Here is a 144,179-nt window from a genome sequence, read left to right on the forward strand (position 1 = left end):
TAGGTTAATTTTCTTCATTTGAAAATGTCTTATTTTCAAAGGAAACTTGTATGGGACAACCCCAAACGAAATTCGAAAATTATCCAATTCGAAGATTTACATGTAAGCCAAATTGTCAAAATATCGGGTATTCGGCGCCATCGCTCCGTGCCATGCTTTCATAAACTTAGGAGCCCAGAGTGGTGAAGTCCTTGTAGATAAAAAGGAAGCCACTAGTGGTTTGTACAAGCAATGGTGGCCGACAGCTAAGAAGTCAACTTCGTTGTCAAAATATCGATTAATAATCATATTTTGGGATTTTCGAGGGTTTAAACGATAGTTTTCAACCAAGCAAAAGTTTCTTCTTTCCATTGGCAACAACTCTTCTGAAGACACCAAAGCTCTATAACGGCACCATTTTTCGGACAATCCAATTTTGCGATCTGGACCATTGTGGCATGGGGCAATTCTCTACGAAATCGGACGATTTCGTGCTTATTTATTTTGTGTATTTTTTTTTTATTTGGCTCAAACTTTTTGGGGGCCTTCCCTATGACCAAAGAAGCAATTCATTTTGTGTCACCCATACAAGGCTCCATACAATTTTGGCAGCTGTCCATACGTAAAAATTCGAAAATCTGTTTCTTTTGAAAAAAAATACAGATTGGTTTGGCGTCTTCTTCAAAGTTTAAGGTATTGATGAGGACGATTCAGAAAAAAAATTGGGCGGTTTAAAAGAATATTCTGAGCTGGTATGAGTTAAAAATGAAAGAACTTTAGGTTCTTCAATATCTCAACCTCTATAACCTGCCACAAAAACAAGCAAATTGAAACAGTTGATGTAAATCCAAATGCAAGAAAAGTTCCCCATGCACAACCCCCATGTGGCCATGTCCGTGTGGTTTTCCGTACAACCCGCAGCGTTGATTGATTTTCTACCTGGCAGGAGGGATGATGCAGGACTGGACCCTGTGATGAGAACTCCAACCAATTTGTTCCGGTTTGCACCTCTGGACCACATTCCATGCCACTTGCCAGGGCAGTCATCATCAGAGCAGTAATACACTCGACCTCAGAGTATGGTTTTTTCTTTGATCTACATGTTTTCATGTGTATTTAATTCAGTTTCTGTCGCAGGTATTTTTTTATTTTTTGCTGCCAGTTTTACATTTTTTCCTTGCACTCCGCCACTCTCCGTTTATCGCGGGTGGGTAATATACATATCGGGGATTTTTGCTTTTTTTTTTTGTTTCGTAAAATAATCCAACAAACACAACGCAGTCAATCGTGCATGAATTTTAACTTTATGTTATCAGCTGCTCAACGTACCGGATAAAGCAGTGGCGATTCCCAGAAGCTTGTTCATTAAATTTGTATTCGCCGGAAATTCCAGTTCAGACAATTGAATCCAACCTGTCAGGCAATAAATTCGTAACGTCGTTCTTAAAATATCTTTTTGATCCTTAATTTAACCAACAGAAATGAGTTCAATGCGAGCTGGAAAATATTCGTCATTTTATTTAAATTTGCCTATTTTTTGTTACTGTGCTATCGTAGAGAAAATACTTAACTGCTTCTAAACTGTAAATAGACAATACTCAACCATTTCTTCATTAAATAGGTTTCATTATACTTTCTTGTAGTAAGTTGCACCGATCGTTTCCCTTCGCGAAAAGATTTTCGTCTTTTTAAGGTTTAAGATAAATAAATAGTGTACGTGTCGTTTACCTCGTCTTTTCTTAATAAGTGTATAGATAGTAAAATAAATTGCACGATTTCTGACTTTTTTGCTTTGTTATAAAAACCTTGGTTGCATTTTTCTCTCTGTCTAACTTTGATTCTGTTTAGTTTCACTTTTGTGTTGCATTTTTGTGTGCACCAATGATGGCAATGATATCGAGTTCGGGGAAAAGGGTTTCCCACGTAACGTTTTCTGTTCTAACTTGTTCCACTTTCTGGATGATGGTTTTTTGCTATTTCTTCGCTTAGGTCGACACACACGTCTCGCTGTGATATTTTGTACATAAAATATATTGACATTTAATTCAGTTTGCGTCATTTTCTTTGTTTCGTTTTTTTGTTTTCTTGTATGCTCTCTTTGGGATGCTTTGCATTCTATGTTTGGTTGGGGGTTACTTAAAGTGTTAATATTTTGCTAAGGTTTCACTACTGCTTTGCTTACTTTTCCATATACTGACTGACTCTATAGAAGTGTGTTTTGTTTTGCTTAGATTGTTCGTGTTTTTCAAGAGTTTGGTTTTGTGTTTGTTTTTTCGCGTTCAAATTTGTGTATTTTTTATTTCTGACAATTTTTCTACTAGATAGCTGTGTTGTGTGTATTGGTTAATCCTTCCTTTGAGTCATCGAGAAAATTCTACTAACGAGTATAGCTATTTATTCATCTACAGTAGTTTTGTTTGCTTCAACGAGATGATTGTATCATGTATTTCGTATTTTTATCATTAGGCCAGGAATGGTTTGTAGAGAAGCTTCTGGATAATGTAATAAAAAGCTGCACAACGAAAAATAATTAAAATATGAAAAAAGCATTTCTGGCCAAATTATTTTTGAATCAAGACTTTCCAAACAACCATTTTAATTTGAGTTGTGGTTTGAAAGAGCCAATAATGATTTATACTATTGACCAGTACAGTAATTTGAGTAATCCAAACGTTTTAAACTTATCAATTTTTGCATTTTCTTACATGGAGACATTATTCCAGACTATTTTCAAATCGAACATGTGTATTTTATTTAAATCAGAAATAGTTATTGAGAATTCCAAACTTACAATAACTGCAATTTTAGTTTATTGGGAAAATTCACATAAATAGTTTGTGTAAATTATTTTGTTAACTCTTAATAAAATACTCATTAATTTGTGAGAAGTAAATGAAATGTTAAGATTTTATTAAAAGTTCATAAGCAAAAGTTTTTTTTTAATATGTAAATAGTTATGTTACAAGCATGACGAGAAAGACAAAGTTTATTGTTAATAAAATAAACATACAAAAAGTCCGTTCATGAAATATCTGTGAAATCTTTACTGTGGGTGATTATTATATTGACAGGTAGTCGCGTGTGTGATATCTAGTAACACATTCTATCTTTTTAAAGCAAACATGTCACAAAATATCACACAAGCGACGAGATGTTAGTACTGAGTAATTCTCGCTGAAAGTGGACCACTATTTACACAAGGTGCTCAAAAATCAAAAGCAATGTACTTTTCCAATAGCCCCCACCAAGTTATGAATGAAACCATGTTTGGTTGGTTGAATTAGTCCTCACCTCGGCGCCACGAAGCTAAAACATTTTTTTAATTGGTAATTTTTTGACTTAGGCGCGTCTACAAAATTGCTAATAACTTTGCAAAACTTCAACGAACCCTTGATGTTTAGGGGTGTTTTGGAAAGGAAATGAGCAGAGCTTTCGAATGCACTTGTCAGAAAAATACCCTTCCATACATTTTTTAGCCATAAAACAATAATGTATTTTTAAAAGTCATTTTTGAAGGCCGGCGCCCCGCTTTATCGAAAAACTGACAAATCCATTCGAAAGCTGAGACGATTTCACATAAAGGACCAATAAATCTAAGGTGTATGTTCCTCCTATCTTTTTTAATCTTATTTTGATTCTGAGAGCGCAGCGCTCCGTTCGTATTTCGGGCGCCCAAAATGTTGCATTAGCTTGCCCCAATTTAAGGTTTTGTCAAACAATATAGGTGCTCACTTTTTAAATGATAGTTTATTATCCAAGGATCAAGATGCACTATCGATAATTGACCAATATTTAAGGTTTTGGGTTCTGCCAGGCAATTTAATGTCGAAAAGTTGTTTTTGTTTACTTTTTTTGTTGTTAAATGCTTATTTACAATTGGGTGGACATTTTTACAGTAAAACTAATGAATTTAGCTCGAGGAGAAAACGTAATTTCGATACTCCAACGCAAAGATATTTCCCAGAATTAACCAGCACGAACTATTATTTACATGCGGCATATGTTTTGGAACCCAAAGTATGGTTTCTTATAGTTATTTAGGTCGCTGAATTCGGATTTGCAATCAAATTTCAGATAAACAGTGAACAGTGATATTTGAGCCACGCCTAAATGTTATTTGCATGTAGTGAAAATGGTTGGGAGCGATTTTTCTATTCCTTGCAAAGTTATGGAAATCGTCATTAATTAATGACTGACGTATACAATCGTTCCACAAAATCATAAAAAAATCCTTAAAAATCTAAAGCTTTCATTTATTTTTAAGTTTACATTGAAACCAGCCAAATCACAAAACGAGGTTTTCTGACATTCTCAAAACAATCAGAACTTGAAAAAAACATTCTTCATAAAAAAATCCGTGAGTAAAATATCAATTAAAGGTGAGCAAAAGATAAAATATGACCGAATTCACTAGCGATTAAAATTACAGCATATTACCGCAAATAACTTTTGGGTGTGGCTCGAAATTTCACTGTTTAGGCTAGTATGGAGATCGGAAGGAAAGGGGTCAAGAAACAGCTTTACGAACAGCAGAACAAAGGAGAGGGAGCGTTTCCTTGGGGCTTTTATTCACCCTCTCTGGCTTGCTTTCGCTGCAGCTGCTGCCCATTTGAATTTTTTCTTGACCGATTCCTTCCGAAGTGCATACACCGCTTTTATCTGAAATTTGATTGCAGATCCGAACTCAGCTACCTAAATAACTGTAAAAAAACATACTTTGGCTTGCAAAACATATGCCGCATGTAAATAATAGGCCGTGCTTGTTAATTCTGGGAAATTTGTAAAATTGGCACTATTTTCTCACTAAAACTCAAATATCTTTGCGTTGGAGTATCGAAATTACGTTTTCTCCTCGAGAAAAATGTTCGTGGTGCAATTTCCTACATGCTACATTCATTAGTTTTACTGTAAAAATGTCCACCCAATTGTAAATAAGCATTTAACAACAACAAAAGTAAACAAAAACAACTTTTCGACATTAAATTGCCTGGCAGAACCCAAAACCTTAAATATTGGTCAATTATCGATAGTGCATCTTGATCCTTGGATAATAAACTATCATTTAAAAAGTGAGCACCTATATTGTTTGACAAAACCTTAAATTGGGGCAAGCTAATGCAACATTTTGGGCGCCCGAAATACGAACGGAGCGCTGCGCTCTCAGAATCAAAATAAGATTAAAAAAGATAGGAGGAACATACACCTTAGATTTATTGGTCCTTTATGTGAAATCGTCTCAGCTTTCGAATGAAATTGTCAGTTTTTCGATAAAGCGGGGCGCCGGCCTTCAAAAATGACTTTTAAAAATACATTATTGTTTTATGGCTAAAAAATGTATGGAAGGGTATTTTTCTGACAAGTGCATTCGAAAGCTCTGCTCATTTCCTTTCCAAAACACCCCTAAACATCAAGGGTTCGTTGAAGTTTTGCAAAGTTATTAGCAATTTTGTAGACGCGCCTAAGTCAAAAAATTACCAATTAAAAAAAATGTTTTAGCTTCGTGGCGCCGAGGTGAGGACTAATTCAACCAACCAAACATGGTTTCATTCATAACTTGGTGGGGGCTATTGGAAAAGTACATTGCTTTTGATTTTTGAGCACCTTGTGTAAATAGTGGTCCACTTTCAGCGAGAATTACTCTACTTTTACGAAAAAAAAAACACATCAATCTCGAATTTAGAAAATGGCCAAAGAAGAGAATAGTAGGTACTAAATAGAAAAGATGTACGGTAAAAAATGTTCGAGAATTTGTTCCTGGTGACTCATTAGTTTTTTAAAAGCCGGTTCGGTCGGATTTGACTTTGGCGTTCAATGATAAATAGCTCAGTCAAAAGTTACCAAACTAGTGTTACACATGTTTTAATAGGTTGTTTAAATAGTTCAAATCATCACTTTTAAAGAATTAACTTCCTCCTAACTTGTATTTTTTATTTAGCAAAAACAAAATCTTCAAACTATCAAATGCACTACGAATTACTGACCCAAAAATGTTACTTAAACCACCTCAGTGATTGGTGCCTTCATCCTAAAATCAATTAAAAAGGATTTTATTTTGTATTCAATTGCGCCTGAATACATGCAAACAAAGTTTAGGTTAACGAGGCTGATTCCATAAGGCGTCATCCATAAAGTATGTCACGCCAAAATCAGCCATTCTTCCGGACTTTGGTCAAAATCGTTTTAATAGCAAAACTTGTGAAGTACTTAAATAAACTTTATAATTTTCAAAAGTGACTAATGGGACTCCACGACCGAGAGAAATGAGTTCAAAACAGACAAAATCGGTTCAGCTAGTCTCGAGATAATCTAGTGCAATTATTTTGATCAGCATTCCACCACACACGCAGACATTTGCTCAGAATTTGATTCTGAGTCGATATGTATACGTGAAGCTGGGTCTTAGAGGTCAAATCAAGAAATTTATTTTTCGAGTAAAGTTATAGAAGATAAAAAACAATTTTCAAATTGAAGGAAAAAAAGGAAATATAACAATCTATTGCAAGAATTGCCCATTGAAATTGTCAACTTCTTTTTCTTCTTTTTTTCAACTTGTTTTAGTCATTTAGTACTTTTGTACTGTCGAAAACATTTTTTGGAAGTTTAAATTTGATGCAAGGTAAGAATAAAAATCTACTTTACAATTGACCAAAAAGTTTTCAAATTTACCAGAACGCACCCTCACAGAAACGCACCTCCACAAACCCTCGCGCCGCTTTTTTAACACTAATCAGGTGAGAAATTATTAATTTAATAACTTTCACCGCGGTTTATACCAACAACTCACATTACACACTAAAAATGAGCCTTTTTCAGTCACATTCGCCACTGCCGTTGCTGCTGCTGGTCAGTGCTTGTTTTATCTAGGTTTATAGTTTAGTTTAGTTTATACTAGGTTCCTAAGCTGTTCTACAACGTTTAACGCTATATTAGTGATTCCATCCTTGCTTCTGTGAGTTCAGAACTAGAGAAGGGTTGTGTTGTTGTTGTTGATGGTGGTGGTGGTGGTTGGTGGTGCAAATCACGTGGTGGTGCACTGATTGTATTGTTGTGCTGGTTGTGGTGGGGTTGGGGGCAGCCGTTGCGGTTATTTCAGAGGAAGCTCTCCCGGGCCGTGTGCTGGCCCTCGTTGTCCAGGACGAAGCGCTGCGAGCCGGGTTCGCCGTACTGGCTGTGGTAAAAGTCCTCCCGCATCAGGATGTTCAGGTTGGAGCAGCGGAAGTACAGGATCTCCTGGAAGGGCTTTCGGAAGTCGCGATTTAGAGTGGCGTAGATGATGGGGTTCAGGAGGGAGTTGGCGTAGCCTAGCCAGAGGAAGAAGGACGATAGAGTTGGGTAGTCGTCGTCCATGAGGGGTCGGACAAGGGCTAGGATGAAGAAGGGCAGCCAGCAGATGGTGAACGCGGACATGATGATGCCAAGAGTGGTGGAGGCTTTGCGTTCCTTGGCCAGTTGGAAGCGAAGCTTTTTCTGGTGGGGCGATCCCGACGAGTTGACGACCGGTTCGGGGGGTTTGAGCATCGCCTGGTTCTTGTCTACTGCGAGGGAGTTTTCCAGTCTTGTTTGGGCCCGTTTTTCGTCCTTGACTATTCGTCGGGCGGCTCGGAATATCTGATAGTATACAAAAAGCATCACCGCCAGGGGGATGTAGAAGGACCCCAGGGTGGCGTAAATTTGATAACCTACGTCTTCGCAGACCGCACAAAATGGCCGCTGATCGTCACCTTCGCCGATTGTGTGCTTGTTGCCAAGGATGAGCAGGGGTGGTAACGAGATACAGGCGGCCGCCAGCCAAACCAACGCCACGCACAGCATCATCCTCCGGGGAGTGCGTTTGACGCCGTACTCCAGCGGTTTCGTAATCGCCCAGTACCGGTCGACCGAGATCGCACACAAGTTCAGGATCGAGGCCGTGCACGACAGCACGTCGAACGAAACCCAAATATCACAGAAAACTCGCCCAAAGTTCCACTCACCGAGCACCTCGTACATGAGCGCCGGAGGCATCACCAGGCAGGCCACGCAAAGGTCAGACACCGCCAGGGACACCAGCAGGTAGTTGCATGGCCGACGCAACTTCCGCACCAAGCAAACGGCCACGCACACCAAAATGTTGCCCACGATCGTTCCGAATATCACAGCTAGCAGCACGATACAGATGATCACCTTCCGGATCGTGTCGATCTCCGGCTCATGCTCGAGCACCTTGCCGGCGAGGGTCGACCCGATGATAGATCCGGCAGTGGTAGTCGTACTGGTGGCCGCCGCCGCTACCACACTGAGTGCGTCCGATGCTGAGTCGTTGCCACCACCAACACCAACACCACCACCACCGACGACCCCCAGCGTCTGGTTCAGCGTCAACAGGGCGAACGGAGCCGCCGCGGCCGTACTCTCGTGCAAACCTTCACCAATCCTGATCGTGACCGCCGACACGTACAACTTGGGAATGTCGCGTTGCTGCTGCGTCTGCTGAAGATTACTTCCAACGGTGAGTTCATTGACGAGTCGCGTCAGTTCAAGCACGTCCATATAAGGACCAGCGCACGGGCTCTCAACGCCGTCGTACCGTGCAATTACTGTTCGGGTGACCTGCCACTAGCTTCTACAAAACTACTACCAACTGTTCGTTCACCTTTAATCTTCATCGTCTTTGATCTACGCCGTCCCACAACCACACACAACGTCCCCACAACACCGCGTACCCTTCGTCATCTTCACACTAGCCACCCTTTTATGCAAAAGTTTTCCAAACTTAATTACACCTCACTGCCGATGGCGGGGGATGGGTGATTGATCAAACCTCCGACGGCAGGACTTTTATTACGACCGCCGCAGCATCCTTTCCGGAACACTCTGCACCGCCACCACGACGAGGCAGGTCCCATCCGTCGGTTGGGATCGGTTTTATAATAATTGATTACAACCCAGGGGGAGACTAAAGGATATCCAAGTCGCAGGTGACAACGCGGGCCTCTCTTATGTGATATCAAAACGACCTTCAGCGCGAGGGGCGGGTGGTTCTGGGGGAGCGCGGAAGCTTTAAGCTGTCACGGCCGAAATGAGATGGGTTGGCAGCGGGCTGGTGCTAGATTGATTACTGCCGTCAGGTCTAGAAGAAAAAAGAGAGAGAAAAATAAAAAGGAGTGATTAAATGAAATATTGAAAAACTCTTGTTTAGTTTCAAAAAAGAACAGGTGATCGTAATGCGATAAAAGATTACATTGATTTGCCAAAACAGATTTTAAGATTGGATTCAACACAGTTTAAGGCAGGGGTGCTCAAAGTTTTTGAAGGCCGGGCCAAATTTGAAGCTCAAATGAGCTTGCGGGCCAAATTTACAAAAAAAAGGTTGTTAAAAAAATAAATTACGTTATTTTAATGTAAAAGATTACATTTCTGTAATGTCTTTTCAAAATAATAGAAACCACAAAATAACGAGTTACTATCGGTATTGTTGTTTCTGGTATTTGAAAAAAAAAGTTCTTAGCTGAATGTACTTGTGTTTTCAAAAAAAAAATAAAGTTTTGTTTTAATATTTCGAAAATTGTGGTGACATTACATGTTGAACAATTCTTCTATAAGTTAAGTGTGGCTAATGAACAATCGTTGAGATCCAGAATTTGAACATTTCAATGAAAAACAACTTTTAGAAAATGTTTTAAGCTTCCGTATAGTTAACCTGCAATCATTTTTTTCAAAAAAAAGCGAATCAACATTTATTTATTTAATCGAAAATTCACTAAAATTCAAATTATTTTTAATAAACCCAAACATGCTCAAATGATTTTAAATGCAAAGGAATGCATATTTAATTAATTTCAGCTAAATGCACTTAAATTTCTTTTTTTTCAAGTTTTTTGAAAATACATTTATGCTCCTGGTTTTTTGAGTCAATTTTTTAATAATGGTGGAGGGTGGGTTGATCGACGAAAGCTTTGTAAAATATTTGCTGCAAACTTGTCTGTCTGCTTGTCTGCCTGAATCAGTTGATAGTCAATCAGATTCGTTATCTAACTGTAATGAGCTCGAATCCCTAAGGAAGTGCAATGTAAGTTTGAGGGTGACTTGTAAATTAATAAAGAAAACTTTTATTTTTGCAACTATTACAGAATTCTACCTAAGTCAAACTTAAACGTTTTTTTGATATTTCTAAAAATGTTTGATGAAAGTTTTGACGATATTTACTAGTTTCACTCATATTGAAACGTGTGAAATTGTTTTAATTATAAAATATTTTGAACAAATTATTTGTATCCTTAAGTGGGGATCAAAATATTGATAAACCATAAGTTTCTTTTTATTAACAAAAAAATAAAAAAGATTAGCATATAAAAACTTAAAATAAACCATAATTTTGAAAAAGTATAAAATCACTTTACAAGTGGTCAACGGGCCATTTTACATGATCATTAAAAATGGGTCCGCGGGCCACAAAATATCACATCGCGGGCCACGTTTGGCCTGCGGGCCATACTTTGGGCACCCCTGGTTTAAGGCTTCTAATAGTAGTTTATGCAACAAGTTGCAAAAAGATGATTTTTTCAGCACGAGTCGTACATTTATCCAACGAGGTTCACCGAGTTAGATAAATACGACGAGTGCTGAAAAAAAAACAAGTTTTGCAACGAGTTCCATAAAACATTTTTTGCAATTCAAAAAAACACCCTTTGAATGGAATTATAAGTCAAATGTTCATGTATTTTGTCTCTTAACCGTTTAAATAAAAAAAATGATGAAAAGTATTACTTTTCGAAACAAGTGCTGAAAAAAAACAAGTGCTCGCATCGACCTCACCAATCTGAAAATTTCAAGGGTTGTTTACATATAAAACTAGCATCTGGCCAAAATATGAGCACTCTTGGTCAACGGGAAGTGGGGCAAATCGGGACACAAAGTTTGAAGGTTCAAAAACGTCAAAAATCTTAGAAAGGCAAAATTCATTTAATTTCAAAATTAAAAATGCATCTGAAAGGGCTTAAAAAAAGCAACAAAATACGGGGTGAAGTCACTTTTTTTTATTGATTTTTTGGTTGTACATTTTTGCTTGGGAGACCTCTTTGATCAAATTTTCCGGTGATAATTTTATCATATTCGTGCTCCTGAGACAATTTCACAATAGAAACATGCATAAAAATGTTTATTTTCATCCATTTAAACCCTTCAAAAAATAAAGATTAAAAAAATCTTCGATTCACATGTATTCAAAACCAAGTTCGTTTCCAAGGATGCTAAATGTCACCAGAATTAGGCAGCTTCTTAATTTTTTTAAACTTTATTTTTTAAAGGGTTGAAATGGGTGAAAATAAACATTTCTATGTATGTTTCTATTGTGAAATTGTCTCAGGAACGCGAATATGATAAAATTATCACCGGAAAATTTGATCTAAGGGGTCGAGCAAAAATCTACAACCAAAAAAATCACTAAAAGAAAAAGTGTCTATTTAATATGTTAAACTGCCTTACCCAAAGCGTTCTCAGTCTCAGATGGTAGTCTCAGTTGTCTCCTACAAGTTGTAGGTCGAACCGAGTTGATATCTGGATGGAACACTTTTTTATTTGAGTTTGAAAATTGTGCTATATTTTCACTACAATGCCAATTACTCGCTTTATATTTAACCGTTTCGAAGGTTATTTTTGCATTTTTTTTTCCTTCTCTGTCTAATTCGTTCTCCTTAGTACCAGTAAACTCTCTCCCCATTTTGAACAAATCAGCTGTTGAAAGGTAATCCATATCTCAGCTCAGGATAACAACTGCACAAATGTTATTGTAAAAGCAACCTTATAAAATGAAATGAAATATTTAACCAATTGGGATGCATTTTGGATTTTGAAATTTTATTGAATTTTGCCTAAGTTACAGCCTTTTTAATATTTTTGACGTTATTGAATCTTCAAACTTTGTGTCCCGATTTGCCCCACTTCCCGTTGACCAAGAGTGCTCATATTTTGGCTAGATGCTAATTTAAATGTACAAACAATCCCTGAAATTTTCAGGCAGATTGGTGAGGTCCAAACGACGTCCCATACAAAGGGTGGCTATTCGTTGACTCGCTCTTAAATAGCCCGAAATAATATTATATTATCGTATTTTTAAGCACCTAAATCAGCAAAAAAAGCACCTCAAAAGCACCGAAAAAACCCGAATTATCTAATTTTTGAAAAAAGAAGAGTACGCATTTTTTTTTCGGCTCAAAAAGAGTACATTTACTCTTAAAAGAGTACGTCTGGTAACACTACATGCTCGCTAATTCGAACGTATTCGAATTAAAAAGCACTCAACCGTCAAAACCAGTTGTCAAACTGATGTTGACGTTTCAACATAATTGTTCAACAATTTCCGAACACGTGGTTTCAGGCGTCTGACGGCCGTCAGTCGTTCCAAAGAGCGAATTTGGGTTCGCTCATTCGAATGCAGTTCCATTCGAATTAGCGAATTCGTTCTGTATCAAACTGCCACAGCAATTGAATCTACTCGTAATCCTCACCCCATCTAGAAACCTGTAGTGACGTGAAACCAACAAAAATAATCATATAAATTATGCAAAAAACCTTTTTCCGCAAAAAAAAGCAATTTTAAATTCCACACCTCCTTGCAGAAACGGTTTTACTGCTTCTGCAAACCAGAAAAACACAGTAATAAACATTCCTGGCTAAAAAGCTCCGTAACATTTGACGGTCTGTTGAGAATGAATGGGCACAGCAAACCAAGGGTAGATTGGGGCATCTCTGAGCACTTTTTTAAATAAATTTTCGTTTATAAAAATCTGAACGTACCCGGAAAACCTCCCCTAAAACACAAAAAATACAAAAGTAACAACGTCCTGTGCAATGTAACTTTAACACCATCCTTTCAACCGTTTTTTCCCACCAAGCAGAAAACTATGATGAATGGTTAAATGGGAGAAAGTTTGACTCACGTCCTCTCGGCACCGGGTGGGAAGGAATCTGCAAATGCAAACGTTAAAGTTGCCACACAGAAGAGGGGGCCAAATGAAAAGTGCAGCAAAAAATAAAAGAGAAACACAAACTGGGTGTACATTTCCTTTTCACAGCAAATGGGGTGTTGCAAAAAAATGCTGGCGGAAAACGAAAGTCCAGGTGTGCGGCGACCCACTGCACAACTGGGGTCCGGGTGTGCCCATGCTGGGCGGATGGGAATGTCCTGCTGTGACAACGAAAAAACGGAATGGACAGTGTGTTGCTGTGGGCAAATGAACTATTTGAAAACCATATGATTTGGAACATATTGCTTCTGAAAACATAATTTCAAATATAAGTGGTTCTATGTTTCAATTTTTAACAATTCAAATTGTACCATTCGATGCTGAGATATTAGCATTATAAAAAGGTGAGGGCTGTTTGGGTGAAATATAAAGACGTTCAAGTTTCCTGTTTCTTTTTCTCTTATACGCTATTTATCAGAAACCAAAGAACCAATCGCAATCTACAAAGTTTCTTAGGCATTTTTTAGAAAATTTCCTTAATTTTCTAAGCTTTATTTTTCCAAAAAGAACACACTATTTAAAAAAATCGAAAAGATTTGATTTTTTTGAGGACCTGGACGTCAACAATTCAAAAAAATATATATGCGTTTAAAACTCGACAGATTGTTTGCTTACGACTTATTTACGTCAACTTTCCAAATACGGTGCCTTCAAAATCGCGAGTCGGGGAATACTTATTATCGTGATTACAAACTTCTGATTAACTTAATTAAATTTCTGAACTCGGCAGTTTGCTTGCTATCGACTTTTTTCTCATCTTCAAAAACCAGACCACTTTTGAAAAGGCTTCATCCATAAAGTACGTCACGCTAAAATCTGTCAAAATTAACCCTCATCCCTCCCCCCTCCCTTTGTCACGCTTTTCCTATACTCACACAGCAAAAAATCCGATTGTAAAATCGCTCCTTCGTCAAAATAAACACTTAATATTACACACTGCATGTAAATTTTTCGCAAACACAAAAAAAAAAGTTGCAACCGACGGGATTCAAACTCAGCACCATCAGTAAGGACTGGCGCCTTAGCACACTCGGCCATCAGACCGATGAAAAGCATATATATGATAAACGTATATATGAGCTTGAAGTTTCCCATACTGATGGGCTACATATTTCAGGGTGTAAAATTACATAAAATTGCATAAAATAATGCAATAATTATTTTACACCCAGGCCTTTTACACGTAGCTGGATTACAACCTTTTTAACTTTGCATTAACCAATGTTTGATCTTATAAAAAAAATTGGGTTGGAAGTTTGACTTGTTTTATGTGACTTCAACAATATTTAAAAAACATGTAAAATGGGTCAACTTTGACTGTGTTTTCTAATAGCATTTCCTAAATTTCATGTTAAAAAAAGTCTTCATTTATTTTTATAGTGTCCCAGACTATGCCTCTTTGCATTTGATGCAATTCTAGAGCAGAAAATGTGAAAAGCAAGCAAAATATTGAAAAAGTGACATGTAAAAACATAAAAAAAATATAAAGGCAAAATACTACCAACAAACAAACAAAATAAATGCAAATTAAAATACAAAAAATTAAACTAGAATAACGTGAAACAAGAGAAGTAAAGAAAGGGTCCTGATTGCTCCAAAATGACTCATTTACTCGTGACCACAAATTGAAAGCGACAAAAAACTGCTCTGACCGTTTCCTACCGTTTGTTGCTTCCATAGGGGGATGGCGTCGCTATTTTTAGACCACGTTTTCCATTTTTTCTCATCGAAACCAACTACTTTATCGACTTCATTTTGCTGGGCGAGATAGGATGCCGTCTATTTTTAGACGATGACTCAGCACTTTTCCACTCTTGCACTTAAAAAAATCGGATGGCAGCACGATGTAACGCCACGTCCCTTTACCAATCGTTACAGAATACTCTCTCTTTGCTCTTCTTCTCACTTCAATCGGTTAGTACAGCGAATGATTCAGAGAGACCGATTGCGTTATGTCGCTCAGTCACTCAGTGGCTTTGTTTTACTCAGTTATTAAACTGCTTAAAATCAATGTTATCAAAAATGTTATGCAAATTTGTTGATAACACGACATCAAAGACACGTTTACAAGCAATTTCCATCATTCCATATACAACTTTACGGCAAACTGTGGTAGTGCAGGCCAAAAGAGCGCCAAGCTGGTATGTTGTTAGATTCTCTCCTCTCTGAACGTATTCGTGTGTGACTCGGGTCGACGGACGGAGTGGGCAAAGAAATTCAAGAAGTATTTATGTCGCTGGAAGAAGCGGTTGAGTAAAGCGCTGGCAGCCTGAGTGTAGTGTTCACTCGCGACTGGTTGCGAGCTCCAGTCGGCAAAGATTCGCTCGGCGATGAGTGAGTGATTTCTGATCTTTGAACCTAAAATTAGGACCCTTGAAGTAAAGATTTCGTAGAACAAAAGTTGCTCAAAATGAAAAACTTTGAATAAAAAATTGGGCAGTAGAGGGTTAAGTGTGTGCTCAAACCAACATCTGACATTTTAGGCCGATTTACATGTATATAATCCCTTAAACAAATTTCAGTAAAGTACTTTTCGATTGCATAGTTTATTTTACATTTACAAACGGATGTTTTTACTAATATTTCTTTCCAATTTGCTTAACATTAACATAAAAAAATTAAAGCCATAATTTTTTACAGATTTGAAGAGGGGGCAACATAAAATTTTTAAAATATTCGCAAGAGCATAATGCAAAAAAAAATGTTACCCACCAGTATCTCGGCAGATAACAGTCAATCGATTTGCTCAAATTCGACTTGAAAAGAATTTAATAACATTGGTCTTGTCCATGACAAATTCATCTTATTCAAACGCGCACAAATTTAGAACCAACTCTATAATCACCCACAGTGCAAGTTCTTTTCACATAATGGTAGCAGTAACTGGTGAAAATTCCTGGTGTGGCACACAGAGTGTAAGCCATCGTTTTGTGTGAACATTCGTTTGGGCTGGAGCTTTTTCCAGTTTTTTCATCGTTAAAATACTGTTTTCCTCAACATGGTTGTGCATAGAACAAAACACCTCAAAAACAGCACAACTGCAGGAGTTCCACACTTTTTTTACATGCAGAAAAATGTTGATTTAACATTTCATGTTTGAAACCATTCACATTTTTTGAAATTTTTAAATCTCTTTTTTCAATTATGGGTTTATTTTTATAAGTTCTTTCCCGGTACGAGAACAGCTGGTTTTCCTCCCAAACCACTCAGGTGCAATAAAACCCGAAACGAGAAACTATAGGTGCCATAGTTTTTATGCTTTCCACGATGTTCTTTTCTTCGATTTTATGTGCGAAACGGAAACTGCGAGGTATCTCTAACCTTGACACCAGGAACAGCAGCATACCACAAGCAGTTTTAGAATCCTTTTACATTTACACTCATTGTCTATTCTGGACGATTTTCCCGGCGATGAGTTTTTCCTCCTTTTTACGATCTCTCAACTGGAATGTTTTTTCTTCTCAAAATTTTCTTCTTTTTTACACAGGAAACAAGCTCTGACAAGCAAATAAAAAAGACGAAAACTTTCAGCTCGATATAACTTTCCGGTGAAGAGCACCAGGGTGAAAAGGTGTCACCGTGGCAGAACCGCTTGCCGGCCACAGTTTTGTAATTAGTTTTCAATTTGTGCAACCGGAAATGTGGCCCTAAATTGAATAAGTTAGCCACTTTGGTGACATGATACTAAGTAAAGAGTTGCCGGCGCACGTTGAGATGTTTGACATGGAGTCCATTCATTCAAACAGTCGGGTCCAATTTTAGCCTTTAGGTGACTTTTCATCAAAATAACATAAATGTTTAGATTTTGACCTTTCTTTTTTTTTCGAATAAGTCCTTTTCTTGCATTGAAAATTTGAGCATTGATGAAATACCAAACAAATTAACAGCTTAACCCGTTTTGTTCTAAGAAAATGCATTTTGTGTTTAGCTAAAACTTCTCACAAAACGAATGTTTTAGTGTTCAGCAACGGGTATCTCAAATGCTTAAATAAGTACTTAAATTATGCAACTGCCTTATACTTTAATATATTAATGAATTAAAGAAATAAAATAATCCAGTGATTCCACAGCAACCCAGCAGTATCCAAATCAAATTTGCACCGAATTGGCTCAAAGTCATGGAAGTTCCTTGGTCAAAAACATTACAAAATAATTAGTGTTTGTATATTTATATTATATTATTGTGCACCAATTCCTGAGGTCAATTGAGACTACAGTCTAAAAGGAACAGCAGTTTTAAAAGCAATTTTAAGTTTCAAATTGGGAAATCAAGCCAATAATTGTGTTGTTCTGCGTCTGGTTTAGCCAGAGTTACCAGGTCTGAACCGGAAAAAAATCCGACAAAATAAACGGGAAAAAATTGACAAGCCACATTTTGCAAAAAATGAGCAAAAATGTTTTCGAAAAATGTGCAAAAGTTTGGTCATTATTTTTTATTAATTTTATTGAGATCTTAGTAATGATACTTGTTCATCGAATTACTGCTTTAAAAATATGGAATGTTCTTCACAAACAATACTAATTTATTTTAAGTTAGCCCAAAATATGTTTTTAATTATAAATAACATTTGTTGTAACGTTAATTTGTAACGTTAACGTCCTTATTTAACGTCCGTCCTGCCTCTAACCAGCAGCTAAGCATAATTCCTGCTTATGTTCCAAGTGTGCTGCAAAGAGGCTTAAACGCGAAAAAAAAAAGCTCATTATTCACTGACGTTGCCATCCCTCTCGGATTTTTCCTTTTCCCACGTTGGCGACACCATCAAGTGTGCAGTCGAGAGGATTTTTCTACATGAAATGCAAACATCAACACAGCAAAGGAAAAAAACAGCAACTCAACCATCAAGCACTATGGGTTTAAGAGTGAGGATTGCATTCTTGATGGATGCTTGCGAGACACTGTGGTTTGATTCACCTAAAAGTGTTCAAGTTATTATTTGACTAAATTATTTTTCTTTTTTTCAGGAAAATATCAACGTTATTTAATTTTACAGATATTCATTTTTTTTTTATTATGTTTGGATGATTTGATTAAAGCTATAAAAATAAAAAAATACCCAAAATAATTAAAATACAAAACCTTATGCCTGGAATGTTTCACACGCCCTATGAACGGAACAAGAGGACCATTTCCCATTGTCCTCGGCTTCAGCATAATTCCGTTGTTTATGCTTATCGCGTTTGTGCCGTCCTGGCGGAGAGTTGCATGCTCCAGATTAGTTGGGCTGAGAACCAGAAGGAAGCAGATGAGCGCCGAGCAGTGCTGACAGGAATAGACATTAACGGAAGCTACTGCTGCTGTTGATGCCATTCCACTTATACTAACGAAGATTGGATTTTGTGGAAGTGATGTTTTACATGCACTCTCACTTAGGTGGATGAGTGTGAAACGTTGTGGTTAAATTTGCTGTTAGATACATGTGTTGCGTTGCCTGGAAATAATACAAATATATAAGACCTCAAAATGGAAACATAATTAATTAACTGAAAAATATAAAACATATTTCCCATTTTGCTAAAATATCCACTTTGAAGACATGCATTAATTATTACTGTTAACTTTTTGTTTCATGTCGATGCAAATCCTTTTCATGGTGATGATATTCTATGCTCATTTGACATTTTCACCTATTCCAGTCTGAATGGCTCGAAACACGAAATAGACTTGACCAACATAAACGTTAACTTAAACTGGCACTGAAAAAAGGATTTTGAGTGACTGCAAAAGGAATCACGAGAGTGACAGCAGCCTTGAATAAAATTTGGAGAACATATTTTGAAATGACTGGAAATCCCATAGTAATGTTTTTGAGGAAAAATCCAAGCAAATTAAAATATTCTGAAAAGATTATTATGATAGTTTTTGTTTTAACAAATAACAATTGAAAAATCATATTATGAAAATCTTCCCACCATCTGCAATAAAACTTTTGGAAATAAACATAATCAAATCCAAGTACAATTTTCAACTCCTTTTTATCCTGAGAATTACAGTTTAGGCTGTAACAAATATTTTTCAAAGTTATTGTCATTCAATGATGGCTCGAAAAATAAAAAATATCAACTGGAAAGAATTTAAAAAGCATTTTCTCACTTCATTTTTAGCATGATTAATCCATTTAAAAAATAGTTTTGTTATTTGCACGCAAAAATTTGTATTGTAGAACAACTGTACTAGTGTACAATACATTTCATAACACAATTTTCAATGAAATGTTGAATTCCAATATATAAAAAAAAACTTTGTTTATAATTTCAAGCCTCTACATCGCAAATTCAACCATGCTCATGCTCATGCTCAATTTCAAGCCTCTACATCGCAAAGTAGTACTAACTTGTACCACTTTAAGGGACTCGCCTTACATTATTTAGTTTGTTTTCAATCAGTTTTTGACAATAATAACCAATTTAATCCTCATCCATTTTGTCAATCAAAAAACTCAAATTACTTTGAGGAAGTTTATGTAGAATTTGCTCGATTTGTTTCTAAAACATTGTGTAAATATGGAAGGTGTAATTTTGGAAGATGAATATTACCTCCTTTATGATGTAATTTTACCTCAGTTTAGACTGAAAATTGGCATTACATAGAAAAGTAGTAAAATTACACGTTTTTTCTGACATGATGTAATATTACCAAAAAAAATATACTGTTATAAGTCGTATCAATGTGCTTCGATTTGGATGAAACTTACAGCTATTGTTTGTCTATACATGAGATGAGCTCATGCCAAATATGAGCCCTCTGCGACAAAAATAAGTAGGGTAAAACGGGCATTGAAGTTTGAGGTCCAAAAAAGCATTTAAACAATCTTAAAATTGATCGCATTTTCGTAAAACTTCATCAATTCTAATTCTCTTAGCTGCATTCAAATGCTATTTTGAAGCATTTCAAAATGTGCCATAAACATCCGAGATTGGTTTGACTGTTTCTCATAGGTATTGCAAATTACTGCTAAAAATGATTTTTTTTTTTAAAACCCCAATATATTTTTGCAACAACCTTCAACACCCATAATCCCTTAGGTCGAAAGCTAGGAAATTTTATGGAATCTTCGAATCACATTTATTGAAAATCAAGTTCGTTTTCAAGAATAGTAGATGTCACTAGAAAAAGATAGTTTCCTAATTTTTTTAACTTTGATTTTTTAAAGGGCTAAAATGTATGAAAATCTCCAAAAAAAAATGATCTAAGGGGTACCCCGAGCAAAAATTTACAACCAAAAAAATCACTAAAAGAAAAAGTGTTACCTTAAGCGTTCTCAGTCTCAGATGGTAGTCCCAGATGTCCCCTACAAGCAGGGCTGTGGAGTCGGGTCATATTTCAAGCGACTCCGACTCCGACTCCGGCGTGACCGGTTCATTTGGGAACTCTGATTCTACCAGCCAGCGAGTTTCGGAGAAATAAAGTTATAAACAAAATGCGCATGTTGAGTTCCAAGTAATAGATTGTTATAATCGTTGAATATTTGTTGGAAGAGTTATACTGTCAGTGATTTTTTTTTTCCGATTTCCATAAATAGTGATTATTATTTTTTATCTTTTGATGTACCTCGTGACTTTTTTTTCCTGAACATTGATTTACTAAAAACCTCCAAGACATTCGCTATCGGGGTATAAGATGACTGTGTGTGTACTTTTTTCTGAAAGAACTGGATTAAATTTGGTCAAATTTAAATTTAAAGGGTACATAAATATCGGAAAAAGGATGCAGTCAAAAATCAATTAAATATTTTTGACCACAAAACCAATAGTCCAATTCTTAGCGAATCTACACCAAAATGTCACTTTTTTCAATTTTCAATGTGATTTTTTAAATGATAAATTTCATTTTTGTTATCATTCAATAATTGCAATGTGCTTTCAATGCGTTTTCTCACCTCAACAGCCAAATGTATTGACCAAATAAGGTCTGCAAGCCATTTAATGGAAGAGGAGTTTTTTCATAAAACTGCTCCTTTCGTTGACCCGTCACGGAAAGAAATAGCTGGCAAAAACTCAAATTTCAACCAATTCTTTCAGTTCAATAATCAAAAAATTCAAATTTGGCAAAACTGTGGCGATTGTTTTGGTGTGCCTTTTAAAAGTCCAGTTTTACGATGTTGTCCCGTCACGCTACATTTTCATTTCTGGGGAAGTACAGGAACTATATAGTTCATTCTACATGACATTTCTTTGAAGGAAAATTAATTATCTTTCCAAATATGCAATAACATTGGGGAGTTTCTTCTTTTATTTTGCCACTACAGCCAAAACGCTGAAAAAAACTTGGGATTTTTGTAAAAAGGAGCCAAAGAATCGGTCAATATTGTTTTTAAATTTTTGAGTTAAAATGATACTACATACTTGGGTAAGAGCTGATTAACAGGTTATCATTTAGTGATCATAGATCTCTTAAAAAAATTAAAAATGGCAACGCAGCGCATGCAACTTGAAAAAAAAAATAAAAATTTAAGAAGTTTTGTAAATTAAGCTGTTTTATAGCAAATACTGAAATTTAAAAAAAAACATAATTTTTGTCAAATTTAAGATAACTCCGACTCCGACTCCTACTCCGGGTAATCAGAAATTTTCGGCTCCCATTCCGACTCCAGCTGTTCGAGTTTTGACGACTCCGACTCCGACTCCAGGCTTCCCAAAAAGACCCGACTCCACAGCCCGCCTAGAAGTTCCAGGTCGAATCGAGTTGATATCTGGATGGAAATTTTTTTTATTTGAATTTGAAAATTGTGCTTTTTTTTACTAAGATGCCAATAACTCCCTTTAGATTTAACCAATTGGGATGCTTCACTCTGCATTTTGTTGGATTTTTTAAGCCCTTTAAGATGCATTTTGAATTTTGAAATTAAATTTAAATTTTAAAATTGGCTGTAAGCCTTTTTAAGATTTTTTTTACGTTTTTGAACCTTCAACCTTTGTTTCCCGATTTGCCCCGCTTCCCGTTGACCTAGAGAGCTCATATTTTGGCCAGGTGCTAGTTTTATATGTACAAACAATCCCTAATATTTTCAGGTAGATTTGTGAGGTCGATGCGAGATGGGTATGCTTTGCTTGTGGACTCGCTCTTAATTGTATCACAAAGGATTCCAATTACTGGAAATGGCTTTTTCTGTTACGTTCGAACCTTTTTTCCGCACCATAATTAGTTTGATACCTGAGCAGTAAAAACTGTCAGAGAAAAAACATTTTCACAGTGAAAAAAAGGCACTGCTAATTGATGGAATGCAAATTTCCGATTGATTTTTACTACGCATTTGCTTGCTATCTTTTTTATTTGAAATTAAAATTGATTTTTTTATCAATGCTTTGAAAGGGAGTTTAACTTGAAGAAATTATACAGAATTTAACAATGTTACCGTTCCCGTAGAAAAATCAAACAAAGCTGATTGTTAGAGGATTTAACTGGATACTAATTTAGGCTTATCGCACTCCGATGTTCATCCAGCTTACCCCTGTACCCTAATTCGATTTTAATTGCACGGAAACACAGCGCCTATCATCCGGATCAACCCGGGGTTTTTTACATCACTTTAAAGTACATCAAAGTTTCGTTGCTCTCCCACGTCGGATTTGCAGTTGATTAACACCCGCCCTCTGTTTGATCGCCAAGTGAAGGGTTTTAATTTCGATTCTACCAGCCAGCGAGTTTCGGAGAAATAATTGTGATGAGCGCTGGAAAGCTCATTTGGGATTCAACCCGTGTGGGTGAAAAGCTCCCGACACGTTTTTGATTAGTTCGCACCTGTAAACAGTGTGAGGGGGGGGGGGGGGGAGGGGTGCAATTAGCAAGAAGGTAGAGGTAGAGCAAGTGACTGGAGTTTTCGATGAGCACGAGGCGATTAAGACGCGCGATGTTTATTAACTAGCATCGCGGATGATGCGTTGCGCTGTGTGACGTGACGAAGAGTGATTAACTAATTGTTTCGCAGCATAATGAAGTTCGCACGTTTTGGAGAGTGCTAATTGCCAAGAGAGAGGTGAGGTGTTGATGTTAAGAGTGATCTAAGAGGTGCTTGAACCAATAATTAAATGTATATCGTTATCTTTCAGTAGAACAGCTTAGTTTAACTATCTAAGATTTCTATAAATTCAATTTCATTCACATAAAAAATACGATAGTATAATCGCATGCTCATTAGAGCGTAACTAAAATGAATTTTTGGCAGCCATTCGAAAGCTGGGTCCGGTAGGCGAACTGAGTCCAAATCCCAAAAATGAGCTTGGAAGTAACAGGACCAGGCGCTCTGTCCTTGAATTTAACATGGAATTTAACAATTGTAATTTTTTATGTAAAATGGAATGTGCAATCGAAAAGTACCTTACAAATTTTTTGATTAGTTTTTCTTTATTAGTTTTCAAAATTTAGCCATTCAAAGTAAATATCTTCCGAAAAATTTCAGTTTCATGATTTTTTTTTAAATAGTGTCCTTTCCTGAAAATATTTTTCGAAAAGTTCAGAAAATTTCCTACAATTTCGTCTAAGAAACATTGAAGATTGGACCACTGGTTGCTGAAATACGGCGGATAAAATAAAAAGATACTGGACTTTTTTCGAAAACAATATTTTGAATTTGTTGAATCAATTTTGGCGTGTTATTGAATGTTTGGCTCTTTTGAAATGTAAGTCTTGATTAAAAAAAATATCAAAATATCGTTATCGTTACCCAAAGGAAAAATATATATCAAAATCTGCAACAGTGGATTTGCTTCAAAAAATGTTACATTTTATAAAAAAAAATTGCAGCAAGCCCGTAGATCGTTTTTTGCCCCTGTGTAAACATGTCAGCGATCTGCAGTTCTCATTCTCATATAATGCTGGCGCAACACTTCAAAGAGAAGAGTATGTTGGTGCTCCTTCCCTCTTAGTTTATCAAACGTCCTTAGCGCGGTGGTAGAGTGTCGGATCAACAACCAAAAAGTTGATGGTTCAATCCTCAATCGGTGAAGTTTTTTTTTCGCAATACCAGCAAAAAGGAGTCGGCAATGTCGATAATTGTCGGTAACGGGCAAAAATGCCATGCCCCTATATCGCAAAAAAATGCATGAGGAAAGATTTCATGCAGAATCAGATATACTTTCATGCAGCCATGCATCACAATCATGTGACCGCCGGTTGGGTGAAATGATCGGAAAATTTCACGAATGTTTAATTTTTTTTTTGAGACAATAAAAAAAATATAACTAAAATCCATTTCCGGGTTTGGTGGAGAATTGCTCCACGTAAAAAAGATTTTTTTTCTAAAATGACTATTTTTGAGCCTATTTGGCCATTGAAACGTACACCCAAAGGAAAAATATATCTCAAAATCTGCAACAGTGGATTTGCTGCAGAAAATGTTATATTTTATTACATTTTTTGCAGCAAGCCCATAGATCATTTTTGCCCGCGTGTAAACACGTCAGCGATCTGCAGTTCTCATCAACACATATAATAGGGGGATGGCGTCGCTATTTTTAGACCACATTTTCCACTTTTGCTCATCGAAACCGACTACTTTATCGACTTCATTTTGCTGGGCGAGATAGGACGCCGTCTATTTTTAGACGATGACTCAGCACTTTTACACTCTTGCGCTTAAAAAAACCAGGTGGCAGCACGATGTAACGCCACGTCCCTATGATGGCGCGTCCCCGAGCAACACTCCAGAAAGAACATTATGTTTGCGCTCTGTCCCTCAACATTCATCAAGCGTCCATGGCGCGGTGGTAGCGTGTCGGATCTGCAACTTAGAAGTTGATGGTTCAATCCTCGTTCTATTAACATTTTGTTTCTGCAATACAATCAATCTGCCGTCGGTAATGTCGATAATTATTGTCGGTAACTGGCAAAAATGTCTAACCCCTATATCGCAAAAAATGCATGAGGACAGTTTTCATGCAGATTCTGATATACTTTCATGCCGCCATGTATCACAATCATGCGACCGCCGGTTGGGTGTTGGTTTGGTACTCCGGGACCCTCTGGGATGGGATATTTGTATTTCCACGAATGCCCTGGACACTATTTTCTGTGGTTATAGCGCCAGTCCTAAATCACCAAGTCGTCGTGGCCTAGTGGTTAGGATTTTTGCTTACCCCGCCTCGAGCGACGTTGATTTTTCGTTCATATTCATCATTTCAAATTTCAGCGTTCTTAACTTTCTCGTTGGGAGCAGATGTAAATCGAACCCAGAACCATTCGCTTACAAAGCAAACACCGTAACCAGTCAGCCACGGCCGCTCCCCATTTCAGGAGTTTTGCATCTATCGCTTGTAGGAAATAAAAAATAAAATGATTTATTCGCTATACAGCATTGCCTTAGCGTTCTCTATAGGGGGATGGCGTCGCAATTTTCAGACCACTTTTTCCACTTTTGCTCCATCGAAACAAACTACTTTATCGACTTCATTTTGCTGGGCGAGATAGAAACCTAAGCTAAAATTTACACACAAGATCCTCTGTAATTATTAAGTCAAATGTAATTACAAAAGCCGACTCGGTCCTAACCAGGTCCCAGTACCGAAAAGGACCTAATAAAAATAATCTTATGAAAAAAAAAAATAGAAACCTAAGCTTTCATCCACCCCGGGATTCGAACTGACGACCTTTGGATTATGAGTCCAACTGCCTTTTTGCCTTCAGTACACCCAAAGGAAAAATATATCTCAAAATCTGCAACAGTGGATTTGCTGCAGAAAATGTCATATTGTATAACATTTTTTGCAGCAAGCCCCTAGATCATTTTTGCCCGCGTGTAAACATTTCAGCGATCTGCACTGCCGCTCTAAACTTGTCCGTCCCATATGTAAAAAGTGAGTGCTGAGATATCGCTGTGAGAAGCCCAAAAAGAGTTTCACCATTTTTCTCATTCTAAACCAACATTTTCTATATATTTTTTTATACAGTTATTTCGATATCAGTCTAAAAAACACCACTATCATAAATTTGATTTAAAAATTTTCAAATTTGAAGGTAAATTTGTGGAATTTCCAACAAGAGACCGACTTGACTTTATTTGTCCATAAATAAAGGCAGGTCAGTCATGGTATCAAGGTAGGCTTGAACATTTACACCAGAGGGTCATCCTGATTCAACTGTCATTTCTAGGTTTGTTTTGGAAGTTTTCCAAGTAATTAATGGTCACCAAACGATACAAATTTGTTTATTTCAGATTTTTATAGGATTCGATACAAAAATATGACCAGCAACGACACCAGAAATTTTTAAAATAATACAGAGGCAATATGAATGCAAATCTCAACTGCTTAACCGTAGAAATTAATTTAAAAAAAAATCCGCTTTTCGGAGGTGGATTTTTTTCCAGAACCAGGATCAAGCCTATTCTTTCAAGACAAAATAGATCTAATTGTATGGTGTAGATATTAGCCATATCGGTATGCATTTAATTTTTTCTATTCGTGATTTTCCCTTGAAGAAGAAAAAAAGTAAAAAAGGTTTGGATTATTTCGTTTTCAATATTCAAATATTTCTTCAGAAATGAACAGATAATGATATTTTCATGCTTTACGTATTCGTAAAGACATACTCTGTAAAATTTAAAGAATTCTGCATCCACTCAAACGATTTGCAAAACACACATTACTTGTTCATTCAATACACACAAAAAAATATTTCCGAATGTTACATCATTTATGATGTAACACTTTTGCACGTCATTAAACATTTAAATTTAAATGCAATTCGATGTAAATTTGCAACAAATTATACGTAAAAACATGATTTTACGTGTGATTCAACCGTTTACGTCGAATCTCAAGTTTACATCAACTGAGTTTACATGTGAGCCATTTTTTCCGTTTCGTGTAAATTCAAATATTTTTTTCTGTGTAGGCTAAAATAACATGTAAAAACTAAACTTTTGTGAAGTTTATCTAATTTTTGACAAAAATACATATGGGACGGACTAGATTGGAGCGGCAGTGCAGTTCTCACCAACACATATAACGCTGGCCCGTCCCCGAACAACACTCCAAAGAGAAGCATATGTTGGTGCTCTTTCACTCATTTTTCATCAAGCGTCCATGGTGCGGTGGTAGCGTGTCGGTTCCATAACCAAGAAGTTAGTTGTTCAATCCTCGTTCTGTTAAGGTTTTTTTTTGTGAAAAACAACCAAAAAGCCTTCGGTAATGTCGATAATTGTCGGTAACGGGCAAAAATGTCATACCCCTATATCGCAAAAAATGCATGAGGACAGTTTTCATGCAGATTCTGATATACTTTCATGCCGCCATGCATCAAAATCATGCGACCGCCGTTTGGGTGTAGATTTATTCCATTAATGCACCCGAAACTGTTCCCAACTATGGGTTAATCAGCTATTGAAAGGTGATCCACATCTCAGCTTAGGATAGTTACTTCACACAACTAATGTATAAACAACGAAATAAATTTATGGAAATTAAATGATTTTTTCGTTTTGCACCATTACATAACTCACTCTCCAGCCATGATTGTCAATGCCATGAAATCTCAAAGCTCAAACCCAGAAAGATCAATACAACGCAATCACAACGTCAACCGTCATTTAATCCCACAGATTCATCCCTCGATAACCTTTCCGTTATTGCTTCAGGGACTTCACAGGAACTCCCCCATTTAAAAGGAAGGATGTCATCAAGCGGAACGTTTCTACGTATTTCGGGAATCGACAGGATGGCCGCGTGGCCCCAAATCGATGCTGGCAGAATAAGATGACCACTGGGAGATAAGTTCATTAATTTAGTGCAGTCGAGTGAAAATGTCGAGAATTTTCGACTCGAAGTGCTGAGCGCGTTGGCAAAGAAAGAGCAGAAGCAGGACACCAAAATTGAAAGGAAACGACGAACGGGACCGGCACTAATGGCATTAGGGGCCACACAAATGGGTAATTTCTGGTGAATCGAAAGTCAAAAATGCGATTTGAGGTGTTTGCCGGAACGGTCCATTTGGAGCAGAGCTTGAGTATCTCGGAATCGGATTATGTGGTGGCACTCTCGCTAAGCAGTCTGTTGAATGATAATGGAGGTTTTAAGAATTGCGAACAAAGTTTGTAGATTGTGAGTTTTGAAGACTTTAGCTTTTTGATAATTTGAGAATTTGAAGAGTCGCTAATTCAAAGGGGTTTACAATTTAATAGGAAAATATTTTTAAAAAATCAGTTTTTGCCAAAACTGTTAAAAGAAACTAATTGAAATGGCTGAGAAGCAACAAAACAATCAATCAAATTCAATTTAACCCGACATACTTCAGATGATTGACTGCCTTTTACAAAAACTTTTCTTTACAAGAAAAATCTGAAAAGGGGCAGTTGAGATTTACAAGGAAAGTTAAGGACTCTAATTGCAAAAAATAATTGGACAAGTGGCGTTCCTTCTCAGACAAGTATTTGAAAACAATTATTTATTTTAGACATTACATAGCTTAAAACTCGGATTACCATCGTCTAAGAAGATTGGCAGCCAAAGGGGTAGCTGTCCAACAGAGTCACTTTTGAAGACGTATGAACACATCTTGTCTACCGGCTGTTGGACAAATCTAAGCTGTCATTTTTCATTTCTCGACCCGACTCCAACTTCCACATCCATCCTCTAACTTTCGGGCAGGTTCTTCTAATTGTTTGACCGGGTATTAGGTCGTCCCTTTCGAAGCTACCAATTAAGTTGGCATAATTTAATTACAAGAGAGATTATAAATAAATTAAGGCAAATCTGGCCGTCAAATCAGCCGTGACTAACCACACGACCTCCCGACTAGTAACTGTTTTGTCTTGTCGTGTCTGTCCCAAATCTTTAGAACCCGAGGCACACTCTGTCTATAGAGAATCGTGCGGCAAGCCGATGTGTTTACTAGACAATTTGGTCGACTGAGCTGAACTGTATGCGACGTCAGCTTCTAGCAAACAAATCTCGAACCGCAACCACATGCCTGCTCATTCTCAAGAGTGGAGAGTGGTGATGGATGTACTGCTCATATTTGGATCAGGGATGTACTAGAGGACGGAAACGGCAGGTACTTGAAAAAAAAAAAGCAAAGCAATCCACTTTCACCCTCTACAACCCAACCCCGCCTTTAGACGGGCTTCGATATAAAAAATCGCCAAAAATCAATTTTTGCAATTCCGTCGTGAAACTACTTACTTTTCCTGTCATTCTTGAACGACGAAATAGCCTACTTTTCTGTACCAAAAATAACAGAATCGAATAGCAACACTTTTCAAAATAAATGCTGAAAAGTTCTACTTTTCAGCACTGAAATGAGTGCTGAAAAGTTTAACTTTTCAGCACTTGTTTCGAAAAGTAACACTTTTCAACATTTTTTTGATTTAAACGATTTATTGACAAAATACATGAAAATTCGACTTAAAATTTCACTCAATGGGTGTTTTTCGAAATTGCAAAAAATGTTGTATGGAACTCGTTGCAAAACTTGATTTTTTCAGCACTCGTCGTATTTATCCAACTCGGTGAACCTCGTTGGATAAATGTACGACTCGTGCTGAAAAAATCCTCTTTTTGCAACTTGTTGCATAAGGGTCATTCCATCTCAACTGTGCACGAAAAAGTGCAAATTTGAAAATTACCCTCTCCGATCCTGCTCAAATTTGGCAGAGCTGTTGATACTATCAAAACATGCAAGAATCCTGAATTTCATCCAAATCAGACCACCCCCTCCATTTTTGTACCTCCCCAAATAATCGACTTTTTGGCGATTTTTGACCAAACCTCCTAGTTTCAAACGGCGATATCTCAAGAACCACAAATCTTAGGAGGTCGGTCTTAGACTCAATTTTGAAGGAAATTGGACGTAGAATCCATTTCCGCGATCAAAATGTTGATTAAATTATTTTTTCTACCTGTATTGCGCAATTGAAAACTTTAAACGTCCGTATCTCAAAACACCCCAACTTATTTTTTTTATTTGACCTCACCATCGTGTTCCCCGGCCAATTTTACATAAGAATCACTTATCGACAGAAATGAATATGTTTCGTTCCAGAGATATCGAATTTTAAAGTTTTGTCTTTTCGAGATTACCTACAACAGCTTCATTCGCCGCATCTGCTAGAAGCACACAGGCGGGCTGATCAATAACTGCTACCTGGTGTTCTGGGAGATGATTTATTTAATTTATATTTTTATAATTTTACTCAAATATTTATTCAAATGGCTAATAGGGAAAATTCTCGTATGTTTGGCAGGTTAAGTCCTCGCTCCTAGTTTCGTCAAATTTGCCCATTTTCACCAATCAAACAAAAAAAATTGCAAAACTTTTGATAGAAACTTGCTTGTTCACTTCATATTGAGCTATTTATCACTCGATTTCAGTTGAAACGCTTTTAATCAGCTGTAATTGAATGCCGAAGTGCTGATATGGCAACATTAGAGGAACGCTGGAATTAGATGCTGTTCCCCTACCTTGATCAATCTACTTTTGGAAAGGAATATTTATTGGGTCATTTTGAATGCACCGTTTTTTACGTGTTGCTAACCGTTTTAGAGTACCTCCGAGGCCATGACTAGGGCCTTTATCATGGGCGGTAGCAAAATAGTGCCATTCAGCAAAATCCCCAAAACCTGCTTTATTATTATTATTATTATTATAGTTTATTATAGACACTTTACCATTATTTGGCAAATCTGGTTTATGGTTTAAAAGATTGATCATATTAAATCAATTTTTATATTGTGAGCCAGCTCCATTTGATTAAAAGATGATTTTGGTAAAGGTACATTTTATTAAAAAATCCTTATACTTGAGGACAGCAGCCGTATTGTGTTCCAAGAATCCAAGAATGATAGAAGAAAAAAAAAAACACTTACGTTCGGACGGTGTCGAAATCATCGCAACTAAATTTGGGGAATTAGCTGCTTTGCAGCAGATCAAACTTTGTGATTTTCTTACATTTTTCAGTTTTATACTTTCCAGAAATCCTTTTCCTACTCCTTGTGATCGTCCTTCACTAGAGTACAACGTATCAACAAATTCTATTCATTTGAATTTTTTTTTACTCAATAATGTATCGTGCATTTATTGTTCAGTGTTACTAACAAGATTAATTGCATTTTCCTGCTCGCTCCGTCGGAATCCAATTCTGCCCTTTACTGTGTGTCGTTATTGCTCTGTCCTGTGGGTTAGCACAGAAATTCACTTCATTCATTTTTTTTGAGCAGATAAACATTCGCGATTAAACTCCAGTTTCCTACAGTGTTATTAAGTTAATGTTTGCCCAATTTGATAAAGATTATTTATGATGAAAATTATTTCAATAAATGACCAGGTAGCAGTTATTGATCAGCCCGCCAGTGTGCTTCTAGCAGATGCGGCGAATGAAGCTGATGTAGGTAATCTCGAAAATACAAAACTTTAAAATTCGATATCTCTGGAACGAAACATATTCATTTCTGTCGATAAGTGATTCTTATGTAAAATTGGCCGGGGAACACGATGGTGAGGTCAAATAAAAAAAATAAGTTGGGGTGTTTTGAGATACGGACGTTTAAAGTTTTCAATTGCGCAATACAGGTAGAAAAATTGAAAAAAATCAAAATTTTGATCACGGAAATGGATTCTACGTCCAATTTCCTTCAAAATTGAGTCTAAGACCGACCCTCTAAGATTTGTGGTTCTTGAGCTATCACCGTTTGAAACTAGGAGGTTTGGTCAAAAATCGCCAAAAAGTCGATTTTTTGGGGAGGTACAAAAATGGAGGGGGTGGTCCGATTTGGATGAAATTCGGGATTCTTGCATGTTTTGATAGTATCAACAGCCCTGCCAAATTTGAGCAGGATCGGAGAGGGTAATTTTCAAATGCTGTTCCGCTTCAGATGGAATGACCCATAAACTACTATTTTCAACCAATTTTTGATCTTTAAAAAGCATTGGAAAGAAGAACTTTTAAAATTTTAGAAAATTTATGGGTTGGAAGTTTTATTTGTTTTATGTGACTTTGCCAATGTTTTTAAAATGTCATTTTTTTAGGGTTCAACTTTGGCTGTGTTTTTAACTTACATTTCCTTTATTTGATATGTGATAAACAAACAAAAAATTGAAAAAGTGACTTAAAAACATGAAAATATTAGATAGGCAAAATGTAATCAAAGGAGGTGGTAGAATAGGCCAAAAACTACCAAAAACAAACATAAACTAAACACGATAAATGCAAATTAAAATATTAAAAATGAAACAAACAAAACATTAAACAAGAGAAGTAGACACAAGTTTTTTGTAGAACAAAAGTTGCTCAAAGTGACCTTCTAACACGGGAAAAGTGAAAATTTTCGAAAAAAAAATTTGGGCAGTAGAGGGTTAACGACCCCCGGGCCTTTTGAGGTCTCTGTTGCAAGTTTCAGCTCATTTCTAGGCGTCCGAAGGTTATGTGTGGTGAGTCACCCAAAACCTCTTTTACGCAAATGGACCGACGTTTTACTTCCCCCATCCGATAGAAGGCCAGGAGGATAAGGCGGGAATCGAACCTGCGCCCCATAGCAACTTAGGGATCGGCAGCCGAAGCCGCTAACCACCGTGCCACGAGGCACTGCGAAAAAAAAAATGTTGTTTATAAATGGCTTGTGGTTATAATACGAAAAAGGAATGAAATAATTATTTGATATAAAGCAAATAAAAAAACTTGAAAGCCATGATAATCTATACAATTTCAGCAATTCAAAGAATATGCAGTTCGAAATAATGATGAATTTTACTTCATAAAACTTTCAAGTATCTTTGGGCCAATTTTCAGAAGGTTTGGTGATTGTAGTTTTCTGATTTTTTGTAAGAATATCTATAAAATCTTTACAATTTCAACAATAAGAATATGCATTTCAAGTATCTCTGGACAAAGTTTCAGCAGGTTTGCTGATGTTCTTTCGAGATTCAGCCATTTTATTTATTTTTTCGACTTTTTGTAAACCAATAATTAAAAACGCAAATTATTAAAAAAAAATCATAAATCATATAAAGCTAAATCCATGCATCACGTGGCAGGTTAATTCTGCAACTTCATGTTTATAAATTCGGTATCTTAAAGATTTCAATTTACCTAACAATAAAAAAGATGATTCTTACGTTAAATCGTCTGGAGAGCACGACAGTGACATTCAATTAAAAATTAAATCGCATGTATGTTGAGAAAACTGCATGTAATGTTTCGATTGTGCAAAATGCACAAAATTTTGATTCAAATCGAAAATCCGGTGACGCCATTTAATTAAGCGTCCAAATTCCTTTAGGAATGTGTAGCACTCAATTCGACAATCAAAAAAAGGACAACGAATTATTTAGATTTTCAACTTCTAAACGGATCAGGAGCAGCTTTCAAAATTTTGCTAAAAGTGTATAGATAAAAGTATAATATCAGTTACTAACCGTTATAGATATATGTTTATTCCTGCAGCCATTAAAAAAATTCAGCCCCCCACCCTGAATGTTATTGGAAAATCAAAACAAATCAAAACAAAATCTTAACGTCACTAAAACAAAAACATCGTTCCGATGAATTGGATGGAATTTGGGTCATTCTCCGCCAACTCACACAGCAGTTACCCCAACCTATTATCGATTTTCGTGAAACTTTGTCCTAAGGGGTAACTTTTATCCTTGACCACGAATCCGAGATCCATTCTTTTTTTTCGAAATCTCGTGACGGAGGGCGGTATCACGGTATGGAGGAAGCAAAATATTATAAATCGAAAACACCCATGGGACATTTATACGTAGAAAGTTGTGTTTCACCTTCCTGATTAAAAATATGCTCGATTAAAAAAAAATCGGTTATCGGTGAAATTTTTTTTTAAATGCAAATGGAGACGCCTGGTACTAAATTAAATTTGAAAACTTCGATTAAAAAATACTTTTTTTGATAATTTATGCTTATCAAAGGGAAAATAAATATAAAACATTTTGAAACACGACATGTAATAAGGCTTATTAACAAATTATTAAAATTTACTTGAGCCACCATGCGCCTCCTCCCATGGTATCTTATATGGGAAAACACATTTTTTTCTGAAAAACGCAATTTTCACCGATAGAATATTTTGAATCGAACATATTCTTAATCAGGAAGGTAAAACACAACTTTCTACGTATAAATGTCCCATGGGTGTTTTCGATTTATAATATTTTGCTTCCTCCATACCGTGCGGTACGACATCTTCCATTTTTGAACATGCGAAAAAAGACGTGTTTTTCAATCATTTCCAGCCTGAAATGGTGATTAGATGGAAATTTGGTGTCAAAGGGACTTTTACGTAAAATTGGCTCGATTTGATTGCGTCAAATTCCAAAAACACGTATTTTTCATCGAAAAAAAATACGAACAAAGTTTCAGAAACTCTGCCACTCAACCGTTAAATATTTTTGAGCATGTTTATTAATTTGTTTATTAATTTGTTTATTTGAATCATGCGACAACTTGTGGTCTTAACACAAAACAAAGACAAATGCTAACAACTAGAAACAAAAAAAAACAGATTAAAGCTGATGGGAGTACCAGAGTCGGGCTCGTTGTTGAAACTGCGGGGTGAAGATGTTAGGATCGTACAGGTGAGAAAATACGTTGAAACGTTGCTGCTTGTGAGACGTGCCGCCTTCGCTCAAGAGTCTCTAGCTGCAAGACACGACAACGTTCTTCGTACGCGTTCCAACCGGCAGGATTCCTTGCACGGCGAAGGGCGAGCTGAGTGAATTTTCGCTGAACCGATTCGATTTTAGCAGTCCAAGTGCTCTGGTACGGAGCAGAACTCAAGGATGGATCTTACCAGCGTGCAATATAATGAGCGTAGGCACGCGACATCTCGGAAGTCATCAGCGATCCTAAAGTTGAATCCAAGCTGTCGATTGGCTCTGGACACGATGTCATGGAGGTGGATAGTGAAACACAATTTGCTGTCAAGGGTAACGCCCAGGTCACGTACTTGGGTTACCCGAGCAAGAGTGTTTCCGGCGATGGCATCGTCGAAGACCACGGGTTTGAGTTTACGGTGGAAAGAGATGGTAATTTTAAGGGAAATTAAATGTAATTTTCAAATCTGCATTTACCCAAAAGGGTCATTTTTTTCCTTTAGAATAGAATTTGTTCACTATAAAATTTCGTGTTTTCTGTAACTTTGCAGGGTATTTTTTTTAGTGTAACAATGTTCTACAAAGTTGAAGTGCAGACAATTACAACAATTTTAATATATATAAACAAAAGGGGTTTGCTTGCAATCATCACGAGTTACAGTGAAACCTCTTTTTACGCGGTGCGTTACGTTTTTCTAATTTGTCGATTTCTCAGGAACGACCCAACAATTTTGCAATGTTTTAAAAGCAATTTGTAGGTTTTGTTCAGATCTACAAAACGCTTTTTGAAGCTTGCAAAAATATTGTATGGTTCTAGAGAAATCTACGAAACAAAAAGCGTAACGCCACCGCGTAAAAAGAGGATTCTCTGTATCGGGATTTTACGAAAAAAAAGTTATGAAAAAGTTATTTTTTTTTTTTTTTTTGTTTATTTTTGTTTCGTCGTTAGTATCTGTCACGAATGACTTTGAACGGCCATGATCAACAACGACCAACTATTTAATTAATTTTTTTCGTAAAATCGTGTTTACTCGTGATGGTTACAAGCAGGGTTGTTAAAATATCAAAATATCAGCTCTCAGCAACTACAATTATCCCGCCTGAATAATCATGCCTCAAATACAACTGCACTTTTCTCCTCATTGAAACTCTCAGCGCCGAACATAGCCGAACACGTTTTCGTGTTTACCCACTCGCAATTGACATTTTCCTTTTCTCTCTCATTCCCGCTTCCATGAGTATCCTACCGCAACAGCGTTTAACCACAAAAGCCGCCACAAAACCAATTTCGCAAACGCAGTTTAACGGGACGTCATGCGTGGTCGGCTCCTAATGGCCATCTCGCGTTCTCTCATTACAGTTTTCGGACTCAGCGGTGAGAGCGCATAGTCCAGGAAAAGGAGAGGAATGATAGAGAGAGAATGACATCGCTGGGAATCACGAGACACAAGAATAGATCTCACAAGCTATATTGATGGCCGCTATACTCTTGGATATTTTTGGTGCAGAGATAATCAATTGATAGCTTTTGTATCACTCATTTGCAACACTGGTTACAAGGAAACCCTTCTTGTTCATATATCAAAATTTTTGCTATACAACTTTGGAGAACATTGTTGCACTCAAAAATAATCCCTGCAAAGTTAGAAAAAAGTAAATCTAAATGAAAAAAATACCCTTCTGGGTTAGTGCGATTCGAAAAGTACAAAAAAATTCCCTTAAAATAAGATGCTCATAAAAAATTAACAGAGGCTGCAAATTGTTTAAAAACACCTTTTTTCGAATGTCCAAAAATGAGAGGTCGCGAGATAGCGAGAAATGGATTCATGATCAGGGACAAAAGTTACCCCTTAGGACAAAGTTTCACGAAAATCGAAGAGGGGTCGGGGCAACTTTTTCCGATTTCGTTTGAGTTGGTAGAGATCTACCTAATTGCTTTGGTTCAAAATTTTAAGGATCAATGTTCACCCCTGTGCGTTTTCTGCGTGCAAATCTGCCAGCAGCGATAGAACTTGGCAAGCTGCAGTCGACAGGATTTTGCGGTTTTCGGCCAAAATCGCGCGCGCTTGTTCCCCCGACAGAGACTGCACAGAAGAGAAGAGACGACCGCCGGTCGTTGATGGTGATGGTGAAGACAGTGAGTGATTGCATTTCACTGCCAGCCAGTGTGTGTGTGTGTGTGTTTGTGTGCACAGGCAAGGAACGAAGTATGCATGTGTTGTGTTCGTCTTCTTCTTAAATTTTCTTGCGTTCTAGTGCCAACTGCAGTGCAACGAAACTTACCGCAATGCCGCACAGGATTGTCTCACTGCAATTTGAGAGAGGGAGAAATTTGGAAAAGACAGTTAATTATTATGATTAGTTGTATGTGAATGATTTGTGGTCAAGGAAAGTGAGAAAATCATAAAGTTGAAGGAAATTGACTTATTTATTGAAATAATCGAAAACAAAACCAATTGCTGGGATCTCAATTCAAGAGGATTTAGGGTTTTCCACAAAAACATGGTCCTTTGTACAAAATAAACTTAAAAATCGAATAAAATGTCTTAAAACCCATAATGCTGCCACGAAGGGTAAGAAGGGGATTCCCAAGTAGCACATTTGTTCGACAAGAGATTTCCGAACTGGTTGTTGAACTCATTTACTATGTTTTCCGAACGTCCCCGAGAACTCTTGAACGCTGGAAAAAGCGCTGTTGTTGAGATCTTCATCCGTTAGAAAAGTGCGTGTTTTGAGTTAGTTTTGCAAGTGCAAGTCATACTTGCATAGAGAACGTTTGTTAAACATGTCATAAGAACTCCTGACCAAAAGATTCTGAACCGGGTTAGGTAAACGTTGTTAGAACCGTTCAACAACATCCTGCCCTTAAAATTAAGAAGTGAGTTAGGCAAACGATTTGAGAACCGTTCAAGAACATATCGTGCCAGACAAGAATGTGAAAGAGGTTTTTCATAAAATACGTCCCAGGTGTTCGCTTAGGAGATTTTATTCTTTTTTTTTTATTTGTGAGTAAAATGTCACTTTACGATACTTTGAACACTAGCTGAATAATGAAAATATCAACCATAAAAAATCATTCAATTTCATTCTTATGCTTTTGGAGATCATTTTTTTTTTTCAATCATGTTCGAGTGCTAATCAACATCGCTTGCTACTACTCTGCTGCTGCTGCTAGTTCCCGGTGCTGCATTTTCGATTTTCCTTTCTGATGACGAATCCTTAGGTCAAGTATCGGACCCAGGCCCGTGATACTGACGTAGCTTGCTGAAGCCACCACCAAATGTTTGGTGGCGCTGTTTCGGGAATAACATTTCAGAGGGTCACAAATCAAAATATAATAAGTCTTATTTTTTTTTTTTTTTTTTTTGGAAAATAATCCTGTAGCTGCTCATATTGATTCTTTTTATTAAACAAACCAAAAATGCCGCCAACAACAATATATGTTTAGCATCAGGTCTCAGGCAAAGCTTCCCAGCAGGTGTCTTTTTCAAATCCTCTGAAATGTCTTCCGCAAATTCTTATTTGGCCAATGAACTTACAGATCATCATAATATTAATTTAAATCTACAATTTGAGGCGGTTGAGCTCAACCATTTTGTTGGGAAACCTTAAGAGCGAGTCCACGAACAAGGCATAGCCCATTGTTAGGGACGTTTTGGGGCTCACGTTGTGGGGCTTTACAAACAAACCAACTTCTATGGTACCCCGTGGTTTGAATGTGTTGGTAAATTTTCGACAGGAAAGCCAGAACAGCTGTTTTTAGACATAAAAGTTCAAATTTACAAACTAATTTTGTTGTTTTGTGTCTATTCCTACTGAAACAAATTAAAAAATATTCGAATATTGTGCAAAAACATTGCTAAAATCACTTCTCAATTCAACCCATGTGTCTCGATTTGCCCCGGATAATGGTTCACATTTAATTTCATTTTAACTAACGAAACAAAAATAACGATAAAAAATATTTTCGTCTTTTCGATTTTGCGCCCTTTTCGTCATGTTACTCCCCATAATTTTGACACTAGACACCAAAACTTTGGTACTTTTTAGGCTTCAGTGACATTGTATGCAGATGACAGCCAAAGCATCCCCGTGATCGGACCCAAGATCACTCCAAATGTAAGTCCGGGCGTGCGTCTACATCTTTCCACAAGGGGTTATGTTGGATGAGCAGGCCTAAACGTCAATAAGAAGTCCAGTCTGCGATTAGCAGAGCAGCGAGTCAGACGTGCGTCCCTCCAACACCAAATAAGTGCTAAAAAGAGCAAAAATGCCTCACGGCAAGAAAAAGAGGCGGTCCTCACCAGCAGGATCGGCAGATTTGAAGAAGTTACAGAATGCTGATGCCTGCAAATCCAGGCAGTTTGAGCTAGGACGCTCAAATTTCGTCTGCAAACCAGTACGCTACCCTCCCTGTGGACGTGAGCGAGAAGGAAGAATTTGAACAACGGGAGAAGGTGCCACCCCTCTTTGTGAAAACATCGTCATCGGTTTCGGTGCGAAAGTGGCTGACCATGTTTATCAATTCTGGTGCTTTACGAGCTTCCATTCGCTTGTGTGCTGATGGACTCAAAATTCTGCTACCTAGCAGGAAGGATTACAACTACGTTCGGGATTTCCTGAACAACACAAAGATTGAATACTACAGACATGACGATCCAGGTAAACGACCCATGAAACAGGTCCTCCGAGGTCTGTACGACGTAAATGTGAGTGTGCTAAAAGAAGAGCTCAAAACTCTTAAGTTGAACGTAATCGAAGTCTTCAAGATGACGAGACACAACAAGGACATCAAGTATCGTGATCAACTGTACCTGGTTCATCTCGAGAAAGGATCGACAACGCCGTCTACACTAAAAAAAATGAGTTCTCGTAAACGTGAACAGCGTTCATGCCAACGGGAACAAGGAAGAAAACTGTTCACTTTCATGGTGCAATGCACTATAAAAGTTGAACAATTTTCTTCCTGGTTCCCGTTGGCATGAACGCTGTTCACGTTTACGCGAACTCATTTTTTTGAGTGTAAGCTGAAGGCAGCTCGGGCAGTTTTCAACATCATCGTCACTTGGGAACGTTATCGTCCAGTGCACCGTGACGTGACACAATGTTCGAACTGTTTGCAGTTTGGGCATGGTGGAAGGAACTGTTTCATCAAGAGTCGCACAAAACTCAAGCTTGCGAAACAATCAACGAGAACATCGAAGCCAAATGCTTCAATTGCGGTGGCGACCATTCGACCAAGAATCGGAGCTGCCCAAAACGGGCTGAGTTTGTAAAAATTCGGCAGCAAGCGACGACGAGGCACCAACCAAATCGTCGCAAAACACCACCAGCATTCACGGACGTGGATTTTCCTGCTTTGGCGTCACCAGGAGCGGGATCTGCTCGAGTGGTTCCAAATCTGCAGCCATTGCCGTTGAATCAGCGGCAAAAAGTTGCAGAGAATTCAACACCTCCTGGCTTCAGTCAGCAGCCGAGGGAAAACCAACCAGCATCAACGGATGAAGGCAGTAGTGACCTTCTGAACATTTTCATCGAGATGACAACAACTCTGCGTGGGTGCAAAACTCTCCAGGAACAAGTAAGAACCCTTGGAGCATTCATCTTAAAATACAGTTCGAAGTTCACTCGTTCTAATGATGTTGAATATTTCAATGAATTCAGTTTTTTTAGTTTTATGTTAAGATTAGTTGTTTAAATGATTTTTTTTTTCTTTTTTACCCAAATGTTTTCGATTCAATGCAAAAAAGTAAAACAAATGTAAAAACAGCAACTTGCATGCACCTCGGAAATTCCTTCTGGAAGTTGTTGGGGGGACTATTCTGAGTCAGAAAAATCGATTCCCAAAATATTCTGTCGGTGAAAACTGATTTTAATCCGATTTGAAGTTAAAACCCAAATATATCACCTTAAACCTAAAAAAATATGTCTTATATCTCGGTCTAACTCTGGACAAAGATGTAAATTTTCATCAAGATATCAATTCTTAGTGCCCAAAATATATTCCTGACATAGTACACCTTAATTCGGTCCATTACTTAAGTCCCAGCGTCATCAGGAGGTGTTAATAGTGTTATTTCTAAAAAATATTTTCAATTTGCTCTGGTAAATAAACTGTTATGTCTGAATTCAAAAACTAATGTTGTAGCATTGTTGCAAACAAAATGAAGAGCAATTTTGCAGAAAAAAAGTATGACATTTTATTCATTTTCAGTATTTTTATGTAAATTATAGTGGGAAAATTGTTGCCAATTTTCAAAACTCTTCGAATTTTAACTCGTTCCTGTTATAAACAGCTACTACGATCATACTCAGTAGGATGTAACAAAAAATACTGTTTGGCCACTAAAGCGTTTATTTTCAACATCATTGGCGTGTAGGACAGATCCTTGCGCATGTTTTGGTGTACATTGGCATGTAGGACAGATCCTTGCGCATGTTTTGGTATACATAACATTGAATGGAAGCACTCTGGAGCTCAGGCCTCCAAAGTTTTGAAATTTTTCGAAAAAACGGCTCAGCAGAAAGATAGGCGTCGCGCAATTTCATTTTGCTCAAAACTTCAATGTTATATATACCAAAACATGCGCAAGTAATGGACCGATTTAAGGTGTACTATGTCAGGAATATATGTTGAGCACTTAGAATTGATATCTTGATGAAAATTTACATCTTTGTCCAGAGTTAGACCGAGATTTTAGACGTATTTTGAGGTTTTAGGTGATATATTAGGTTTTTAACATCAAATCGAGATTAAATCAGTTTTCACCGACATAATATTTCAGGAGGAATTTCCGAGGTGCATGCTAGTTGCATAATAATCCCCTTCTTACCCACCGTGAGTGCAAAACTAAAATGGCACACAAACTGGTTCACCAGGACATCAGGGCAGCAGAAAGTGGAAAACGCTAAAAATCCATTTTCCCGCGCAGTCACAAGCACACAACAGTTAGAGAACCGGATGAGGGGGTAAAAAATCGGGAAATTGCTTCACCACTTAAAAGTTTTTTTTTGTTCGTTGAGCTCTCTTTGTTTGAAGCGAGTTTTATGTAAAATTGGACGCCCAATTTGATGGGGTACTAAAAATTCCGTAAAAATGTATTTTCCATCGTAAAAAAAACTAACTTAATCCACCTATGTGGATAATGCCTTTCTCATTCTTTACCAACAATGGATAATATGATGGGATTGGACACAAATTAAATCTATTTTTTTAAGATCCAGAATATAAATGTACAACTAAAGGAAAAATATATACCAAAATCCACAACAGTGGATTTGCTGCAGAAAATGTAACATTTAATAACAGTTTTTGCTGCCAAGCTCAAAGCTCATCTTTGCCCGCGTGTAAACATGTCAGCAGTATGCAGTTCTCACCAACACATATAATAGGGGGATGGCGTCGCTATTTTTAGACCACGTTTTCCACGACCGCGTTACATCGTGCTGCCACCTGGTTTTTTAAGTGCAAGAGTGTAAAAGTGAGTCATCTTCTAAAAAAAGACGGCGTCCTATCTCGGCAAGCAAAATGAAGTCGATAAAGTAGTCGGTTTCGATGAAGAAGAAAAAGTGGAAAACGTGGTCTAAAAATAGCGACGCCATCCCCCTATGCTGGCGTGTCCCCGAGCAACACTTCAGAGAGAAGAATATGTTGGTGCCCTGTCCCTAACAATACATCAAGCGCGCATGGCGCGGTGGTAGCGTGTCGGATCAACAACCATGTAGTTGATGGTTTAATCCTCGTTCTGTCAAAGTTTTTTTTTCTGCAATACAATCAATCAGCCGTCGGTAATGTCGATAATTGTCGGTAACGGGTAACAATGTCACACCCCTATATCGCAAAAAATGCATGAGGATAGATTTCATGCAGATTCTGATATACTTTCATGCCACCATGCATCATTATCATGCGACCACCGTTTGGGTGTACACAAATATAACTAAAAATAAATCAATTGTTCGCTCTACAGCATTTAATTGACGTTCTCGATTGCGAGATTCCTACTTGAAACTAGGTGTCCGAAGACTTGATTGTTGAGGCAATTGCAAACCTTTTTTAACACACGCAGAAAAATATTTTGTAGAATCAGCCTGTACGAGGTTTGACAAATCTCGTCTCGAAAAATGCCACCGGGACCTTCTGGGAACGAACCCAGGCCGACTGGGTGAGAGGCAACCACGCTTACCCCTACACCACCAGTCCCGTTACAAATATAACTAAAGTGGTCATAAGGGTTGCCAAATCTTCAATGATTCGAACTCGTAGGAAGGGGTTTTCGATTACCTAGCCAATGATAGGTTGGATGACGGATACGGACATCGTTTACATACATTAAACTTTAATTATTGATTGATTAAAGTGAGATCCGGTTTCAAAAAAGTACATAAATATCACTTAAGTGGTCATAACTCAAGACAGGGTTGCCAGATCATCAATGTTTTGTACTCGTTGGAATGGTCTTTCAATTACCACACTCACACACATACACACACAGACATTTGTTCAGTTTTCGATTCTGAGTCCATATGAATACATAAAGGTGGGTCTTGGAGCTTTTAATAAAAAGTTCATTTTTAGAGCAGGATTATAACCTTCCCTCCGTAAAAAAAGCAAAACAAAAAAAAACTTTGCTATTTTTCATTACTCAATTGCAGCGATGGAATAATTGTCATCAAAATAAAATCTTTAGATGTTCATCAAGAGAAAACATCCGAAGATACATGGCTCTCCTCTCTCGCACACGAAAGATCGGTAAAAGGAATCTAAAAAAATCATCATCTTGATTATTCTGCGGAACATCTTTTTCACTAGTACACTTGCAGGTGTAACGCCACACGTCGAAAAATGACCTGTCACATTTTGTGGTGCTGACAAAAAAATCAAAATCAAAATCAAAAAATGCTGACAAGTAAATCAATAAAAAATCATCAGCAGATTGATTTTCTTGGAGAATTTTGGGAGCGATTTTCTTTTGTGTGATTCGCCTCCTCTCTCTTTCGCGGGTGAAGAAAGTTTGCAAGCGAAATTGATTGTTTTGCAATTATTCCATCCCTGCTCAATTGTAAAATTACTGAAACATGAAATTTGAAGGGAAATTTAATGTACTTTTCGAACCTACATTAACACAGAAGGGTATTTTTTTCATTTGGGTCGTTGCAAATATTTTTTTAAGTTTATGTCCCTCGACTCTAACCAAAGTCGAGGGGGGGGGGGTGGCAAAAAACAAGCCTAAATAAGCTAAGTGTGCATTTTAGATAGTTTTGAGTTGATTAGACTTCTATTCCCATTTAAATTTTCCAGTTTTATGAAAAAAAATTTCTTTGCTCCCTGATTTTTCAACTTACCAATTTTGACATAAACTTAGAAAAATATTTGCAACGGCCTTAGAACAATTTTTTCATTTTATAATTTCTTGTTTTTTTTTAAACTTTTGTAAACAGAGTTATTTTTTAGAGTGAAATAATATTTTTCAATGTTATAGAGCACACAATTTCAAAAATATTGATATGTAAACATAAGGGGTTTGCTTTTAATCATCACGAGTTAGGCTGGTACAAATTTTGTTTAAGTTTTTGTAACCCGATTATTTCCATCTACAGTTGGTTTGTTTTACAAAATAAAAAAAACAGCTTCAGTGGCTATTTCTTAACTAACCGTTGACAGGACCATAAGTTCTTCAACAAATTGAAATAACTCATTAAAATCTTCAATATGAGGATGTAATTTTTGTCCAAGGTTTCTGTAACCAAGAACTGCTGTTTTTGGAAAGCAATTCCAATACCTTTCGTTCGTGGTTTCAATAGTCTTGCCACATCATCAATTTCGAAACAGCTCAATTTGCAATCTCATTTTCCTTCGGGATTCTTCAGTTAACCACTCCAAATTCAAAGACCAACCGGTGAAAAGAGAGTCAATTTTTATCCCTCTTTTTGTTTAACAGCTCCTCTTAAAACCAAAATTGAGTGCTGCGCGGAAGGTAGAGCCTCACGCTGAGTAAACCGAGCAAGCTAATTTATTATTCGGGCAAATTTATATTACACTTTTCCTCGCTCGCCCTGTGTGTGTGTGTGTGTGTGTGTGTGTGTGTGTGTGTGTGTCGGTTTCTGTAGCAGGGGGGCGTTTTTTGTTTTCATCTCAGCTTGGAAAACTCTACTCACCACCAAACGCAGCTTTTCACACTGCTGCGCCAACGTAAGAAAAGTTCTTTTGTTCTAATTTTGAAAAACCCGCCATTCCTTTCACAGCAACCGTTGCTCGTATTTGGCTTGTATTAAATTTTATTTAACTTTAATCCCCTATTCGTAGACGCACGTACCTCCAGTAAGTTTTCAACGGCAGATTTCAACCAAGAAGACTCACTCGCTTTCTCTCGGTTTGTTTACCCTGGAGCATTTGGTGAGCTTGTATGACTAAGAAAGCACAGTGAACGAGAAACTCGTGACTTGTTTTTTGATTTTGTGGAATAAAAAAATATTGCAACAGAATACTAGCATTATCGCGAATTATTACGCACTCAAACTGTGATTTTGAAGAGCCAAACTATAAATTTGAAAATCATTATCGAAGCCTCAAGAATGATTGTTGAAGCAGTTTATAGAATATTTCATTAGTTTAGTTATCACCAGTAGCAAACTTGTTAAAAAACAGTTCTAATAATAATTGTGTGATCATTTTAAATCATAGTCAGCTGTTGAGATATGCTCTGTAACTGAGATGCTACTTGTGATAAGAAAAGGCCAATAATTAGCAAATATGTATTATTATTAATAAATACAATAATTGTCTTGTCTTTAATTCAAGGACTAAATGCAAGTATTTACACAATATTTCATGTAAAGAACGGCACTATTAGGTATGATCTTTTATTTTAGAAAATCTTCACAATCATCTTTCTTTCGCAAAACATGCATGGCAATTTTAGTAGGATGGTATTTCCGTAAAAATAGAACAGTGTTTTCAAAAAAATAAAATATCATAAATCATCACATTTATCCAACGAGAAATACCGAGCTGGATAAATACTGATATTCTTATAGAAATATTTTTGTTTAGCAAGAAAAACATTGCCAAAAACCCACCGCACACGGGTTCTAATCTCCACTTGAACCAGGAATACATACATATCTCCTAAGCGTCCAACTCTGCTTGCTATCGTCACGAGCGGGACATAAATTTTCATGCTTCATGTAAAATTTACGATTCACACGCTCGCTCCCGCTTCTTTGCCGCCAACCAATTTGTTGCTTTTCCATGGTTCATTGCTACTTTGACGCCGTATCTAGACACTGTCACACCTCCCTCCCCAGCTCTGATGATTTTCTCGGGCCAGCAAGATTTTCATTGTCACCGAAAGTCATGAGAAGTGTTATGAGTGTCACTAGATTGCGATAACTTGGAATAGCGTAGATAATTCTAGATATTTTCGAGAAAATCTCTAAAATAATTTGTGGATTTGTTTACTATTTTTTCGCTTTTGACAGCCTGACAGAGATTTGAAAATTATTGACTTTAATATTGCTATACAGTATGTAAAAAAAGTATTTACACCCCTTGGGCACTATGCACATTTTGTGATGAAACATGTAAAAAATTTAAAGTTTGACAGGAACCTAGTACTACGTTTTGTTCAGAAACTCATGCCAAACATTTTGCTAAAAAAAGCTCATGAAAAGATGATTTCTATAAAAAGTTATATAACAAATACTATTACGAAAATAAAAAAGGTGCAAAAAAAGTTTGTACACCTTTCGAAAAATTAACATAAATAATGTTATTTGTTGACAAATCACCATAAATCCAGTCTCCCAACTCCAAATAGGCATCCTTGACTGATTAAAAAAATAATTTGGATTGAATATAAAGTTTACTAACTACTTAGTATAAAAGTTTATATAACTCTGGAAATTCTATATAAAACTTATCTAAACTTAATTTTGCAAACTTTTAATTCAAATAAATGTCAATTAATTACCATAGAATTGCTAAATAAACATTTTGGAGTGGGTATAACACCGTTTTGGGGGTATTTGTATCGATAGAATAGATTTTTCGTTGGAATTTCGTACCAACCCGGAATTACGTCGTCGGAAAATCCGCCGGCATCTGAACCGGTCCTCAATTCACAAGGCAACCTATGTGGCATCAGAAAGGGCATAAAATTTCCGATCTTTTGATACCCATACATCCAGGTTTTCTATAAAACCCACGTTTTTAAATACCTAAGCAAAAACGTTGTTATGGTTTCGTTTGAGCAACCTGCCAAAAATGTATGGAATTTCGTAATTTTTGTTCTCGTGGATCAAACTTACTTTTTGCCCAGGTATTTAAAAACGTAGGTTTTAAAGAAAACCTAGATGTATGGGTATCAAAAGATCGGAAATTTTATGCCCTTTCCGATTCCACATAGGTTGACTTGTGAATCGTGGACCGGTTCGGGGGCCGGCGGATTTTCCTACGACGTAATTCCGGGTTGGTACGAAATTCCAACGAAAAATCTATTCTATCGATACAAATACCCCCAAAACGGTGTTATACCCACTCCAAAATGTTTATTTAGCAATTCTATGGTAATATATTGACATTTAGTTGAATTAAAAGTTTGCAAAATTAAGTTTAGATAAGTTTTATATAGAATTTCCAGAGTTATATAAACTTTTATACTAAGTAGTTAGTAAACTTTATATTCAATCCAAATTATTTTTTTAATCAGTCAAGGATGCCTATTTGGAGTTGGGAGACTGGATTTATGGTGATTTGTCAACAAATAACATTATTTATGTTAATTTTTCGAAAGGTGTACAATAGGGTGCCCAGAAAAAATGACCCCCTGCTCCACAAGCAAAAATTGTTTTTTTGGGTTATTTTTAGCATCTGTGTAAATTTTGAGCGAAATTGGTTGAGATTAACCCATTGATACCCGAGCCTGAAGTTGGTGAAAAAAATGTTTTTCATACAAAAATAACTTTTTTAAATCGCTAATAACTTTTCAGGATCGAGTTTTACAGCTTTGGTGTGTTCTACAAAGTTGTTAAGCATTAAATTTTCAATAAGAATCTCATGTTTGGGAATATTTGGATGGAAGTAGCGCACCGTGCAGACCAAACTGTAAGAAAATTGGGTTTTCCATACATTTTTTCGATTTTTCCCATACAAACTTCACCTTCGAGTATCAATGGGTAAATGTTGACCGATTTTGCTCATATTTGGCCCAGAGTCCTAAAATAGCCCAAGGAACAATATTTAGCTTGTGGAGCGAGGTTTTGAGGAAAAGTCCCATATTCTGGGCACCCTAGTGTACAAACTTTTTTTGCACCTTTTTTATTTTCGTAATAGTATTTGTTATATAACTTTTTATAGAAATCATCTTTTCATGAGCTTTTTGTAGCAAAATGTTTGGCATGAGTTTCTGAACAAAACGTAGTACTAGGTTCCTGTCAAACTTTAAATTTTTTACATGTTTCATCACAAAATGTGCATAGTGCCCAAGGGGTGTAAATACTTTTTTTACATACTGTACATTTCGAGTCAATATCAATAATAGCAGTTAATCCGAAAACATCCAACAATGTATTACACAAATTGAAGCGGCAATCCGTATTGCGTTGTATTTACCGCAGAGGTGATTCTGAGAATGGATCACATTCCACAGATTCTACAGGGGAAGAAAGATACGTGGACATACCGTACTAAACAATCCAATTTATGATTGCATTGGTGTTATGAGGGTGCGCCACGACATACGAATTGAAGATAGAACAAACGCGAAAGTGAACCAGGTGAGATTCAAACTCGCACTTTTGGATCGGTGTTTTAGAACACTTAATCGAGGCAAAGCAGGCTTCACTGATAACTTGAAAACGGTAAACCTTAACCCATTAAATAAAGTCATCTTTTAAAAAAGTATATATAACTCTAGTACTAGATTTTGAAGCATCCTAGACTCTCCAAAGCTGCTTACGAAGTATACAAAATATTAAAAATAAAACTTATTTAGCAAAATGTTTACTTTTGACGTAGGGAATCAATGGATAAGGAATCCTTCAAATGAAAAAAATAGAAAGAAAATCGATTTGCGAAAAAGGCTGTTCAACTGCAAGTCACTCTTCAATTATTTCTACGTAAAGTCATTAAATGTCATGATAAATTAATGCTCATTACAAATTGATACCACAATTTGCTTTGTATGATTCTTACACTAAGTATAGTACTTGCAAATAAACACCAGCTCATTCTACTCGGACAACTCACCGGATACAGGATGACAAAGCCGCTCGATTTTGCCCGTACTTTTTCCGTTACGGTGAAGACCCTCGCATTCATCGGTAAGCCAAGACAGGATAATTCATGCTAATGCGTAACAACCCTATTCCCAAACCACGCAGGCATCCCGTCCTGCCTGGACCGGTACCCGGAAGCGTGGTCCGCTGCGGTCAAAGCCAACCGGGGCCTCATCGTTAGCTTCCTGTCGTTGGCGTACTGCGTGCTCGGTCAGCTCGTCTACTTCTGGACCAACATCCGGCTGCTGGCGGGGGAGGACATGTTTCTGGAATTTGCCAACCAAATCGCGTGCACCGGATTCTGCACGGTCGGACTGCTGAAGCTGTTCATGCTGGCCTACCACCGGAACCTGCTGGCCGGAATGCTGGCCGAGCTGGCCGCGTGGTGGAACGAAAAGGTGAGTACGGGAAGATGGGGGGATTGGTCCCTTAGGTCGGATGTCGTTTCAAACGGAATGAAATATCTCTGTTTGATCTCAAGTGGATCTCAATCAATTTGAGTGATATCTGAAGGTATTTACCTTTTTCCGGGAGTTTTGGTGGCGGAAACGATGTTTACTTTATCTGTGCCAATAGAAGCCCTCGGTAATTGAATTTTCGTTTGATCCTACCCAAAAGATTAGGCCTAAATTGGGCTGTCGAAAGAGGCATCACGCCAGGTAATATTCAAGGTGCTAGACGATTCGAATCAGATGACTGCTAATCGAAAACATCCTTCTCTTAAAATACTTAACTCTGTACCAGTTATCCATAAACACAGTAAAAAAATCATGGTAATATTACATCTGGGAAGGTAAAAAGTAAGTAAAAAAAAAGTTTAATTTTACCTCTGAAAATGTGTGTGTTTTTCATCACTTTTCTGATGTATTGCCACTTTTTCAGTCTGAATTGAGGCAAAATTACATAATAAATAAGGTAATATTCAACCTTCCAAAATTAAACCTTCTAAATTTACTTTTTTTTTTTTTTTTTGCTCTGTATCCTATCATATCTGAAGACTAGATTATAACTTTTGGTATAGCTACACAGAAAAAAATATTCCTGTAAATTTACATTATTTATCATGTACCAAAAGGTATCATGATAAATGATTTATATTTACATTAGGTTCATTGGAAATTTAAATTAGATTCATTGGAAATTTACATGAGTTTTGAAAATTTACATTAGTTTTAGAATTTACAATAGTTCAAATCAACTAATTCTGATTGGCCAATGGTAATGAGATGCTCGACTTGGATTGCAGTAGGAAAAGCCTATGTTCTATTTTAAAATGATTGAAGCGGGCAGCAAAAGGAAATTCTGATTTTAAAAAGTTGCTTCACAGGTAGGGGACGCTTTCTCGTCGACGGCCAAGTGGAATAACGCTGGACTGGAATCGAACGGACGACGGGTAGGATGTTCGGTGTTACTGCTGCTACCCGCTGCCGACTGAGCCATCTTCGCATTTGATGAACGAGCGGCTAAAGCATCAACTTGCTCAGGTCGAGGCTCAAGCAGTGGGCCAGCGAAATATGAGAGCAATAGAAAGAGAACCAAATATAACTATTTTTAGTTCGGGTAGTTTTGAAGTCAACGTTTGGCAGAAATACATTGGATATATGATTTACATTAAATAGGAATTTACAGGAAGCCGAACACGGGTAGAAATTCATCAGATTTGAGTTTCCATGCTCAACGTTTCCATTAGATTCATGATTTACATTAGATTTAGATTTACATTGGAGTAATTTCCATGACTTTTTACTCTTTACATCATATTTCAACATTACATTGAGTGAGTTTACATTACAATTTACATATTTTTTTCTGTGTAGGGTGACCCACTTAGTTAATAAATGCTACAAGGCAAGGGGATCGAGACATAAAACTCAATGGGGTGAGTGAGTAGTTAAAATAACTCCCTTTTTGAACCTCAGGGTCGGCATATATTATGCTCACGAGGCAGGAAAACACTGGTGTCGCGTCAAGCTTAACTCCTCGGTTTATTGTCCTGTTTGTCACGTTCTTGTCACGGTTTCCTCCTAAACCTGACCTTCTCCTTCTCCTGTCCTAACCAACTTCCTTTCTTGTCCGTGGACGGACCTGCTGCTCGGGGCCCCTCAGCTACTACTGCCGCTGCTGCTGGATCTGCTGACGCGATCGCTGTCTCCGGGGTGGCTTGTCGTGGCCGTCGGCGTTCCGACGCACGGGTTGATGCTGCTGCAGCCTTCGCTGACACCTTGGTTGCCTGTCCTCTGCGCGTCCTCGAGTGTGTTGACGGACTCGAGCTTCAGCTGTCTCCGAAGGTACCGCTGGTCTTGCCCGGTTTCCGGCGCAGGGGTTGTTGATGTAGGGCAGGTCTTCGGGTGTGGCTCGTGGTTCCCGGATGGAGGACTCACACGACTCAGCTGGTTGATGGTCGACACCGATTGTGCACGGTGGACGGGTTGGGGATACCACTGGCGAGCCACGGGTTGATCCGGGAGATCCGAGTCGCGGATTCCGGCTTTTGTAGCTTAATCTACGGGGTCCTGGATGTCCTGGGGTGTCATGCACGGTCCTTCCGTGTCTCCCGTGAAGTCCTTCTCCTTGGCGAGTTGCGGCACTTCACTTTATTACGCCGCGGAGCTTTAAGCGTACACAGAAAAAAAAAATCATGGTAATATTACATCTGGGAAGGGGTGCATCTTTTATGTCAGCAAAAAGGTGTAATTTTACCTCTGGAAATGTGTAATTTTACCACTTTTCTGGTGTAATGTCACTTTTTTAGTCTAAATTGAGGTAAAATTACATCATAAAAGAGGTTATATTCAACCTTCCAAAATTACAGCTTCCGAATTTACATTATTTTTTACTGTGTATCTCGGACGGCTTCACTCGCGATTTGTACGATACGTACTCTTTCCGATACACCGGGAAAATGCCCGATCTACGGCAGGACATGGGGCCGCGAACCTCTGATCCGGCGAAGTCGCCCCAACATCATCATTATCCTTTTCGCCACGGCTACCAATCCTTGCAATCCTCTTCGGTCCTCTGGTGGTGGCTGGCAGCGTTACTCCTTCTCATTGGCGATCTCATACGGGGTGGTCGCGCTCGCTCTCCGTGGGTGACACAAACCGAATCGTCCCACTCTCAACGAGCACACTCGCTAACCTGCCCCTGTGTCACTGGAATTCACTCACTACACACTAGGCCGTCCCACAAAAATGAAAAGTTGTCAAATCTTCGGTGCTCACCCCTAGAATGATAGATTAGGATGTCAGAAACAATGTTTTCATACAACAAAAAATCCCAAAAATGGTTTACAACTCGCGCGCAGAGCTAGAATGAAAAAAGTGCATTTTTCAAGTATTTTTCAGAAATGCGCGTAACAATAGTACTAAAGTCATTCAAATTTGGTCGCCTTGGGCTTCAAGTTATAGTTTAATGTCCTCTGAACAAATTCCTGTACAGACATAGTCCATAAAAGCTTGTGTTTGGGCGTGGCAGGGCGTTTTAGGGAGAAAAATTTGTATTTTTTTGCTAAAAATTTTCAAAAATCACTCCCCAAAACGAGCCAAAAAATTTTGCAGCCAAAACTGATGCATTCAGCTTATATGAAATTTTACGGAGATCATTTTGCTTTTTTAACATTCAATTTATGTCCACGCAAAGCCGAGATATTTGCATTTTAGTGAACAAAAAGTGACGAATGTTCAAAATTCTTGGTATATAAGCGTTTTTAGCATAAAACATTGGCTACTATGATTACAAACGGGAAGGCATATATTTTGGATATTTTCATTTTGCTCGCTCAAAAACGATATTTGTTAATAACATTTCATGAAAAAACATGAGATTTTCTCACAATGTGACGTAAACGACATATTTATAAGTACTGCTATGTGCTCTTCTCGATATGAACAAATAAAGCTCCAATGGGTAACTTTTTTTGAAAAAATAAGTTTTTATAAATGAATTTGTTTCATTCGAATGTACATACATCAAAAAAATCACGTTCACAGCTTGGAGATATGAACTTTAATAAAATTAATTTTGATTTATGATTATTAGTCGTTTACGTCACATTGTGAGAAAATCTCATGTTTTTTCATGAAATGTTATCAACAAATATCGTTTTTGAGCGAGCAAAATGAAAATATCCAAAATATATGCCTTCCCGTTTGTAATCATAGTAGCCAATGTTTTATGCTAAAAACGCTTATATACCAATGAATTTTGAAAATTCGACACTTTTTGTTCACTAAAATGCAAATATCTCGGCTTTGCGTGGACATAAATTGAATGTTAAAAAAAGCAAAATGATCTCCGTAAAATTTCATATAAGCTGAATGCATCAGTTTTGGCTGCAAAATTTTTTGGCTCGTTTTGGGGAGTGATTTTTGAAATTTTTTAGCAAAAAAATACAAATTTTTCTCCCTAAAACGCCCTGCCACGCCCAAACACAAGCTTTTATGGATTTTTTTTCGCTACAGGAATTTGTTCAGGGGACATTAAACTATAACTTGAAGCCCAAGGCGACCAAATTTGAATGACTTTAGTACTATTGTTACGCGCATTTCTGAAAAATACTCGAAAAATGCACTTTTTTCATTCAAGCTCCGCGCGCGAGTTGTAAACCATTTTTGGGAATTTTTTGTTGTATGAAAACATTGTTCCTGACATCCTAATCTATCATTCTAGGGGTGAGCACCGAAGAATTGACAACTTTTCATTTTTTTGGGACGGCCTACTACACACCCACTGGTTACAAGATGAGGGATAGATTAGTTACCAATTATAGAGGTGGAACAATAACAAATCGTAGTTTATACCAATCAAACTAATTGCAGTCTCAGTATAAAATTTGGATACCTGGAAGATATTAGCATTTGCGAATCAGTATAGTGTCAACATTTGATAAAGATAAACAATACAATTACTTTTCATAATAAGATTTAAGCTTTTGAAAACAAGGACTATTAATACCGATTGAAGGATTAAATCCAAACGTTATCCAAATAACAACATATTTTTTCAACTCACAGAACAAAATCGTACCAGAACGAGTTCAAAACTTAGCTCAAATCCTGCCCACAATGAACATTGTGACAGTAACAACCATCGTCAACATTTGCATGGTGTCGGCCTTTAACTTGCTGCCCATCGCGGAAATGATCGTCCAGGGCGCTCAAACGGGAACGTGGCACCAGGAGCTACCATATCAGATTTGGTTCCCGTGGGATTCGCTGACCGGATGGTCCTACCCACTTATGTACGCGTTTCAGATCTACTCTGGGCTCATCGTCGTCATTGGGAATGTGGTAAGATAGTTTGAGAGTTTGATTTTTGAAGTTTCATCCTACGTCTAATTTTTAGGGTTTCGATTGCATTTTTTGTTTGATTGCGGCACATCTTACGTTGCAGTTTACCTTTTTGAACAAATCTATTGAACGGCTTCATGGTGACAATAAACTAACAGTTAACAAATCAACTTCAAAGAATTTGGATGTCGAGAGGTTTAAAAGTGACTTTTTTAAGTTAATTGAGTTGCATCAAAAATTGTTAGACTATAAAGCACTGCTGGAAAGCATCTTCAGTTTAACGTTTTTCGTAACATTTTCTGGAGCTACGGTTATTATATGTCTACAGGGAATCATGATAACGGTAAATATTTTAAGTACGGTCAAGGTGACTGCTTTTCATTAAAATAAAAAATAAATCAAATTCTAAAGACTGAATCTTTCAGACCGCTTCCGGATATGTGGTGGCCAAATACTTTATGTTCTTCATTTGCATTTTGCTGGAGATTTACTTTTTGTGCAATTACGGTCATGATTTGTTTCAAAGTGTATGTTATTTTGATTTTAGTTCTCAACCATACATTAAATATAAAAATTGCAGAATTTGAACATTGGAACCACTGCTTTTCATGGCTGCAAACCAGGTGTCAACAGTGGCGGTATCAACAATGAAATTGGAAAATGTCTAGTGTTGATCATTATGAGAACTCAGAAGCCATTCCAGCTGACAGCTTGGAAGTTTTGGCCCCTCAATATTACTTCATTTAGCAAAGTAACACTGAATAAAAATATGCACTTTAAATACTGTTTACACATGTCTACTTTCAGATCATCAACGCATCGTGGTCATATTTTTCACTTTTGAATGCACTTTTGAAAAAGTGAAAATTACGAAATTTGATAGCAGAAAATTCGCTTCAATCAAAATTATGTGGATGCTCTCCCGTTGATGAATAATAAAATGCTTCAAGGAATCATTTCAACATCCCAGTTCTACGACCTCGACCTACACTCTCATCAGCCTTTCGTTGGCAACTCATCAGGCAACGACTCATAAATAACCCAAATTCCATATGAACACCTCATCATAAATACATAATTAAACCGGTAGAAAGCATATTTCCAGCAACTCCGTGTATGTGTTTCCATTCTCTAATGTTAAAGGTTCCTGGCGTCCACAGCTATAAGTCGAAAAGCATGGGAAAAATAGTGCCTTTACACGTGCTCCACATTTATGTACTCAAACTAATAGCATGTAGGTCCCATTTCGAGAAAAACTCTATCATCAAAGTTTTGCCCTGTAATTCAGCGACATTTGGGGCAACATGTATAGTCACAATTGCCCGGAAAGGATTCCTTGCGCGGTCCCCATTCGCCCCAATTCACGGTACGTCGCAACCCAGCGTTGGTCGTTGGTCTTCCTGTCAGCGTCGTTGTCGCGCCCGAAGCGCTCATTTCGCTTCTATGCTCGCACAGTAATGACCGTCATTGATCCGGGCCCTTGGGGTTCGATGTGACTCCCACAGGCAATATAATAAGTTTATTGTTATGAAAAATTATCTGTTTTCTTGGTGAATGTACAAATATAAAAAGGATAATTAAGGGTGCAAGGCAATCAAAGACGTTGTTGTCCTCCTATTCCATAATCCCAATCCTGCAACAATCTAGTTGTATACAGTACTTTGGGGGATGAATCCAAAATTATATCGATAGTTACTGTAGTTTTCAAAACACTAAAACATTTAACTCCGACTCCCAGGCAAAGCCATCACAGCTTTCAAATTTCAATTTCCCTTTGAGTTTAGGCTTCGAGATTTTCTCTGGTCCCTAATGGGCAGAATCGAATACCTGCAGCTTCTAGTTCTAGCAGATTTGAACCTATATGGGCACATTTGTTTTTAGCATGTTTTTTATATTTTAGTTTGACGGTACCAAGATATTCTGATAGAGACTAAGGAAAAAACTAACTTAATCCACTTACGTGGTTGGTGCCTTCCTCACTCTTTTCAAACAGTGGGTGACATGATGGTACTCACACATTTGGACACAAATTTCCTCTAATTTCCTTCCAATCCAAGATCCGGAATAAAAAAGTACACAATTACAGTACTTGTTTGGTAACTGGGCGCTGTTTAACTGGGCTGCTTTTTAACTGGGCGCTCGATAACTGGCCCGTAGCCCAGTTAAAAAGCAGACAAACGTCAAAAAACCAAAACAAACCGAATTTACCGAGGAATCAAGAATTATGCTCGTTTAATAAAAAAACTTTTTTCAAACTTTCATTTAATTTCAAGTCACAATAAAAGCAATATGAAAAGTAATCTATGTAAATCAATTTGAGTAACTTTTATTTTTATATTTCATCAGAAAAAAATATGCATCGGTGGTCCCCTCGTAATTTTTCGTTCAGCCCAGGTAGCGGGCAGCATTCGGTGACTGGGCTACGTTCTCAGCCCAGTTACCGAACAAGTACTGTATCACTTAGGTGGTCATAACTCGAGAACGGGATGCCAGATCTTCAATGGAAAGGTCTTTAGGTTACCAAACCAACGATGGGTCGGATGATGAATCTGGACATAGTTTACATAAATATCAATAACTTAGGTCATAACTTAAGCCAGGTTGCCAGATCACCAATGTATTGGACTCGTTGGAAAGATCTTTTGATTACCTAACCAACAATGGGTCGTATGATAGATCCGGACATAGTTTACATACATTTATGTGAGACCCGGATATTTGTGGAAACACATTTTTATAAATAACTTTTGAAGTACTTATTAAAACACCAAAATCAATTCGCAGCGATTAACCTCTTAAAAACATACTTCAAAAGCGACGTATGGGGCCTTAAATCGAGTCAAATGCGACCAGTTTGAACAAACTCGGTTAAGCCAGTGCTGAGAAAACTGAGTAAGAATTTTGGTCATACACATACACACACATACACACAGACATTTGTTCAGTTTTCGATTCTGAGTCGATAGGTATACATGAAGGTGGGTCTACGACGTTTCTGAAAGAAGTTCATTTTCCGAGCAGGATTATATATAATTCTGCAATTCTGAACTAATGAAATTTAGAGTTCCAATGTATAACCCCATCTAACCCCCTCAACCCCACCCATTCCGATCCAGAAACAACTTTACCGCCGCCACCAGAACCACACACAACCATCACGTCGTACCAGGTCTATAATGTATTTTATGGCAAATGGGCTCCAGAGTGAGCGAAACCAGAATGTATGACATGTCATCCATCATACGCCATGGTCCTTTTCCCACCGCCGGACAACGGATCCTTCATACTCTGTGTTATTTTATCCGCTCACTGGCTTAAGGAGTGAACCAGCTTGCGGGGGGGGGGGGGGGGGTCTGAAAATGGTGACGGAGGAGTTTTTACTTTTGATCACAAAACGTGTCCCGACCACGTTGTGTAAACATAAAACTTTGCATTTAAATGAGGGAATACTTCCAGAAGGCGGTGATGTAACGGTTGCCCTTTGGACACCTTAACGGATTGTGTACACACAGAGTGTTAGTAGACGTGTTCTACGGTTGCTGCAGGGTATCTCTTCACCAAACATTTATTTTTGCACTTCATGAATAATGATTCAAGTGACGCCAGCTTCTTTAACTTAGTACTTTCCCAGCAAATTAACAGTTTCCAACAGAACTACTTTGCACCTAGTTGGGAAATGGTTGTTAAGTGCCGTTATAGGTGTGAGTTCCCAAATTATAATTATTATTTTTAAGAACTAAAGTAAATCTTTCCAAGTTCCTGAAAGTTGTGTTGGTCTGAGCCGGCACTTGAACTTTCGATATGCCGCATACAAAGCAACACGTTACCATTTGATCGAGGGTTGACAGATAATTCTGAATTTCCAGAATGAATGTATGACAAAAGGTCGAAAGACATAAGGTCGAATGGACAAAAGGTCGAATGCCAAAAGGTTGAATGGACAAATGGTCGAATGGACAAAAGGTCGAAAGTGAACAAAAGGTCGAATGAACAAAACGTCGAAAGGACTAAAGGTCGAATTAAAAAAAACATTATGCAAAACAAAACTTTTGATGTGAGTCTAAATACACAATCGTCAGTTGTGTGCTATCTTGTGACAACGACCATTTAGTACTTTTCGAGAAAATCGATTTTTAAAGTTTGATGGTAAATAATTTCAAAACTATGAATGATGGAGCCAAACTTTTTGAAGCAATCGGTTCGTATACTATCGCTTAACAAACGCTCCAAGTTTCAACTAATTTGGTTGCACCAGTTAAAAGATACAGTAAATAATGTAAACAAAAATCTGAAAAGCACGTGTCACAAGTGTGTTTCGAAAGTAAAATTGTACTACGTGTCACAAGTGTGCACAGAATTCCCATACAAACTAAAATAGGCTTAAATCAATAGTTTAACCGACCTAATCAGTATATTTTCAAAATCAAAAGGTTGCATTGCCTTTAGAAAGTATGTGTGTTCATAAATTTGTGAAAAACAAGATTTTTTTTCCATATTTTCCAACAACATGTATGACATGTCACAAGTGTGCACGATCATTTTGATGATAAATTGGTCTATGTCACAAGTGTGTATTGCGATATCCGGGAAACGGAAGCGAGTTTCCAACATCGGGTTAAAGCATCTTGTAGTGTTAGTTAAGTATAGTATAACGTCATCATTAACTCATTTTCGACCAAAATGGTCGTTGTCACAAGATAGCACACAGCTGACGAAATATTGAAAAGCAGCTATGGAAAGGTGATTTGAACGTTTTTCTTTAATTTCACTATTTATATTCATTTTTCGAAACTAAAGAATGTTAAAGTCTCTAAAATATCCAAAGACTTTTATAAATAAAATAAAAACATACAAAATATTCTAGAAGTACTATTTTTGAAAAAGAACCGCTAATATTTGAAAGAATGGAAAAATTCACAAATCATTGCCACAGTCAAGAATAGGGTTTTAAAAATAAATTAAAAACTTAAAAAATATATCAGAAGCCGAACTTTTTGTTTTTTTTTTTAAACTGCTCATATTTGAAAGAATGGAGTTTAAAATTATAGTTATTTGTTTAATTTTTTCACTTCGACCTTTTGTCCATTCGATCTTTTGTCCACTTTCGACCTTTTGTCCATTCGACCTTATGTCTTTCGACCTTTTGTCGCACATCCTGCTTTACGAGGCTCACGAGGCTGACCTGCCCTACCAATGCCCAGCTCCATTGATTAAAAGTTCCAAACTAAACTCATAACTCAACCGCAAACATGAAACGTGATACCTCGGAAGATCTCACACGGCTCATCCGTATGCCACATGTATAATCTCTGCTCTGAGCCCAGTCAGCAGACATCAGCAGTCCGGAGGGGTTGATAAGGTGGGCGCGGGACATTTCGCCGAAGATCATTTCGCCGAATGTCGTTTCGCCAAATGTCGTTTCGCCGCATGGGCCTTTTTCCCAATCGACAAAAAATCGTAAAAAAAACTTTATAAAAAGGACACAAATTGTATTGAAATATAAATATAATATTGAAACCTTTTAGGGAGATTTTGCATTCTTTCCATTTTTTTATTTTTTTGTTTGTTAGTGTGTTATTTTTATAATGCATAAACATGCATAAACAATTGTTTAAAAAATAGTCGAGTTGAAAAAAATTCTGTGAGTTTTTGCATTCTTTGAAACATAAGCAGTTATTTAATTTCAGCATATAATTTTAAATCATTTCTGTGAGTTTTTGCATTAATTTCTGTTAGTTTTTTGCATTCTTGTTTAAATATATTATTTGAATTATTTCTGTGAGTTTTTGCATTCTTTCAAACATGAGACGTTCTTTACTTTTTAAATTATTATATTATTATCTTGCCCCTTCTTCTGCAACGCAGTAGGCCTGGCCGCTTTAATTTTTGCAATACATCTTCGGGGTTGCTCAAGTGTACTGCAATAATTAATATTGACAAGAAAGAACTTTGGGCGTAATCTAACCACAAGTTCTTCCAGGATGCTTTCTTCGGACTGGCTGCGCTTGTGTTCGATTAGATTAGATTAGATTAGATATTATTATCTTGCCCCTTCTTCTCGAGTTTGCATGAGTGAGTTACAAGATGGCACTGCAGCGAAAAAATACAAAAAAGTTATTTTTTTTAGGCAATTCGGTGAAACGTCTATTCGGTGAAATGACATTCGGCGAAATGACCGTCGGCGAAACGACATTCGGCGAAATGACCGTCGGTGAAACGACATTCGGCGAAATATACCAGATCCGAAAAGGTCACCTCACCATCCAGGGCAAGATAGAGAGTGCAACTGTGGCTAGGAAGATGTAAACTTTCCCACAAAAGCTCCTCCCGGCTCCTTCTGACGAGAGGCTCAACCAAGCACTCACATGACTTCATACTTCCAGTGCCATTAGCGGCTCACATAAATGGCATCAAATTAGGGCCAAACTAACGAGACAGCTAAGCATGTTGCCTGCCTCGTTTATACCCCCAAGTTAGTGAACTCCTCTCCCCAAGGAAGAATTCCCTGGGCCCTTTTCATAGCTACTAATGTTGACCAACTTGAATTCTCAATTCCCCCAGGGGCGTAAACACACAGTGGGAGATTCTTAAGCTCAGGTGGTCAAAGTTAAAAAAAAACAATTTAAAAATGTTATTACGGTAGCCCCTTTTCATGTCATTGGAGATCGTGTGGCACACCGGCGGAACGTCTTTTGTTCTAAGATCGGATGATAGAATGGAATAAATTTATCGCATTTTAAAACATGGCTTCTTTTTTCTCAGGGTGCATTATTAAAAATTGCATTCAAATTTTTAATTAATTTCACTTTTAACCAAACTCACTCCACTATGTGTTGATGGTTTCAACTCGACACGAAACAGAAACACGACTCCCAGCTTTTGCAGAAATATGTACCGTCATGGTGGCCGGAGGCCGGGACAGTGGCATCCAAATCTGACCTAACTTTCGTTTCGTCGAGAGCAGTCGAGTCAAATATGCTTTGTTTCGGGCTGGAGCAGCCGTTCCAGTGCTTTCCGACACCCGTACCGTCGTCAGATTGCCAGGAGAGTTGAATGTTGAGGTTTCCTGCCCCTCCCCCATTTGAGTCGTCTCACGGACCGGATCACCGGATCCAGATGAAATTTAAACTGCCAGTAAAAGTTATGAATAGAAATAATTTTGCGCAAAGTTTCCCGTGAAGCGTGCGGGTTTTGGGGTAAGGATTCTCGGTTTGTGCGAGTAGCAGAAGTTGAATTCTACCGAATATATGCAATCAGCAAGTAATTGGCCCAATGCAAAAGGTTACCAAACTAACCAGCACAGTGGCGAACCAAGAAACAGCTGTGAACGGAGTGGATTGACCTAGATTTATGGTTTAGTAAGAAGTAGGGATTATAGCATCTTTTAACCAGAACAACTATTGAATTACAGTCCAGACTCAATTATCCGATGGGAACTTCGAGGAACTTCGAATAATCGAATCACGGGCAAAACTTTTTTAATATTACTTTCTTTCATTTTTATTTAAATTAATAATAATTGCATGTTACATTTCCATTTGGTCCAATTTTGGGGTATTGAGCTCAATGACACTTGGAAATTAAGGCTTGGGAAATTATTTTTTCCTGCTGCTATATAAATGATTAGCTGTTTAATTCTTCAGAATTTCATAGTCAATGGTCATATTTTTGTATTTTTTAATTCGCCTTCAATTTTGAGCGAACAATCCCTATGGACAAAGAAGCAATTTTGCACCATTGTTTCACCCATGCAAGTCTGCATACAAATTTTACAGCTGAAATGGTATCTGAATATTTAATATTGTACAACAACAAATTTTAAAAATGAAAAGGCATACCATATTTGGCAGTGTTGTCGATTTGAAATCAGTTTTAAAGAAATATTACAATACACAGAAAAAAAAATCATGGTACTATTACATCTGGGAAGGGGTACATCTTTTATGTCAAAAAAAAAGTGTAATTTTACCTCTGGAAATGAATAATTTTACCACTTTTCTGGTGTAATGTCACTTTTTCAGTCTAAATTGAGGTAAAATTACATCATAAAAGAGGCAATATTCAACCTTCCAAAATTACAGCTTCCAAATTTACATTATTTTTTGCTGTGTATGGTTTAAAATGTTTGTAATTCTCCGCCAACACGAAATCCGAGAATGTTGCCCCAACCCCTCTCCAATTTGCTTGAAACTTTGTGCTAAGGGGTAGTTTTTGTTTCTGATCACGAATCCGAGCTTCATTTTCCGATATCTCGTTGCGAAGGGTCGGAAATTTGGTGTCAAAGGGACTTAAATTATGTAAAATTGGACGTCCGATTTTATGGCGTACTCAAAATTCCAATGGAACATATTTTTCATCGAAAAAAAAATACAAAAATATTTTCAAAACTCTGCAATATTTTTGGGACATGAAATTTTATGTTCTTTTCGAATCTGCATCATCCCAGAAGGGTCATTTTTTTTATTTAGAACAAAATTGCTTATTTTAAAATCAACAACGATCAACTTAAAAAAAAATCTCAAAATCGCAATAACAAGCAAATCCCTTGTGTTTACATTTTTATTTAATTGTCTGATCTACATTTTTAAAGAACATTGTTACTCTCAAAAAAATAACCCTGCAAAGTTACAAAAAACACGAAATTTTAAAATGAAAAGTATTGTTCTAAATGAAAAAATTACACGTCTGGGTTATTTCAGATTTGAAATTACATTTCAATTCAATTCAATTAGTTTTTATTAGTAAATAATCAATTCACAATATCGTAATTTTTATAACCTTATAGAGTTTTGGAGTACCTTTCAACTATGATTTGTACTATAGTTCATTTTGATGTAATTGGATATTCTAACAATGGATTTGCCAAGAGAAGGAAAATTTATGTAAAAAAAAACCTTCGAAATTTGCTAAGGAAAAGGATAGAAATAGAAAAGCTTAAAACTAGATCACAATTTGTTTTGTCTGTTGGCGTCGAAAAAACTGCGCTGCACTAGGCAGCTTATCCGTTGTAGATATACTTCATCATCAGCTCACTAAGAGCTTGGAATTGTTCTGCCTTGTTCCGGCAGGCACGAAAGCGCGTGAGCATCTCTCCAGCAAGAGCGAAAAACTCGGGAAGCGTGAAGAGGTCAGTGACATCTGCTTGTTCCCGGTGAAGTACCGCTCCCAGAAGCGGCTACTCTAGCGTACAAACCTCCCCAACCGGGAGGGAACGCTGGGTTGGTCGATGGAACCGCTCCGCCGCCAGCTGCTGCAGCGTTCGAGCTCGAAGTCTTCGGAGGTTGGCGGGACGCTGGCGCTTTCTTCTTCTTGTCCTGCTCCTCGAGGTACTTTTTCCGCCCGGCACAGCCACGGAAATTCGCCGTGTGGTTTCCACCACAGTTCGCGCAGTTGACGCGCGCTTTGTGCTGCTGGGCGTTTTCCCCCAGCTGGTCTTTCCGCGGAAGATTGCACCTTTCGGTGAAGTGGGTCTCACCGCACTTTACGCACCGGGGCGGAAGATTACAGTTTCTTGAACCGTGTCCGAATTTTTGACAGCGGTGGCATTGCGCTGCGTCGGTCGGATTCTTCGTGTAGAATCGCCACGTCACGAAGAAGCCGTCCAGTGCTTTGATCAGCCGTAGGTCCTGGACTTTGACGGACCCACGATCGAAGTACAGGAGGTACAATGTGTACGTAGGCTTAACCTTGATGCCCGACAGGTCGAAATTCTGTTTACTGTGCATAATAACTTGCACTGAAGTTTTACTAATTTTCAGACAATATTGGAGTCCCTCAAGCAACTCGTCAATATCGTCCGCCAACGTTTCCAAAACAAAAATTGGAGGTGGACGTCGTTCCTTCGGAGAGTTGCATTTTTTCTTCTTTTCTTGCTTGCGCGCAAGTTCATCATCGTAATCGTCGTCGCTAGCACTGCTGCTGTCACTGTCGGTGTTGTTTTCTTCTCCACTCAGAATCTCAAATTCGTTTCTGGTGGGAACGTTGGAAGTGGTTGTCGTCGTGGTGCTTGTGGACTGCTGCTGCTGCTGCTGGCCGGAAGTGCTCCCGGATGCCCGGGTGGATTGTCGTGGACGGTATGACACGTGTAATAGCGATTCATCGATGACGTCACTGGGCACGCTCCCGTGCGCGATGGCGGTCGATGCAGCGTTGGTGTGTTTACCTTTCTGCACTCTGCCGGTAGATGAGCTTCACGGGTTTTTCGAGGCCGCACTCGAACTGCCATGGCCACGGCCGGCCCTTGGCATGCTGGAGCAGCAAACTCGCGGGTTATCACGGTAAATTACGGCGAAAAAAATCGAAAAGTTTGAGGAGCTCCGAACAGTAGACTTTTGCTGGCTGGTGTTGCCAGTCCCGATCTGGAAATTACATTAAATTTTTGACTTGTCCACATTTTTTGCTTTCCTCACCTTACTGAGGATGACTATAAAATCAATTGAAAAATAAAATTCTTAATTCGACCTCTTTTGTAACTTTTTTTAGTAATTTTTTTTTCTTATCTTTTTCTTACTTTCGGTAACCCCTTAACTACAAGCAACAATTGTTCCAAAATGGATTATGATGTAACACACAGCTGAAAGGAACTCCAAAACTCTGTGATGTATTCCAAAAAAAGTTATTGTATATTGATAATTCACCAATAAAACCGAATTGAAATTGAATTAATTCGACCTCATAGAACCACCTTCACCTTTACTTATCGACTCAGAATCATTTCTGAGCAAATGTATAAGCGTGTGTATGTCTGTAAGTCAGCGCACCGAAAAAAAATGCACTCGGACTAGCTAAACCGATTTGGACCGTTCTGGTCTCATTTGGTCCATCTTGGGGTCCCACAAGACCTTAGTTAATATTTTGAAGTTTTGTAAAGTACTTTAAAAGTTATGCTAAAATAACTTTTTTAACAAATGTCCGGAAGATTGTAAAAAGTGTTGATCTTGTTGAGAAAATTCCGTCATGTTATACATTTTTAGAAAGGTATTTAAAAGACCTTTATAATGATTCCAAAACATTGAAGATCTGACAACCCTAAAAGTTATAAGCACTTAAGTGTAATTTATACAATATTTTTAGGCCGGATCTCAGATATTTTGATGAAAACGTTGTGCGACCCATTGTAAAATAGGTAATCAAAATACCTTTCCAAAACGCTCAAAAGATCGAAGATCTGAGAAAGCTATCAAAAGTTATGAGCACTTAAGTGTAAATTTAACACTTATCAAAGATATATCAGATATTTTGAGCGAGTTGTGGCGCTATAACCAAGGCAAATAGTGTCCAGGGCATTTGTGGAAATACGATGTCCCATCCAAGAGGGTCCCGGAAAACCAAAACTTCTTAGCATGGTGCTCCCAACGATTCATTGCTTTTGTGAACAGGAACGTGAGCGGAGGATCCCCACGTTTCTTCCACCCCTGTAGATTCAGAAATGTATTGTGGCTTGAACATTCGTGCTCAAACTCAATCCACTACAACGAATCATCTTTGCGGTTAACTTTACGCAGTTGGCCTGGCCGCTTTAAAGTTTGTGATGTTTCAAAGCAATCTAATGCAATGGGGCACTGCAAATGTTAATAATGACAAGAGGATGCTAGGCGTTAATCAACATAACGCATTTTCCAGGATGCCCTCGAAATACTGGCTGCGCTAGGGTTAGATTAGATTAGATTATCAGAGATATCTCAGATATTTTGATGAAAATGTTGTCCGGATCTCTTGTCACGGCTCATTTTTGGTGGGTAATCGGAAGACCTCTCCAACACCCTAAAAGATTGAGGATAAAAAACCCTATGAAATGACAAATATAACTAGGATGAATTTAGAATCGTTTTTTAAAGTCAATTTAAGAAAAATGGCAGAATTTTTTAAACTACTATTACATTTAGTCTGTTAGATATGGAAAAATTGTACCGCCCTATTGTAAAGAGAACAAAAATTGTTATAATCTGAATCAGAAGCAAAACACCCCCCGTTCGCAAGCAGATGCCTCTAATGCTCGCTTGCATTTCCTTGCCATCGCGCACCAACACAAACGTGCGCTACCACTTCCGCTCGGACACACAAAAGTCAGTCCGCGACAGCTTTCGACGGGTTCGGCCGTGTACGTGTGTCGTTCGACAACGCGTGTACGTGAAAGTTTGGTGTGGTGATCAAACGATTCGCTCGGGCGGGCCGTTGTCTTGGCCGAGAAGGCCGTCCGGAGAACAGCGCCGTCCAAAAAAGAAAGAGTAAGTGCACACAAAATTAAGCGTGTCGCTCAGCTAACCCTAGAAATCTCTTCAGCACGTGTCGGCACGATTCGTTGGCCACCCCCAGCGAACAAATCGAGCGCAGGAACGTCACACCTTGGCCTGGACAAACGCATCGGTCAAAGGATCGGATTGTCGCACGCAAAAGACCGACAGTAACAAACGAAAGGTAATGTGGGACCAAGCTCTAACGAGTCGATCTCAAACGCCAATTTCCCCTAGATCACCACTCGCCAATTGCCACAAGGAGGCAAGCTCGGAACGAGTTCCACAGAACAGCAACAAAGCGCACTTTAAGGTAATTTCGCAAAAGGTAGCCCAAAAAGCACTTTCTTGACTCTTTTGTTCCCTGCTGCAGAATCCACCTCCCCGACAGCTGCTGTCGTAGCAAGAAGAACACGACGCAAGAGGAAGCCCCCACAGTACCTCGTTGACAAGACAAAGGCCCCAAATAGGGTGAGTGGGGGTGTTAAGGTGCTTTTTCTGGATTGGCGAATAACATTGTGCTTCATTCAGGGTTTTTGTCTGGGGCGAATTCGCTTCTGCGGATGATCGTCTGCATCGGCGCCTGAGCAGATCTGCGTCGACGCGACGGATTGCTGCCGGCAGGAGTTGAAGGCGACGCAGGGATTCAACTGGTTGGCGCACGAAGGAGCTCGGAATCCGGTACTGCCCAGCAGGAAGAACAAGCGGCACCGCTAAGAAGAAAACGCGCAGGTATCGTGCACCTAGTTTTTAAGAAGAAAAAACCATGACCGTTCAGAGCTAAGGCGAATTTGTAGGGGACCACGAAGGTCGGTATCGTTGTGTAGCGTTTAATACAAACATAAAGAGCAAAATCTTTGTTTTTGTTGGGATTTATGAGCTTGCCGAAAGAAGTTTGGTTACACTTTTTTTGTATATTTTCCGATAAAAAATACATTTTTTCAGAATTCTGAGTGCGCCATCAATTCGAGCGTTCCCTTTAACGCAAAATTTCCATATTATCATCATTTCCGGCTGCAAATTATTGAAAAACACGTTTTTTTTTTTTTTTTTGAATGTTCAAAAGTGGAAGGGGTCGAACCGGTCACGAGATAACGAACGAAAAAAAGAATTCTTTCTTAAATGGTGCTCGGATTTGTGGTCACGCAAATCGAAGAGGGTCAGGGCAACTTTTTCCGATTTCGTGTGAGTTGGCGGAGGGAATTTCCCCTTTATTTATGTAAATACATAAAAATACAAAAAAAAATGACAACAGTTCTAGTCGAAAATCCGAAAATATGCTTTTTAGGTAACATTTCATGGCTGGTGCGAACTTTTGCCCGGTGCGTAATTTAAGCCTTTTTGAACAAATTAGTTTTCAGGAAAAACTTTACTTTGTTTGATTTGGTTTGTATCCTATTATCCGCGCACCACCAAACCGAAGTGCGCATCTCTTCTGTTGCTCGAAAAAATCTGTTGCGCCGTACAAAAATTGAGTGGTTTGTTGTAAGCGTGTACATCAGCCTGTGGCGCAACAGGCTTTGACAGGTTTCGCTCGTATTTTGATTTTTGTCTGCTTTCACAATATTTCAATTTTTGTTTCTATTTTTTTTAGCTTGTTTGTTTAGCACATCGACTTATCAATTCACGACGATTTGCTTAGTTTGTTTCATATTTGATTGATCTTTTTTTTTCTTGTAAGTCTTGAGCGATTAAAGTTTTTGTTTTCTAAATTTGTTTAAAAGTTTAAAAAAACCCAAGGCGTAATAAAATAACGTTGAGTAACAAAATGTGCCAAGTTAATCATCCGTTTCACGCCGTTAAGGGCGTTTTGCTCCCGAAGCCACCAACTTCACGGATGAGCTCCAAACTTGTCGCATAATTTATTCAATTTTAGCAGAATTGTTTTATCACTCACCTCAACGCGACTTTCCCTGCTCAGCATCCCCCCTCCCACCCCCCACGTTGTGGTTGATGGTGGAGCTGATGATGCTGCAAAGTGTACACAACCGAAAAAGGGGGGAGGGGATCGTCTTGTTTGTTGATGTAGCTGTTTTCATTCCATTTCGCCGCAAAGTGCTCATTACTCAGAAAGCCAACGGTGTGTAATTTTATTGTGTTGTCACAGCGAGCGAAAAGTGCGCGCGCGATTAACGTGAAGGGCGCCAAGGTGGAAGACGGATTTTGGTGGAATTTGTTATTCTGTACAAATTCAATTCTGAAACGTTCTTTTATGAACTTCTAATTAATTTGAACAAAAATGAAATAGTTCCTTCAAGCTGCTATGTTATTATGACTCAAGACATGGCTAACATTCTCCTCTTTTCCCCTGAAACCCCCCTGCATATAGTTATTCCCACCAAACGCACAGCCATCAACGAGGGCGTGAAAATTTGTCACCATAAACCCACCTCCCAGGTTTCCCACTGGGCATCCACCCTCCCTGCCAGCCGCCCCATTTTGATCGTTTTACCCCCCGTGAAGTGGATTAGAAAATGGTGCTGCTGTTACTAAGTCCAACCCCCCTACCCACAAAAAGGAAGTAAGAGGTAGAGGGGGGGGGGGTGATTCGTGAAACAATTTAATTTTCACCGTTGCGCGTCTTCCTTAATGTCTTTGGCTGTGGTGGTGTTGGGGTTTTCGTAGAGGGAAGACGTTAAAAAGAACCCCAAATGGAGCTTGAGGGGAAATTAATGAAAGGTACGACACGTGAGTGATGAGCACGATAAAAGCGTGATTAATGCGGTTGTGACAGCTCGGGGGGAGTTATGGAGAGAAGGAGGGGGGCATGCGATGCCAAAAATTGGAATACTTCGAAATATATTCTGCAGAACTTGCGCAGTCTTTTCAACTGATTCGAGCAAGTGGGTTATTCTCTGTCAACTAACAAGATATAAGAAAAAGTTGCTTCGAGCCTTCTTGAATTTTTTGTGAAACTTAGTTTTTTTAATGTAAATTTGATCCTTATTCACAAATCTGAGGTCCAATTTTTGATATCTCGGTATGGTACCCCGAGCAGATGGAAATAACGTGGAATATTTTTTTTTATATTTGAAAATACTAGGCCAATAACACATAACACATTGAGACCGGCCCGTGGCTTAATGGCTACGGCTCCCGCCTCATAAGCGGAAGGTTTCGGGTTTGATTCCCGACCGGTCTCCTTGAAATTATTCGACTATAATTGAACTTTGAATATGAACAAAAAAAAACGCATGGAATCAGGTGGGATTCGAACTCACACCTTTGGATTGGTAGTCAGATGCTCTAGCCATTTGACCATCGAGGGGTTGACACCCCTTGAGTGAAATAATCCGTACTGGTGAATTAATGTCACAAGGTCAATAACTATATAATACAGCAATCCCTTCTCCAACGATTCCCCTAGACACCACACACCATAGGGGGATGGCGTCGCTATTTTTAGACCACGTTTTCCACTTTTTCTCATAGAAACCGACTACTTTATCGACTTCATTTTGCTGGGCGACATAGGACGCCGTCTATTTTTAGACGATGACTCAGCACTTTTCCACTCTTGCACTTAAAAAAAACCAGGTGGCAGCACGATGTAACGCCACGTCCCTATTATAATCTATAAATAACTCGAACCGGTTGGTACGGTATGTCCCCACTTCTTCTTCTTCACCTGATAATTCCATGAAATGTGGGTTCCGTTCATAGAATCTGTCTCTTGCGGTTAATGCAACGCAGTAGGCCGGGCCGCTTTAGTGAGTGTAATATATTTCGGGGGTTCTCGAAAGTACTGCAGTCGTTAATAATGACAAGAAAGAACTTGAGGCGTAATCTAACCATAAGTTCTTCCCGGATGCTCTCTTCGGACTGGCTGCGCTTGTGTTCGATTAGATTAGATTAGATTAGATGAGAAAATACTAGGCCAATAACATTTTATATTATTTATAACAAGATTTGTTATTCATCGTTATATTTTTTTTTCTGTTATTGGATTGTTATTGTAACAACAGACCAATAACACCTTTAGTTTTTTTTTTTTTGAACAAATCTTTGTTATTTTTTTTTGTTATTTTAACAACTAATCCGATCATCCCAATAACAGTTGGAGGTATACTTCCATAAAAAAAATGTTATTCAAAAGTTGTTTTGGCTTTCAAACAATATCAGTCCAATAACAAATTTTGTTATGATTACATACACTGTTACAAACTCTTATGCAAAAATGGATTTTTCAAGAAGGTTCCTTAACACTTTCTGTTATTTTAACAGTATTTGTAATTGAAATGGTGTGGATTTTGTTATTACCGTCTGCCCGGGACGACAATTTTCCTTTCCATTTTTTTGATTTCTTCCACAAAACACAAATACACTTCTACAACAAAAAAAATCTCAAAACTGTTTTTACATGGTTCGAGCCAATGGTTAATTACTGGTTTTGGCAAGAGAGCTTATACGGATTTTTAAACAACCATTTTTATTATAAACAACAGTTTTACAACATTTGTGATATTCAAAATTATGTTTATTGATAAAAATAATAAAAAAAAGTCTTGTCGCTCGATTGGAACAATGTTTTGACAGCTCGATTGGAACCCCGAGAGTAACCTTTCGCCTCTCCAAATAGGCTCTCTAGTTTTTGCACAGTATTTTTATCGTTTATTTTATTTTAGCGTGACATACTTTAGGGATGACGTCAAGCCGTTTAATGTTAATGTGCCTTAACTCTGGCAAAGCCGAAGTGGACGGCAAAAAAAAAAAATTAATCGCCGTGGTCTCAATAATTTAATGGAAACAGTTCATCAAATGCACTATACACCAGTACAGTTGTTTGCAATCATTAGTTTAAAAAACTAAGTTTTACGAAATATTTTGTATTTCGCGATAAAATCTTCTTGCGGTACTCCAAGAATTTTAATTTACAAAAATTCTAAATAATCTAAGTCTGGTCCAATCATGCTTAACAATTATCAACGCAGGAAAATTTATTTTCAATTGTTTTTCAATCGATTGCAAGTATATTTTCATTGGAAATTGAAGCTGTTGGAAAAAAATGCCCCCTGATTTTTCGAATATTTAAGGAAAGGTAGGGGGCAACAGCAAATTTGGTAAATACTTAAAACGGCCTTACAGTTTATAAAAAATACTTTTGATTGCATGCCTGGATGAAAAAATAAGAACTGAAGTGTGATTTATACATCTTTTGCAACCAGTTTTGTTTATAGAGAGTCACTAGACAATGGCATTTGAGAAGGGCGTAAGTGTTTTCAATATTTTTTGTAATTTGTAATTCAAATTTTGCTGCATCTTGATGCCGTTGCATCGTATCAAAAAGTGGTTAAGGATAATCTTGTTGAAAATTTTACGGGATTTCTAATCTAATCTAATCTAATCGAACACAAGCGCAGCCAGTCCGAAGAAAGCATCCGGGAAGAACTTATGGTTAGATTACGCCTCAAGTTCCTTCTTGTCATTATTAATGATTGCAGTACTTTCGAGAACCCCCGAAGTGTCTTACACTCATTAAAGCGGCCCGGCCTACTGCGTTGCATTACCCGCATGAGACAGATTCTATGAACGGAACCCACATTTCATAGAATCATTAGGGGAAGAAGAAGAAGCCGGGGACATACCGTACCAACCGGTTCGAGTTATTTATAGATTATAATGGTGTGTGGTGTGTAGGGGAATCGTTGGGGAAGGGATTGTTGTATTATATAGTTATTGACCTTGTGACATTAATTCACCACTACGGATTATTTCACTCAAAGGGTGTCAACCCCTCGGTGGTCAAATGGCTAGAGCATCTGACTACCAATCCAAAGGTGTGAGTTCTAATCCCACCTGATTCCGATCGTTTTTTGTTCATATTCTATGTTCAATTACAGTCGAAAATTTTCAAGGAGACCGGTCGGGAATCGAACCCTGAACCTTCCGCTTATGAGGCGGGAGCCATAGGTTGAAAATTTTACGGGATTTCTGAAAAAAACACACCACTTTTAAAAGTTTTTTTTGATTTTTAAGCTCAAAAAACAAATTTAAAGGAGAGTCCACGATTTTTTTCGTTCAAATTTTTTGATGAAAATGTTACAAAACGACTCACGAAAAATGTAGGATAGAGCACCTCTCCTTAAAAAATACAAAAATCATTTACTAAAACTGTATTTTATGTGCTCTAAACATCAAAGTTTTAAAAAACCGTATGTAAGAATCGATTCTCCAGACAATTTTACATAAAAGTCTCTATGTCGACCATTGTCCTAATTTCAATCCTAGTGAAGTTACACTGGCCATGTTCGCATAAATGTCCCATATGCAAAAACAGCAAGCAGAGAAAAACGCATTTGAAGTTTGTCCCATACATAAGGCTACGTGTTAAGTTTTCACGAAAAAACTGGATTTCCTCCTGATTTCTTGAACAAAGTACTGGATGTTATAGGCTCTTTTTAAAGAGCACACAATTTTGAACCAAACTGCATCAATAACTCGAAATCGATGAAAATGCATATGGGACATTTATGCGATCAGGGGCAGTACAGTGGTTTAAAAAAAATGTTTGAACTTAAAAATCAAAAAATCTCATAAAAGAGGCGTGTTTTTTTCTTTCATTTCAATTTCCTACATGATTGTCTTTGAACCTCGCTTTGAACACTTTTTGATACGCTTCGGGATACAGCAATATTTAAATTACGAAATACAAAAGTACTTAAAACACTAACCCCCTTCTCAAATGTCATTGCCGAGTGTCACTGTCTCCATATACACATAAATGGCTTATATAAGCGTAGGATAACATGTCTAAAAAGATTCATTGAAATCGGAGAGGGTCGGGTGCAACCGATTCTCTATTTGACATGGAATATTGCTCTTTGGGAAAATGTTGGTAAACTAATTAGGAACACACAGAAAAAAATATCCGATAGTAAAATCGCATGCAAAAGCATGCACATCACCTTCGTCAAAAAATACACTTAATATTACACACTGTGAGTATAATTTTTGTAAACACAAGAAAAAGTTGCAACCGACGGGATTCAAACCCAGCACCAGCAGTACGGTCTGGCGCCTTAGCCCGCTAGCTTGACATTTCGGTCATGAAGGTTTCCCATAGGGAGCGCTTTTTATTACGTAACGCAAAAAAAATGATTTTTAGACCCCCTCCACCCTCGTAACAAAATTTCCATACGAATTTGAAAAAAAATGTATGGAGCGTAACACGGCCCCCCCCCTCCCCCCAACTGCGTTACGTAATAAAAGAACGCTCCCTTACTGATGGGCTACATATTTCAGGGTGTATTATTACATAGAATTTCATAAAATAATGCAAAATTTATTTTACACCCAGGCATTTTACACGCAGCTGGATTACTACTTTTTTTGTAATCTTACGCTAAAAGTATTCGATATCATTCAAATGGTTTTTGTCATTTAGACATAGCGAGAGTTATATCGTTCTATTAACGCATAGTCACCTGGTACTTTGCAAGCACGAATAGAGAGCTTGAACAAAAAATCAAATATTAACCTGGAAAGTTAGCTGCTAGCCAATTAGCATTTGCAGCTTTATTCAAAAATCCCAGAATCATAAGAATTTAATAAAAAAAAGCTCACCCTGATGGAATTTTCAATAGCATTCTTTTTTACTTGCTCATTTTCCAGCAAAAGTGCAATTTTCCATCCACCAAAAAAAAACACAACACAAACACAAAATGAATCGGAAATTTGAAACCGGCAGAGAGTGAAAAGAAACCACCAAAATTGGTGACCGAGGGGGAGGGAGTGAGCTTTTTTTCGTTACAAGCCCAAAGTTGTTTTGTGTGCCTTTTTTCGTTTCCCAGCAGCTAATGGACGAACATTTTTGGAATGTTCCCCGGTACAGGGGAATGTCGGCTTCGGAGATGATGATGACAGTGATATGACAAGCGATGAGGTAGCTAATTTATTTGGAATTCGTTATAATTTCATGCTATCGATTGTGATCTAACGAATCATTTTGATAAGTAAGTGGTGTGATTTGGTTTGGTCTTTATTCGGAATTGACAACAGGGAATCCCGAAAATGTCAATCAATATCAATTTAAAAAAAAATATTGTGCTCTGATTAGGTTTATTTTGAAATCAATTCTGAGCGTTAACAAAGTTATTTCAGCAGTTAAGTTAAGTATTGACTTCTGTATAAACAATCTCAAGGTAAAATCTCTAAAATTGATGAACAACATTTCACAACATAATGTATTCCAAAGTTGTTTGACAAGCCTTCAACAGAAAGTTTTTTATAATTCTAAAATGCATTTGAGAACAATTTCCAATCAGTTGGCAAACAAATTTAAATCTCACATAACGGCTCTGATTACTGAGCTTTCCACCAAACTTAACTATTTCCCATGAAGTACCCTTACAAACTTGATACATTTTAATTCCAGCAACAGCACGCTGCGTGTACCCTCAGCAAATAAAATAATCCAATCTGGTTCTGTTTTCAATCGGCGGATTTGTGTGAACTTGTTGGCAGTAGCGGCAGCAGCAGCAAAAAAAGTTAAATGTTTAAAAACCTGTTTTCATTCCGGACCATTTCCCGATCGCGGGATTCGAATGTAGCACACACGCCCGTGGACGCGTCGCTGGTTGTAACATGGTGAAATAAAAACGACGACGTCCCGGCAATTTCTAGTTTTCAAATCACGTTCGTTCGAACCAACAACACCCGGCTGATTCATCGCGGAACTCTGGCTATATATAGAGGGGGACAGACACACGGGCTGGGTGAGTACACCTGGGTAAGGTAAAATCCACCCTATCCACCCTCTTGTTTGAGGAGCGGGGGAAAAAAGGTAAACATTGCTGCAGTCCCGGCGCTATCTTCCATCTTGGGATTCCAGCACTATAATTGAGTTTGCAAAGTGTTCTGGAGTGTGCAGGTGGAAGAGAGTGGAGGAGGTGCAGCTGAACCACGTTGGGGCCTGTGTTTGGCGACCGGAAATGGCATGAAAATTGTAGCCATAGCCATAGGAAAAGGTAAGAGAAAATCGAGAAAACTATCGATTTAACAACAACAACGGGAGGCAAACGACCACCTGGGTTGCGGTACAGCTCCTGTGCTACTTGCTGTCCATAGAAGGGCATCCGGCGTAGAAGCTAGGGTGGTCCCGATTTACTGCAGATAGATTTGCAGCGAAACATTAAGCATCCATACGAGAGCGGCAAAATTTGAAATTTTGTTTATCATTTTTTTTTATCATGGAAGCCCCTCTCCCTTGCTACGGGATTGATTTGCCACTATAATTTTAGGGAAGAGTTCCAAAACTTAGTAAAAAACTGAATTATTTCATCATGTCTACTATAGTTGCATCAAAGTTGTATTTTGACAGAATCGAACCAAAAATAGCCAGAAAATGCGATTATTTTTACAAAAATGCCACGTTTCATGGCAAAGTAGCAAATCAAAATTGTATTTGAAGAGTGCCAATATTGTAAAGAGTTTGAAGATTTGTCCTAATGATTTCTTGCTCAAAATCATTAACATATAAAAATTTGAACACATGAAATCGGAAAAAAAAGTTGCTTCGACCTCTCTTCGATTTGTGTGAAACTTTGTCTTTAGGAGTAATTTTTGATCCTGTCCCGAATCCGAGCTAAATTTTTTAATATCTCATGACGGGGGTGGTACGATCCGTCCCATTCTTGAACATTCGAAAAAGACGTGTTTTACAATTATTTGCAGCCTGAACTAGTGATGGTTTGGAAATTTGGTGTCATATGAACTTTTATGTTAAATTGGACGCCCGATTTGATGGCGTACTCAGAATTCCGATTAAACGTTTTTATCATCGAACAAACACAAAAATAGTTTCATAAATTCTGGCATTTTTCATTACTCACCTGTAATTTTTTTTAACATGTCATTGATGTACTTTTGAAATCTGTAACAAACCTGTAACAAACCAGTTTTTTTTTATCTTTGCAGGGTTGTTGTGTAACAATGCTTAACAAACAGCAATTCTCTCAGATTTCGGTCATTCGATTTTTTTTTGTATTTTTTAGTCCGTCTGAAACTGTTTTGGTGCCTTCGGTATGCCCAAAGACGCCATTTTGCATCATTAGTTTGTCCATATAATTTTCCATACAAATTTGGCATACATGATGCATGAAAATTCAAAAATCTGTACCGCCCATGTTTGCAAAAATGTCCCATATGCAAAAACAGCAAGCTGAGAAAAACGCATTCTAAGTTTGTCCCGTACATAAGGGGCTACGTGTTAAGTTTTCACGAAAAAACTGGATTTTCTCCTGATTTCTAGAACAAAGTACTGGATGTTATAGGCTCTTTTGAAAGAGCACACAATTTTGAACCAAACTGCATCAATAACTCGAAATCGATGAAAATGCATATGGGACATTTATGCGATCAGGGGCAGTGTATCTTTTTGATGGAATTTTTTGATCAATTTGGTGTCTTCGGCAAAGTTGTAGGTATAAGGACTACACTGATAAAAATGATACAAGGTAAAAAAATTGTAATTTTAAATTTCACTTTTTGTCACTCAAACTTGATTTGCAAAAAAAAACACTATTTTTATTTTTTTTTATTTTTTTTTATTTTTTGATATGTTTTCAGGGGCATCAATTGCCAATTTTTCAGAAATTTCCAGATCAGGCAAAAAATCATTGACCAAGTTATGATTTTTTTTAATAAATACAATTTTTTTCAAAAAATCGAATCATTGATCGCAAAAAATTTTCAGCTTCATTTTTCGATGTAAATTGAATTTGCAATCAAAAAGTACTTTAGTGAAATTTTGACAAATTGCACCGTTTTCAAGATATAGCCATTTTTAGGTAACTTTTTTGAAAATAGTCGCAGTTATTCATTTTTTTAAATAAGTGCCCATGTTTGCCCACTATTGAAAAAAAATATCTTTGAACAGCTGAGAAAATTCTCTTTATTTTGCTTTTGTGAACATTGTTGATACGACCCTTAGTTGCTGAGATATATCCATGCAAAGGTTTAGAAACAGGAAAATTCTGGTGCAACACGAGAAAAGGGCGGATAAGCATTCTGACAGCTGGAACTATTTTGCAAATTCTGAGCCAAAAGGTAACTTTTTCACAAAACTCGAAATGTGAAACATTAGCTGGCCTCCCCAGCTACCTGTTAACAATGCGGGTTTTGTTGAATAGTTACCTTTTGGCTTGCAAAATAGTTCCAGCTGTCAAAATGCTTATGCGCCCTTTTTAAATGTTGTTCAAGAATTGATGTTTTCTAAGTCTCACTCAAGCAACCCACCATTTTCTAATGTCGATATCTCAGCAACTGATGGTCCGATTTTCAAAAAAAAATATATCTTCGTCGCATTCGTCGCAAGTCTTCGACGCAAATGAAACTGATTAGTTGGACTTTTAAGGAAAAAATAGTTAAGAGTTTTAAAAAATCGGTTCTATCCCATTCCCCAGAATGGTCTATTCCCTAAAATCCCAGATAAGATTTTTTATTACGTAATGCACTTTTTACTTCCAAAAACGGCCTGTTTTAAAGTGCGAAGTGTTAAAACTTAACCGTTTTGTGCAAACAGCTAACAAAAGAAGGGAAAAATCACTTGATTTGTGATAACTGCTGACAAAAGTTGAATTTCTAGCCCAACATTAGAAAATGTTATACGAAAACTTCAAATGCAGTTTTTACGGTTTCTTTACTAAAAAGTCTATTTCTAGCAAGCTTCCCATGCGCCAGTGCCAACGCACACCGCGGGTTTGGTTTTCTAGCTTCGGTACGAGCCTGAACCCATTGTGTGTTGGTATTTTGGTTCATCGTACCAGCGCACCACGACAATCTCGGCTCGTCGCCTCGGTTGTGTGTCTGGCACTCACCCGAGGCATGAAACCAGCGTGCCGTGGTACGCGCCGTGGTATTGAAACCGGTTTGTACCGCCAGCGCGTACCATGGCACGTACCTCGGCTCGTACCGAGTGAAGCACCTTGGTTCATACGCTGGGTTCATGCCTCGGGTGAGTGCCAGACACACAACCGAGACGACGAGCCGAGATTGTCGTGGTGCGCTGGTACGTTGAACCAAAATACCCTCGGAGCGAGAGAGTCGGGTACGATTGTAAACCGAACAAAGCAGGCGCAAAGCAAAACCGAGGTACAAGTGAACCGCGTGTACCGCACGGTGCAGGGAAGCTTGATTTCTAGAAATATTTTTATCGGATTCCTCGGCAAATGTCAAATTATATAAACTATAAACGGAGAAAAAGATTTCCCAAAATCGTGAACAAGCGTTCATGAAAATGGGAACCAAGAACAATGTGTTCAAACCCCATCCCCGTTTTTGAACAACGTACCATGGCATTTGAACACTTTGTGGTTCCCATATTCATGAACGCTTGTTCACGATTTTGGGAACTCTTTTTTCTCCGTGTAGTATTAATTTGTTTGTAAACTTTATATTCAAACCAAATTCTTTCTAAATATATTAAGGGTGGCTTTTTTGGGTTGGGTTACTGGACACTTTTGACCGAGCCACGTAGCCTAGTGGTAACGCTTCCGACTCGTAAGCGGTAGATCGGGGTTCAAATCCCGGCTCGGACCAATACAACGGGGGAACGTTTCTCTTCTAGATTCGATTGCTTAGTAAAGAGAAGGTAGTGCATCGTCACAAGCTGGACCTTATCAACGACATCCTAGGAAGGCGACCTATGGAATGTTATCATTAACCTTAACATATTAACATTAAGTTGATTAATAAACTGTTACTAAATCCGCTTTGTAAATGCCGGCCCCGATACTCTTCAAGTGTGTTCCCCTCAGGAACTGGGAAAGATTTACTTTACTTTAATGGACACTTTACTTTTAGGTTGGTAAACTCAATCGTTTGCTTCAATTTTTAAAGGCAAAAACAATTGCATAATAATGACTATTAAAGTGATTATTGTGGCCTGTGAATTGCTTAAATTGCCAAAATTAGATTTTTTTCAAAAATCTTTTTCGTATAATTGTATTAACTCGAGATAGATGCAGGCAAATCCCTTATGCATTGAAATCATGTTTGATTGTCTTTCTTTTACTTTGGAGAACATTGTTCAACTCTTAACATGGTTCTACAAAATTACGAATACAAACAAGTATTTTCTGAATGGAAAAAAAACCGTTTTGCAATTCCGTCGTGAAACTACTTACTTTTCCAGTCATTCTTGAACGACGAAAAAGCCTACTTTTCTGTGCCAAAAATAACAGAATCGAATAGTAACACTTTTCAAAATAAATTAAATGGGTGTTGAAATGTTGAACTTTTCAGCACTTGTTTCGAAAAGTAATAATTTTCAACATTTTTTTTATTTAAACGGTTAATTGACAAAATACATGAACATTTGACTCATAATATGGAACTTGTTGCAAAACTTGATTTTTTTTCAACACCCGTCGTATTTGTCCAACTCAGTGAACATCGTTGGATAAACGACTCGTGTTGAAAAAATCTTGTTTTTGCAACTTGTTGCATAAACTATTATTTTGCAATTCCGTTACGAAACAACTTACTTTTCCTGTCATTCTCGAGCGACAAAACGGCCTACTTTTCTCTACCAAAGTAAATTTTGTCACGCTACTAATTTCGGGATTTAGAATCATAACGGAATGTATCTGAAACCTTGAAAATTTTCAACAACTTTTTTAGCTAATTTTAAAAATCTTTAAATTTATAATGAAAATGGAAGCCTTGTTCCCCAATCACAACCCAACTTTAATTTCCCAAAACTAATAAGTTCCACACCACCCTAGTGAGAACCGACTGGCTGCCCAACCCAAACCAAACCAGTGCACCTATTTGTAAGTACTGGCGGCAGGTCCGACGAAACAACGACGACGACGTCGATAACGATGGCTAGGTTTACCGGGTTTACCAAATAAACCGCTCTTTTTCTCCTCCCCGACATTGCAAGTGCATAAGCCCCGGTTGCTCCGGAATGTGGTTTCAAAGGGTTGCATTCGAACTGGGACTAAAATAGGAGGTCCACGGGCATGCAGCGAGTTGGGCTTATGAGGAAAAAAAGGGTGGAGAGAGGGGATAGTGAGGGAAAATAATTATCCCATAATAAATTACCAACCGACGGCAATGCAAATAGCAGCACCAGAACAACTGTACGAACGGCTTGCCCCCGTGATTAATACACTGACCGCAGCACTACCACCGCCGGTCTTGAACACGAATGTTGAAATTCAGTTCTGCTGAATGAATTTCACTACAAATTGAAATTAGTTTTCACTGCACTTCACGTCGTGTGTCGTTGGGAAAGGGTCGCTATTAAGTTCAAGAACATGCAGTAAAACATGCAAATTTCAATCAGCTTTTCCTGATCGGGAAATTATTGCCTTCCGTAGAGAGTAGTAAAGAGTTACCGTAGGTATATGCAAACTATTACTCACGTCAACGAACAAACAACGGCACGATGTGTAATGAAAGGTTATAATTCCAAATGGTAGTTTAAGTCACGTATACGTCTGACATAGTTGTTTACTCGTTTTTTATCCTTGAAATGTTGTAATTCTTATGAAATTCGCTGCATTTTGCGAAAAAAAAAAATATCGTGAGAATTTCCTAAATTATTTTATCAAATTTCATTATTTTATTTTGAAATCCTGAAAAAGCTCTTGAGTTGATAGTTCAGTCCAGTTTTTAAAACTTATAAATCTAGCTAAAAATTGATTCATTTTAAGAACTCACCAACAAAAAAAAACAAAAATACAATATTCAAGAATACAAGGTTGAAAAAATACCAAAAAAAATTCATTAAATATGGCAGAAAAAATCTTCGCTTCAGCCCTCAGCGGTCCTTTAGCTTATCTTACAACTATCGCTGTCCTAACGGGAACTCACTCAGGTCTCGAGGTAATCTTGAGTACCCTTAATGAGTTTATGGGGAGGGAAATTAATTATGACCATAAATAGTAGTTTCTCTACGAGAACTTCCACCCACTCAACCCGCAACAACTGAGCTTTCATTCTGTGATAAAATTGGAGCACCTGAAGAAAAAGAATCTCGGGCCGAGGTAATCCGGTGGAAACACTCCGGATTCCACAATCCGTGAAGCCACAAGTGATTATCCCCGTGGTAGGGGCAAAGTTGTCACCGCGAACATTTCTTGGAGTGCAGCGTCCGTCGTGGAGGACATGGTGGATGACGTCTGCCAGATAGATTTGCCACAGAGAGCAATTCCTAGGTATCTCTGGGCTCGTAATGGTTCTGCTGGTGGAAGTGGTTTTTTTTTAATCTGATGGCTAATTATCACGGTAGACATTTCTTTTCCATTTATGCAATGGTAGTTTCAAGAGGGTGGAAATCTTTTGCTAGCTATCATAAATAAAATGTAGTAGTGGTTAAGAAGTAGAATGAGTTGTCAAAAGCCAACAAAAAAGCGCTGACACTTAATAATTCAAGTAAAGCCGTTCGTCATTCCAAAGAAAATTGCTCACTGCAACAAAATGTTTTGCATTCATTTAAATTCAACAAATATTAGCACCACCAAGCTTCGGCATGTACTGGTTGAAACATTGCCCAAAAAAATATCTAAACAATAATTGAAAAAAGATGAATGCTTCATTATGACATGGAAAAGTGATCTGAAAATCTTTGTTAATAATATTTTGACAAATTAAAAAGAAATTATATCAAGCAAAATTGTATATCCGAACAAAAACATCACTCCAATAATAAAATGTTTACCCCAAAAACAACGAAAGAGTATTTCCAGACTTTTTTTTGAAAAGGACCAATAAACTATTGTCTTTCATATGTTTATAGGACCTAATCAAAAAAAACTCTAGATTTCCAAACAAAACAAATTAGAAACCAATCTCTTGACTTCGAAAAACACTCTTAGACAACAATGGTCCACAGCAGTATCGGTCGATTGTCATGTTATCGATGTGCATCGTTCTGGAAAGCTCACTTGAGCTTTAAAGCTTTTCCTTTTTTTATTGTTGCTTCCCGAGTGCATCCACAAAAACGTATGTCTAATTGGATTGCAATTAAACGCACTCGTGTATGAAGGAGGAGTGCCGCTCAATACGCTGCTCACGCATTAAATCGGCAATTAAGGGGAAAGCTGAACAATTCTCTGTGATTTCGATTAAGTATTTTTACACATATTTAATCTTATTTAGTATTCCTAAAGGACCCCGTGGCGCGGTGGTTTGCGGCTTAGGCTGCCGATCCCTCATCTGTGCTAAGGGGCCCGGGTTCGATTCCCGCCCATCTCCTCTGGGTGTTCTGTGTTTGTCCCGTTTAGTTAGTAAATTCAGTCTGAAAAGACGGTGTGATGTCTATTATAAATTTCATACTGAAACCTTAAAAAAAAAAGAAAAAAAAGGCGAGCTTCCGTGGCCGTGAGGTTACGGGTTTCGCCTTGTAAGCGGGAGAGTGATGGGTTCGATTCCTGTCTGGCTCGGCAAAGTCAGATCCCTTCAAAGAGTAATTCTATTCACTGGGAATACTGACCGGTAGGGGATGGGTTTCAACTAGCGGCGTGCTGGGTTTCCAATCCAGAGGTCGTGAGTTCGATTCTCGTACCGGGATGATGAAGTTTACTATGATTGTTTTTAAAAATAGCATATTTTGGGCACTCTATAAAAAGTACCAGGTAAAAGCATATTGCAATAAAATATGGATAGAATCTGTGAGTAACACATTTAAATTTGCCAGCAATCACTTTTTTTTTCTTCACTTTTGTGTATGAATATCAAAATGATCCAATTGTACTATGTTGTCCCAACAAGCTACATTTTAATCTTTCTTGACTCAAACTTTGTGTTTCTAAATGTTTGCTGGAGTGAATCTTATTGGAAATTTTCAAATAAAAAAAGTTATCAGCAAAAAACTGAAAACATATGCGTACAAACGTTGTCCCGTCACGAAAGAATCAGGCCATTAAAATTAACGGGTTTCTTCGTTTGTAGTTAATATTTGATTGAAAATATGCATTTCTGAAAAGAACCCAAGTTTGTTTACATCTGTTAACAACAATGTTCCAAACATGTGGAATTCATGTGTCATTTTTCTTAATTTTTTTTACATTAAACATCAAAATGAACAGCTAATCGACCCATCAACCGAAAGATAACATGGAAAACTTTCAAACGAAGGTAAAAGTAAACCATTATGTTAATTTTTTGATTTTTCTGATGTTTTTGAACTTTGGGCGATGTGTTTATTGTTACAAATATGAGGGATGACTGTACCGTTTTAACAGCACCTCAAAAGCGAGCAGCTCAAAATAATCCAATGAAAAAATAATTATTCACTTGAAAGATTACCCCGATCCAGCATGCCGGACAATTCCCACCAAATTATAAGCTGTGAGAATCTCTGTTTCATCAGCAAATTTTATGTGTACGTGCGTTGGGTACCGTGAATGAGGACAACGCTTACATTAAAATGGTCATTATCACGACGCACTTACTATTCATCCCGATGAGCATTAATAAATTCATTGTGACACACGTGCTTGCACGTTAATTCCAGCGAAGGAAAATTGAATAAATCAAATTTATTATTCCGATAAAAAGTGTAAACGTTGCAGGAACAGAAACTGCATTAATTATAGGTATCAATCATATATGGCATCTAGGAAATTGAAGGTTTTTTTTTTTGTCAAAATGCGACAAAAATATCTTGTTCTTTTTTGTCCTTTAAATTTTGATTTAAAAATGTCAAACAATTTTTTCCCACACTCATATGATTGAAATCTACCTATCGCTCCCTCTCTATCCCAGCAAACCAATTCAATTAACTCAATTTCCCAAATCGATCTCCGGAGCAGAATCTATCACCCGTGCCCTGTCTACCTCCCAGGGGAAATCTCTTCTAATCCTCAATACTGTGCGGCTCAAAAGCCTGCCTTGCGGCCATACATTGTGCTCCCATCAGTCGGGGAAACATGTTCCCAATGACGCACGAATTCAATCTTATGTACGGCCATGTTTTGTAAGTGATTGTCCGTTTTGTCCAGCCGATCACACGGCGGTCCTCGATGTTCGTCCTTTGTGAGCTTTTCCGTGGAAATCGCTTTGGCTCGAGGTAAATTTCGGCGAACTTTTGAAGTCGAGTTTCATGTTTTGGACTGTGAAGTTCGTTATTGGTAATTTTTTTTTTTTTGTATCAATCAATTTACTCTAATTGCCATATAACAATTATAAAATATCAGTGTAACAATAAAAATTCAAGAAAAAATCGACTGTAATCAGACAGCAAATAAAAAAACTGAAATCAAACTGGTAGACAGCAATCAATCAGTGCTGCCAAAAAGCACGAAAGGCAAACAGACAAATCAAACAAACCGGGTGCCCTGGATGGGAGGAAAAGGATGGCAGCAGTTGACGACTCTCACCTGGAAAGAAAAAAAAAAGAAAGGGAACAAAAAGATAATTGTAGTCATCAGATATGAATGAAGAGGGCGGTGGAGTCCCCGAGAGCATCAAACAGACTGGGCGGGTGCAAAGCTTGACTTTTCATTACGCGTAATTTGATGGACCGTTAAAAGGAGTTGTGTGGGTGGGCTTATGACGATCGGCGAAGCTATTAATAAAGCATTATGTTGCCCTAGTTGAGTATTTTTTCTACCCTTTTGGCTGCTTGGCTGTAAAGTGGTCTCCATTAAAGGGGTATCACAGTTAAGTGTCTTCATGGTTGGGGCATTTTGATGATGAAAAAAAAAATTGGTTAACTTTTTGTCACTTATTAATTTAAAATTTATAACAAATGGAAGCAACAACATTGAAACTTGAAACCCAAATAGTTGAGATTATATTACTAAATTGTCTAAAGCAGGTATAAATTTGAAATTTGAGGATAAAAAAATGTTCCTAGCACAAAACCAAATGGTTAAAACTCTATCAACTCAAAAAAAAATGATTAAATTACTTATCGGGAATGTTGTACTAACGATCCAACGAATTTTACCACGACCTCATCGAAATTTCTGAGATCTGAGTCCTAAAAAATGGAACGCAATTACTAATGTTAAGGACTTAAAAAAAATTAATATGGTTTTTAAAACTTCAAGATTAATAACTAATCGAACAAAATTTCTTCGTAATAACACCCTTAATTAATTTTCAGGCTTAAAACTGCTGTCCCTTTTCAGACTGTAGTCCCAATTCGCCTCAGTTAACAGTACACAGTAAAAATAAATCATTTGAATTGGAATATTGACAGATTTGGTTTGAAAAAAAAAATGTGATTTTGTCTCGAAAAATTTGTAATTTTACATTTTTTATTGTGTAATTGCAAAATTGTAATTTTGTTATTTTGCAAAATTATGTTTTATGACCGTATACAGTTTGTCAACCAATGGTATCCACGGAGAAATAACAAAACATAGCAATGTGTTGAAACATTCCTCATCGTTCCAATTCCGCTCACAATTTCCTCCAACCCTCCATTTTACAATGCAATCAGAAAACTTTGGCACTTTTCTAACATTCCCAATTACGACTCACGATTTCCATCGCTGGCGTCTTTCCTTACCCGCAATAATCCTGTGCCTTTTCCCCTCTCAAATTGTTCAGGTCAGATCAATAGCCGACCAGGCTATAAACTCACCGACTGTTTGGAGCTCAAATAGTTAAATTGGGATACTGCGCCGTTAATTTTAACAAGCAATTGAAGCCTTTATTTGGCACTTGGAGCTCAAATTGCCACTCACCGTGGCGTCGCTCGTTGTGCTATTTGGCAAGGTGTTCGAGATTTATCTTGTCACATTTTGAAATTCCACAAAAATCTATATTACATTTGTTATGAAAGTTCTGTAGTTATGTACTGTTATGTTTGTTATTTAACAATTTTTTTTTCGTTCAATTCTTCAAAGTTTAAAATTTCATTTAAAACATCAGTAGCAAGATAGCACAAAGGTGACGAACTGAAGTACACGCCGGCTCCAGAGTCTGCCGCCAGCCTTGCGCTAATGACAGTTAATGGGAGGAAAGTACGAAATATTCGACGCTAACTCGTAATGATGTCTGATCCTGTTTTTCCTAGTCCTCGAGGGACCTTAGCAAGGGGTTCGCCGGAGGAAGGGGCTCCTCGTCAGCTCGTAGCAAAAATGCGCATAATTTAGTCCCAATTATCGTCATGGTAATCGGATGCTTTGGCGGAAATTGGCCCGGGCTTTAATGGCTCGGCTGGGGCGCCGGGAATCGCCATTGCTTTACGAGTGTAATTAAAGTGAAATAAATCCAAATGGTAACAATGGTTAGCAATCGTAGTCAAGTAATTTTTGCCTATTACATATTTGTATCAAGTTTTAATAATTTTTAAACTGATTAAAATCCCATTGCAGAAAAACAGTTATTGAGAAGATCCGTACAGCTACAGTGTGTATGACAAAATACAGTCATCCCACATATTCGGAACACCCACAAATTCTGAACACTTTTGTGGTAATTTGACCGAGTCACGTAGCCTAGTGGTAACGCTTCCGCCTGGTAAGCGGTAGATCGGGGTTCAAATCCCGGCTCGGACCAACACAACTGGTGATCTTTTCCCTTCTGGAATCGATTGCTTAGTAAAGGGAAGGTAGTGTATCGTCACAAACTGGACCTTATCACGACACCTTAGGGAGGCGACCTATGGAATGTTAACATTAACCTTAACATATTAACATTAGTTGAGATAGAAACTGCCACTGAATCCGCTTTGTAAATGCCAGCCCCGATACTCTTGAAGGGTGTTCCCCTCAGGAACTGGGAAAGATTAACTTTTTTGTACACCTGAATTTAACTGATATTTTCACAAAAACGTTATCATAAAACATTACTGAGCATGAGTTTTATTGGTTTCAATGTGTGAAGTCAATATTTTGTAAAAAAATATGTACTTCTGGAAGTTTGTTTACATCCGTAAGAAAAAAGTGTTCCAAATTTGTGGATTTCAAAGGTCAATGTTTTTCTTTAAAAACTTAATATTAAATGTAAAAATTTATAGCCGGTCGATACATCCATCGAAAGATCACAAAAAAAGCTTTCTCATGAAGATAAAAGCAAATCATTATGTTCAATTATCGATTTTCTATGATTTTTGAACATTGGCCTATCTGTGAACCGTTCTGAATATGTGAGATGACTGTATGACATTTTATTATAAACATTTTGAGAGCTCCTTGGAAGTAAGTTCTATGAGTTCACAACCGTAACAAAAAAAGAGTTAACTCTAGAAGGTTCTTGGATGTGAAAATAGGAAATTTAAAAAAAAATCAGAAAAATACACATAACAAAAAATATTGGTTCCGCTGTGAAATCTTACTTACTTGGCTTTTTTCATTCACAACAACAAAACTGAAAAGTACTTTTCAGTATTCATTTTAGTGCTGAAGGTTTAACTGTTCAGCACTTGTCATAATTTTTGATACTGTTTTCGATCTTGAGAGTTATCTTGACGGCCATTAACATTTACTTGGGAAACAAATGTAAACCCACTTCAAAGTGTAGTTTTTGGAATTGCAAAAAAATGTATTAAACTCGTTGCAAAACGTCATAATTAAAAGCACGACTTGTGCTGAAAGATCTTCTTTTCAAACTTGTTGTATAAACGACTATTTTGAAGATGAATTGAGCTGGTTTCAAAATTGTTTAAATACTAAGAATATATTTATAAAATTTAAATTTAATTTTAATGTATGTTATTCAAAACTTCATTTTCACGGATAATCTCAGGATAGAAATCGAGTTTTGAGAATCTGTGGAGGAAAACAAATGAGACATTTGAAGCTGCGCAAAATGGTGTTCTATAACAAAATTTAGCCCAAAATGCAAGTGCGACAAGATGACACGATCACGACAAGGGCTGTGGAGCTAGTCGAAATTGGAGTCGACTTCGCTGTGCAACTTTAACCAAAAACAAAAATATTGTTTTGCTTGAAAATAGCAACAAAAAGTACGACAAATCATATAGAAATAAATTTATAACTTATGGATTCTTGAGTCGTATCTTCAAAAATATTTAATTAAATCTCAGGTGTGGAATAACTTATTCCACCTTTCTTCACTCGGTAGAACTTGATTCTTCTACCAAAGAACGATCAGTGTTCACAGCAGAAATAATAAAATTCTACTGGGAATGCAAAACAATGCCACCAAATTAAAAGATTCTTCCTTTTGTGAGCTCCTGTTGGATAACCGCGACGGAGTTTACGGTGCTTCCCCATTTTGACCTGCGAGAGCTGGCAGCGTCAGCTCTCCGATCTGGAAAACTTTCCCCAAACGAGTGAGATTCAGCGGGATTTTGAAAGAAAACTTTGGTCGTGATTGATGCTTTCTACAGCTGAAGTACAGTGCTCGATGGGTTTTGCTAACCATTTTTTAAAAGTAATAAAGACTTTTCAAATTAAAAAACCATAAAAACTAACTTAGTTTAGAAAGCAAACAATTTCAGGTGTGTTTAAGGTAAAGTTTTGAAACGAGTTGTTTTGCTAATAAAACGAACCCTGTTTACTTACCAAACTTTTCTACTAGAGTATCTCTGTGTAGCTGTGTGAAGAAAGGAAAACTTTTCCACACTAGAGTGCTGTTTGCTCAACAGTTTTCCCTCTTCGCATCGTATCTTATCGCACCCAGATATATGTTCGAAATGGGATCAGTGGTGTTGAGAAAGTTGTTTAAAATTGATTTACTTCTGAAGAATGTGATGTGTTTGTGCAAGTTTGACGAGTGGCCGTAATTGAAAGTTGAATCCGAATAGCAATAAAACATTTTCCTTCGTCAAAGAGCATAAACTTTGAAATGTGATATTTGGTCGCTTATTTCCTTAGGCAGCAGCCACTTGATAAATTGAGAGAAAATAGATAATGGTGCGTTTGATTAGAGCCACGATTAAGGGCCCTTGACTGCTCACAACGAAGAATCTTCTAAGTTCTGGAAATGCAATTCAAAGAAATTGAATTTTTCAAAAGACAATAAGTCAAATAAAAACTATAAACCAATCGAATGCACTGCATACTTAAAAAATATCTTTTTCAACATCAAACATTCGATCCTAAAAACAAACTATCAATCACTAATTGTCCTTCTCAACAACATGGTTTAATTAAAAACTACTCGGTCAACTGCACTTAAAAAGATAAGGGAAAGCCAGCAGTTACCGATTCTTTTCAATAGAAAAAAAAGAACCAACAACATCACTGAAGAAAGGAAAAAAAACTTAAAACCCGTGCGAACCCTCACATTAAATTTAATCTACTCATCTTGGCCGGTTGGATCGGGTCCCTCATCCAAGGCGTTCCGCTCAATACGGTGCTTTTAATTCAGTGGAAAGTTTTTTATTGCGCTTCTATTGGACGACCAGAGCGTGGTGCTCAAGCAAGTCCGGTCCCTTTTTGCGCGCTACTTGCTGCCTTGGGCTCTGTCTTTGAAGGATATTTTTCTACTCCCAACCCCAACCCGTTACAGGACTGCTGGGCGTTCCGAGAAGCAACAGGACACAACTACGCACATTTGCTGGAAGGTGTGTTTTTTCTTGTGTTGCTTCTTTCAAGTGGTGGTACTGGCATTTCAGGGTTGAAAAAAAAACTTTGCAGCGAACATATATAGTAGATTTCCGTAAAGTATGGCCGAACCTCAATTTTCATTGCGTGTAAAATCATTCGCTGTTATTCAAAATCACCGGGAATTAATTAGTTACTAAACCGTACAGTATGACATAGGTTGTGTCCAGAAACGGGAAACCCGCCCAGTATTGGTGAAGGCGATTATAAAAATTAATGACCTGGGGAAAAAGGACGGCCACGTAAGTCTCCATAAAGTCTTTATAGGGTCTTAAAAAAGGTAAAGTCACATATTTTGATAAGAAAGACAATATTCACAGTTTTAATATCACTTTGAGTAATGTTCTTTGTTGTAGCAGATTTCTCGAGATTTTTTTTTTTTTTTTGTGTGAAACAAATGCAACTCTGCCGCCATGTTAAAGTCGTTTATTTTCAACCGAAATGAGCAAAAATCTCATCGTGAAATTTGATTTCGATTGTAATTGTTTCAGTTTTCATATAATCACTTAAAAGATATGCCCAAGAGCTTTCTTTTGCTGGAAAATTATCCGTCTGACCTGTGAGCTATAGTTAAGTTTCACACATTCCATATGACAAAGATATGTGCGTGACGGAGTTAAATGCCATTCCCTAGTCAAAGTTGGGTGGTTGATGGCCTGTTTCATTACCAAACGCATTTTCCAAAAAGTCCAATTTAAAACATTATTCATGTTGTTGAGAACTCTGAGCTCAACTGCAGTCCATGCAAAAGAAAACTACGTAACAGCATTTTTCAATTACTCACGACCCACTCAGCCCAACCCAACAGCTTAGGCTAAAAAGGGTAAAGCTTAGTGCTGCCATTTATTGGGAACTTGAAGTATCATCTAAAAATGCACTGCGGTGAAAGATCCGAGATACGCCATCAACCGGATCTTGCAATTTTCACCCTTTTTGTATTCGTCAAAATTGTGTTCGGCAGAACTTTTGAAGGACTTCATCAAACTTTATAATTTTCAATACGGACCTATGGGAGCATAAACCAGACCTTACACAATAAACCCGGACAAAATCTGATCAGTCAGTGCCGAGAAAATCGTGTGATCGTGTGATTCTGAGTCGATATTTCGGGTGAATTTTCAAAAAGCCGTAAGAGCCACCGTGACCTCCAACACTAATATTCGTTTTTCTCCTAATTGTAACAAAATATTTATGTTTAGTTTGGGGCACTTGAAAGACGTGTAGATAAACAATCTTAAGCATTTTTGAAATTGGTTTTTCGTAACTAGGTCGAATTCCGATGCAAAAATGTTTACCATTGGCTCTTACGTCTTTTTGAAAACTAATCCGAGATATGTACAGTTCTGGTCAAAAGTATAAGACATTGGACGATTTGTCAAACCTAACTCCAAATTCAAATTGCTGGTGTTCGCTCGTATTTCGACCAAACCTCATGAAATTTTCAGCATAAGTATTCCGGAATGTCTGCTTTCAGATGCTTTTTGATTAACTTAGCTACCTATTATTTTTTTAAAAGTTATTGTCATTTACGTAAAAAATGCGATTTTGACCGACACTCACTATTTTAACGATATCTCCAAATGTCTCGAATCTCATATACTTTTGGCCAGTTCGATATTATCCATGCTTAGAAAATTTTAAACATCGAAAAACTAGGTGAACTTACCCTAGAGTTAAAACCAAGGGAAGAAAACCCCACAAAGCTTGCCAACACTTTGACAGGCATCTCACGAGTACCCGACCGGGGCAATGGAATCGTCGGAGTTATCTTCCGGTAATGAATTGAAAAACTTGCTCCACTTATTATTTTTCCCCCTTCCATCTTCCATCCTAACAAGGACGATTGGCATTCTTCTTCGGAGGGAATTCCTGGTACTGCCTTGGTAGACACCACTGAAACGTGCTTTCGAGCGTGCCCCGTGGAAATCATAATCAGAGGTGCAGAGAAAAAACCGAACTAACGATGGACACCTGAGAAGCCATCCTGAGGGGCGTAATGGCACTTTTCTGACCTAACCTTGCGCAGCAAATCCGTTTCTTCCTTGGCGTTGGGACTGGACGCAGTTATAACGGTTCATAAGGAATGGATAGTTGAGAGGAAAGCAGAAATTCATTAGGAACAGAATCAATGGGTACCAAAATGACTGAAGGAAAACTGCAATACAAGCAATATGTATAAATTATACAAATAGATTGGGACCGTGAATATTTCTACACAATAATATACAACAAGATATTTGTCAAAGCAATTGAAACTGAATGTAACTTACGAAGATCTTGAGAACAGACATCTTAATGCAATTTTTTCAATGCAATTCATGATTTGCGCAAAAAGATAACATATATCTAATTCAGTATTTACACTGCGGACTCCATTAGCAGATGTTCAAACCACATTTAATCAGCTTTTTCCAGTGGACAACGTACTCGTGTCAACGCCAGCAAACAGTATCCCAACCACAACCAATTTGGTCAATCTTGGCCTGAGCAGATAAACTGTTCACATACCGCAAATTTTAGCCAGAGAAAAAGGTCCTGTGAGTACTATCCATAATCGCATGCTTGTCCCCAGTTGGGTGTAGCAATAGTGGCTGACAGCTATAAAGTCATCTCCGTTTTTTTTTTTTTTAAATTAATACAGTCCAGACTTGATTAACCGGCGACCTCGAAAAAATTTCACTTCGGATAATCGAATCACGAAAACAATATTTTTTTGCTTTGTCTAATTTTTGATTGTTGAGCTTAAGTATGACCCCAACGATTGCTGAATCTGTCAAACTCCCACAAGTAAATTACTGAATTTTTAGCAGAATAATTTGACGTTTCTTTTGCTGAATTAAACTGTCAAAGTGACAAATATCAGTTAACTGAGAATTAAGTGAAATCTAAATTAATGAATCGTTTACTGAAATTTCAGTGGATGAAAATTCAGTAAAACTTTACAAAATTTCACAAAAAAAAATCATGTGTACGGTAGAGTGATTTTTTTTTTTATTCCAAGATGGCGGTCAATATGGCGGGGACGAAATATTCAAAAATGTATTTTATTATTTAATAGGCAATATACTTTTCGAGCAGAACCTTGCAACAGAGACCACAAAAGATTTGGGGGTCGTTGAAGAAGATGGTTTGATTTTTTTTATATATATATTTTTTTTACTGTTCAAACTTGACTAAAATGGGGTCGCTGAACTCGAATTTGATATTTAAAACAAGAAAAACGAAAAAAAATATTCGTGATTCGATTATCCGAAGTCCCATGCAAACCTTCGGATAATCGAAACATCGGATAATCGAGTCTGGATTGTATGCCTGAAAAGAAATGAAACTAAAATGACATTTTAAAATTAGTTTTCGTAGTCAACCGCAGTCCAGAGCTCTTGATTTACAAAAAAAATACTTATTAAGAAAGAAAACGTCGAAAAACTTATATTAAATTGATAATAACTGTACGTTGGACATGTATCCTTTGCTTGCGCAAGACTGAATCAATTAGCGAGGGTTATCCCTCGGTGAAAATCCACCGCTTGGCGGTGGACTTCTGATGGTGACAGTGTGGTTTGCTGATGATGTCTGCCCAAAATGGCACGCTCGTTCGTGGTTAATGGAAGAACCTCATTTCACTAATAACTCGTCATTAACCGCTGGAAGCTCCAACGATGGAGAAAGGTTTTTCAATTAGAGTGTACTGGACTGGAGATTGTGAAATTGGATAGCTTAAGGGAATTTTACTCTGAACAGATCAATTCACACAGATTTGATACAGCTGATGGATGCAGCTATTTCTAGGTCAATGCATCTCGCTAAGCGAATTATGATTATCGGATTTTCCTCTCATCAAAAATACAAATTTCAAACAAGCTTTAAGTTTCCCAAACCCCAACCGAAATGACCTGAACCGATTACCGGTTAAGGGTCGATTTGTCGGCTTTTCATGCGGTGCGTGCGGTCAGCCTTTTATCACTTCACTTTTCAGGAGATGAAAAAAGGTCACTGGACCTTCGGCACCTTCCACGTTTACCTCTTGAACACTAGGTTGATGTTAAAAAAGGGAAATTCACGCACATAGGGGTTTTCCAAGAATCACAAATGATATCAACTAATATCAAAAAGTCTATGCTTTTTGCTGAAAATATTGTAATTTTTTTAATTTAAAATGGCAACTTTCTGACCACCCTAGTTCACACCAGCCGAGAAGGTGCCTTCCCGGAAATTCCTTGCTGCCAACTAGGATGCCAAAAGTGCCATTAGTCGGCGAATCCGTCGAAGCAAAGTCGTTGATTATCTCTTCACGATCAAAGCATCTCTCACTCGGAAAACGGCTGAAATAACCGAGGGGTCGGCATTTTGGTCGGAAAACTGACATGAATAATTATTACCCTTTTCGCTGGGGTGCGTTTTAGGTCTACTAAGTGTGAGTTGTGGTCTGAGGGAGGTCAGTCCATGGGCTGGTTCGAGTGCCGGACAGCGGGGACATTATAAGCCTTAGGAGTAAAAAAAGTTGATTAACTTTGGTGATAACTTTTCCGGGGAAACGCAATTTATGGTCAAATTATGGCGATCGGTAACGGATTACAGTTCTGGAAAAGTTTTGTTCTTATTATGATTATAGTTCTTTCTATTGTCTCTGCTTGGAATTGATGTATTAATTTCCTCTACGTGATTTCAATTTGAGTTCTGTTTTCTGTTTTCTGTTTTCTGTTTTCTGTTTTCTGTTTTCTGTTTTCTGTTTTCTGTTTTCTGTTTTCTGTTTTCTGTTTTCTGTTTTCTGTTTTCTGTTTTCTGTTTTCTGTTTCCTGATTAAACTTTCGTGTTACATAAAATGGGAAACGCTGACTCATCAAATCGGCTTTAAACAATGTGTTGACAGTTGTCTTGCTGTACATGAAAGAGATAGTTATTCACACCTACGCACAAACACAAACAACCTTCCGTCCCAGGGGGAAAATTTTCAGATGCCTTTTCTCTGGTTAGATTAATGGTGCGAAAATTAAATAAATGCAACCGGTTTGCGTTTTCATGCAAATTAGCGCACCAGCCCATCCGTGATTAATTTAGGTGCAGATCTGGCCTGGCAAGATAATTAGATACTAATTAATTCCGGCCCGCGCGTGTGCTGCAACTAGGGTGCACAAGTCCACAAAACACCCATTATAGAAGGTAGTCCCGCGACAAGCTACACTTTCACACCACCATCAGCAGTGTAGCTGTTGACTGTTCAGATGAGGGATGGGTGCTGGCTACCGTTGACATTTGGAAAGGTTCAAATTGCATTTTGACCACATCAACGCACCTGTTTCCGCGGAATTGTGGTTTGGAGACAGCTGTGGGAAATTCACACGTTATTCAACGTATGATGCGCTTCATTTGTTGGAATAAGTATGTTAATTCGTAATTTGGAGAGAACATATATATTAGAAGAGTTGAAGATTTGCAGATTTGAAGATTTGATTTAAAGTTTGGATATTCAGATTTGTTCCAAGACTTTTGAGATTATCAAGAACGCAATTAATTTGAGTATTCTAAATCCATTTCCTGTTTTGCAGATGCTTACATTTTTATCAGACCTTTCTAGTCCAATCTCAGTCCATTCACCTAATTAACTATGATTCATTCGCACTCGGTTGCATCTTTGCGCGCTCTCAACAACTGCACTTTATGAACTCGACCTTTTCACTTTGTCAGCCAGCTGAATATGTGCGAACGAGATGGAAATAAAACCTAACCTCGACACTTCTCGCTGGTAGCGCTCTAAAATTACTTTCACCAACAGAGGTTTCCACCTTCCCTACCCACACAGCTCTAATACCCTACGACGGATTACCGGCGTTTGCAGCAACGTGCAAGTGCAACTCGAGCCAACCCACGCGGGACTCTGCTCTGCCGGAACTTGCCTTCGGGGCTTCGTTCGCTCTGACCTAGTGGCCCTGTTGCTTTCTATCTTGGCCGACCATGCCGGTTCTATCCAGCGGCAAACGGCGAGCACAAATGTCGGAAGTCGATCTCAACGAGTAGTTTTATCAAACGTTCTCACGCAATGTTTGCATGCAATTCCAGCGCGCGCCGCCGTCTTGCGCGTAGTCGCTCAATAGTCCCAACCGACCTAGCGTTGCTCAACTGCCGTAGGTCAGTTTTGCGGCTACCGTCACAGAGTTGGAAACGGCGCAGTCAAGCTGTCTGTTACGATGTTCGAAGGTTTCGCCTCTCGGAGTGCAACTGCACTGCACACATCACCGGCAAAAGTTTGTAGTTAAGTAGTTTATGCACAACCCATTAGTGGATAAATTCTTCACTGACCTATATGTGAATGGTACAGAAATACTAGCCCCAAAATAGATCCCTCATAGGTCGAAAATAGGTTCTTCTCCACAAGTTTGTGCGAATCATCGCCACACAGCGACGCAAGGTGATTCCGATGAAATGACGCACAGCTACCTGTCAGTTTCCTACAGTTTGCTATCTAACGTGTCATACTGCCTGCCTCTGCTCAATGTACGGGACTCATTGCTTTCTGTACTTTTATTGATTTTTAAGAACTGAGGTCTACAAAGGATTGGAAGGATTTAAAGTGCTCAGCGTTTTCCGTACCATCATTCAACCGTTTCAAAAATCTACTCCCATTACTCAGTCCGCTATCTTTCCTCGACTCATCCTTATGCAATTAGTCTTATCTTTGAAAGTAGCACAAACATTGCTAAAGTGCCACCCATTCTCTCGGATAGTTTTCCTTTCGCGCAAAGATTTTCCAACCTTCCCGTCGCCCATTTTCCCACCGGGGGACAGTCCGATTCATTTTTCACACCTTCATTATTATTTCATTTCCCATTTATTTTATATTCTTCGCCTGTTCGCGTGAAATTTCAAATTACGCGAATCCAGCCATGCCGTGACAACGACGACGACGACGTGGCGCGAATTTTGCATCATTTTTCGTCTGTAAAAAACTGTCACGCTTTCCGCTCAAACCCCCGCGTGTCGACCCAACCGTCGTCAATCTTTCGGACTGCCTGCCTCTCGGGAATCACCGCTTCTTCCGCGTACTCCTTTTCGTTGGGTTCCTATTTACTTTCCGACTGCGTTCACAGCTTGTCGCGATAATTTTGATTCATTTTTCTTTTGCGTTTTAATTTTATGCACGACCCGATGTGGCCCTCTAGGGACCAATTGTGAAAATAACTACTGTTAGATTTCTAAGTTCACCTGTATCCTCACACTTTTTTTCACTATTAAAGTTGCTGTTGCTGAATATTCCAGAACATTTCAAATTTCGCGTGATTTTTTTAATTCCCGTTTCAAGGGACTTTTGTAACCCCGGTACGCTTTACAATAAAGTCATATAGTAAACGTGCTATTTAAGATTATATGTCCTAAAGCGTTCAAAACTAAAATCACCCCCAATGGCCCCCAGGGTAGCTCCAGCCGGAACAACTCGTTTTGTTTCCTTGTTCCTTTTATGCTGCACACCTCCCCTCTTCCCCTGTCGCAACTCATTTCCGTTTGACCCACCATTCCAACTCCCTTCGACCACCACTCTCCCCCCTTTCGAGGGAACACCCACTTAATCCAACGCTACACATTGGCGCTGCCACACTGTACCGCGTGAATGTGCCATTAGTTGGTGAGTGAGCCAGAGCAACGAAAAAAATGTAATTAAACGAACACGCTATGCCATGCAACGCGATGGCGCCGTTTTTGACACCACCCAACAACAACAATAACAACATTGTTGAGCAACTCTCTACGAAATCGGCCGATTTCGACCATTTTTATTTTTTGTATTTTTTGATTTGACTCAAACTTTGTGGGGGCCTTCCCTATGACCAAATAAGCTATTTTGTGTCATTGGTTCACCCATACAAGTCTCCATACAATTTTGGCTGCTGTCCATACAAAAATGGTATGTAAATATTCAAACAGCTGTAACTTTTGAGTGAATTTTCTGATCAATTTGGTGTCTTCGGCAAAGTTGTAGGTATTGTTGAGGACAATTGAGAAAAAAATATGTACACGGAAAAAAAATTGCAGATTTTTTTATCAACTTTTTTTGCATCAAAACTCAATTTCCCAAAATACGTATTTTTTGATTTTCGAGATTTTTTGATATGTTTTAGGGGACTAAAATCCGCAACTTTTGAGCTATAGAGAAACATGGTCAAAAAATCTGCCGCCAAGTTATGAATTTTTGAAAAATAGTGATTTTTTGAAAAAAAATCCAAATTTCATGCAAAAACAAATTTGAAGTTATTTTTTAATGCAAAATTGAATTTGCAATCGAAAACTACTTTACAATTTTTTTGATAAAGAGCTTCGTTTTCAAGATATAGCCACCGAAAGTTTGATTTTAGCAAAATATTTGCAGTTTTTCGATTTTTAAAAATAGTGACCATGAGCGACCATTTCTAAAAATATTTTTTTTTTTTTGAAAAGTTCAGAAAATTTGCTTTAAAATTGTCTAAGAGACATTGAAGATTGGACCTCGGGTTGCTGAGATACAGCCGCTTTAAGAAAAAGAAACACGAAAATTGAAGTTTTCTAAGTCTTACCAAAACAACCCACCATTTTCTAATGTCGATATCTCAGCAACTAATGGTCCGATTTTCAATGTTAATGCATGAAACATTCGTAAAATTTTCCGATCTTTTCGAAAAAAATATTTTGAAAAAAATTAAATCAAGACTAACATTTTAAATGGGCGTAATATTCAATGTTTGGCCCTTTTAAAATGTTAGTCTTGATTTAATTTTTTTCAAAATATTTTTTTCGAAAAGATCGGAAAATTTCACGAATGTTTCATGTATTAACATTGAAAATCGGACCATTAGTTGCTGAGATATCGACATTAGAAAATGGTGGGTTGTTTTGGTGAGACTTAGAAAACTTCAATTTTCGTGTTTCTTTTTCTTAAAGCGGCTGTATCTCAGCAACCCGAGGTCCAATCTTCAATGTCTCTTAGACAATTTTATAGCAAATTTTCTGAACTTTTCAAAAAAAAATATTTTTAGAAATGGTCGCTCATGGTCACTATTTTTAAAAATCGAAAAACTGCAAATATTTTGCTAAAATCAAACTTTCGGTGGCTATATCTTGAAAACGAAGCCCTTTATCAAAAAAATTGTAAAGTAGTTTTCGATTGCAAATTCAATTTTGCATTAAAAAATAACTTCAAATTTGTTTTTGCATGAAATTTGGATTTTTTTTCCAAAAATCACTATTTTTCAAAAATTCATAACTTGGCGGCAGATTTTTTGACCATGTTTCTCTATAGCTCAAAAGTTGCGGATTTTAGTCCCCTAAAACATATCAAAAAATCTCGAAAATCAAAAAATACGTATTTTGGGAAATTGAGTTTTGATGCAAAAAAAGTTGATAAAAAAATCTGCAATTTTTTTTCCGTGTGCATATTTTTTTTCAATTGTCCTCAACAATACCTACAACTTTGCCGAAGACACCAAATTGATCAGAAAATTCACTCAAAAGTTACAGCTGTTTGAATATTTACATACCATTTTTGTATGGACAGCAGCCAAAATTGTATGGAGACTTGTATGGGTGAACCAATGACACAAAATAGCTTATTTGGTCATAGGGAAGGCCCCCACAAAGTTTGAGTCAAATCAAAAAATACAAATAAAATCCATTTCCGGTTTTGGTAGAGAATTGCTCTGTTGCTGTTGCTGTTGTTGCCTTTTTGTGTGAACACTAGGTACTTTATTGCCGGGGCGCTTTCGACAATGAAACAATTTCAAACATCAGGGACGATGTTTGCCACAGAATGAGGAGTAACAAAAAAAAAACTTCATTGTAAAACTTGTGCAATTTTAATTTAAATTGACATTTTGGGAGAATGAAGAGGAATGCACTTATTCATGACTTTTACATTTGAATGGTCTTTTTCATAATTTGTTACGTAAGAACTTTGATTACACAACTCGACATTTTTAAAGTTGATATTAGTAAACGCTAAAGTTTCTACAAGTTATGATAGATTTGGGCTCCCTGAACACGCTCTGATCGACAGAATGAAATTTTAGTAAATTCCCTGCTAATGAATAACATTGAAAATGTAGGTACCATATTCCTTTGCTTTGCCCATTTGTCCCGAAGACACCAAAGCTCTTAAAACTTAACGTGTGGCCGCTATCAATTTTGTCACGCTAGATTTCGGTTTCGGACCACTGTGCATTGATACACATGGGTGCGCATGGTGGCTTAAGATTCCATACTTTTTGCACCCGAAATTGACTATTTTATTTCAACGCACTTAGATTTTTTATCGAATTCGGTAAAGTTTACCGATTTTTCAACTGCTTAACAGTTCGATAAACTGAAAATTACCGAATTCGTTAAAAACTTACATGTTATCGCAGTTTTAATGAAAAAAGTTGTTTTTTTTCTCTTTTACGTCCTTTTCCTGTTTTTGCACGTGGCGCGTCGAAAAACTCAGTTTTTATTTTGAAAAAATCATATCTCGGAAAAGTACGGTTCGACATCGCCAATTTTTTGAAATGTTATATGACATTTTTCGAGGAATCCGATAAAAATATTTTTAGACATAGGCCCTTTGGTACAGATACGGTCAAAACGCCATTTTAAGTTTTCATACGACTTTTTCAAATGTTAAGCTAGATTTTTGAAACTTCTTACTATTTTTCCCAAATAGCCAAACTAATCACCTTTCTTTTGCGTCAAAGACAGCAAAAAAACGGATGAAATGACGCGGAGATAAATGCGGTTTTTGCGAAAAATTACGCAAATTGCCATTTTTTGAACCACCTTAGCCAATGTTGGTCACCCTAATGGCCAAACCAAAAAATACGGGTCTAATTATTTTGGCCAAGGAACCCCAAGAAAAATTTTGAGCCCGATTGGAGAACTTTTTTTCGGTTTAGGCTCTTTTCAAATGGAATTGCTGGTAAACTAATTGGTTACATTGTTGCATCATGTGTCTTAGCCTGATTTATGTGCTAAGAATAATATTGAAATCCTTAGATACAGTTCAGCCCAACTACATCTCTTGTCATCAATTCATTCGTGACGCAGTGGTAAAGGCATGATGTGAGGATCTCAAGGTACCAGCCCAGATTCCCAACTTCGTCGTAACAAAGTTGAAAACAAGCGGCTTAATGTGTTGCGATAGTACATTTTGAGTGTTACGAAAAAAAAAGTTACTAGGGCGAATCTGGTAAAAAAATTAAGTGTTTAGTAAAGGGAAGGTGATGGCAGAGTATCGTCATAGGGAAGGTGACCTATGGAATTTCAACATTATCCTCAAGATGTTTACATCAAGTTAAGAAATAAACACACAATTCAGAGTCGAGAGAATCGTTCCCTCAAAATTTGTTGAGGACTCAGTGCGAAAATCTAAAGAATAATGCTACCAACTCACACCATAGGGGGGCGTCGCTATTTTTAGACCACGTTTTCCACTTTTTCTCCATCGAAACCGACTACTTTACCGACTTCATTTTGCTGGGCGAGATAGGACGCCGTCTATTTTTAGACGATGACTCAGCACTTACTCCCCGATACTCTTCATGAGTCATGGGAAAAAATACTTTTTTTGTCAATGTCACCCCGATTTATGGTAATCAATTCAATTTGCACAATTTTAAGGTATATACACGTATAGAAATCATCTCAGCAAATCCGATAACTCTTTTTATCAAATTTGTGAACATAGAAATGTTTCCAAAATCATCAACATTTTTTCCACTTTGAAAGCAATGTTGACGATTTTGAAAACATTTACAGATGATAAGATTTTTGAGGATTTTGGAAACATTTCAATGATCACATATTCAATAACAAAGAGTCATCGTATTTGCTGATAGGATTTTTGCCGTGTATAATACAATATTTTCCAAAAAAAATGTCTAGAAAAATCTAGAAATACATGTATTCCGTAAAAGAATAGAGTCAAAAACATGTTTGGAGAACTATACATCAACATTAACAAATGAATTATTTAAAAAAAAAAAAACATTCAGGCAGGGACGAAGCCAAATATTTTCTCGTTAAGGAAAGCCCGAAGGAATAAGTTTCCTATTTGGACCTGCTTTCAGTTCTTGTCAGTCATGTGTTAGATTTAGCACAGATATTTTTTAATGTAACGAGCAGTGTTAATTCAAACTTTCAACGCATGTTTAGATACATTTTATCATTTCATTGTCCCCTTGATTTAAATTTCACTTAAATTTATCAATTTGATAAATTCGACTTAATTCCAGCGTGAAAATGCTCAAATCATTGAAACTGGGTCATCCAAAACCACGAAATAAATTGAACCATTCCTGTGATTTATCAACATGCCAAATACAACATAAATATTTTGAAAGGCTTCCGTTTGATCGCAACTGCACCCCACACATTTCCGGAACGCCCACCGTGACTGCAACCGGGAAATATAATATATTTACGCAAAACTAGGCATCACAATTCCAGAACCGTTCGTAACTGGCTGACATCTGACCGAAAGTTGTGGTGAAAATTCTCAGCCCAACTAGACTATTATTATTTCACTGCCCAAATCTGCACTGGAAAATTGCAACCACCAACGCACTAATCGATTTGCAGCTGGGATAGGGGGGGGGGGGAGGATTGCTTTTGCAAATGCATTTAATTATACACGATAGTAAACCGCGTGAAACCAAACACTTTCCCGATAAACATCGAGAGTGCAACGCGAGCCATTTATGATATCACCGCGGGTCACACAGAAAATCACTACCATCCAACGCTTTAAATTGATGGTTTGGAGCTTCGAGGGGGATTCTCGACATGGTGGTGAAACCTAAACAACACGTAACCCACGTATAAATTCCTGGAAACCCCGGTACGGCTGTTGTGACAATCATCATTATCAAACGAGCTGAAATTATAGCTTGGACCAGTCTCTCATAACATTTCCAACAATGCAACTGCTCACCCCCAATCAACCACGTTTCAATGCAATGAGAAAGTTGCATTGTGAAAGGTTTGTTCAACTTTGCTGCTTTTGATGGATGAGCCCTGGACAGAATCGTTATTTCAGGTAAATAAAAATTACATAATCAATCTGCATCAATCTGAAGCCTTTAAAATTCTGCCGTTGTACTACGATCCCACCGACCGATTGTTTTCGATACAGTATTGTGGAGCGATCTTTAAGGCAATACCCACAATATTCACTTACTTAACCAAGAACCCCGTTGATTGCGGTCGTCACATTCACGTTAAATTTTGTCATCGAAAGTGAAATCTACAACTATCATGTTCTGGAAAACTCGATAGAACTAAGAACACTTTAACAACTCGATGCTCTAGAAAATAGCTACTTTCATTTTACCCTCCAGTTTTTTAACCCTCAGTAATTTTTTTTTTTAATTCTTATGATTCTAGACAAATGTTTTAACTTCATTTTGTGGTTGATTATCCCTAGGAAACTTTTCCTTCGTTATTTTTTTCATTAAGAGATAGAAATACCATCGGGACCAGCCATGTCAGATATACAGATAAATCTGTATTATACAGATTTTTTGATCCCAAAAATCACAAAAATCTGTAAATACAGATTTTTTTAAAAATGATTTAATTTGAAAATTTCAATAATTTAGTAATTGAATTATGCTTCAATATGATTAAAAAGCTTAAATCTGCTGTGAAAAGTCTAAGAAAATCTTCTATGGCTTCGAATTTGACATGATACAGATAAAATACAGATTTATTTTTAAGAAAATACAGATTTCCCATAAAATATTCTGGCAACGTTGATCGGGACTGGCAACACCAGCCAGCAACAGTCAACTGTTCGGAGCTCCTCAAACTTTTCGATTTTTCGCCGTAATTGACAGTGATTACCCGCGAGTTTGCTGCTCCAGCATGCCAAGGGCCCGCCGTGGCCGTGGCAGTTCGAGTGCGGCCTCGAAAAACCCGCGAAGTTCATCTACCGGCAGAGTGCAGAAAGGTAAACACACCAACGCCACATCGACCGCCATCGCGCACGGTAGCGTACCCAGTGACGTCACCGATCCATCGTTTTTACACGTGTCATACCGTTCACGTGAGTCCCTAGTACGGACAAGGCAATCGACCCGGGCATCCGGAAGCACTTCCGGCCAGCAGCAGCAGTAGCAGCAGTCCACCAGCACTACGACAACAACCACTTCCAACGTTCCCACCAGCAACGAATTTGAGATGCTAAGTGGAGAAGAAAGCAACACCGCCAGTGACAGCAGCAGTACTGGCGACGACGATGACGATGATGAACTTGCGCGCAAGCAAGGAAAGCAGAAAAAGTGTAACTCTCCGAAGGAACGACGACCACCTCCAATTTTTGTTTTGGATACGTTGGCGAACGATGTTGACGAGTTGCTTGAGGGACTCCAATATTGTCTTAAAATAAGTAAAACTTCAGTGCAAGTGATAACACACAAGAAACTGAATTTCGACATGGTAGTGAAGAAGTTGATGTTGCGAAACTTCATTTTTTTATATTTGACCCAGCAGAGAAGGTCCCAGCGAAGATCGTCCTTCAGGGATATTCGGACCGCCTGATCTCCGACCTGGAAGAAAACCTGACGGGCGTCAAGGTTAAGCCTCGAAAGGTTAAGGTGCTCTCGAAATCGACAACGGTGACAGGTACGTACACCTTGTACCTCCTGTACTTCGATCGTGGGTCCGTCAAAATCCAGGACCTACGGCGGATCAAAGCACTGGACGGCTTATTCGTGACATGGCGATTCTACACGAAGAATCCGACCGACGCAGCGCAATGCCATCGCTGTCAAAAATTCGGACACGGTTCTAGAAATTGTAATCTTCCGCCCCGGTGCGTAAAGTGCGGTGAGACCCACTTCACCGAAAGGTGTAATCTCCCGCGGAAAGACCAGCTGGGGGAAAACGCCCAGCAGCACAAAGCGCGCGCAAGTGCGCAAACTGTGGTGGAAACCACACGGCGAATTTCCGTGGCTGTGCCGGGGAGATTCGTACGCTAGAGTAGCCGCTTCTGGGAGTGGTACTTTACCGGGACAAGCAGACGTTACCGGAGATGACCTCTTCACGCTTCCCGAGTTTTTCGCTCTTGCTGGAGAGATGCTCACGCGCTTTCGTGCGTGCCGGAACAAGGCAGAACAATTCCAAGGTCTGAGTGAGCTTATGATGAAGTATATCTACATTATGATGAAGCATATCTACATTATGTCTGCCTGTGTGGATCAATCGGACCGCGCACTGGACTCACAATCCAGAGGTCGCCGGTTCGAATTCCGAGGCGGAAGCAAAAATTCTAAGTGTTAATATAGGTATTCGGTGCCCTCTCCCCGTGCCCATACCTTCACACTTAGGAGACCCGGGAGGCGGAGTCTTGTCGCAAAAAGAACGATACACGCCTGTGGATCCGTTGACGAAACCGCAAGGCTTAAGAGGGCCACATAATAAGGTGTTACGTCGATTCCATATCTACAACGGATAAGCTGCATTGTACAGCGAAGTTTTTCGACGTCAAAAGACAAAACAAACTGTGATCTAGTTTTAAGCTTTTCTATTTCTATCATTTTCCTTAGGCGTCATCCATAAAGTATGTCACGCTAAAATCTGCCAAAACTAACCCTCCCCCCTATGCCACAATTTGTCACGCTGGCTCTGACCCTCCCCCCCTCGAAAAGTACGTCACGTTTTGTCGGACCCCCTCCCCCTACTATTTTTTTACAATTTTAGCATGATTTATAAAAAGGATTATTTTTAAATTCGGAATTCAATCGACATTGTTTTTATTTTTTACCGGCTGCGGCTTTTTTCTGGAGTTGCCCGATTTGTTGTTAAACTTGCGAACCGCTGAACCTCCATCGATAAACTTGAAACAGCCAACCTTATCCCGATTTGTAGCAGTGATTGATGACGTTGCCAGCGGGCCCATCCATTGTCCGGAAGTGTAGTGTACCGGATGAAGATTGCCATCTGCTGATAAGTTGCTGCTGCTGGATAATCCTGACCGTGATGATTTCCCCCGTTGGAATCCGGGAATCAGCTTTGATTTCTGCAACAGGCTCGAGCTGACACCATACTCCTTTTTCGAAAATCCAGAAGGTTGTGCTCCTAATTTTCTGCTGGAAATCACTTTGCCTTGACCGTTTTACTTTGACCACCAACTTTTCCACCGGATATCACCATAATTTCAATTTTTGGAAGAAAATTCACCGATTTATTGAATACGAGAAAAAAGGTGGAGTGAAATTTACAAACGTCAACACGCGCGCACGGCTTGCTTCGATCTTCAGTACAAATCATAGTTGAAAGGTACTCCAAAACTCTATTAGGTTATAAGAATTACGAAATTGTGAATTGATTATTTACTAATAAAAACTAATTGAAATGAATTGAAATTGAGGTAGAAATACCATGGAATTACTGTGTTTTATTATCAGTTAAAGAAATAAGACTGATTTGTCTTGTTTCGTTTGTTATTTTGAAACCATGATATTTCAATTTATTATATAAATATTTGCTCAAAAAGTACCATTAATTTACCCATATTTCCATCAAACATGCCCCTTCAAGTAATTGGTGGCATACGCATTAATTGGTATCACTTACTCGCACAAAAAAGGACGCAGCACATAATATGCAAAAATACGGGAGTGCGAAATTAATTATGCTTGTTTGGTCGCACGTTGAAGACCGTTTGGGATTCTCATTTTTTTTTTTTTTTTTTTTTGTCGAGTGAAAATACTCTGCAATTCAGCTCATTTTCTCGATGAATGCCCGGACAGCACAATGCGCCCAATCAATGCTGGCTGGTTTCCACACGTGGTGGGTGGTTTTGGGTGGAGGATGCAATTCGACCCATTTATTTAATAATTTTAATTATAAAATTGTGAGCGTTTGCCGTTATTCGTCGGTTTGTGGTGACGAAGGGGCAAAAACAAGCTCCGTTGGATGTGATAATTTTGCGACGAAAATGACATTCGATGAGTTGTGGTGACAGGGTCATGTGCGTGGGCGGTTCGGCGGGGTCAGCCTGGGCGAGCGAGCGCTGATGTTCGATAAACGCTGGTGTTTTGAGAATATTTGACAATGCAATAGAAACTATTTTGAAATATTTTTTGATAGGCAAACAACAGTGAAACTGTGCTTTTTGATAGGGTAATTTCCCTCATACATATATTGTGCAAGTATTTCTAAGCGAGAATATCAGTTGCATGGAATAATTATTGTTTTAACATTAATTGCCGGAATGACTTCGATGAACTTACAGTAGTTTATGCAACAAGTTGCAAAAAAAAAGGTTTTATTCAGCACGAGTCGTACGTTTATCCAATGAGGTTTACCGAGTTGGATAAATAAGACGAGTGCTGAAAAAATCTTCTTTTTTGCAATTTGTAGCATATACTACTGTTAGCTCATCGAAGTCATTCCGGCAATTAATGTCAAAACAATAATTATTCCATGTAACTGACATTCTCGCTTCAACTTTTCAGCACCCATTTCAGTACTGAAAAGTAGAACTAATTTTCCATTCTGTTATTTTTGGTAGAGAAAAGTACGCCATTTCATCGTTTGAGAATGACAGGAAAAGTAAGTAGTTTTACTATGGAATTTCAAATAGTAGTTTATGCAACAAGATGCAAAAAGAACAGTCGTACATTTACCCAACGAGGTTTACCGAGTTGGATAAATACGACGAGTGCTGTAAAATCATGTTTTGCAACAAGTTGCAACAACATTTTTTACAATTCCGAAAAACGCTTTTTGAATGAAATTTTATGTCAATCATCCATGTGTTAAGTAAATATATCGTTCAAATCAAAAAATATAGAAAAATGTTACTTTTCGATACATGTGTTGAAAAGTTCAACTTTTTAGCACAGGTATTGGAAGGTATTAATTTTCCATTCTGGTATTTTTGGTACTGGGGAAAATTAAAGTAAAGAAAAGTCGTTTCTCCAGAAGGACAAGAAAAGTTGACAGTTCCACAGTGGAATTCCAATTCCGTTGTGAAACTACTGACTTTTTCTGTTATTCTTGAATTACGAAACTGCCTACTTTTCAACGCCAAAAATAACAATACTTAAATGTACTTTTTTGCAATTCCGTCGTGAAACTACTTACTTTTCCTGTCATTCTTGAACGACGAAATAGCCTACTTTTCTGTACCAAAAATAACAGAATCGAATAGCAACACTTTTCAAAATAAATGCTGAAAAGTTCTACTTTTCAGCACTGGAATGGGTGCTGAAAAGTTGAACTTTTCAGCACTTTTTTCGAAAAGTAACACTTTCCAACATTTTTTTGATTTAAACGATTTATTGACAAAATACATGAAAATTCGACTTAAAATTTCACTCAATGGGTGTTTTTTGAAATTGCAAAAAATTTTGTATGGAACTCGTTGCAAAACTTGATTTTTCAGCACTCGTCGTATTTATCCAACTCGGTGAACCTCGTTGGATAAATGTACGACTCGTGCTGAAAAAATCCTCTTTTTGCAACTTGTTGCATATACTACTATTGATCAACTTTTTACCATCTATTTGAGTGCTTAAAATTTCTATTTTTAATGGCATCGTAAAGAATTATTGTCCAGACTTGATTTTCCGAACGCCTTGAAAAATTTCACTTTAGATAATAGTTCAAAACAAATCTTTGGCGTATTTTTGTTTTACATTTTTTCTTGTCTAGCTTAAGTATGACCCTCAAACCCTTAAACTATGCCAAAGTGTTGTGGAATTTTTGAAAAAATGCATTTTGTAATTTATTTGGCATTCAACTATTCAAATTTGACTAAAATGGCGTCGCAAAACTCGAGTTTCATATATAAAGTGGGAAAATAAAAAAAAATGAAATACTCCTTTTTTTGTTCATAATTGGATTATCCGAACTTCCATACAAACCTACTGATAATCGAACTTTGGATAATCGAAACTTCAGATAATCGAGTCTGGACTGTACACTTATTTGACAATTATCTTGACGGCAAATAACATTCAAACAAACGTTTCACTGAAAAAAATCAGTTCAAAGTGTTTTTTCAAAAGCTACTCAATTCGTTGCAAAATTATTTTTTTTTTGGCACTCGATAAACCTCGTTGAATTTTCAATCTTCTTCTTGAAACTTATTGCATAAACGACAATTTTGCAATTCCATTTTGAATGTACTTCCTTTTCCTGCCATACTATAGTGACAAAATAAGCTACTTATTAGTACTTATTATGCCAAACTGAAGCGGAGAAACAAACGTTGCACTAAAAATCATACCCCAAAGTGGTTTTTGGAAGTGCAAAAAATAGATGAATTTATGACTCGTGCTGAGAATATCACAATTCTGCAACTGATTGCTTAAACTACTATTACACTGACTAATAACAATTGACAAATATGACTGCGCAGGCTCAACTCGAGGGAAACCTGAACTTTGAAATCTTGTGCATTTTGAATTTTTCAAAAATACTTAGACAGAGCCAAATGGTTTAGACAATTTCTGCAGGATTTACATCCAGTAGGTGTATCGAGCATTTTAATGATTTCAAGGTTATGTTTTAAAGGTGAACCCGCCAAAACCAGTCAAAGGCAAAATAGTTCATCTATCTAATTTGCCTTGTATAACATTCAATCTAACGAGATGTTCTCAAAATTATATAATTTTCTGGTGCAGTCGCTGACGTACTAGTTTTCATTTCAAATCTAATCATCTAATATCTATAATAAAAGTATGGCAAGGAACTGATCAACTTATACAAAGATTTTTATCAAAATATGAGTATAATGAACCTTAAGGGGATTGTTCAATTGAATAACTTTGCGTCATGAATTAAAACAAAATATCAAACCAACTCGTTTATACTCTTATTGAACATAACCTCACATATCCGAGTCCTTTTCTGGAAACAATGCTCACAAATTGATCATGTTCAGCTTAGCTGCAATTACTTCTCGATGTTAATATTTAAAACAAAACCAACATGGTGCGCAATTATTACGCCAAACACTGATGAAAGGCACACAACAGTCAATATAACATGTTTTAATAAAACTTTTAACATTCCATAAAATGTAAACAAATTCATCATTGGTTGTTAGTTAGCTGATACATTGCTCAATGCGTTCAGAATTGTTCCTCAAATTACGCCATCATCAGCCCAAAAAGCCGTGTTTTTGCATTCCATTATAACCGCTTGAATGCCCAACAAACAAAGTCACGTTAATCTTTTTTCGCTGTCCGTGGCAGAAATTAAATTTACAACTTTCGTGGAACCTGCTGCTGAACCGCTGCTGCTGCTGCCACTGATTAAAAAGGCCCACCACCCCTTCCACAATGTTTTCCACCAAAACTTACCTGCTCGGTTTATCCTCGTTCTCTGAACCTCAGGATCAAACATCAGCGTGGAAAGCCAAAATGAGACCGCGCCGAAAAGGATTGTGCTCCGCAATTCCAATTAAAATTATATAACTTCTTGGGTTGCTTTCCAGACAGGAGGGTTCTTTCACCTGTTTTCACTTGTTTTTATTTTTCGGTGTTGTGAAATTTACACTTTATTAACGACTAAACATCTGTTTTGCTACGAATCACACCAACGCGCCACAACACACATAGAGATGACAACAAGACACACAAGCACACACTTATTTCAGCTTTGATATTTGTAGATGATCCCAAAGGTGGAAAATCTCATTCCATTAGACAAAAATATTGCTTTCCGACAGATACAATGACAGGTAGGCAGAGAACACTTCTGATTTTGAACCCCTTCACAAAAAAACTACACCCACTCTAAGTGATGTTTTTTCCCGACTTAAAGTTGCACTATTTTTTCGTCTCCCCCCTCTCAAACAGGGGTTGGTGGGAGGTCGGTGGCCGTTCTCGGCATAACATCCAAACTATTTTTGCTCTTCCACGCCGCTACCGCCACCGCCACCAACAACAACTGAACAGCAACTTGAGCTCTATACACTTGGCGATGTTTTCCGCAATCAATATTTTTCAACGTGAAGATCCAGCAGCTCGGAGAGGCTCAAAAGTGTTGACCCCCTACTCGAAGCGTCACACACACACACGGTCGTACACACACTCGCACAGGTGCAACCCCAACATGGGCGGTGTGGTGGTGGGAGGGGGAGGCTGACCTGCACCACACTTGTTCTGCCCTCCAGGCCACACTTGGCGCTCGTTGACCGTGACTGTCGAGTATGTGTGTGTAGTACTATTTCCGTACGTTCCGGTTTTCCGCCAGCGAATTTCCACTTGTTTTCCTTGCTCCGCTGTAACTCCGCGCGCACAACACAACCGTTAAAAGTGAAACGAGAATGTGTACTTTTTCAAAAATTATTTGTAAAACTAAATTTCAAAATTTATCCAAAATATCACTCAAATCCAAATTCTCCAACCGTTATGTGACCCCAAAACCGATAAACTAGGCCCGCGTTACGGCATCCGGGGGGGAAAATCACCTTTGTCTAGCGACGAGAGCAAATTCTAACTGAGATGAAAAGCGCCGAGGAAAATTTCGTTGCATTCGGGGTTGGGAAAAAAAAGCAACAGCGCCAGAAGCGGTGCCAAGCAAGCAAGCAGCAGCATCAGAACTCTTCCCAATTTGAGAGAGAGAGAGAGTACGAGGGAGAGGGAGAGCGAACAGATGAAGAGAAATTGGGAGAGTGAGTGACTCGTCGTGGGGTGGAAAGCGATGTGAGTTTTCCACCGAACGGCGGCTGCTTGCTGAGTGATGGGGGAAATTTCGTGATGGGAAAATTCTGGCGAGAGAATGAGCGATCAGAAAGAGCGAGAGTTTATGCAGAGAACGAGAGCAATGCCATCTTGTTCTAAGCATAGAATCGAGAAAGTTCAATGCGAATTTCAGTATGGACGGTGACCTAGTCTGGCGAGGTAATCAGCTGGAAATTGTTTTGTTTTCATTATGATATGCATTTTTTGAAGTTGTATTAAATCAACCGGAAATGATGATCGACGAACTTTCTACAGCAACAAAAAACTTTTCAGTTCGAAAAAAGACAAAACACTATATGAATTATCCAAGTCATAATGTTTATTGCTTAACTCGCAAATGTTTCACGGAATTTCCACACGTTTCCCATTTAAGTTGCATTGGAAAATGCACACTGAAATAAAAAAAAGTACCAAATGCCTAAATTCTAGGAATTTTGCCTCCTTTTCTTATTAAGTAATCCAAAAAACCCAATTACTAAATAAGGAAAGGAGCCAAAATTCCTAGAATTTAGGAATTGGGTACTTTTTTTATTTCAGTGTATGGAAAGCATGATGATTTGATGAACTTTTTTTCATTAAATTGCGATAACTAATTATGGTTACATGCAAACCTCATAAATATATACAAAAAATGGTAATTTTCTGCTCAACAATGCTAAGCACTGTAAAACAAAAACATGTCATCGTGATCTGTCGCACGAGAATTTTTTTCAATTCTTCGCTATACAGCCGCTCTTGGCGTACTCTATTGCGAGATACCTACTTGAAACTGGGTGTCCGAAGGTTTTGAAACGATGAGACAGTTCAAAAAACTTTTTACACCTGAGCTCCCATCCACCCCGGGATTCGAACTGACGACCTTTGGATTGTGTTCAATTGCCGATCAGCGACACCACCGAGACATGATCCAGGGAGCTGACTCCTACACCTGGACAGAGCTAACCACCTTACCTTTAGGTTAGATCGGGCCAACATTTACTTCCCCGTCCGACGGAAAGCGTGATCAGAAAAATCTCGTCTCGAAAAATGCCACCGGTGCCGACTGGGAGCAAACCCAGACCAACTAAGGTGTGAGGCAACCACGCTTACCACACCACCGATCGCGGACAACACATAAACATAACTGTCAGCCATACACAACGTGTTCTAAATGGATTACATCGCAAGCTTTTTGTTTTTTGATAAAACATTAAAACTTTTTAACATTCCAACTCCCAACCCCTCAAAACAGATGGAACGGCAACTTCAACTCGCTGGTTCTCGGACATAGCTCAACCAATCGGGATGTTTATTTTTTTGAGTGAATTGTAAGGATGTCTAGATGACCCAATAACTTTGCAGAACTTGATTTGATCAAATCAAAATTGAGAATAAAACTATAACGCTTAAAAGCTCTATGTCATTGTTCGTAACGCTTGCTTAGTGCGTATCCAAAACCTTCTACCTTCCCAAAAACCGTCCAAATACAAGGAAACTTAGTTGAGGATACCGTGGAGATTTACCTTTACCCTCTTAGGTAAGTGGAGCATCAACACTTCTCGTCTTCCAAATCCCTTTCCTTGTTCCTGGTGCGCGGAAGAGACCAGGAAACTCCCCATCCAATTTTTAGTCAAATCGGAGTCCATTTTGATATTAACTTTTATATGGGATTGCTGTATCTTATATATGCAGCAGTTCCATCAAAATCAAAAATCAAACCATCCACATTACCGACCTTCAGGTCTTTTGTGGTCTCTCTTGCAAGTTGCTGCTCGAACCTAGGAGTCCGAAGGCTTGAATAGGGAGGGCACCCAAACCTCTTTCTACTCCAAGGTACCTTCCACCCCAGGGTTCAAACTATAGCGTCCAATTTCCCAGGGTTAAAAATTTCCCGGGAAACGGGAAATTTTCAATCAATTTCCCGGGAAATCCCGGGAAATTTTAAATTTATTGAAAATTGTTATGATCTTGGGTTTGATTAATATTTTGCATCAAAATGGTACATAACAGCGACTCTAATGGTTAAAATAAGTGTAAAGATCAATAAATAGCTTGACTGCACGTAAAAAGTCATACAACTACAAGAAAATGAATATTTTTTTCTAATTTTATAAGATCAAATCATATAATAAACCAAAAAATGATCCTAATTTTTTCAAACAAATCATATTGGTTTCAGCTCTTGTTAAAAGTAAAGCTTTTTAGTCTTTCCTGAAAAATCTTAATTCTCGTTAAACTTCAAACAACTCAATATTTTTTAAATATTTGGAGCCAGTTTTTAAAATATTTTTATGGCACCTCTGAAACAATACAAAGTAGTTTTTCAATGATTTTTTTTATGGTTTTATTATGCCACATGGATTTTATGTTGATAATTGACTTCGGCTGAAATTTGTTTCACAGCGCAAAAACCATGATTTTAATTAAATGTACGATAAATTAATAGCACTCTACAAGCATTTTTCCATTTTTTCAAATTTAACCCTTGTTGCACTAGTGCTCCATAATTATTTTACTTCAAATTGTAATTTCTTGAATAGAAGGTATTAAACGAATTGAAGTAATTCAATTTTCATCTCATTTGATCATGGTAAACAAAAACGTAAAAAATCTCATTATGTATCAATTATGTATAAAGATGATTTCGGAAGACGGATTCCTCGGACAATTATACATAATATATCAAAAAAACGTTACTTAATCCACCGATGGTGGTTGGTGCCTTCCTCACAATTTGTACATATTTGTTTCTGTAGTAAAATGTCCAACCTACAAATTTTTATCTGAATTTTACTTTTTACAACATACCCACGGAGACTCGACTCGATTCAGGCTCGATCTCGAGCCAAAATTCTCAGTGGGTATCTATATGGAATATGGGGTCTAGAATCCCAAAAATCATTGGACGTAATATTTGAACAACACCTCCGGGGCTGTTTCATGAAAATTGTTCACTTTAAATAGTTATACTGCCCATGTTCACATAAATGTCCCATATGCAAAAACAGCAAGCTGAGAAAAATGCATTTGAAGTTTGTCCCACACATAAGGTTACGTGTTAAGTTTTCACGAAAAAACTGGATTTCCTCCTGATTTCTAGAACAAAGTACTTGATGTTATAGGCTTTTCTGAAAGATCTCGCGATTCTGAACAAAACTGCATCAATAACTCAAAAACGATGAAAATGCATATGGGACATTTATGCAATCAGGGGCAGTATATTACTTTAAAGTTATGTAAGCAGTAAAAAAAATATATCTGTTCATTTTTCCCGGGAGTTTCAAATCAACAAAATCCCGGGAGCCACTCGCCAAACCCAAGGCACAAAAGAAAATGTCAAAAACCTTCTCCGCTCATCCACATAAACGTCAAACGGGTGTTTTCCTGCAACATTTCTTGTTGCGTCGCGTTTTTGGAAAAAATAAAATTGGAACAATCCGCATCTCCGCGCCCTAAAACCTTCGCAATTTCTGTTCCCCGCAATGGCCACTCCCGCAACGCCGCCACTGTATGTAACGGTAAGTTGGTGATATCCGTTCTTTAGGAAGCAATTTTTTCTTAGAGATAAAGTTTTTGTTTAGGGTTTTTTTTTTTTGCAGGATCTCAAGTTTAAGCTGAAAAACACGGTTCCGGAGTTTGCCGGCGATGGGACCGTCCGGTACGGGTGCTACCTGCTGTCGGTGGCCAGCGTGGTCGGATATGTGTTTATGGAGACGACCGCCGGGCAAGGTGATCGACGAGGTTGTTCCGCTGTGGATGGTTCCGTTGCCGAGGGAGCCGTTCAAGCTAGCGATGTACTGTGACCATGGGCTGCTGACGGTGGATGTTGATGTGGGTGTATCAATTTGTGATATTTACTCGGTTCCGTCGTTGATGACGCCGACGGTTGGGAAATTGTATGAGATTCGGACGTCACCGGAATCTGGCGTGAGGAGTACGCAGATTTTGTAGAATCAACATGTTTTCGATGATATTATTATAGTTAGTGGAAATAATGTTTGAAAAATAAGATGTAGAACAGATGAGAAAAAAAATATTTATATATACTTTATTATAATAAAAGAAACCATGGGTGAAATTGGGAAAACTGTTTTACTATATGACTTATCGGCTCATTACTTTTGATAGGGTTATCAGATCTTCAATCTTATAGCATCATTTGAAAGGGTTTTCAATTATCCAACAAATGTTTTCAAACGATGGATCCGGACATTATTTCCATCAAAATATCTCAAATATGGCCCCCAAAAGGCGACAACTAACACTTAAGTTCTCATAACATTTGATAGGGTTATCAGGTCTTCAATATTTTTGACTCATTAGAAAGGTCTTTCAATTATTCAACTAACGACGGGTCGCATTATGGATCCGGCCAACATTTTCATCGAAATATTTGAGATCCGGCCTCTAAAATGTGTTAAAATGACGCTGAAGTGCTCATAACTTTTGATAGGGTTATCAGATTTTCAATGTCTTTGGTTCATTAGAAAGGTATTTCAACTATCCAACAAACGACGGGTCGCATAATGGACCTGGACTTCATTTTCATCGAAATATTTGAGATCCGGCCTCTAAAATGTGTACAAATAACACTTAAGTGCTCATAACTTTTGATAGGGTTATCAGATCTTCAATGTTTTGGGCTCATTAGAAAGGTCTTTCAATTATCCAACTAACGACGGGTCGCATTATGGACCCGGCCAACATTTTCATCGAAATATTTGAGATCCGGCCTCTAAAATGTGTACAAATGACACTTAAGTGCTCATAACTTTTGATAGGGTTATCAGATCTTCAATGTTTTGGGCTCATTAGAAAGGTCTTTCAAATACCTTTCTAAAAATGTATGATCAGACGGGTTTTCTTACAAAAACCACCCTTTTTACAATCTTTCAAACTTTAGCCAGAATCGTTTTTTTAGCATAACTTTTGAAATACTTAACAAAACTTCATAATAGTTAATATAGGTCTTGTGGGACCCTAAGACGGATCGAATGAGACCAGAACGGCCCAAATCGGTTCAGCCAGTCCGGAGATAATCGAGTGCATATTTTTCGGTGCACGGACTTACAGACATACACACGCACAGACATTTGCTCAGAATTTGATTCTGAGTCGATAGGTATACGTGAAGGTATGTCTACGAGGTCGAATTAAGAAGTTCATTTTTCGAGTGATTTTATAGCCTTTCCTCAGTAAGGTGAGGAAGGCAAAATGGGCGAGGTTCATTAACATGATTCCGAGATATGATTTTTTGAAAATAAAATTGTGGTTTTTCGACGCACCGCGCGCAAATTCTAGATAATGACGAAAACGGAAAAAATCAACTTTTTTCACTTATAACTGCGATAACTCAAAAATTTTAACGATGACCAAGACATGTATGGATACAAAATGCGTAATTTAAAGACACAACGTTTTGTGTCCAAATATCTACAGGTCAACGCTGAAATTTGATACTCGGAAGTGAAGTTTGTATGGAAAAAAATCGAAAAAATGTATGGAAAATCAAATTTTCTTACGGTTTGGTCTGTACGGTGCGCTGCTTCCATCGAAATATTCCCAAAAGTGAGATTCTTATTGAAAATTTAATGCTCTACAACTTTGTAGAACATACCAAAGCTGTAAAACTCGATCCTGAAAAGTTATTAGCGATTTAAAAAAGTCATTTTTGTATGAAAAACATTTTTTTCGCCAACTTTAGGCTCGGGTATCAATGGGTTAATCTCATCCAATTTCGCTCAAAATTTACACAGATGCTTAAAATAACCCAAAAATCGTTTTCCGCTTGTGGAACAGGGGGGGCACCCTAATGTTTACGAATTTAAAAACGTAGAGTTACCGGATATGCTTACAAGATTTCTATCCGTGTGGGCAAACAAAAAATACGTGTCTAATTATTTCGTCCAAAGAACCCCTAGAAAAATGTTGGGCCAAATCGAAGCACTTTAATCTTTTTTTCTTTCTTTAACTATCATATGGAATTGCTGTATCTTATACATGTTTATGAACAAAATCTAAAACACAGTCAACAAATCAATTGAATAAGTTCAAGCTCCATGGATGTCAATTGAATAAGTTCAAGCTCCATGGATGAAGACGTCAGTTTCACTAATGAATGCCAGGCCATGCTCGTTTACATCTGTTAAAGACACTGCTTCATTAACACACGAGTGGCACCAGGAAATGGACGGAATAACCAGAATGAAACCAAATCCCTCTACCTCTTTATTCTATTCACACTCTCACAATGCGTGGGCACAAAGTTGGGGCTAATAAAATCAATCAACGGTTTTTTTTTTTCCTTCTTTCCTGGGAGTTTAGATGTGAGATTCCAATAAGTTAAGTGTTCTTTTGCACGAAGATCTTCTGCTCGAACAACGCGGGGAGGATTATGATTAGAGATTAGATGCTCAGTAGAGGAAATACAGGTTCACGGGAAACATAAATCTGCATATTGAATTTGGAATTAGAAAGTCAGAGAAACAAAGCATATGCACAAATTTACCGGTACGCAATGACAGTAATGCAGAAATCGAGACATTTATGAATTTGTGATGAGTTTCCTTCGGCGAATTGCACTTTTGAATGCACTCTCAATCTCAGATGTCCACAAACACACACACGCAATCCCTCTCGCACGGATGCAATATTCATCTGATTGCGAATGAAGCCATTTGTATTTATGTATGTATGACTAGTTGTGCTCGACTGCTGAGGGAATCGTTTCTGAAAAAAGTGCAGAAAAAGATGAAAAAATGCTTCGAAATCATGCAAACTCGCAGTAAGATTTATCTAAAATAAAAACTGTAGTTTTTATGTAGTCTTTGTTATAATTTTCCAAAATTTTGATAAATTTTCTATTTTAACAAAACTTACATGAATGTTACCAAGTTAATTTTTTACTGTGTAATAGCAGCTATGGAAGTGATCAGTCAAGAAGTTGGTTCTCTGCTAGAGTCATAATCCTACTGAGAAAAACTACTCTGGGACTCGGGTTGTTTGATGTTGCGTTGAAGTAAGGGATGAAGCTGAGACTAAAGCAAGATTTGCTCTTTTCAGCTTGTTTTACATGAATGATCTTTTGTGTGAGTGTTTATTTATATTAACACCTGGAATATGTGAGAGAGTGAGAGAGAATTCTAAACACATCAAACAAAATTATTGTGACACATTCCGCCGTGACGTTGCAACGCTTTGACTTTTCTTTTTTTCAGTACTTCGAGTGTAACTCAAAATTTATACTGAAAAGGTACATATGTTATTACAGATTCGGAAAGAAAATCTAATTTCCTATAAGAAACAATGTTGAAACATAATTTTAAGCCAATATTATATGTTTGAGAAGGGAATAGGGGAAATATACCCATTTTAATCAGTCTAAGCCGTTCGACCAATTCTCATCACTTTTGCCGTTTTGCGCTATTAAATCAACATTTTCAGATGTATCAACAATGGAGAGTTGCTTGCTCACTTTTGTTTGAGCTATTTATTACTTTGGAACAGTCAAAAACACTTTATGAAAGCTGCAATTCATGATCAAAGTGCTGATAGGCCGATAATAGAAATAGGCTGAGAAATGGTATATTTCCCCTATGTAGCGTGACGTTGCAACGCGTGACTTTTTCTCAATTCTGAGCCAATTCATGTTTCGCCATTAACTTTGCTCTGTTAAAGGGCAAATTTGGAGTTCTTCTTCCATTTTTAGTGTAAAATTGGCCAGCAAATCGAATGCAATCATTTGTTTTCTGAAAAAAATCCAACCTCGATTTTTAAAGATCACTTACATTTCGTGACGTTGCAACGCTCTGTTTTTGAAAACAGGATTTTTCGTTGCGTTGCAATATCACGAAATTCTTGTTTCAAAATAAATCATAGGTTTTGTTAGTTTGAACAACTATAAGTTATGATTTTAATAAAAGTCAGTACAAGGACATGTTAATTGATAGTCCCGCCTATTTTATTTTAAACAAGCCTTACCCGACAAACTTCGTTCTGCCTTTTTTCGTTTGTTGACGTTTTTAACTTTTTTGCTTATTCAGCCTCCTGTGATCAAAATTTGATTTTACGTAACTTTTCCCATACAATCTGCAGATTTTCCAGAATCGGTTCCAGAGTGGCCAAAGTTGTAACTTTTTGGCGTAAGAACCTTCCTTGAACTTATACGAACCCAACGCAACAAAGAGCACCTCGATCCGACGCTCCGTATTGAACTGATTCGCGTTCGAACAAAACCGTCGACATTTTTTATATAAAAAAAAGATTAAATTTTAGGAAATAATAAAACTGTTTACCTGCGTAACATAACATTTTTAATGACGAACAACTAAACGTTGCATACACATTATTTAGGTAGGGGCTCGTCCAACAACAAAGTGACAAAAGTTTGTAAAAAAACCCATCGAATTACGTGATTTGGCCTTACAATTCGGTCGACATAAGGGTGTGGTATAAAAAAATCGTTGCGTTGTATTGGAATGGACCCTCATGCAAATCAGTTTATCATAGTTTATCATCACCTTGTGAACATCGGTTTATACAAAAAATAATATTTTTTACCGCCAACCACCAAAACCCCTCTTCAGAACTGGAATCTAGCGTTGCAAACGAAACAAATGGTTTCGAGGTTTATGGATGGCCCCTAAAAATAAGCAGTCAATTAAAGCAATTTGATTTGTTCAAAAAGTTTCATAAAAATACCTCCTTTTTTCAAATTGCATACAAACTTAAGTGACGGAATTTGTGAATGACCCATGTACAAATCTTCTGTAAATGTGCTAGGAAACAATATAAAAAATATATTATATTAAGTAACCATTTATCTTCAACAATCAACTTCGCATACGCCTTTTTTGCCATGAGACCAATATGATTAAAAATTTCGTTGACGTTGCAACGCAAACTTCAACCTGTTGTAACTTTGGATTTAGAAAACCAATTTAGTCGTTCTAGGTTGCATTTGAAAGCTCTTTTCAAGCACAAAGAACATTCGAAATATCAAAATGATTGAATGTGTAGTTTTCTATTGGCATAAACAACTGTCCCTTTTTCGTCACGTTGCAACGCAATAAAATGGTAAACTTAGGTCGAAAAAATACTTAACAAAAGATAAACTGCAAATTCATGACATTTCCGTTTAGTACTTCTAAAAACCTAAAAAATGCAACCAAAAAAATAATTATTGGATTTTATTTCTCGGAAAACCATGACTTTTAAGAAAAATGTTTCTAAATGCTGATTTTATCACGAGTTGATACATAACTTAATCAACTTGTACATAACGATATTAAATGATCAATTTATGAAAACCATGATTTTTGAAGCTTCAAGTAGTCTAGAATCGAGGAAAAATATCCAAATAGCTCATTCACGCTTTTCAAAATTTCATCCTATGGTGTACATTGCCGGAAAATGTGTCTGTATTATCTGTGAGACATAGCTCAAAGAAAAAAATAAGATGACGCTTAATGTGCAGTTTCTCCAGCTCACCAGAAAAAGACTGCTCCCTAGCCAGCACGGCTATCAGACCGTTGAAGAATGGGAAGGATTATCGTCGATATGAGCTTGACATCTCGGTCAAATAGGTTTTCCATACTGATGGGCTACATTTTCTGGATGTTATTTTACACCCAATTATTTAGATTAACCTTTATTTTCTACAGCAATTATCAAACACATGTTAAACTGTACATCATCAGTTGTTAAAATCTAAATCTTTTTATGTTGGAAAAATCCGCACAAAATTCAGTATTTGCTATGTTCTATCATAAGAAAGACGGTTTCAAATTTTGGTTAAAACACAATTCTTCGCTCGTGTGCTCTATTTTGAAAGTATTTTTACAGCAGACGTTTCACAAGGTAACTCACAAGTAACGATTTTCTATATTTAATGTTCGATTTCATTCAACAAAAAAAAAAAAACATCAAGGGTTTCCAGAAGCGTTTATTACTTGCCAGTCTGCCAATTAATTACTCAAATTACTGATGCAAAATGATTAATTACATTAATTACTTAATTACTTTTCACTACGATAAAAAAAACATTTAATTTAAATTTAAATATTCGTTTCAACGGTTCTAACTGTAAAAAAATACTGTACTGTTTTACTTCGATATATGAATTTTAATATAATTAATTAATAATTTAAAATTGTTTTCATTTTATTGCAAGTCAAATGCCATTAAAATATAGAAGTTGTTTGAAAAAAAGTCACCTGATTTTTCGAACCAAACATAAACTTTGACAAATATTTGCAGCGGCTCTTCATTAAAATTGTGAAATTCATCAAAATAACGTTAATTTTTAAAATATTTTTCAAACATTGGCTTGACATTAAAAACGGAATCGACGTAACACCTTATAATGTGGCCCTCTTAAAACTTGCGGTTACGTCAACGGATCCACAGGCGTGTATCGTTCTTTTTGCGACAAGACTCCGCCTCCTGGGTCTCCTATGTGTGAATGTATGGGCACGGGGAGAGGGCACCGAATACCTATATTTACACTTAGAATTTTTTGCGTCCGCCTCGGGATTCGAACCGACGACCTTTGGATTGTGAGACCAATGCGCGGTCCGATTGATCCACACAGGCAGACATAACTTTGCATGTTTTTTTCTCAAGCAAATTAAAAAAATCCGTTACTGAAAATACGGATAATGTGAAATGTGACATTTACATTGGATTTAATTTCTGCATCTGAATATTAGTCGATTTTAATTTCACTGAGTTTGATTTTTAACATTAAAACATTTGTCTCAGAAATATTTGGATTTTTTTCGGGAAAATAGCTTAGCTCTTAATAGAGAGATATTACAGGACTGACAATTCCTGCAGATTATCCAAAAAAAATAAACATATTTTTATTTTTATTGATTTTTGGCTATCCCTTGAAAACTTTGTTTATATTAATGATAATTAAGTACATTTTGGTTTTAAATATTTTAATCACATAAACTTCAAATAATTTTGACTGCCTTTTAGGAGGAAAAGCATAAAAAATTAATCAATTCTAATGTAGTTCTTGCAATTAAAAAAAAACATATTTTTATAATTACTTAATAAAAATAAATAGATTTCACATGCACAATAATTTTTTCACTGGGTAATATATCATGGCGTTTCCTTTTGTTGTTCATCAGCTTCGATAAACAACAAGATAAAAATAAATTTTAGGAGATTAAGGAGAGAGCTATGGTGAATAAGGCCTTCTACATACAGAACCGGTCTTTTTGCCTTCCTCACCTTACTGAGGAAAGGCTATAAAATCACTCGTGTATACCTATCGACTCAGAATCGAATTCTGAGCAAATGTCTGTGTGTGTGGTGGGATGTTGATCAAAAAATTGTCACTCGATTATCTCGACATTGCGTGAACCGATTTTGTCCGTTTTGGCGTCATTCGATCCGTTTTGGGGTCCCATAAGTCGCTATTAAAAATTATGTAGTTTAGTTAAGTACTTCAAAAGTTATGCTAAAAAAACGATTTTGACAAAAGTCCGGAAGATTGTAAAAAGGGTGGTTTTTGTAAGAAACCCCGGCGTGTTATACATTTTTAGAAAGGTATTTAAAAGACCTTTCCAACGCGACCAATACATTGAAGATCTGACAACCCTATCAAAAGTTATTAGCACTTAAGTGTTATTTATGCACTTTTTGGAAGCCAGTTCTCAAATATTTAGATGAAAACGTATTCCAAATATATCATGCGACCTATCTTTGGATAGGTAATTAAAAGACCTTCCCACGAGCGTGTCTATTTTGGATAGCATTACCCTTTGTATGAGAGGAAGGCACCAACCACCTAAGGGTGGATTAAGTAAGGTTTTTATCTTTGTGTTTCACTCTAATTTGAAATTAATAAAATATTGTTATAGAGCAATTCCAGCTCAAATCAGGAATTTTTCTGGTACTTTTGTACCCGACCCTCTCCGATTTCAATGAAACTTTGTAGACATGTTAACCTAGGCCTATATAAGCCATTTTTGTGTATATGGAGCCAATAGTACTCGAAAATAACTTTTGAGAAGGGCGTAAGGTATTTAAATATTTTTGTATTTTGTAATTTAAAAATTACTGTATCTCGAAGCCGTTGCGTCGTATCAAAAAGTGGTCAAAGACAAACTTGTAGGAAATTGGACGGGCTTTCTGAAAAAATGCACTAAAACAAAAATACACGCCACATCTATGAGATTTTTTGATTTTTAAGTCTAAAACTTAAATTTAAAGGTGATGTCACGATTTTTTTTCGTTCAAAATTTTTGAGGAAATGTTACCAAAAGACTGACGAAAAATGCAGGATGGTATGTCTCTCCTAAAAAAATACAAAAATCATTTACTAAAACTGTTTTTTTGAAAAGTGGTCTAAACGTCAAAATTTTTAAAAACCAGTAGTGGGAATCGATTCTCCAGACAATTTTACATAAAAGTCTCTATATTGACCATTGTCCTATGTCCAATCCTTGGGAAGATACAGCGGTTTTAAAAATAAAAATGTTGAAAAAACGGTTTTTTTTGGTGGTTTTTGGCAATTTCTATATGACAGACTTGGTTTTTCAGTCTCGTAAACATTTTTACCGGAAAGCTCTTCCAATTTCCCATAAGTTTGCGTTTGACAGCATTTCAATTGGATGTAAGGGCTTACAGATATAAGCTTAATTACATTGCTAATAACTGAAAATAGAATATTTTTTTCAGTGTGGTAGAAACCAGGATAGTAAATTTGCTTACGTAAATATAAAAACGATATAAATCAAAAAGCTGTCAAAGGCAAACTTATGGGAAATTGGACGAGCTTTCCGGTAAAAATATTTACGAGACTGAAAAACCAAGTCTGTCATATAGAAATTGCCAAAAACCACAAAAAAACCCGTTTTTTCAACATTTTTATTTTTAAAACCGCTGTATCTTCCCAAGGATTGGACATAGGACAATGGCCAATATAGAGACTTTTATGTAAAATTGTCTGGAGAATCGATTCCCACCGCTGATTTTTAAAAAATTTGACGTTTAGACCACTTTTCAAAAAAACAGTTTTAGTAAATGATTTTTGTATTTTTTTAGGCGAGACATACCATCCTGCATTTTTGGTAACATTTTAGGCTATTTCCTCAAAAATTTTGAACGAAAAAAAATCGTGACATCACCTTTAAATTTAAGTTTTAGACTTAAAAATCAAAAAATCTCATAGATGTGGCGTGTATTTTTGTTTCAGTGTATTTTTTTCAGAAAGCCCGTCCAATTTCCTACAAGTTTGTCTTTGACAACTTTTTGATACGACGCAACGGCTTCGAGATACAGTAATTTTTAAATTACAAAATACAAAAATATTTAAATACCTTACGCCCTTCTCAAAAGTTATTTTCGAGTACTTTTGGCTCCATATACACAAAAATGGCTTATATAGGCCTAGGTTAACATGTCTACAAAGTTTCATTGAAATCGGAAAGGGTCGGGTACAAAAGTACCAGAAAAATTCCTGATATGAGCTGGAATTGCTCTATAATAGATTATATATTAAAAGTTAATAGTTTAGTTGGAAAAGTACAATTAAAAAAAATAAATTAATTTAATTACTCAAAAATTACTTTAATTACCAATTAATTACTTTAAATTACTCTAATTACCATAAATTACTAAGTAATTGAAGAATTACCTAATTACCAGCTGAAAATCAAAGTAATTATTAATTACTTGCCAGTTTGAGGCCTTGCTGGAAACCCTTGAAAAACATAAAAAAGTAAAATTCCCAGAAACGAGTTGAGCTAATGGAAATCCACATTCAAAAGCACATTTATCCATCAGCAAATCCTCAAAAAGTTCGATAAAACCATCCTTAATGGAAACGAAAATGAAGAAGCGCCGCGGTCCTGGCTCTTGAATTTTGTTTTTCCGATTTTCCCATTTTCCTGCTGACTGGTTGCAAGCTTCGAGCCAGCAGCATATATTTTCGTGTATATTATGTGTTGTGCCCTTAATGGGGTTTCCATTTGTTACTGGGCTTCCATCATCATCATCAGCAGCAGCAACAAAAACATCGCTCAATGCAGCGGGCATCTGGCAATACCGTGCCGGGCTATATTAATTTTTATGCCATCTCCTGCAAAAGCAATCCGTAAATCCATATAAGAAAAGCGGAATTGAAGGTTCTGGCATTGCTCCGAATTCGTGCTGAAGTTCAAGTTCTCACGAAAACCTCCAAAGAAAAACGGAACGAAATCGCTCGAAAATGGATTTCAGGTCAGGATGATTGAAGGTTAGGGGGAAATAGTTTCAGAAGACGCGAGCAGAATTTATTACTGTGCCGTTTCCGGAGATACATATTTCAGTTCGTCTGGATCATGCTAGCTTGTCACATGTCGATTGTGAGCCAAATTTAGTTCAATTTCTCACCACATGACCTGCACAGATCCGCAACACTCGTTTGAAAGTTGAGTTATTCAACAAAACCGTTGTTGACACTCTCCATATGAAATGTAAATGTAATTCCGATCGGATCGTGCTATCTTGACACACTCTACAATTACGATAAGTTGTCAAAAGGATTTTCAGTCAGATTCCGTTTTTCACTGTTGCATGCAGTAAATTATATTTTTGATTAGAACCTGGGACTCCGGCAACTACATTCCACAAAATTTCGGGACAATGCACATAACTGCTGAACAAAAACTTCACATTTAACAACATTTTTCTCGAAACGTCAAAAAGCAAAATACGACAAGATAGCACAACCACGTCGAGTTGAGGGGAGGGGAGAGACCTCCAATCGACAACACCATCTCACCATCGACAGTTGGCTCGACAGCAAAGCCGAAATTCCAAAAAGTTCAAGTGGTGAACTATTTTCGGCAAAGTGGCGCTCTCCGACCGTGGCGTCGGATGCAATCCAGAAAATCTGAAAAGAAACCAGAAAGACGATCCATTTGGGATGAAGGTTATCGCATTTTGGAGAGATATTTTTATCAAGTGTAGGAAGACATTAAAAATGATATCGAACAGGGCACTTAAAGTAGGGATAATCTTTTCTTATAATTTGAAAATTAGCCCAAAGATATTTAAAAAGAAGCTCTATTCTGTCCATTACAACTTTTTTAACTAGAGGGGGAATTAAGAAAAAAGACAATCAAAGATCAAATTGCAATATTTAATGTAATATAATCATTGTAAGTATGCTGATTAAAAAATACATATTTGAACTTTTACAGACTTCTTCTTCACATTAAATGTAATATGTTTATTCCAACATTGAAAACAGTACAATAAAAACGAAGACAATCTCTCAAAAAGCAATTGAGCTTTCATCCGGTTATTTATTCACACTAAAAGTTCAAATCAACATCCCCCATGCCCAACAAAAGTCGATAAGCGCAACAGTTTATTTATAGTTTATTATTGGCATGCAATTGGATACAAACTGACTTAATAATTCATGGATCCATTCATGAGAAAGCAGCTTTCGTCCCATCCCACCGCCCACAACCATCCAACTACTTCCCACACCTCTTTTTGATAAGAGAGTTGCAGAAAATCTACACTTGTCGTTTTCTGGTGTACCATTATTCGTCGGTGCTTACTTTTCCTTCCGGCTCATGCTATCAAGAAGGCTGGCTACCGGAAAAGGCTTCCCATATTTTAGATCTCAGAGTGATATTCTCTCGAGAGGCACAGACACCACTTCGCCGTGGCCTGCCAGGAAACAGCATCAGGACCACAAGGGGGCAATATATTTTCGAATACAATTTCACAGCAGTGCCGCTGAGTTGTGCTGGGTTGCAACGTGTGCAGCAGACAGGTAAAGCACGCGGTGGGTTTTGCGTTGTTCTGTTGTTCTGTTGTTCTGTTGTTATGTTGTTCTGTTGTTCGGTTGTTCTGTTGTTCTGTTGTTCTGTTGTTCTGTTGTTCTGTTGTTCTGTTGTTCTGTTGTTCTGTTGTTCTGTTGTTCTGTTGTTCTGTTGTTCTGTTGTTCTGTTGTTCTGTTGTTCTGTTGTTCTGTTGTTCTGTTGTTCTGTTGTTCTGTTGTTCTGTTGTTCTGTTGTTCTGTTGTTCTGTTGTTTTGTTGTTCTGTTGTTCTGTTGTTCTGTTGTTCTGTTGTTCTGTTGTTCTGTTGTTCTGTAGATCTGTTGTTCTGTTGTTCTGTTGTTCTGTTGTTCTGTTGTTCTATTGTTTTTTTTTATTATGTTGTTCGGTATTTATCAAGGTCTTTATTTTTAGTTTTTTATAATTTGAAAATTATTCAACAAAATTTACAATGCAAAACACTGTGACCCAACAAACGAAGATTACTTTTGAACCGAATCAGTCTCGGGACGCCGTTGTTTTGAACCGAATCTGTCTCGGGACGCCGAGTGGCACCGTACTCTCAAACCAAATCTTCTAGATTGAACTGCATTTGGATGGCTTTCAACTGCTTAAAGCTAAGCTACACCATCCTTCGGGAGGCACACTTCTCTGTAAGCAAAACTCGAACGAAGAGTTTCTTAGCTGCTGATACCTAGAATTCTGGACTGGAGACCCCACAGCAAAAAGTACACTCTTTTGCTCTGAACTTTATGTTCGAGGCAAATACAGCTTTCATTTTTCCCACCCAATGGGGTTAAGATGGTGTTGTACCACGAGCAGAAGAAAGCTTTTAGAATGGATAGTGTGGCTTCTGGCACGTAGAATCAGCTGTGCGGGGGGTTAACGCATCCCATGAAAAGAAAAATCTGTCAAAATTCTGTCTTCTGTCTTCTGTCTTCTGTCTTCTGTCTTCTGTCTTCTGTCTTCTGTCTTCTGTCTTCTGTCTTCTGTCTTCTGTCTTCTGTCTTCTGTCTTCTGTCTTCTGTCTTCTGACTCTAGTCTTTAGTATTAAGTCTTTAGTCTTTAGTCCTTCAATTTCAACTGTTTCCTCCTAGGCCTGATTACTAAGTGCTACCAGGGCTTATACCACCAGCTTCCCTCGACGTGAAGCAAAAGTTTGTGGAACGAGGAGAATATCAATCTTCTCCGGGGGGAAAGAAGGCAAACCCGAACGCTGCAGTTGAAGGAAAAGTTAACATCGCCACCACCACCACCACTAGTAGCAGGAACTCCAGTCACCACCTTTTCTTGTGGGGTTTTTTTTCATATCCTTGGTGTAGGATCGATGAAATTTATGGGTAAACTAAAATGCATTAAAAGTGCATTGAGTAGAATTTATATCGCCATCACCGCCTCCTGCTGAGGTGATGTTCGAACCACTAGAGTGAAAGCGAGAGAAATAGAGAGTATCTAGCCGCACCCTTCCGGGGCAGAATTGCCAGGGTTATACAGCTGTCAACGGTGTCAGTTCTGCTACAGGAAGGTTTGTTTGTCTACCAATAACTGGGACTTACCGGGCGATCTACAGCGAAATAAATCTGTTGGAATTTGATTCAGGGTGTTTGGACGGATTTTTTTTTCCATTGAATGAAACTATTTGCTTTATTTATAGCGATAGATCTGTCCAGGATAAGATAAACGAGCTATGATTGAATAAAATTGCTTGCATCGTTTATGATGAACAACTTTCATAAAACCATTCCAAAATGCCGTAAGTCCCAACAATGTTCAAACTGCTCTTCATTTCAATTAATGTTCTATCTCGCGTGAAATTTACTTACCCAACTCGTGTTGAAGCAAATAACTTCGCACACAACGAAGCCACACCTGCTCGAATGCATGATAGTTAAACTTTCCATCTGATTATAACCTCAAAATTGCATATGGGTCATTCCATCTGAAGCGGAACAGCATTTGAAAATTACCCTCTCCGATCCTGCTCAAATTTGGCAGGGCTGTTGATACTATCAAAACATGCAAGAATCCCGAATTTCATCCAAATCGGACCACCCCCTCCATTTTTGTACCTCCCCAAAAAATCGACTTTTTGGCGATTTTTGAGCAAAACCCCTATCTTCAAACGGCGATAGCTCAGGAACCACAAATCATAGAAGGTCGGTCTTAGACTCAATTTTGAAGGAAATTGGACGTAGAATCCATTTCCGTGATCAAAATTTTGATTAATTTATTTTTTCTACCTGTATTGCGCAATTGAAAACTTTAAACGGCCGTATCTCAAAACACCCCATCTTATTTTTTTTATTTGACCTCACCATCGTATTCCCCGGCCAATTTTACATAAGAATCACTTATCGACAGAAATGAATATGTTTCGTTCCAGAGATATCGAATTTTAAAGTTTTGAGTTTTTGAGATTACCTACATCAGCTTCATTCGCCGCATCTGCTAGAAGCACACAGGCGGGCTGATTAATAACTGCTACCTGGTGTTCTGGGAGATGATTAATTTTATTTTTGTTTTTATAATTTTACGCAAATATTTTTTCAAATAGATAATACCTTGATCAATATTTTTTTGTGTAAGGAATATTTACTGGGTTATTTTGAATGCACCGTTTTTTTACGTGTTGCTAACCGTTTTAGAGTACCCCCGAGGCCATGACTAGGGCCTTTGTCATGGGCGGTAGCAAAATAGTGCCATTCAGCAAAACCTCCAAAATCTGATTTAAGGATTAAAGGTTTGATCATATTAAATCGATATTTATATTGTGAGCAAGCTCCATTTGATTGAAAGATGATTTTGGTCAAGATACATTTAATTAAAAAATCCTTATACGTGTGAACAGCAGCCGCATTGTGTTCCAAGAATCCAAGAATGATAGAAGAAAAAAAAACATTGTTGTTCGGACGGTGTCGAAATCACCGCAACTAAATTTGGGGAATTAGCCGCTTCGCATCAGATCAAACTTTGTAATTTTCTAACATTTTTCAGTTTTATACTTTCCAGAAATCCTTTTCCTACTCCTTGCGATCCTTCACTAGAATCCAACGTATCAACAAATTTTATTCATTTTAATTCATATTTTTTACTCAATAATGTATCGTATTGTTCAGTGTTACTTAAAAGATCAATTGAGTACTAAAGCACTATGTCAATTTTTTATGTACAACGGTAAAAAACACGATTAAAACCCATTTCTGATCACTTTTTTTCATTTCAATGCAAAAAAAAATATTGACAAGACAACATTTTTTGATGGATCAACTATGGTCCCCTTGGAACGAGCTGTCAAGTAGGACCTTTACTGTCAAGAAGGGCCGTGAAGTTATATTTTTTCAAATTGAATTAAAAATCAATTTTAAATTATTTGCGGTCGATCAAAGGGTCATTGTACTCAGCAAAATAAGCTTTATCGTTTTGAACAATAACATCACAAATTTAAGCTTAACTTTAGGACCCAATTGCATTTTCCTGCTCGCTCCGGCGTAATCCAATTCTGCATTTACCTGTGTGTCGTTATTGCTCTGTCCTGTGGGTTAGCACAGAAATTCATTTAGTTTTTTTTTTGAGCAGATAAACATTCGCGATTAAACTCCAGTTTCCTACAGTTATACTGTTAATTTTTGCTCAATGTGATAAAGATTATTTATGATGAATTATTATTTTAATAAATGACCAGGTAGCAGTTATTGATCAACCCGCCTGTGTGCTTCCAGCAGATGCGGCGAATGAAGGTGATGTAGGTAATCTCAAAAACTCAAAACTTTAAAATTCGATATCTCTGGAACGAAACATATTCATTTCTGTCGATAAGTGATTCTTATGTAAAATTGGCCGGGGAATACGATGGTGAGGTCAAATAAAAAAAATAAGTTGGGGTGTTTTGAGATACGACCGTTTAAAGTTTTCAATTGCGCAATACAGGTAGAAAAAATAAATTAATCAAAATTTTGATCACGGAAATGGATTCTACGTCCAATTTCCTTCAAAATTGAGTCTAAGGCCGACCTTCCATGATTTGTGGTTCCTGAGCTATCGCCGTTTAAAAATAGGGGTTTTGCTCAAAAATCGCCAAAAAGTCGATATTTTGGGGAGGTACAAAAATGGAGGGGGTGGTCCGATTTGGATGAAATTCGGGATTCTTGCATGTTTTGATAGTATCAACAGCCCTGCCAAATTTGAGCAGGATCGGAGAGGGTAATTTTCAAATTTGCACTTTTTCGTGCACAGTTGAGATGGAATGACCCATATGCTGCATGCAGCTAGCCATTGACTTTCGACCGTCTAGCTGGGGTCCCTGTCCAGAAACAGGGAGGAAAAAGTTTTACAACCTCTCTCAGCCCACCTTCATTTATTGGGTTATCAGTTTGAGGAAATTTAATGACAAAACTTTCGACCACTAAACAGTCGACGTGCCTTGGCTCGTAAGCGTATGCGGGCGAGCGCCACCCACGTGGCCATATTTGTATTTCGTCACTTTCGTGCTAACTTGTCGCACGTACAATTTGGGCCAGATTTAGTTCAGAACGCCATTTTGGGCAGCTCTCGATGCCTCACCTTTTGACCTTCACAGATCCCCAAAATTCGATTTCAATCCTGAGATATTTAATAAAATTCGAAAAAACTCCATGCATTTTTGTCACTTTTCATAAGCAAGAAGTTTCAACCTTGTCGGGCTATCTTGACACAGCCTGAAAATTGATGTAAGTGCGATATTTGGCCAAAGGGATTTCAGGTCAAAACGCGTTTGACTCAAGTACGAGCTCGACTACCGTAAACATTTTCGATTATAACTCAGGATCCCAGCATCCAAATTCCAGGTAAAACATTAAAATGCGTTTTTCTCGGAACGTCCAAAAGCGACGTGCGACAAGTTAGCACGACAGCGTCGATTTGTTAACGTATAGAGTGTTGAGGTTAATTTGGAACGTAAAACGAGAACACTGGCTGAACAGAACGAACAGTTTGGCTGATGCAATTTTCCAGAGTTTTCTCTACAGCAGGGGTGCCCAACCTTTTGGCCCTGCGGGCCAGATCTGATTTTTCTGAAGCAGTGACGGGCCGGAACCAATGTTTGATAAAAAATTGAAAAAGTAAACATTTTTTTCATAAAATTATTCTTATAGGTTCTTTTCATGTAATCAAATGAATAAACTAGTGTTGAAAATAAGAATCAAAACATTGAAAAATGTGTTTATTTCTTTTATTTTCATTTAGTTTTTTTTTCATTTATTGTTATTGGTTTTGTAGATTGCTATTCAATACCTTGATATAATTAATTTAAAAATTAGTAAAAAAAAGGCAAAAACATTCAAATTTAACTGGTCGTTGCAAGTTTTTTTTGAAAGCTTGATTGCCAACACAACCATGTATAAAAGAAATCAATGAGGCTTGACAAAAACTATCTAAACGAAATTTGGATCCAAATAATTTGGATCCAAGCGTAATGAAACAAAAAAAAAGTTTTTGCGTTGTTGTTCACCTTTATTGAAATATATTTTATAAAACATTTTAAAAGATTTTAAACAAACAAATTTTAAAACGTGTAGAAAAATATATATTGAGTAGTTTTCATGTTTAGTTCATTGAACTTCTTTAAACTATCGAAGTTTATGAAAAATATACTGAAGAACGTGTCATATATTTTATGCTCCCAGATTTATTGACTCATTTTAACATTTCAATATTTTAAAAATATTTGCAGCTATTTTTTCTTCGGTCTTAATAATTTGCTTTTAAAAAGCTTTTTTTTCAAACACGAGTTTATCACTGAAAAGATGTTCTGAAAAAAACGATATTTGAATTTTAAAATCAATTTTAATCAAGTTCCTAAAAAAAGAAGAACTTCAGTTTTATTTCACATTCTCATAATTTTATTTTTTTAAGCCGTTTTTCAGTTAATTGATTAATTCTGAAGTCATCAATATAGAAATGATAAGAATTAAATTCAAACATGAAGAATGTTAGATTTTGAAACAAAAATCTTTGAAAATACAAAGGCAAAATCCAAATAATACGTTGAATTAGTAACATTTTATAGCAAAAAAAAAACAAATAAAAAAACCAAAATTTTTCTCGTTAAATTTTTGCTTGCGTGAATATTTAATCTCATGCTTATTTTTTAATTTAAACACTCAGTTTATTTATTGAATATTTCATGAACAGTCCATGAACAGGGCCGGTCATAGAACATTTTTGAAAAGCCGTCGCGGGCCGGATCCGGCCCGCGGGCCGGACGTTGGGCAGGCCTGACTCTACACAGAAAAGAAATATTCCGAACGTGGTTGATCAGCATATCGTCGCCGTCGTGCTAACTTGTCGCACGTGCATTTTGGGCCAAATTGAGTTAAGAACGCCATTTTGTGCAGCTAACCATGCCTTACCTTTTGACTTTCACAGATCCCCAAAATTCGATTTCAATCCTGAGATATTCAATAAAAACCGAAAAAACTCCGTGCATTGTTGTCACTCTACATATAAAAGAAGTTTCAATCATGTCGTGCTATCTTTTCACTCCCTGAAAATTGATGTAAGTGCGATAACTGGCCAAAGGGATTTCAGGTCAGAACGCGTTTGACGCACGTACAAGTTAGACTACCGTAAACATTTGTAATTATAACTAGGGACTCCAGCAACCAACTTATACCAAACTTCGGGACAATGCACAGAATGGTCTGCCAAACAAAACGTATTTGTTATTGTTTACATTGCTTGCACTAGTTTTTGTTTATTCAAGGTCAAACATTAAAGAGCGTCTCGGAACGTCGAAATGGCGGGTGCGACAAGATAGCACGACAGCGTCGATATGAATTTGATGCAATTTGATGTAAATTTCCTACAAATCGTACATAAAACATAATTTTACATGTGGTTAAGACTTAAGAATGTTTTTTCATAGAGCAATTCAGGGTTTAAGAGAGACGCGATTTTCGTTGAGCTCATGAAAACAATAATAAGGGACCATCCACAAAGCACGTGGACACTTTCTTTGAATTCTCAAACCCCCCCCCCCTCCTCGTTGACAATTGTCCAAACCAAAAATCCTTTTGTATGGAGCGTGGACAATCGCTAGCCCCCCCCCCCCTTCAAAGTGTTCACGTGGTTTATGGATGGTCCCTAAAAAATTATTTATTTCAAAAAGGAACAGAGGGTTAAACTGTTCGTATCCCAGTGTTATCTTCATCAAGTAATTGAAATTAAAACCACCCATTGAACGCGTAAATTAACATGAAAGCATCCTCACCAAACCACACGCATTTCACTTTTCGTGTAACACAAGAACGGTCCGAAAATTGCATTCCATTTAATTTCCTATAGCCCTGGATCTAGTTAAAGGCACCATCAGCCAGCTTCTGCAACGCTCACTGGCCCGGGCGCTGATGGCCGCGAAAGCAATCACTTGCGGTCCCAACTTGTCCATTAGAGCCGATCCGAAACGCATTTCAAAGCTCGCGTCCTGGGGGCGTGCAGTTGATGGGTTGGAATTTCCACAATGTAGACAGAATCTATCGTCACCCCTTCGACTGAGAGAGAGCTTTGCCGTGCACGTGTTCGTAAATAGATAAACAGATAGCTCCAACAAATTCACTGGCATCAACACGACGCTTGAGTTGGGTACAGCAAGGGACGAAATTTTGTGGACTAAAGCAAAATATCCCGCTCAATTCGGCCTTTTCAAAAAATGTATTTTGTTATTTTGGAATGTTCTGGTTTGTCCCAAATATTTTTGAATCGAGAACTTTGAGTCTATTGCCATTAAAACACAATTCAACAAAGTTTGCGAACACTTCATATTACCTAGAATATCCGAACGTGGGCTACAAAGTTCATAACGGGATCAAGAAGTGCCTCTAATGTCATTTTCTATGTAAATTATAGTTGCACATTTTTCAGTCAGTCGATTTCGTCACCACCTGTTCCATTATAAACATCGCTTAATGCAAGCCACTCGATTACATTTCGTAACCTCTGTACTGCTGGCGGGATTACGATGGATATTCAAATTGAAATTCACTAGCCAACGGTGGCGATGCGTGGAAGTGATGCGAATCTCCTACACGTGGAATATACAAACACTCACTTCCCAAAGCCTCCCACCAAGAAGCTTACTTCCAACAGCATCCCAGGGATTTCATAACTCGTCCTCGTCGACGTCGCTCGGGGAAGCTCTGTTTCACTTGATGACCTGCTGATACCAACCAGGTCCCACACACACACACGACTTTTTGGCCCCAGATCGATCCGCGTCAATCGTCGCCGGTTCTGGGAAATTTCCCATCCGACGTGAGCCACTTGGGACACGTCGGGACACGTACCAATCTCCGAATGCGTGGCCCCCACAATTTTCCCGTTTCCGTGTCGGCGGAGCATGACATGTTACGCCGAAGAAGCGAAGAGCGGCGGGTCGTCGGAAGCGTAAGCTTTCACAAAACGGCTTGAAATTTTCCACTCCAGAAGGGACGAATTGCTGCCGGAAATTGAATTGAATCAAGAAAAGAATGATAAATTGATACGGGGATGGTGGTTGGTATGCCAGCGAGTTGTTCAGTGCTGCTCACCCTATGTTGGTGATAACAATCAAGGAACATATTTTACGGAGTACTTGAGTTTAGGAAATAAGCTGACAGAACAATCCTGTTATGAGTCGTAAAATGTCGTTTTGTTTTTTTTTTTTTGATCATGTGAGGTTCATTTGTTTTAAATTGCACCTTATTTAATTTGAGTTCTGCAAAGTTTTAGGATCAGCTAAACATCCTTACAAATCACTGAAAAAAAGAATCGTCTCGATTAGTTGAGTTATCTCGAGAACCAGCGAGGTGAAGTTACCGTTCCAACTGAAGCTGATATAACCCAAGTAGCATTTGGCAATCAAGAAATTAAAATTGAGAGTGTGTGCGTGCAACATGGAGTTAAACTTTTCAAAGTGCCATGTTAATCTTCACAGAAAGTTTAACTCCATGTTGCACACACTCTCACTTTTAATTTATCGATATGATAAATTTGTCTAAGTCGAGTTTTTGTTTTGTTTTGCTATAGAAACATATATATGCCATTTTAGCAACAATACGTTGCAATGTTGCAAACGCTTCGAATTGAAAACAACTTTTCAACAATCCATTTCGTTTTTTTTATCGAAATATATTGTAAACTTATTGGTCACATAGTTGCAACATGTGACTTAGTCAGATTTTTGTGCTAAGATTTATATTGAAATCAAAAATCCTTGGATATTCCTTAGACAATTCATCCGTGGCTCAGTGGTTGAGGCATGGTGTGAGGATCTGAGGTACCAGTCCAGAATCCCGGCAGGGGATTTGTTGTTTGTTTTGATTAAAACGATATTTTTTTGTTTCGTGCAAGATAAACGACAACATAATGGCAACACAACAAACTAATTTACCGAAATATTTTGACAAACAAGTTGTTTCTGCAACTTCGTCGAAATAAAGTTGAAAAAAGCGGCTAAATGTTGCCAACACAAATTTTTTGTGCGCTTTTTAGGGCACCACGAGTGTTCTAAATATGTTGCGATAGCACATTTTGGGTGTTACGAAATAGTTGCATTTAAGGATCTGCAACAAAAAACGTTACTTGGGAAGCGTATTATTGGATTTTTATGAATTAAACATAAAAAAATATCATAACATCATCCATAACCAAACATTTAACAGTTACATCGATACAAAACAAGGTTTATAATCGAAACTGTACTACAAAATACTTGCGAAAGCTTCAGGAAATACTACTCATGAGTATGAAATGGCCTTTGAAGCTCGTAATTGTAATTTGGAGCCTAACATTTCAAAAGGGCACATAACTTTTGTAAAAAATAGTGTATCCCTTTCACTCGAATGACAGTTTACATAAGGTGTGAAAGGGACACAATCTTGTCTAAAAAAGTTATGTGCCCTAATGAAATGGCAAGCACGATTTGTAGTCCATTTTCGATTTTAAAACAGGTTTTGTATCCATATATTTACCTGAACAGCAAAAATTCCGATGGTAAAATCTCATGCATAAGCCTGCACATCATCTTCGTCAAAAAAGACACTTAATATTACACACTGCATGAACAATTTAAGTTAAAGCAAAAAAAGTTGCAATCAGCGGGATTCCAAACCAGCACCAACAGTAAGAACTGGCACCTCTGCCCGCTCGGCCATCAGGCCGATGAAGAATGGAAAGGATACACGCATATATGAGCTTGACATTTCGGTCCAGTAGGTTTCCCAAGATGATGGGCTACATATTTCAGGATATAACATTACATAGAATTTCATAAAATAAGGCAACACTTATTTTACACCCAGGCCTTTTACACGCAGCTAAATTACTACTTTATTTGCTGTGTGGTGAATAGCCCGGGTCAAAAAAATTAAAGTTGCTCAAATCAAAAACTATATGAGATTGCCCGAAAGAGTACTCAAAATGGAGGCTCAGGCCAAAATGTCAGCCCATTTGGTTGAAAACTGGCTTGCCTTGAGCAGGAACAAGTTTAAATGGGAATTAACCCGTAAAACTGGAGCATTTAGGTAAATTGCTCTGTACAAGTCAGCCGTTAACAAATGACGACTTTTGCATACCATGGGGTCCTAGGGGATGGTCTGGGGAACAATTCCTCCGAAGGGTGCAAGACGATCCGAGGCCTCTGGCCTTGCCTTGAACCGGATTAATTCCGGCGTCGCAGAAATTCTCATGGTCCTAGCAAAATGCATAGGGAAAAATCAAAGCACACTAAGAAGGCTGCCTCGATCAGAGGACGCCACATGGCAATCAGCCACCACGTGGCAGGAGGGTATCATAAATTTTTGCTTTTAAAGTAGTTTTGTTATTCCTAGAACACTTTATTCAGCCAGATATTGGATCAAAAACACCTTAAAAACGCTAAATGTAATTTTGAAGCCGAATTTGAAGTTATTTTCCGGCCACGTGTTGACTGATTGCCATGTGGCGTCCTCTGATCGAGGCAGCCTTCTTAGTGTGCTTTGATTTTTCCCTATGCATTTTGCTAGGACCATGAGAATTTCTGCGACGCCGGAATTAATCCGGTTCAAGGCAAGGCCAGGGGCCTCGGATCGTCTTGCACCCTTCGGAGGAATTGTTCCCCAGACCATCCCCTAGGACCCCATGGTATGCAAAAGTCGTAATTTGTTAACGGCTGACTTGTACAGAGCAATTTACCTAAATGCTCCAGTTTTACGGGTTAATTCCCATTTAAAATTGTTCCTGCTCAAGGCAAGCCAGTTTTCAACCAAATGGGCTCAAATTTTGGCCTAAGCCTCCATTTTGAGTACTCTTTCGGGCAATCTCATATAATTTTTGATTTGAGCAACTTTAATTTTTTTGACCCGGGCTAGTGGTGAATGCTTGCTTAAGGAAATATAAACTGTCAAAGTTTCGGTTGTATCAGCTTAATCAGAGTGCGAACTAAATAAACAATATGTAATAATCCATTTTTTTTTTAATTTGAAAAGATCGAATTACGCAATTTCACAGCTTACTGTACTGCAATTTTTCACCTTCCTCAAGGTTTGAGGTTAGGGTCGATTGTTCTTTTCTTTTTTTGCAGTTATATTTTTTTCTGCCGTACATTTTTTTTTTTTTTGGTACACCCAAAATTCCGAGTCGAGAGAATCGTTGCCTCAAAATTTTTTGAGGGCTCAGCGCCAAAATCGAGAGAATAGTGCTACCAACGCACACCATCATAACAAATGAGTTCATTCGTTAGTTATAACAATAAATCTACAATAAGTGCCATACATTGACATCTGACCACTCCTTGTTCACCAAGCTGTGGTGGCCGAGGCAGTTAAGTCATTGAGTTAGTGTGTCAAAGGTCTCTGGTTCGATTCCCGTAGTCGACACTTTTGGTTTTTTGTTTTGACGGATGAACTTTTTTTTGCAAATGAACCTCGATAGAATAATTCTCTCGCCAATCTCGAGCTGTGTTCTCTGTGTCCGTGAATGGTACCACTATTATCTCGACTCGAGGCCATTATTCTCTCGGACAAGCGCTGCCCAGTTTTGGGTGTAGGACAAAAGCACAAGGGCATAAAACCTACTATCTTTTCAAAAAAATACATTTAACTTTTACATTATTTGCACATCTCAGTGAGCAAAGTGTGCTCTTTTAAGAGAGTTCTAATACTATTTATTCTTGTTAATGTTATATTTTAATTAGGATTTATGATTTTCACTTCTAAACAAATCTCACACAAGGGTTCTGATTGCTCAAAACCAACCACTCCATTCGCGAGCACAAATAGCTGGCGACGCGATACTGCCCTGATGAATTCCTACCGTTTGTCACTTTCACACCATTCGCTCCCGAACACTCTCTCTTCTACTCTCCTTCTCTCTCTGATCGGCTCTCTGAACTGAAACAATTTTTTCTCTGATGCGCTGCGTTATACTCATTGATTTGCGATGCCTAAAATCAATGTTATCAATTAAATTGTGCATTTATTTTGATTTCATAACATTAAAGACACCATTCAAAGAAACTTCTATTAACTGAGGGCGTGAAGACAAAAAGACTGCCGCGCTGGCATTTTGTGAGAGGAGTAGGCAAATATTTTCACGATGTATTTGTTCGCTGAGTGAACAGTTCGGGCCACTCGCTGGCTGCTTGCGAGTCTCATTCGCTCATGATTGCTAGCGGGTTGGAATAGGCGACGAATGGATAGGCGATGAGTGAGTGGTTTCTGTTCATTGAACCGAAAATCAGGACCCTGATCTCACATATTCGAAAATTCAGTCAAAATTTATTTTCAAAATATTAAGCGATTTGCAACCTTTTACAAATTTTATTGTTGTGTTATTTTACACATTTTGATCACCTAAACACATTATTTAACATGTTTCCTGAACAGTTATTAAAAAGCTTCCAATAATAATGAAAGAATTTGAATTTAAAAAAAAACTTAGGAAATGATATTTCAGCATTTTCTCGATGAAACATTTCGTTCATTGAAGCACTCGAAAAATTAAATTCCTAATTTGACCTCCTAGACCCACCTCCACGTATACATATCGACTAAGAATCAAATTCTGAGCAAATGTCCGTATGTGTGGTGGGATGTTGACTTGGATGTTGATCAACAAATATTGCCCTGGATTATCTCGGCACTCAACCGATTTTGTCTGTTTTGGTCTCATTCGATCCGTCTTAGGGGCCCATAAGTCGCCATTGAAAATTATAAAGTAAGTTTTTAAACAGTCCAATCAATCAGTTGCCGATTAAAGTATAAACTCGAAAAGTCTTTTAAATTTCAAGAGAGTCTGAACCAGTTTTGAGCAGTGTTAATGAGCTAACAAGCAAATGTCCGGTCCTTCAACTGTTACCAGCTGTCCTATAGATCAACTGTCGCAAAACTGTTTCGCAAAGCTTCGCCATCCGTGCACTATTTACTCTCCAGTGCCGGTCCTTACTTGTTTGACTTTGCCATTCGAGAAACTTTCCCCTTCCTAGCCTCCTCGCCCGTACAGTAAGTCAATTTAAATCACTGCTCTCTACCGCCACTTTATTATGCGCACCGAAGCAACTAAGCAGTTCGTAATCTTTTCACTTTTCCCAATGCTGCTGCAATGTAGCAGCTTCAGGATTCCAGCGTGTACACCAGAGAAGCGCAAAAGTTCGCAAAGTACCAATTTGCCTCGTTATCGTTCATAAACGCTAAAATAATTTGTCCGCTTGTTTCTAGCAGTGCAGCGCAGTGTTGTTCCGTAAGCTTTCTTTTTTCGTCCTTACTCCAAAGCAGGACAAACTTTATCCTACTCCCTCCCCCAAGAGACACTTTTCGAGTACGACAACAAAGCTTTGATCGGATCAGGAAGGGCGGAAAGTTTGCGATAACCACCCCCCTACTCCCCGACTTTTATCTCACCTGGTTAGTTTTCCACGCGCGTGTAAACGGTGTCAATTTCCCGAAGAAAACTCGCTTCCAATGAAAACGAAAAAGAAAGAGACAAAAACAAGAAACAAAACCGTTTGCATTTTCGATGGTGCGAAACAAAAACTTCATTTCCCAGTCCACGAACGAAGCAGCTTCAACAAGCTTCGATGGGGACCAATTCTTCGGATTTCTGTGGCAAATTCCTTTGAAGAGCAGCGGCAGTGGATGTGGCGACATCGTATCGGAAAAGCGAAAAGATGAGGGTGGAGTGAGGGCGGTATTATGGAAACTTTTTGCATCTCGTTAGCTTTCGGATGCAACACGATACAATCTCTCCCCTTTCCTACGACAGGCTTCTATAGGTCGGAATGGTCACAGATTATAGGATGATACTAGGAAAGTTTCAATAATGAATAGAGGCCTGCACTGCGTTTTCATCACTTTTGAGTTATTGATGAAGTTTGGTGCGAAATCGTGTGCTCTTTCAGAAAAAAAACTGTGCTTTTTTTCTCAGCTTGCTGTTTTTGCTTATGGGACATTAATGCTAACATGGGCAGTGCATTTCAACGGAAAGAATGTTGGTACAATCAACAGCACTCCTCCACGCAGTACGTGAAAGATTTTTTGTGTTTGGCAGGAAAAGTTACTGGGTCATTTTCTGCCAACTCACACATCTGTTTCCCAAACCCATCTAAAAATTTAACGAAACCTTGCCCTGGGCGTAAATTTAATTTTCAAAGTTTGCACCCCTGAGACTCAATCGTGTGCTTTATAAAGTATTTTTCGTAACTCTTGAGCTAATATGAAAATTAAACAAGTTTTTACGTTTCCATCGTGAAAATACTTACTATTCCTGTCATTTTCGAATGACGAACTACTTTTCTTCACTCAAATCAACGGAATACTTTTGATTTAGAAATCAATTTTACATTGGAAAATGACTTGGTCTTTTAGAGAATTGCTCATAACCTACTACTTCATTTGCATAACACACCCTGAAAACAATTTTAAATCGGAAAATGGACTACATCAAACGAGGTTTGGAACAAATCGAAGTTTAAGAAATATCGCAGATTTTCTACATTTTCTCCGAAAGGTGAAACGAAATGTGGAGCCAAAAATAAAATGCCAGTGGTCCTCTGGGTTACTTCTTGGTTTCACATTTTTTATTCTTGAGCAATTCTCTACGCAATCGGTCTTTTTTGTTTAATTTTAATTTTTGTATTTTTTTAATCCGGCTGAAACTCTTTTGGTGCCTTCGGTATGCCCAAAAAAGCCATTTTGCATCATTAGTTTGTCCATATAATTTTCCATACAAATTTGGGAGCTGTATCTTTTGAAGGAATGTTTTGGTCGATTTTATGTCTTCGGCAAAGTTGTAGGTATGGACAAGGACTACACTGAAAAAATATGATACACGGTAAAAAAATTTCAGTGTTTTTTAATTTCACTTTTTGTCACTAAAACTTGATTTGCAAAAAAAAGGCTATTTTTTCTGATGTGTTTTAGGAGACATCAAATGCCAACTTTTCAGAAATTTCCAGTATGGGCAAAAAATCTTTGACCGAGTTATACTCAGTTTTTATAAAAAATCGAAATATTGGTCGCATAATTTTTTCAACTTAATTTTTCGATGTAAAATCTTTAGTGAAATTTTGATAAAGTGCACAGTTTTCAAGTTATAGCCATTTTCAGGTAACTTTTTTGAAAATAGTAGCCGTTATTCATTTTTTTAAATAAGTGCCCATGTTTGCCCACTCTTATTTTTTTTTAAAAGAAGCTGAGGAAATTCTCTATGTTTTGCATTTTTGAACTTTGTTGATACGACCCTTAGTTGCTGAGATATTGCCATGCAAAGATTTTAAAACAGGAAAATTGATTTTTTCTAAGTCTCACCCAAACAATCCACCACTTTCTAATGTCAATCTCTCAGCAACTAATTGAAAAAAAATTGATTTTACATCGAAAAATGAAGTTGAAAAATTTTGCGACCAATATTTAGATTTTTTGAAAAAAAAATCAGTATTGATTCGAAAATTCATAACTCGGTCAAAGATTTTTTGCCCGTTTTGGAAATTTCTGAAAAGTTGGCATTTGATGTCCCCTAAAACATATCAAATAAATAAAAATAGTGTTTTTTATATCAAGTTTTAGTGACAAAAAGTGAAATTAAAAATCACCAAAAAAATTACTGTGTATCATATTTTTTTCAGTGTAGTCCTTATCTATACCTACAACTTTGCCGAAGACACCAAATCGATCAAAACATTCCTTAAAAAGAAACAGATTTTCGAATTCTCATAAATCTTTTTTGTATGGACAGCTACCAAATTTGTATGGAGAATTATATGGACAAACTAATGATGCAAAATGTCTTCCTTGGGCATACTAAAGGCACCTAAAAAGATTCAGCCGGATTAAAAAATATAAAAAAATCGAATGACCGAAATCTCAGAGAATTGCTCCTTGCGTTTCTAGAAATCCAAGCACTCAAGTGCTCGTAAAGGGGTCATTCTCCGCCAACTCACACAGCAGTTGCCCCGATCCCTCTTCGATTTGCGTGAAACTTTGTGCTAAGGGATAACTTTTGTTCCTGATCGAGAATCCAAGGTCATTTTTTTTTGTATCTCGTGACGGAGGGGCAGTAAAACCCCTTCCATTTATGAACATGCGAAAAAAAAAATTTCATTAATTTGCAGCCTGAAATGGTGATGAGATGGAAATTTGGTATCAAAGGGACTTAGCAGTTATTCATTTTTTTAAATTATTTAAAATTGAATGCCCGATTTGATAGCGTACTTTAAATTCCAAAAAAAAAACACTAAAAAAATAAAAACTCTGCCATTTTCCGTTATTCAACTGTAAATATTTTTTTTTTTTTGGAACATGTCTTTTTAAGGAAAATTTAATGTACTTTTCGAATCTACATTAACCCAGAAGTGTCATATTTTCATTTAAATCAAAAATTTTAATTTTGCGATTCCATGTTTTTTTCCATAATGTCTGCGGTCCG

The 144,179-nt window shown here is 37.6% G+C and overlaps 3 protein-coding genes across 5 annotated transcripts; 2 read left to right on the top strand and 1 right to left on the bottom strand.

The window, feature by feature from the left end:
• Positions 1-5,759: 5,759 nt before the first annotated feature.
• On the bottom strand, positions 5,760-111,246 carry LOC120422024 (5-hydroxytryptamine receptor 1-like). 3 transcript variants are annotated; one of them, XM_039585346.2, is made up of 3 exons: positions 110,109-111,246; positions 36,808-36,832; positions 5,760-9,088 (listed from the first exon to the last, which is right to left on the bottom strand). In XM_039585346.2, exon 3 carries the CDS (start codon positions 8,506-8,508, stop codon positions 7,069-7,071), a length of 1,440 nt encoding a protein of 479 aa, XP_039441280.1. In that variant the 5' UTR covers positions 8,509-9,088; positions 36,808-36,832; positions 110,109-111,246; the 3' UTR covers positions 5,760-7,068. The 3 variants fall into 3 exon arrangements, with proteins under 3 accessions (XP_039441280.1, XP_039441281.1, XP_052562229.1); XM_039585347.2 differs by lacking the exon at positions 36,808-36,832; XM_052706269.1 differs by lacking the exons at positions 36,808-36,832; positions 110,109-111,246 and adding an exon at positions 103,636-103,653.
• On the top strand, positions 52,779-55,806 carry LOC120422025 (odorant receptor 4-like). The gene is made up of 3 exons (XM_052706015.1): positions 52,779-54,089; positions 54,670-54,840; positions 54,897-55,806. The coding sequence occupies exons 1-3, from the start codon at positions 53,865-53,867 to the stop codon at positions 54,951-54,953; spliced, it is 453 nt and encodes a 150-aa protein (XP_052561975.1). The 5' UTR covers positions 52,779-53,864; the 3' UTR covers positions 54,954-55,806.
• LOC120422029 (uncharacterized) lies at positions 66,072-67,113 on the top strand. Its single transcript, XM_052706016.1, has 5 exons — positions 66,072-66,316; positions 66,372-66,506; positions 66,560-66,635; positions 66,696-66,793; positions 66,854-67,113. Exons 1-4 carry the CDS (start codon positions 66,072-66,074, stop codon positions 66,723-66,725), a joined length of 486 nt encoding a protein of 161 aa, XP_052561976.1. The 3' UTR covers positions 66,726-66,793; positions 66,854-67,113.
• Positions 111,247-144,179: the final 32,933 nt, after the last annotated feature.

Source organism: Culex pipiens, chromosome 1, assembly GCF_016801865.2.
Source record: "Culex pipiens pallens isolate TS chromosome 1, TS_CPP_V2, whole genome shotgun sequence".
Lineage (NCBI taxonomy): Eukaryota > Metazoa > Arthropoda > Insecta > Diptera > Culicidae > Culex > Culex pipiens.

Excerpts from the sequence above, each read along its gene's own strand:
- LOC120422029 (XM_052706016.1), top strand. The coding sequence starts at position 66,072 with ATGCCTCTAATGCTCGCTTGCATTTCCTTGCCATCGCGCACCAACACA. Across the intron at positions 66,317-66,371 it reads CGCCGTCCAAAAAAGAAAGA|CACGTGTCGGCACGATTCGT; the intron begins GTAAGTGCACAC and ends AAATCTCTTCAG. Across the intron at positions 66,507-66,559 it reads CCGACAGTAACAAACGAAAG|ATCACCACTCGCCAATTGCC; the intron begins GTAATGTGGGAC and ends AATTTCCCCTAG.
- LOC120422025 (XM_052706015.1), top strand. The coding sequence starts at position 53,865 with ATGAACATTGTGACAGTAACAACCATCGTCAACATTTGCATGGTGTCG. Across the intron at positions 54,090-54,669 it reads TCGTCGTCATTGGGAATGTG|AATTTGAACATTGGAACCAC; the intron begins GTAAGATAGTTT and ends TAAAAATTGCAG. Across the intron at positions 54,841-54,896 it reads ATATTACTTCATTTAGCAAA|ATCATCAACGCATCGTGGTC; the intron begins GTAACACTGAAT and ends GTCTACTTTCAG.
- LOC120422024 (XM_039585347.2), bottom strand. The coding sequence starts at position 8,508 with ATGGACGTGCTTGAACTGACGCGACTCGTCAATGAACTCACCGTTGGA.